The sequence below is a fragment of the Cygnus atratus genome, chromosome 1, assembly GCF_013377495.2.
Source record: "Cygnus atratus isolate AKBS03 ecotype Queensland, Australia chromosome 1, CAtr_DNAZoo_HiC_assembly, whole genome shotgun sequence".
NCBI lineage: Eukaryota > Metazoa > Chordata > Aves > Anseriformes > Anatidae > Cygnus > Cygnus atratus.
Window position 1 is genome coordinate 180,227,754 of NC_066362.1, and position 144,179 is coordinate 180,371,932.

General features: G+C 43.0%; 2 long non-coding RNA genes across 9 annotated transcripts; one reads left to right on the forward strand and one right to left on the reverse strand.

Annotated features, from left to right (window-relative positions):
* Positions 1 to 6,548: 6,548 nt before the first annotated feature.
* On the reverse strand, positions 6,549 to 14,324 carry LOC118251342 (uncharacterized). Of its 2 annotated transcripts, none has more exons than XR_004779764.2 (3): positions 14,240 to 14,324; positions 7,402 to 7,562; positions 6,549 to 6,871 (listed from the first exon to the last, which is right to left on the reverse strand). It is a non-coding gene; the product is annotated as an uncharacterized LOC118251342 (long non-coding RNA). The 2 variants fall into 2 exon arrangements; XR_004779765.1 differs by lacking the exon at positions 6,549 to 6,871 and adding an exon at positions 6,940 to 7,037.
* A 6,029-nt stretch (positions 14,325 to 20,353) lies between these two features.
* LOC118251370 (uncharacterized) lies at positions 20,354 to 102,980 on the forward strand. Of its 7 annotated transcripts, XR_004779779.2 has the most exons (11): positions 20,443 to 20,540; positions 21,394 to 21,899; positions 25,174 to 25,248; positions 27,836 to 27,906; positions 30,315 to 30,541; positions 30,657 to 30,738; positions 53,391 to 53,508; positions 64,957 to 65,036; positions 96,449 to 96,590; positions 100,093 to 100,183; positions 100,848 to 102,980. It is a non-coding gene; the product is annotated as an uncharacterized LOC118251370 (long non-coding RNA). The 7 variants fall into 7 exon arrangements; XR_007709310.1 differs by having other exon boundaries at positions 20,445 to 20,540; positions 30,315 to 30,738; XR_004779776.2 differs by lacking the exons at positions 53,391 to 53,508; positions 64,957 to 65,036; positions 96,449 to 96,590; positions 100,093 to 100,183; positions 100,848 to 102,980 and adding exons at positions 46,218 to 46,304; positions 48,084 to 48,177 and having other exon boundaries at positions 20,445 to 20,540; positions 30,315 to 30,738.
* The last annotated feature ends 41,199 nt before the right edge of the window (positions 102,981 to 144,179 follow it).

Below are 144,179 nucleotides of genomic sequence, written 5' to 3' on the forward strand. Positions count from 1 at the left end.
TTCTCACTTATGTCCAGACCAAATTCTTAATTTGTAAGCTGTGTGTGCTTAACTAGACACTGTTGTTTCAATTGCCTAGTTGTTTTTAGTTTTCTAGCTTAAGCATGGAGGTTTTTTTTTTCCCCCTGCTGTATAAGCAATTCCTCTAAAATTAAACTACACACACTATGAAACAAAGACTTGGCAAAACTATTAATGCTATCTTCCACAGTAAGTACATTAGTAGGAGAACTTGCAGGTAATTTCCCCTCCTCCCCAAACATGAACAGAAAACCTCACATGCATTACAGGACCGTATTTTTTTTCTTTTAACTTATACTAGCAAAAATACCCCCAAACAAAAAGTAAATTTAAAAAAACCAAAAAACCATGACTATATTTTCTACTTTCCTATTAAAAATATGCTTCTGCTCCTTACAGAGAAAACAGATTAAAATTGAAGACCTCATATGTGAGAGAAAGGGTTGAAGAACAGGAAAAGGATGAAAGGAGGAAAACTAAGATAAAACACATACAGATAACTAAGCCAGATATCTAGTGAAATACGGGAGTGTCTGCACAAAGCTTTGAACCTCTACGCTTTTGGTCATAAAACTTACACAGCCATGCCATCGAGTGCTTCTCCTATCTCTTTGTGTCCTAAGTTGTTGGGGGTGGCAGGGAAATTACTGGGGAGACCCTCAATAACAGCCAGGAAACGTGCATACAGCCAGCTCCATTAGATCCCAAGTCCTTCAACGCGAGAGCTCTGCTGAGGAAGATGGAAGAGCTCTGAAGCAGCAGAAGTTCAGTTCCACAGAAGCAGGCTCTCTACGCTGCATATACACAAAAGTCAAGAATGCTGATAGAAAAGCAATTAAACTGCTTCAAAATAAATAAAAAGGGGTGGGGGGAAGGAGCTTTTTCTTGGTTTCACTGTTGATTTATTTTCACTTAGTTGATTTATTAAAGGACAGCCTAGTATAAAATACCACGTTGAGCTTTTATTAGTTTAACATTAAGAGTTTATGACAGTATCAACCCCAACGCATTTTCTTTCTGATCTCATGGAAAACAATTACAAGTGAATTTCCAGCTACTATAACTACCAAAACGCTCCTTTAATTCTATATAATATTATATTCAAAGCAATCTGACAGTTTGGTGATTTGGAATAAAACAAACCAAGGCCTTTCTCTTAAGTAGTGTATCATCTCACATGTCCAAGACTGTGACACAAGCTTAAACATTTACTTTGGGCATTGTGCTCATATACCACCACCACCCTCCTGATATTTCTTGGCCAACACACCTTCCACTTGGGTAGTGTTAAACACCACTTACACACAGCCATATTCCTTTGTTTGGGTTACTTGCTCATTAAAGCAAAGCAACACAGATCCACTCTGAAAGCGCAGCTATTGCTTCACCGTGACCCTTTCCCAACCCCGTTTCAGTTTAAATCTAGAAATCTGAAGCTGAAAGACACTGAAAGGCTCTTAAGAGTTCCTCAGCCTAAAGCATGACATTGTTTTTCCACCAGTGCTACCCCCCCAGCACAGTCATCACAACGTACACCTCCGTATCTGAGTTTTCTCCATTTTAGCCTCTTTAGCTGAAACTGCAGTAAGGCAGGCTTTGCACTGGGAGGCAGGGATGGCACAGCATGAAGTGGGGCGGTTCTGACAAGCATCCTGTGCAACTTACTCTTAGGACAGACAAGGCGTTTTGCAGTGATAGCTTTTTTCCCCAAACTGCAGGTAAATTTGCAAAGCTCTCCTCCTTTCAGGGCTCACGATTCAGTGCCACTAATACCGCATTCTCTACAAACAAACACACTGACAGTTACTGTGTGCTGCAAACACATTTTTTACTAAACTAAATCTGGGCTACCAGTGCTCCTACCTCTCTTTCACTACTCTGTGAAAAGGACAAAATTCAGGAGATACTCACACCACAGTATTAAGAAACCTAAACATTTATATTCTTAAGCATCAAAACTGTAAAAACCTAAAAGCATACGTAGCTGAGCCTTGATAATACACTGTTTACTTTTCTCCCCACCAGCTTAAACAATAGTAGTTTCACTTTTTGTCATATGCTTACTGAATGCTGTAATATTTGTGCTGCAGACACACAGGATTTTCTAACTTTTGCTCATTCTTAAAACTTGCATTTTAAAAATAAGTGTGGGTTAAATATTCTATTATCCTTCTCTTTTGGTTGCTTTTGCTAAAGAGCCCTCTTTACCCCTAATTATTAATGTCAGCAGCCTTTAAGTGACATGCATATTGTAAAAAAGAAAGATTCAATAGAAGTATGACTGAAGTTTTAGCTTAAAGATAAGTGTACTTTTGGCTACTACTGCATTGTTATTTGGTTCAGGTACAACATGATGTTCAGTCAGTACACTCAACTTAATTGAGGCTACTTTGTGGTCACAGAAAAAAAAGAATGAAGAGAATAAGCTCTACACCTTGATTGCTTTTCTCCTGAAATAACACTAAGGTTTTGAACTCAAATTTAAGCATTGACCTAGCATTTTTTAAGGATTATTATTAAATGACTAATCAAGCAATAAATTAGCACCACTTCACCCCAAAGAGGGGCAGTCAGTCAGGATCAAGCTTACACACACTCTCCACGTATAAATCTTCCCCTACCTTCTACCAAGCAGCTAAATATTTCTAAGACTATGACAAATTTGCATTAAAGAGTCACAACGCTTTGAGTAATCCTCTGAACAAAAGGCTGAATATTTGAACACAGATAACAAGCACTGCTCCACAGTTTTGTTTGTAAATTATGGGTAAGGCCAAGCACACAAACTTTGACAAAAAAAGGGGATTATCTGTTAACCGTTTCATGATCATGTCAACAATTTTCCCCACAAAATTATAGTAAAAAACAGACAACAGAAATCTTTCCAGTGTAAAATATTACTAGTGAAATTTAAGCAGATAACTGCTGATTACAGAAATTTACTGCTGCTAAATTTGGAGAATCTACATCATGTGTCCAGCCGTCTCTCCAAGGACCATGAACAAACATATTTAGACTATCTGGAGAACTACTGCATAAGATAAACATAAAATAACAAAGCCAGCTAAAAATAAAAACCAGTAACTAAAGCATTAAGAAAGTCTGAAGCTTAAAAATACACAGAAATTTGGAAATACAGTTATGGTCTATCAGCATCAAATTCAGTTCTACATCCTTTTTCCTTCATCTCAGTACTCCAAGCAGAGCTTATACTAGCCTGACTTGCATGTTCTGTTGTATGAGGTGCGCTCTTCCTTCATTGCAGTCATGAAAACAAAAAGGAAGTAAAAACAGTTATTTGGTAGTGCAATATTAAAGCTTCTATAGAAATAACGGATAGCAAGCAAAATGCAGTGGACTTATGTGGAAGGCAAGAAACCAAAAGGTATTTAGATCTGACTTGAGAAATCAGTACAGGACTTCAAATAGTTTTTATAACCTGCTAGCTGAAAAAAAAGGGAAGCTGACAGAAATATTATGAAAAGTATGCATTGATAACATACAAACATATATTTTAGTATTGAGTAGCTTAAAACCAAAATTGAGTAAGACTAACTCCTCACACTTCTTTTCCCAGCTTCTAAAAAGTGTTTTGTCGGATGTTGATGCATTAAATGTACTACTATATGAAATATTTTAAAGCAAACTGGTAAAGTCTGACAAACTTTGGGTCCCAGAGTTTGTAAAAGTTGTATTTCAGAAAAGCTTTCCAGACCCCTCTTTATTGCACTAGTATAGCTTGCACTCAACTTTTAAAGATCTGTCTTCCCTGCACCTTTGGCATGCACACAAGAAGAAAACTGTGTGAACACTTCCAATTTGTACCAGCACTCTTTCTGCTTCAAAGGACACATACAAAATTAAGACAATATTTTCTATGTTCTAGGAAGTAACCTTTATTTTATTATAGCAGTTTTTAAAACATCCCTTTTCCCCCCCCAACTTTAATCACAAAAATATCAATAGTCTGGTGCATCTACCAAAAAAGAAAGGAGCTATCTTGAAATATAACTTCAATTCCTATGTGTCTTTTAAAAAGGTTTCATAACATCTTTTCAGATAAAAAATAAAATCAATATACTTATTTTTTTTCCAAGTTCTCCAATAAACATGTATTGTTAGATCATTGCTTAGGTCATTATACCGTTTACCTCCAGAAAAGATTATCCTATTGTTACAGTTCAAGTTCATAAAACCTACTAAACAGGATTATTGCTGGTGAAGGAGAAAATGGAAGAATCCCTCCCTAAATAACAAAACCCACACAGCACAAACACATAACGGAAAGTTACTAAGACAGGGAAACAGGTTCTCAAATATATTACATTCCTCCTAGCTCTTCCTAAAAAAAAAAAGAGGAATAGGCTAAAAGGATAAAAATTCAGAGCATCTAAGCAAGCTCTAAGGTTTCTGTACTTCTCATTCATTTCTAGCCTTCTTAAAGAATTCAGAAAATTAACCTTTCCATTCTTCCTCCCAAATTCACAGAAGACTTGCTCTTTTAGCCCAAGAAAGCAGTCACAGGCCTAGAGTAAAATTTTATGCTCTTCTAAGCTGGCACCAAGTCTTTTATGAAAGAAAGGCAGGCGAATATTGCCGTTTAAGTATTCTAACTCCAGAATGGACATCAAAGCTTTTCTTGTCCTCAACAGAATGCTTAATGCTCAAGTAGCATTTTGCAGGAACCCTGGTGGTAAGTGCACAGGATCAGTTTCCAAAGTACTGCTGGGAAAGTGGAAAACGCATTAGTTGGTATTAGCCAGGCTGCCCTCCTACCTGCTATCCTATCTGAAATTGGTAAATAATAATAAATCATAAGATGGCAATATAGTGTTATACACATAAGTAAACATATTTAAAATATGCCTTGATATGCAAGTAATATTACCTGCAGTAGACAGAATTACACATTTTTAATTCTGTTGCATCTTAGGATTCCATGGAACTATAATAATATAACTAAAGACCAAAAAGAGGCCTATAGTTCCGAATGCAACCCCACTTGTAGAGGGCTAAATTTGCTGTACGTCTGCTTCAGAAGATTTAGGGTCAGAGTGACAATGCTGTAAAATAAGGGTCAAAGCACAGAAAAACCCAAGGCCACAGAACAAAGAGCTTTTCGTGTCCTGAAAGAAGTTGCTTTTTGTGCGCCTGCCTTTTGGCTCAGACAGTAAATTTGTCTTTTCTTCTGTATCTTGACATCATCACTACATGACTTCTATGAAATGCCAGACAACTGTATGACTTATGAAAGGTAACACTGAACTGTTAGAAGAAATTGACTCAACGGTTAATGGAATCCTTTAGTTAACAGCAGAGGAACACCTCCTGGTAACTGCTGTAATTTTTCCAATCCTTAGCTATATTTCTACAACTTCATTATTTAGGCAGTTACTCGAGCAGAACTTTTAGGGGTCCTTAATGCCTTTGGGGTGCAGACTCCTGGTCACACTATCTACTTAGATTGTTTAGTCAATGGTAGCTGAAGAAACAAGCAGGAGCAGCAGCTCAGATAGAAGGCTGTTTTATTCCCCACTCCCTCATCCCTATTCATACAGAAGATATCCATCTACACACAAACACATGTATATACTCCCATCTAAAAGACATTTAGACATTACCCACTCCCCCACTAGGGAGACAACTCACAGAACTGAGCTAATGCACAGGAACATGGTGCTTTCTAAGGCTGACACATTGTTAAACATGAAATTGATTTTTCCAGGTAGGAGAATAAGATTCACTTAGGATATACCTTTTCAAAGCAACAAGTTTTTGCTAAATAAAAGGAACTTTATCCACTACAAAAAAAAAAAAGAGGATGCTGGGTGCCTCTTAAGGCTTTATATTAAGCTAGATTTTCAATATTTCACTAACAAGCTTAAAGTAAAACCATGCTGAATTAACCAGAAGTTAATATATCAAGAAAAAAATGTAAAATCCAATACCTAAAAGCACAGTAGCAGTCAAGAAATCTTAATTGTATTATCAGTCCTATCAAAATGCCTAATAAATTTCCATAAAAAGACACGAATATCTTAACAATTAGCATTTGACACCCCCCCCTTATTTTTTAAATAAAAGGCTAGTTTAGTTGATAGTACATTCTTTGAGGAAATGCCAGTATTGAGAGAACTCTTCCTCATATCCCAAACCTTATATGAAAGAATCTGAATTATCACAAAATTGCTGTCCTATTTTTTTAGAAGGTCTAAAGCACAACATTTTGAAAATCAGATCTTCCTTACTTGATGTTAAGTATTTTCCCCTTCAGAACCGAAGCCTTTTGCTCTCAAATTCACTAAACATACTTTTTTTTTTAAATCTTACTAGCTTACTTAAAAGCTGGAACTGGAGATTGAGATATATGGGATTGAATTAAAAAACCACAACTTACCTTTTGCCCGTGGAGATCTATAATGGTTTGTTAGAAATCCAGCAAAAGAGAATATTTTCAAAAGGAAGCAGATTCCTTTGCTTTTATTCTGCATTAAGCTATGAGATACCTGATCCCTATTTTAAAAATAGCATTTAAGAACATCATTTGTTTTCCTTTCTTCCTAGAAAATTAATACAGTTGAAAAATACCTTATAGGAAAAGCCTAGTGTCACATATGAAAGGCCTACTCCAATCATCCTACACTTTCTGAAGGAAATGATTACTCTTCATCTCTCAAGAAGCGCTGGTGCGAGTATACCAATTTTCCTTGTGGTGAATAGCAACCCACAAGTTGAGGAACTGATGCAAACTGGCAGATTTCCCCTTCTAATTCTGAGTCATATGCGTCATCTTTTTGTCAAAAGCTGGGAAGAAAAAGAATCTTTCCTCCAGCCTGCCACATGAAACCACCTGCTTAAAGACAGAACAGAACAATATTGCAATATTGGTCTGCACATTGCTTATACTTACATATTTGTTCTTGCTTTGCTCAAATAAGTAAAATTCTGAAGACAGCCTTAAATGTTCACTTATCAACAGAACTTCTCTCTTTGATTTAGGGCCAAAAAAAATCAAACTAGTAAAAGGAAAAAAATAAAAAAAAGTCATTTTGACACAAATTGGTAGTGTCTTACCTTCAGAAGGCTAGGAATTCAGCTCCTTAAAAGCTTACATGTATGCTTGGTTTAATCGCTTGAATATTCAGCCAGATTTTGTATAAAAATTCATATTCTCAAAAATCAAGAGTTCATACGTATGTTTAGGATCTCTTCTATCACTGAACCTGATTATCAGCTAATTCCTTACTGCTCCCCCCCCACTAAAACAAAAGGCTCCTCTAAGACCCAGAGACACTAACCACAGAAGTGTTCAGCTGTCTTCCTTTTTTTGTTTGTTGCATTTTGCAAGTTATAAAGTAGAAAAGCAAAACAAAGCAAAACCTGTTTTCTTCTGTCACAGTTTCACCAAGGCCAGTCACTGTGGGACTATACATCGTGCGATGACAATCTCTCTTCCAAAGGCTCCAGCTCTGATTAAGGTTGGGTACATCATTGCCAGCAGATTACATATTTTCAAATTGCACTGGAGTTGCTGACCAGACCTGCAGAGACAGGGGTAAATTACTGTAACAATGCACTGCAGTATTTCTATCCATTTGTAGCACTGCCAAAATGTTTTGTATACATTAAAAAAAGCAGTAAAAGCATGAATAAGTTTTAGATATCTATAGTAAACTGTGCAAGAAAACAAAGATAATTCTTGAAAACGGGTACAGAATGGAGGAGTGACCATGCCATTTTAACCCCAGATTAGCCCTTTTATATGTAAGTGTATATAAAATAATGTGTAACTATATAGAAAGACAAACACACAAGCTTATAAAATACCCTTGGTGTTGAAATCTGTACCGTGGCACTTGTAAGCATTCACATGGCTGGATGCATACATTTCAGTATAACGAGGGCATCTGCATTGCTAAAATAAGAATTCTTGAGTGCATTTCAAGCACCATGACATCACCATTTGCACTACAGGTTACTATTTACAAGCGTTTGAGATGGTCTGTGGATCTATAACGAACGTCGCAAGCTGTGAAAAACTAGAATTTATTATGTAATGCACTGTTATGTAAATTGTTTAAATCATGCACAATATACACAGATGATCACTCCTCCACAGTTAAATACTAAATACAGCACTTGATTGCTCATCTTACTTCAACCAAGTTTTTGCATTTGATAGGTTTTGCTTGATAAAACTACACACACAAAGTACCTGTCTGATGCCTTATACTTTTTTAAAATTGAAATCAATTTATACTTTTTAATTCACATAACTCAGCAGTATTTTATAAGGGCTGTCCTGGCTATTGGTATTATTGTACATTTATTAATATTTAAGAAACATGATTTCTTAGCTACTAGCACACTTCAGCAAATCCAGAATATTTTCTTTGATACTTGAAAATAAAAGACATTTAAGTTTCAGTGCAATGTTACTTTACCTCCCCAAAGCATTTTTCACATAAGATCTAAAGGGTTTAGTGTAGCACATTTAAAAGAAACAAAAAAGACCACAAATTGTGTCTTGTAATAGTGGCAAGAGCAAACGAGATGAGAAACCGTCAAACAGGCTTCTTAACTTTTAATTCAGCAAAGCATTAACAACTGGTTTAAGTTCCTTCTCATTCAGCGGAGCACTCCAAGAGATCTAAGTTTTATTTAGCTTGCTTTTCATATCCAGTAAAAAAGATTTGGGAGTGTAATCACCAAGGCCAGCTTCTGTCTGGGAAGGGGACCCACAGAAAGTCCCCCCAGGTTCCCTCTTTTTCAATACAGGGCCACAGGCAGGCCTGAACTGCTCTGGGGTGGACTCTTGCTTTGAATTGCCCTCTAGTGTTAGCCTATATGAACTCCTACCTCAGTGACAAGTTCTGCTCAGGTTTTTACATAATGGAAAGTGGGTCACCAACTTAAGTTATATTAATCCAAAAAGAAAACTTTTTAAAAAAAAATCGAAAGGCATTTTGGAGGATCACTTTCATGTCAGAAGACCATGAGATTGACAACCAGAGTACTACACACCAAAAACGCAAGAGGAAGTCTGTATTCCTAAATAGAAGAAAAAAATCAAGGACAATAAGTTTACGAGAACTTATGAACATTCTTGTATCTTACATTTCCATTAATTTCTTATGCAGTTTCACAAAATATCAGCTTCTGAAACAAACACACGGTTATTCGCAGCCAGATTCACTGTAATTACAGTGACATAGCTGGAATCAAAACTTTCATGAAAATTGAAGAGTTACTGGTGTAAAAACAGAACACAGCCTACGAGCACTAATATTCAGGAGGAATTACTCTCACTGCCGATTCAAGAATCTCCTAGTTACACTCTAAACCTGGATGCAAAACAGGCACTGTGCAAATGCAAATCCAGATTTTAAACCTTGCAATTCCAGAAAGAGAAGTCCAAGTATTTTCTTCTGTTTCAAACCATGTTTTATCTTCTCTTGTATTCAGATGCAATGAATTTAGGACAAAGTATGGAAAATGTATTCTTGGTAACCCTTGCATATCAGATAGAGATAGACATAAATTAAGATCAACAGAGGATCCTTTGCTTAAAAAAAATAAGAAATACTGTCATACAGAAGAGAAGTACAGCCCCTGAAGTAACAGCCATTCTGCCTGAGAACTGAAACACACTCAGAGTCAGGTTATAAAACAGATGAAGGAAAATACACCTTTCCCTGCTGCTTGTGTAGCTGCTGTGCCTGTCACTAAAAGCATCATTCTCCCTTCTCCTGAGAACTCGAGGAAAATCTTCTAGATCTGGGGAGCCTGGGGGCAGCAGAGCAAGTACCTAAGCAGAAGCCCATTGTTTTTGAGAAGGGGTTTGTCTGCCTGTGCAAGATACTGTTGGTACTGTCAGACATGTCAGGGAACCCTGCTCTGCAACAGACTTCTCAGTGTATTTATAGACAGGCTTTCTCCTAAGAGCAGTTACAATGTTTCACAACAGAATCCTCCTTTTCAAATTCCTCATCCCAATTAAAATATGTTATAGCTTCTCGCAGGGGGAAGCAAAGTGTTTGCAGAATAACTCAAGTGATAACATCCTTAAGACCACAGGATCTGCACATTCTACCAAGAAAAAAAAATTGCCCTGAAAGAATACAGAAATTCTAAATCCAAGGTTTTTATTTCTCAGATCCACTGAAATTCCTGTCTTCCCCCAAATTTTCAATAAATCTAAGTGACTTATAGCTATTTTGAAGTAGGAAATTATCAGTTAGAGTTGGGGAGATCATACATTTTTTAAAAAATATTATAATTTTCAACATCAGTAAGTTAACTTTGATATTAACACTTAAATCCAGATTTTTCTAGAAAAAATACACCCCATATCAACTTAGAAGTGGATAGATAAAATTATGATTTTTTTTTTTTGCTTAAAGGCATCAAAAAAACACACCAAAAACAGAGGACAGAAGAAATAAAAAGCAAACTCTTAAAATTTAGTGGATTAATGGGAAGGTGTAAATATTCTGGAGATATTTGCACACTACCAAGATTTTTAGATGTTGCAAAAATTAAAAAATACAGGTACTGCTATCTCTTCATTTAAACTCATCTTAGTAACACATTTTACTAAAAGCAATAATTTTCCTCAAAATATTGCTGTAAAAATTTTGAATATTACCACCAAAACAATCTCCCCCCCCCCAGGAAAAAAAATCTCCCTCCAACAGGCTTGCAAATAAAAATCTACTGTGAATATCTAGGTATTTAAAATAAATTCAAAATGGACAAAGCTAAAGACAGTGGCTTATTCGAAAACACTACTGAATCAGCAATCACATCTTTACACATGCTCTTTTTCATGTTAGTTCATGTTAGTGAGCAGCAGCCCAAAACAAGGTGGATTAACAACCATCAATACAGAAGTTGAACATTTATGAAAACTTGAATTATGTTTTTCTCTCTGCCCTACCCACAGCTTAAATGTGTGGGTTTACACAAACCTCTGCTTCGCTTTTGTTGAAATAAATAAATAAATAAATAAATAGGGGCAATACCCTACTTTTGTGCCTGCCTTTGGCTTTGAGTGAGAAGCACGAGCATTTAAATATGCCAATTAGCATGTTTTAACTATTTTTCCTGAAGACTTTGTATATCATTTGTTATTCTTTTTCAATTGCTTTGCAAGATCGCTTCACCAACAGACAAGGAAAAATGAGGTGTAAGTACACCACTCTTAAATCCTTGCTGTACAGCTGTTTCATTAAATGTCTAGTCTAATAATAAAAATTAATGCTTATTTAAATCTAATAGTACACAAAACTCCATTTTAAAATACCATTAGGCCTGGATCTAGTTAAAACTAACAAAATCCAGAAAATTCAGTTCTTTCAGATTTCAAAATTTAAACCAGCCATACCTAAGATAGCACAGGGTTTGCGAACAACGGCTGATTTTACATGTGCTGTAACAACTGGGCATGGGTTGCATTTATAGCTACATCCCTCTTTCAGGAATATTATTTAAGTTGCCTCTGAAAAGCAACAGAAGCCCTTAAGGAAAGCACAGATGAGCTAACAGAGTTATCTGCAACAAGCCTTTCAGAGGAGCAGTAAGTGTGCATTGTTAGCTATCAAATTCTGATTTAGTCAACGAGGTCTGTAGAGCCTCAAGTGTGCACCTATATTACGAACAGTAAAAGTGGCCATGAAAAAGTTACCCCTGAGAAGCACTCCAGCAGAGAAGCCGGTACATTTTTATCTTTTCAGCCTCATTACAATTAGATATTGCAAAACAGTTGACGAAGTCAAGCATACAATTTGCAATAGCCACACCAACAATTTTTTTTAAGGGGCCAGCACTGCAGCCCTTATTTCAGGCTCAACTTCCAACAAAATCGCTAGTTTTGGTAAATAAAAACTGCAACAGCAGGAGACAGGGGTAAGAAATTAAAACACACCCCACAAGCCTTGAAAGTTTCACCTACTCTGTGGGGCATGACACAGCCAGGCTGCCTAGTTCTAGAACAAACAGGCTGCCTAGCTCTAGAACAAAATTAATTAGGCCAAATTTCAGCATAAAAGTGCTCTAGAGCCAATCAACACTTGAAAAGTGGCTTCTTATGGCAACTGACAACTGCAGCACTCTCGAGAGAGATTTCAGCCTGTAAACGAGTAAGATAATCATTGCATTACTGCAAAACTCTCCTCTTTGGTCTTTTTAAAAGTGATTTAACTTCTCTCAAAGTTCTGAATATTTTAATATATTTTATTAATTAAAAAAAATTAAAGTTTGGATCTAAGGACAAACATGATTCTGCAAATCCTTATTTGTGGAAGTGAGGCACCAGGACTACTTGTGTATTTAAAAGTTTTCAGAATTAGGCCCTAAATTTAAAAATCCTTTGATTTACAGTTGTGAACCAGACATCATATTTTTTTTTTTTGCTGAATAAGAACCTATGAGAAATACTCTGAACTTGTGTCAGCCCAAGAAACACTCCATCAAACTTTCACCTTTTAAATATGTCACAAGGGAGCCTTAGATACCTTTGCCTTGCAATATAATCCTGATTTTCATTAACAAGAATGTAATTGCTTTTGTACAGAAAAAAAGGAACAAAAAGAATGAACAAATTCAAAGAGGTGTTTTGTGAAATCCTTATATTCTTAAGAGAACCAGAAAAAAAAACAACCAGACCCACATGCAGTACACTCAGAGCAGAGTTTCTGGACAGACTGTAAAATATTTATTTATTTGGGAGCATATTAGACATGTTACCCAAACACTGACAGCATTAATAAAAATAGTTTTATTGCAACTGTTAAGCACAGAAAGGGGAAAAAAATTAAAAGTTACCTATTCACTAATCACGAATTGCAAAGTTTACATAAACTTCTGTTTCACTTGTTTTCCTCTAGATCACTACACTTTCTGTATTCAAGGTTTTGTTTCTTAACTGATAATTTTCTGTAGGTGGTCTTAACTACCCATAAAATCATAATATATTTTTCATATAGTGAAAACTAGACTCAGAACATGTCTGCCTCGATTACTTCTATGACAGGAGGTGTATAAATGGTAAAAGCCAGCAGTTCTTAGGTTATATTAGACATTAGTTACAACACTGAGGAAAGATGAAATTTACACTTCACTCGATTTGCTTGGTAAAAATTAGCAGTTACCAGGATAATCTCAAATTTTGTTTTTTAAAACTGCTCCTATTTTATGGCACAATTACTTCCTGCAAAAAAAAAGTGTTCTTAAAGACAGACAGATTTGATTAAGGATAAAAACTGGATTCCAGCTGAAAGCTGGAATTGCTAAAGTCACGACATGTTCATAAAATTTGTTGCACTGTAATATATTTTGCTGAAGATAAAGTTTTACAGTTTTTACTGCTCCATTTAATATTTAAACAAATTTACTCAATCCAAGAACAGTTACTATTTTAATTTCAATTGTTTATATAAATGGTTAGTTAAGATTATTCATATACAAATAGATAGGTTATGATTACTCTGAATGGATTTCTCAGTTTCAGCCAAATTAGTACCTTTAGTGCAAAGCAGGACTTGCAATATGAGTGTCCCAGTCCATATTTATTATTCTTAAATATTCAGTGTTTTACTATATAAAAATCTACTTACTGACAAATACATACATTAAATTAATTTTCTGACTATGCTGCCACAGGTAGAGGCCTCTGAAGACCACTTTTTCTTGTTTCCTACTTTTTAGCTTGTCAAGTAGCTAGGTTTTTTAATATATGTAAAAATAAATTTTGTACACCACATTGAAATGCAGTCACCTAGCTCTCTGTTCTTTTCTTTAGCACACCCTCCCAACAAAAAAATTAAGTTACTTAAAAATAAACACTATATGCTCTATACTTTGTTTTCAGATTAACAACATTTCAGTTAGAGTAATTCCCAAGACAAGAATTTGAGGGCAATATTATATAGAGAATTTATATAACTTCTATGATCAAGGCTGTTGTGAACTCAGCTTTTTGTACATATTTTGGCCACTTCATTTCCTCCCGAGGACAGCTTGTGTGAATACTTTTCCTTAGTCTCTTAAAATTTTACAGAAGGAGTGTAAAGAAGAATTATTTTACCAAACAACAAAATCTTGAACAAACCCAGAAGAACTGGCCTATTTTGAATAATCCAAAAAAGTTACATTTACTATATGCATTTTTTTAAATAAAGAACACATGTAATAAGAGAAATGTTAATATAATATATACCATGCTCATGCTCCATCAACCTTCCAGAAAGAGTTTTTCAATCACAGGACTAAGCCGTTCTCCAAAATCAGCTCTCTATTGAAAGGTCGAAACCTGCAATAAAAATGTCATGTATTATAACATATTTCCAACACCCACAGTTTCATGGTTGATCCCCAAACATAGATGTAGGTCATCAGGTTGACCCTCGCATTGTCTATGTTACAGGAAATCCTAATTTTAAAAATACTCTTTTTTTTTCCTAAAACCAAACTGACTTGATTAGGAACACCTGTGATATGCCTCTTTATTATCAGAAGCCTCTTGAAACAAATCAGATTAGCATGCTCTGCTTTCATTCTTCCTGCAGCATTTTAAGATGAAAGTAAGAGGAAGAAAAAAAAAGGGGGGGGAGGAGGGGGAGAACCCCTCCTAATCTCTCCCTCCACCCTCAAACGACCAAACAGGTAAGTACAAACTACTTAAAGGATGTGTGCTTACTACTGTCACGCTTCCCAAAATATTCTACAGACTATTAAGTATTTAACTCAGTGTTTTCTTTAAGGAGCTTTAATTTCTGCTCTTCAAGGCAGTACCCATTACTGCCTTTATTAAAATGTAGCTGTACAAATACTGGTTTCTTTAAAACACATGATGGAAATAGTGGAGACATAAAATGTAATAAAAGTAGTAAAAATGAAAAAATAAAGTTTACACCACCCCCCCTTCCAAAACAAAAAAAAAGGCCATGAGAGTAATCAGGTAAGAAAGTAAAATTTGATATAGGCAGCAACTATATCCAAATATCTACTGGAGAAAACTGCGCATTCACACAGCCAATTTCTTAAATTTATTTGGACTTTTTTCACTGTAGATACCATGACAAGACACATCCAGTGCCTAATAAATGAGCAGCAGATGCCTAGATCAGGTCACCTGCTTCCAAATATTTCGGTAATTTTGCTCTTTACTGCTTAATCATCTTCTAAAAAATAGTAAAAAAAATTTCCACTGCTATAGAGCTCAAACAAGCACCCTGCTTTAATAAGAAAAAGGAATTTTCTTTATTTTCATGTATATCACACCTCATCTGCTGCACCTCTTGTTTTTTTAGAAAAAAAGTTTTTGTCTTTAAGCCAAAAACACAAAAAATGCTTCTCAAAAGTTCCCCCCATGCTTATATTGAGATTTAACATTCTGAAAGATAATATTGAAACCAAACTTACAGAAAACCGTCTAATATGAAAATATAAGGTTCAGCTCTAATCCTTGTGTAATTCTCTTTTTCTCAGTCGAGACTTTAAAGTGAGTTTCAGCTCACTCGAAATAAAATAATTAATTGCAACTAGATTTGATGTTGAAAAGTTTATTAATAATCTATTTACTGTTGATACACTCATTGCAGTTTCTGAAAACAAACTAAATAGGGGGAAAAAAAAACCCCGTGACTATTTCTAACAGTGGTTTCCTTTAGACATTAATAACGATCACTGAAAGTCACTGCTATTTTTCAGTTTTGAACAACATAACAGTATCATCTTCAGTTTTAGAAGACATCCTGGGAAACTTTTAACAAAATAAAAGCTAAACGTACATGCTTTACATTTTCTCCTGTTCTGTATGTGGTAATAAACGTGTGTCTGCGTGTGTGCGAGGTCATCCCTACACACTGGCAACTGCTCACTACCGAGATATGAAGAAGTGTTTAGAATTATACAAAGTAATGAAGCTTTGTGCTCTCTGTAAAGATAACCTTTTCTTTTCCTTTTAAATGATATGGTAAAATATTGTTAGATGTTAATATTAAAGGAAAAAACTGTCAAACAGAGTTAGCTGCATTAGAGCACAAGTTCTGCCTTCCCCTCGAATGTTCAGGCAAGCCTGCTGGAAGTTCTCACCCAGCAGCACACGAACCTAAGATCAAACCTATTCCGCTGTTAGGGTGCCACCGACAGATACATCCCAAAAGGTTCTTACACCAGAATTGAAGTGCTTTGAAAACTTGCAGCGAAGGGTTAAAAAAATTCAGTACAGACATTGCCTGACACCCTATTAAACATGGGCAGAGATTTTTCTACCTAGCTCCATCTAACCATTTCTGAAATCGCCCAAACTCCAAAACTGAGATATTTTTCCACCAACTAGATCCCTTTTTAAGCCTATCTAGCTCGTTGTGTATTAACGCATCAGTTACCTAAAAATTCTGCAGGGCTCCTGCCAATAATTCACAAAATAAATAAATAAAATCAAAAAGCAAAAATTTCACTGAGTTAAGAAGTTATTGGAAATCTCTGCCTATACATCTCCACCCTGTGTGATGCCCCCTTCATATTTATAGGGCACATCATAATTGTTCCTACCTTAAAAGTACATTACTAGTTCTATTAAAAAATGAGACGTCTGTGTGAGAAGAGTCACAGAAAACTATGTACAAAAGTAATTTGGGCAGCCTGTTCAAACAAAATTTTCCCAAGTATTACTGATAACAGAAATACCATAATTTTTGATATCAGGTCCCAGTGTTAGATGTTGAGTGTTCAGAATCCGTAATAATACACACACACACCCCGCATCTGTGGAAAAGTCGGGTGTGTGTACACAAAGTTATTTTTCTTGTTAAAAAATATCATAAAAATATATTTCTGCTTCTACACAGAAGCCTCCAATTTTGTTCCCCATTCCTTTCGCAGACAGAAAAAGCAAGCTCAAGATGCATTTTACCTGTGACAATTTGTACTAAATGTGAATTACTGGAATGACTAGCACCGGGCCTGAGGTATAGGTGGATGACTAAACCTCCAACCCAGAGGATCTGCAGCATACTTGTAGAATAGAGTGCTAACCTCCCCTGTTGTCCTTTACACATTCAGTAGTTGACTGCAAATAAAAATCCCTAAGTTCCTGCAACAGAAATGCTGTTATGGGACTACTTTCGTGTAAGGAAAGGTAGCCTGCTTGTACGTAGATAAAAGTGCCACAGGAAAGTGGTGATACACCTGTTAGGATGGCTTCTGACACTCGAGATGGATGAGATGTGCACCTTCCCTACAGTGCTCAACAGGCAGGGTGTATGGAGACAGGTAGTGTGTTTGCAGCTCCACTTGTACTTTGCTGCAGAATTGGACTCATTACTGCGAGGATAATTAAGGAAATAAAGACTACAGTTTAGGAGCAAATCCCCTTCCATGGCATTATATTTTGGATGGAGTAGTAAGAAGTCCAGAATTCCAGAAGCTAAAAGGCAAAAAAAATCCCAAAAAAATAGAAAAATTCCCCCGTACACCTTATAACCGCATAGTCTGCCTTTAAAATGTTACTACAATAGGTTTCCTACGAAATACTACCCCAAGACACACAAAAGTCACAGACACAACTCATACTTTCAAATTACCGGTATATCTGAAAATTAAAAATCTCAAAGTTATTCCAAGCTTCGGGAGATCTGTACCTATAAACACAAAAGTTTCCAAGAGATACCCTTCAGTACAACTTGGTGGTTTTTTTTTGTTCCGGGGCGATTTTTTTTCCTTTAAAAATATTGAAAAAATTAGAAAAAAATAAAAAATAAGAGAACAACTGAAGCTTATTTGGAGTTTTTTTTCCTCAGAATCCAGATAAAGGGTCAGACAAAAATTAAAAAAATTTAAAAAAATAATGTATAGGTAGTACATGGTATACCGAAGAAATATTCTATTAGGCACAGACCTTTAACTTTCACTTAGCGATATAATGTAAATACATACGTTTAGATCTTTAAGTTAATTTGATATTTCCTCCGAATGTAACTTTTGCAGGACCAAGTAATCCCTGTTAATGTTTGACATTTTAACTAAAGTGAAAAATGCAAGCAGCTCTGCAAGGGTCTATTCAACCTACGTGATTTTTTTCCCCCCAAATATCTCAAAATAAGGAGTACATCAAATATAAGAAAGGAAAAGCTACTTCACATACACTATAGATTGATACTAGATTGCTTGCTGCTTTCATTTTAGCCACACCCACCTTTATGTAATTATAAAATGTGGGAATGGTGCAGCTGAGAAATAAAAAAGCTAAAAAGAGCAATTGTTTGATCCGGCCAAGTATGTATTAGGCAGAGATTTTAATTAAAATGAAAATAGGCACAAACTGCATGCTAGTGAACACGGCTGTCAAACGGCGGGGGGAAAAATGCATACGCACCTGTACGACACCAAATTAGAGCTTTTTATCTAAATAAGCCATGAGGCAAGACAGTTATTTCCTTGAAAGTGAAAGTCAGTGCCTGGGAGTGTGCTTGCACCGCTGAATAGTGCAAATCTCCTCAACCCCTGATCATTTCCAAGTGTCCACAGGCAGAATGAAACAGCTCTGTGCACATTCCCATGCTAACTGCTCAAAACGTTTCTCGAAGCACTCTGAAAGTAGCGACGCGAGCCTCCAGAAATAAGTGCTAAATTTCCAGGGGCTCTTACTAGTATCGCGATTTCGGAGGTTAAGCTGCGTTTTTCTAGTTATCTGGGCACGACGGTACAAATTGTAGGGAGCGAACGGAGCAGCTATTCCTAGGGAAATTAAAAAAAAAAAAGGGAAAAAAGGGGCTGGAAAAGCGCAATTTGTGTACTGGATTCAAAAAAGCAAGGCACGGCAACTCGGCGGCGGCAGAGCCTCCTCCTCCGACTATTGTATTTCTGCGTGACACGGGGGGGGGGGGGGGGGGGGGGAGAGGCGGGGGGGGAAAATAAATAAAAAAAATACCTTGAATCGCGATCCAGTTGCCATGCTGGAAAGGCTAAAACTTCTGCATTTCGCTTTAAGGCTCCGGGCTCTCCCCTCGCCGAGCACACAGCGGGCTTTTGTACGGCCCCGCTGCACCCCGGCTCCCCTCCTACGCCCCGCCGTTAACTCGTTGCTCCCGGCGGGGAGCTGGGGGGGGGGGGGGGGGGGTGGTGGTGAAGGAACCGAAGTCGGGGGGGGGGGGAAACGGAGCCGAGCATCCTGCGCTGGAGGATGAGGGGAAAAAAAAATAAAGGGGGAAGGGGAGGCGGGTGGGGGCATCGCCCCGAGGTGAAAAGGGCCGGGGCGGCCCCAGAACGGAGGAGGCAGAAGGGAAAGGGGGGGGGGGGGGGTGGTTGGAAGCGGTGGCCCTGAGGGGGTTAAGCGGCTCCGGAGGGACGGCGACAGACAGGGTGACAGGGCCCGGGGGGTGGCTGTCGTGTGTCGTCCCCCCCCCCTCGCGAGGAGGGCAGGGAAGGCGGCGCGACAATCGCGACACGGGTTCAAGGAGGTGGGGGGGGGAACCGCGCTCGGACGGAGGGGTTAATCTGCTGGCACGGAAACGGGCGGAGGGAAGAAAAAGCACGGCGAAGGTTGTCCTTTTATATATATCTATATTTAAGGGGGGAGAAATAGAGCTGAGGGGCATTAATCCCGGTTACGAAAACACAAGGCGGGGGGGGGGGGGGGGGGGGGGGGGAGAAAGGCGAGGCGGGGATGCCCCAAAATAATTTCCACAGAGGGGAAGGAAGGGGGGGGGGGAGCCTGTCACCTCCTGTCACGACACGGCGGGGCCGGCCCCGCACCCCGCACCTCACAGCCCCTTTCCCCCGGGGCTGAGGGAGCCGACCCCGTGAGAGGGCTGCCCGCGAGGGGGTGGCTGCGAGGGGGTGGCTGTGAGGGGGGTCCCTCAGCCCCAAGCCGCGCCCGGTCCCCCCCCCGGCTCTTACCGCCCGTAGCGGAGGCTCCGGCTCCGAATCCGCGGCGGCGAGGAGGAGGAGGAGAAAAATGGGGGAGAAGGAACGGAGGAGAAGGGGGTGTTCGAGGTAAGGTTGGAGGGAGGGGGGGGGGGGGGGAAGGAGGAGAGGGAGGCGGCGGCGAGCGGCCCCGCGGCAGCGCCGCGCTGGGGCACCACTCGAAAATGGCGCCGAAAGAGCAGGGCTCTTCATTCAAATTCGTTAGGGCCAGCCCCGCCGCCCCGGGGCATGCCGGGAACGGCGGCGGCGGGGGAGGGGGGGAGCGGGGGGTTCGGGGGCGGGGGGGGGTGGAAGCGCGGCTGGGGCTGAGGCAGCGCCGCGGACACGGCGCTCGCTGTCAGTGCCGCCCCTCCCCCCCCCCCCCCCTTCCCTCTCGCTCCCCCCCCCCCGCCCCCCCCGCCCCGCTCGCAGCCCGCGCGCGCTCCCCGCCCTCCCCGCCAGCGCGCGCTCCCGACCCAACCGCCGCTGATGGGGGGGGTGGGAGGTGGGGGTGGGGGGGGGGAGGGAAATGTCACCCGAGGTGGGTGAGGGACAGGACGGACCGACCGACGGGCGGATGGACGGACGGAGCGGCCCGCCGGCTTGTCAAGGTAAAGGGGGTGGGGGGGGCAGCGCGTTTTGGGGGGCGGCAGGGGGAGGGAATAGGGAACACCCCCCCCCCCCCCCCCCCCCCCAACCCCGGCTCCTCAGGGGAGCCCCGCACCCCCCTCAGGGCTCCCCTCAGGGCTCCGAGCGCCCACGCGGCGCGGGTTCGATCCCGCCTCACCCCCCTCCCCGAGAAAAAAAAAAAAAAAAACTAAAACCCAACAAACCAGCCCCAAAAAAACCCCAAACCTCCCCTCAGCTCCCCTCAACCCCCGTCAACCGCCTCAGCCCCTCATCACCCCCTCAGCCCTCTCATCACCCCTTCAGCCACCTCAGCCGCCTCAGCCCCTCATCGCCGCCTCAGCCCCTCATCACCCCCTCAGCCCCCTCAGCCCATCCCGGCTGAGGGAGGGCGGGCTGCCCGCCGCCGCACCGCGTCGGGAGCCCCCAAAACCGAGGAGAACCACCCCAGAAACACACATTTACACCGGGGAATCGCGACGGAGCGGCGGTTCTCCACACCCCCCCCCCCCCCCACCTCCCAGCCGCCGGCCGTTTCGCAGCGCTGGGAGGAAAAACGGCAAACTTTCATTTTGTCGCCGCGCCCCCCCCGGCGGCTCGGGGCGGCGGGAGGTACCTGCTGGCTCGGCAGCCGCCTCTGCCCCCTGCCCCTCACGGGGAGAGCGGCCCCGGGCAGCGCTCAGCCCCCGTCTGCACTTGACTTGGGGCTGAGGAGGGAGCCTTCCCCCCTGCCAGCTCCTCTCAGGCCGCAGCGAGCCCGAGCGCATCGGGGCGAGCGGCTCCTCGCTGCTCCTAACGCCGTTTTGTTGTGTTTTATTTTATTTTTTTCCCTCCCAGGCTCTCTTAAAAAGGAGAAAAGGAAAAGCGGTGGAAAAAAATCAAAAAGCTGAGCCCCCCCCCCCCCCCTCCTCCCCCGGACCCGCACGCTGTTGTTGTTGCCGCCGCGGCTCGGGGAGGATTTTCGAAAGTGAGCGAAGCTGAGGAGCTGCTGCCTTCCCCACCGGCTCTGAAAATCTTCCCCTCACGTATCCTGGTCCTGCACAGCCCTACTGGACTCCTTGCAGCCGAGTGTCAGCAGGCCTGAGCTTCCCCGGGATCCCACCGCCTGCTTCCAGAGCTGCATCCATGAAAATATCAGCAAATTTCGTAGGGAGAGCCAATCTCTCTCTCTCTCCCCCTCTCTTTTTTTTTTTTTTTTTAACCAACTGACACAGTTGGAGAGAACAGCAAGCTTTTGGGCTCACAGAGCTTAGACCATCATGGCTACGAAAACTAAACTGCTAGTCAGAAAAAAAACACGTAATTCTGGAACTCCTTAGTGAAAAAGCAGTGCAAAACAACGTGTAAGTAATCACATAGCAAGTATTATGCATTTATGTCGGATATTTTCCTTGCATTTCAAGCTCAGGATCATTCAAGAAACTAATTCCTATTTTTTTAAGCGAGTTCTCAGGGAAAATTACCCAGATGAAAAACTCGAAATCCATAAAATCTTTTGCTTTAAAAGGGAGAAAATATAAGCGGTTTGCAGTATTTTTACATTTTCACTCTTATTTTATTAAAATTATTGTGAGTGAAATTTTCAAAAAGTGTACTTTTGGACGGAAAAGAATGATAGCAAATGTCTCTTATTTTTTCTTATTTTTTCTTTTTTTTTTCTGAAGGTTATGCGCCTGTGAAATTAGAATTTTGTAGTAGAAATAGCAGTGACAGCAATAAAGAAAAATATAAAATTATGATGTTGCTTACAACCGCTCCTCTGTACTTAGATTATGTATAGTTTTGCCCTAAAGTAATTCTGGCTATTATTTTTCACCCATTTTTTCCAACCGTAATATAGAAATCAGATATAGCAGATACTATGTCATTCTGTTTAATGGGACAGGGTATTCTCTTATATGAATCACACTATTGTCCTTTTGGATAGCTTTTCTGAGGTCTCCTTCCGATTTTTAATGAAAGTGAAATTTTTACATCCCCTAATATCTAATACTCGCTCTCAGATTCCACACTTAACGCGCACAGGCCCCAATCCTGTACAGGCTGAAAAGCATTTCGTTATGTGTAAGCACACCGAGTGGCTCTGTTCCTTCTTATGCTCTTGTGTTTCAGACTTAAGCTGATAGCTGTATTACACAATCATTATTCTCAGTATCACTTAGGACTGCACAAAGCATAAACCTAATGCAACAGGCTCGATTTACATCTTCCATTTGTATCTCTGGGACATGAGTTAAATCCTGCACAATTACAATAATTTGGGGGTCGGGACGGTTAAGTATTTAACTGAGTATCAGGAGAAGTAAGAAAGGCAGTCGCTCTAGTCTAATAATCCATGCAGTACGAGGTGGGTATTGCATTCTCTGGCTGTAGCATCTGGGAGAGGATCAGCAGTGTGTTTCCTCAGTGACTAGCGAAGCCAAAAAGTCACAGCAGGAACACAGCTGAGGACAGAAGGGAGAGGAAAGGGATTTTGATCCTCACCAAATGATGTCAATTCTTTAGGTCAGATTTCCATTCCAGATAACTTGGGCTCATCAGAAGGGTGGAAGTGTGATTGGCTGTGGTAGCGGATACGAGGTAAAGCTGCAGCCTCTCTCCTGGACTCCTTTCCTTACACAGTTCTCGTCACAGCACTACCTGCACACCTTCTAGTCGTGCCAGTCCCCTGTTAGAGATGCCTCTCCTCAGAGAGTGTCATTATATTCTCGGAGAATCTCCCACTACTGTAACATGTGACGTTACCAGCATTTGACATATTATCTGTTCTCTTGTTGCCAGGGGAAGGAGCATGTGCAGCTGAATGTTTTGAGTTTATTTCATCTGTCTTTTTTTCCGTATACGTGTTGTGTATTTATGTTAGTGAGGCAAGGTCAAAGTAATGTGCTTTGTTCTTCAAGCGAAAATGTGGTTGGGATTCTGATGGCCCTTAGCTCCTAGGCATATTCATTCCCTAGACTTGCACCAGCCCCTGAGAATGTTCTGTCTCTAAAAATGTTAGCTTTTCTCCCCTAGTTGTGCAAGTTGTCTTGTGTCAGGAGAGAAACTGTTGACAACTGGATGCAGTCTAGAGGCCTAGGCATTCATTTAGGAGCCCTGGATTTAGGCCCTGGAGGATCTAGGGACCCTGAATCTCTAATTTAAAATGTTAAAGAAAATGAGTATTGAGTGGAAGAGAAGGACTTGTAATAACCTTCACTGCTGAGATGACATCCCCTCCGGCTTCCTCTACTTGGGAGTTTGCTGTATGCAGCTGACTTGATGCTTGGGTATACTGAATTGCCTAGGTCCAGTTGAGAGGTGGCAAAACCAAAGCGAGATACGCATCTGCCAAAACGGCACAGAAGCTCCTAGCTAGCTGGGGATGATTAGAAAGCTGGAGGCTGTCTTCTGACTCAGGCACGCATTACTTTACAAATTACCTTGCTATGTGTTTTTAAGATTTATTTTACAACCGTGAGGATTAGAGGCATTTGTTGTAATGAAAACTGGCGTTGTGTCATTACTATGTAACTTTTTAGCTAGATACTTTGGTCTGCCTGGGTACTTGCCCGTTATTCCCTCTGGTCCAGTTCCTACGTGAGCAGGACCAAATGGAGGGCGCCAAGATACACCCACACGTAGCAATTATAACAATGTTTTCAAGAATTGCACATCTACAGATTATTTTGGTCTTGGTATGGCATATGTGCATGCAGCCAGTGGGAATTCCAACATTTTTTATATTTATTTCTCCAATTTAAGCCCTGCCTTGCTCTTGGTGCTTATCCAGCCTTCTTTGCTAGATCCCTGTTAGGGATTCATCTAGGCCTCCCTTCAGGCCTCTTCTGAAAATTTGATAGCAGTTGAAGTTTAAGGTTTTGGTTTAATAATCTAGTAACTGTAGTTGAACATCCTCTTTCATTTATGAGTTTTCTGCTTCCTTCTGTAGTCATTCGGCCTCCGATTTGCCCTGACAAACACAGGATTTGGAATTCATTACTTTAGCCATTGCAGTCTGTGAGCAGTGATGGAGGTTGTAATTTAGCAAGGACCGAAGTGTACACCATTTATTATCGCATGGTCGTTAGGCTGCAGTGGCAGTGAAAACAAATTCTGAACTCACCAATTCAGACCTGATCTAGGGATACTTCTCTTGGCAGAATGGACTGCAAAAAGGATGTGCTGGATTAGGACATGCATCTGCTTTATTGATTTTCCTATAAATAGATAGATGAAAAAGGAAACCTTTTTTTTTTTTCATTATTATTTTTTTTACTGTAGACTACCTGATTTTTCAATAGCCAGCTTTCAATCTATTTTTTTTCAGTGTCTGAAATGCTCAGCATAACATAAAGAGTAACGGTACAGCCAAAAAGTTGGATTTACCATGTTTTCATTCAGACCTGATGATACTGACTGTGACACAGCTGTAGGCCTAACTCATGATCATGAACACATCCCTGAGGATTTAAGAAAGATTTGTTATTAAACTTAGGTTCTGTGGTGAAGTTTTGCTAAAATGGCCTAACTGTAACTTCTAAATATTGTCATTTTTCAATGGATTTGTATGGTTGCGAAGAGTGCTGGGTTGTAACCTGTGAAAACTGAAGCCCATTCTTTATGCATTAATTGCAGCAGAGCAGTTGCCAAGTGATCTTCTCCGCAGCACCCACAAACTTCAGCCTTGAACTGAAGAGGACTCATCAAATGGTGAGAAAATAGTGTGGTTATCGTGACTATGAAGTTATTGAGGGGATGCTCTATTGTTTTCTTCTCCCTAGCATCAATTCTGTTATTTAACTGGTATTAAAGTTAGATTTTTTTTGTAGGGTAATTGCTGGGATCATAACTTAATTTCTCATCTTCCCCCCAGTACATCAGTTGTTACTTTCTCAAGCTTTGTTATCTTCTTGGCTGTCCTTGACTTTTCAAAATAATGGTTAGTTATACACTGAATTTATTAGCTAATTTCTTTATTACTTGCTGTAGCCTTAGTCCTGTGCACGTGCTGAACACTGTCCACACGAGTGTTTCTATCAGCAGCGCTAGTCGGTGGGGTAAAACTCAGATAATGTGGAGTTGTTTGAAAGATTGAAGCTTAAACTTCATAGATATGTATGCCTGCATTTAAATGAAGTGCTATTGAAATTAATACAGGAGTGAGGGATCTGGTAATGCTTTAGCTAGTACTAATTTGTTTGCTTTTATGCTGTTCAATTCATTTATTTTAAGATGTTTGATGTAAGTTGTTCATTTGCTTCCCTAGTTTCCTAATTTCTGGGAAATTTTGAAATCTGAGCTTCAAAACATTTATAAAATTTTAGTAATGCTCGCGATTCTCATAAAAAGAGCAACACATTATTTAACCATTTTATGAAAAGGGGGCTGAATCTATTGAGGAACTAATTCTATCTCCAACTTACTGCCTTAGTCAGGCCTGTAATCTTACTCTAGCTACCTACCTACATTAAGTTGTGATTCTTACGTGTATGGATTTATTAAATATGCATCTTAAAAACAGGGAGTTCCCTTTTTTACAGCTGTAGGTGAAGGACAGAGTATTAGTGGCAGGAGCATATGTGCGAATATAGTTGCTGAGTGTTGGTACTGGCTTCGTGGTCAGTCAGAGAGATGACAGCTTAAAGTAACGCTGTACAGATCGATCCGTAGCTTAGCAGATGGATCACAGTGACCAGAAGTTCACAGGATGCTGAGAGATGTCCCAGAACTTTGTTGGCTCACTTTGTTGAACTGAGTGGCTCGGTTTCTGTTTTCTTTTAGTAACTGTGTTGTAGAGTAAGGAGTAAAAGGGACAGAACCCTAGTAGCGGCTTATGATTTCCACATTTCCTCCTACGTTTATGGTCGTTACCATAGAGATTGGAATACTGGGTCTTAATCCTCTCCCAGCTATTTACCAGAGTGGGTTTGGAAGTGCAAGTGTGTTTAGTAGGCAGAAGAGATGGTGAGCCCTGTGTGCCTGTAGCTGAACGACACCCTGTGTTAAGAATTACTTTAGTACTGTCATCAACCACTGACCGAATTTAACCTTTGCCAGAGTTATTTACCATCTCATGTATTAAAAATAAGATTTAATACTTCAGCCAAAAAGAAGCAGTAGTTTTCAGGCAGAGTGCATTGAGATATAACCCAGAGGTCATTTATTTTTAATACAGATTCAACAGTCTGTTTCTTTTTTCTTTCTCAGCTACTTTTCCTTTAGTTTTCTTTTTGAGGCCTGGTTCTCAAATTAACTTTAAGCACTTAATTATTTACACTCTGCTTCATGAAACAATTAATCTCGTACTTCAGTCACGATACTCGCATGAGTGTAGCTGGTGAGAGAATCCACATTGGTCCCTTGCGTCTTGTACTTGAGTTTGCCTATCTGATAACCAATAGGCTGGAGCCAGACGAGCGCCAAAGTGTGAGTCAGCATGTAAGCAGGGTACGGAGTTGGGGCTCAGATCTGAATGCATGCTTGATACTACAGTCGTAGTGAATGACTACAAGATGATTTATTAATATTATTTTTTTTAATTTAAGCACTTCTTCAGTTGTTTAGCTGAGCAGAGTTTAGATCCTCCATATGCTTAAAGTTAAACGGTTAAAGCTAAGTTCTATTAAAGATTTTCTTAAAGCATATTTGGAGTTTATGTAATTCTCTTCCTTCAATAGAAGTCAAATGGTTTTGAAAATCCCATTCTCATTGCTCTGCTAAGATGATAATTTTGTTTCTTTTATTCCACCCTTTTTTGTTAAATTACTTTCATTTCCCTGGCTATTCCTATTCACAGTCTCCTTCTAACCTTTCCTCTAATGTCCAGTTTTCTGTTAACTTTTCTGCACTGATTATTCTTTGTCTCTCTTCCTTTTATTGGAGTTTTGGAGAGGTCATTACACTCTTTCAGTTTCTTTCCTTCTTTCATCAGTTCCTGGAATCCATCAGCAAATAAAACCCTCTGATTTCAACTATGCCTTTTTTGCTGAGAAACACACGAGTCAAAATTCAATGCTAGAGCAATAGAAAGGCTATGAAGAGCACAGTGGATGCCATTTTTTAAGGAAGGGAACTGGGACCTGCTTATTATTAAAAATAATTCTCTAAATTGGGATAATTAGGATCTGAATACAGGTAGTAGCATCGGGATGTTAGGGTGATTCTTTAAATAACCTTTATGCTTATTCTATAAATATTAAAAAAAAAAAGTCAAGGTACACTGAACAGATTCATTGATTGTTTAAACTTAATGTCACCATTCAGTTACTGAGCTATTTATCACTGAACTTTTCTTAAGCCTTGGGAGATACAGAATGGAACTGGAAGAGAAGCAGGGGTCTACACGAAGGGCAGTCCACTGGAGTCTTGGTGAGTTCAAAAAATATGTATAAAATTGTATTCCTGTTAAATTTTCACCTTTATGAAGTGACATATACTTAGGGTCCTGTGCACAGTGGCAAAACAAAGTCAGTTTTATTGAAACAGTCTCTGCATTCTCTGGATTCGTTTATACTATCATCGTGTAAAAATCTGGGTTCAGTTATAGCTGAGTTTGTGGTGTGACTCCTGAATGAAAACAGTAAAGACATAAAATTCATTAGTTATTTTCACAATGATTATGCTACAGTGTTTACATGCCCAGTTTCTGAACAAAACAAGCTATATAGGATTCTGTTTTCTCCTCATAATTTTTGAATCCAGCGCTTAATTTCAGCTGCATTTGATCCAGGGATAGAGGTTACAAAGTCAAGTTTCTGCAGTTTAAGTTACAGTTCTTAGCAGATGGGATTAGAGAAAAGACTCAAATTTGTGCCCCCAGGATAGAAAAAGCTGCAGCTCGGACTTAGAAATTTTCTGTTCTGTTCAACCTGTTAACTTCGTAGCATCACAGAATGGTTTGGGTAGGAAGGGACCTTAAAGATCACCTCATTCCACCCCCCCTGCCGTGGGCAGGGATGCCTTCCACTAGACCAGGTTGCCCAAAGCCCCATCCAGCCTGGCCTTGAACTTGCCACTTAGCCTCCATATTTAGTCTGACAGTCGGGGCATGTGTTTCTTAAACCCAGCCGCAATGTGGGTTGCTCTCGGTAGTGAGAACTTGGTGTTTTGCGAAGGAATTTAGGGCAACTGCTTAGAAGGGAGTGGGAAACCAACCAGGGTAGTGTCAGCTTGGGACTGCTGCACAAGCGTGCTGGGGACATGTACAGGCCTGTCTAAGTAACTAGACTTCATTACTTTTCCAAGCTTCATGGTCATGGCACCTAGAGAACCGATTGTCGTGAGAGATACGGTCTGTCCCCTCTTCTCAGTCAGTGAGAAATTGGCGGATGACACCTGCCAGAGGTACTTGTTCACTCACTTTGCAGGCTTAGGTGGGCAGCACTAACTTGGCTGGTGTCTGATACTTCTAAATCTTCTGTGTAACATTAGATCAGGGTTAAGATACAACACTTTTTAAACAGGGCTGGAGCACTGATCTTTAGACACAGTTGAATTTCTCATAGTAACAGTCACGCGTATAAAACATACATTTTCAAAGCAGTAAAATGAGGGAAAAAAAAACACTTCAAATTCACTAATTTGTAAGACAACTGCCTTGAAATGTGTTGTAACATCTGAAATGTACATTTCAATTGTCCTCCTGCCCAGTTGAAAACCATCAGCCTGGCAGGGAACAGAAACAGTGATACTCTTCACCATTTTCTGTTTATTTACAAGTTTGTTGTTTGACAAAATCACAGCCAGTAAGAGAACAACTGGTCGTTCAAAAACAAAAAAGGAAGAAGAGAAAAAATGACTGCATTCCATCTGTATGGAACTTCTGGTTCCTCTGTTAGATTCTCAAATCCTTTCATTTGTTTCTAGTTTTGTGTTTATTTATTTATTTATTTTGAAAAGTATTGTTGTTTCTCTAACTGTATCTATATTAAAGGAATGAAGAAATGTCTTCTGCTTGATTCTAAGATCTAGTGGTTGTTCTTTGGTCCTTTATCACCATTACTCTTACGTAGTGTCACCAGTTAAATATTATTTCATAGAACCCATAGCTAACCTGCTTGTAAATGGTTTATAATACAGAAAAGCATTGTAACTTCCTTTCAAAGATCAACATAGATGCGTGTTTAATAAGAAAAGCAAGGTCAAATAATAAATATTAAGTTTTGTGTGATGCAGTATGTATTTGTTTTAACATTTGTTCTTCCTGTGTTTTAAATGATGTTCAGTAACATCTTAAATTTAGGAAATAATTATTGTTGATTTTCAAAAGGATTTTTTGTTTTAAAAAGCTCACTTTTAGTCTAAAAGTAACCGCTATTTATCGTGTATTTTCAAAGACCTTGGCCTTGTGTGCTGCTATATGTGGCTGGATATTTTCATGATCATGAAGACCTCAATAAATTCACAGGCCTACGCTGTCTCCCCGAAATGTATGTTGTGGGCCAGATTTTAAGCAGGCTTAAGCACTATCAAACAACTGGCATTGTAGACAAAGGAAGTAGGATAACTAGTTTTTGCAGAATAATAATTAAAAATCTAAATTTATATTTCAAATGTATATCATTAAAAGTTCCCATGATGTGCTGTCACTACATGTAAAACCCACAAGCAATTTTAAGTCAACATTCTGTAAAAAGGGAACTAAAGATTCCTATAAATAACACGCAACTTAAAGATGTATGGAACTCCTTTATTATGTGCTAAATGCTGTAGTAAAACAGGCTATCAGAGGCTTTGCTGCATGTTACTAATTTTTTTTTCTCCCAATATTTTTGCAGGTGTGTGGAGGAACGGGTCCTGTTCTCGCTGTTGTTACTCCCACATAGGTGGACTCTGTAACTGATTATGTGTGGGTAGGGCCCTATTGAAATTAAGGAGATTCTGCAATAGTGCAGGGTTCTGTTTGTGAAAGTTCAGTTGCAAGATCAGGACCCTACTGTGACTTCTTACTGTGAATTCTGTCACTGTATCATTGCTTGTGCTGGAACCTGCCTTTTGGGATAATGTAAGTCCTGCTTTTCCCCCAAATGTACTTTAGACATGAAATAATCATGAAAACGTTCCTAATTAGAAAATAAATATCATTTACATGCATTCTTTTAATTATGTTTTTTTGGCAGTACCAAATAATATATTCCTCAAAACTTCTTAATGGCACTGAGGCTTTGTGGATAGTTGGTCACATGATGAGAAAATTCAGCTGTAAGTACACTGAAATGATTGAATTTTTCAATAGCTAGTTTTTACTGATGTTGACAAACTAATAATGATAAAAAGGTTAACCGAGAGGTTTGACTTATGTGTGACTTCAGTTCTTTTTGGAAAATACATAGAATATATCCATTAGGGATTTCATTATTCTTGTGTAATTCACCATGTGAACCTGGAGTCCTTCTGTACTGCTGCTAGGTAGGGAGTTTTAATTTGTTTGTTTTTGTTGTTTTCAGAATAGCATGTTGCTGACTTGCTCTGTATTTTCACCCATAAACTTCTTGAAATTTATAGATCTATAAAAACTGTTTATACCACCAGTATTTGTGTAGATATTACAAACAGATTTACTAACATAATTGTCTTGCTGAGTTGAACATTGAAATGTTAATAAATATACACTTATACTCGTGTCAATGGAACTTGGTTAAATTAAACTAAACTGATCCGGCATTTTGAACAGCAATGTGATCGTGCATGCTGATTAACTATAGTCTTCTTAGGCAGGAACTACATATTTTATTGTAACTAAGTACATTGTGCTTAATCAATAATAATTACCCATATTGTATGTCAGTGGATTCACCCAAAATAACTATAAATATGCTTGGATTGAGGAGGAAGTTCTTTTCCTGTAGCTATGGGTACAGTCATTGCTACGACTCCTATTTTTATATCCTAATGAGCAAAAACTACATGTAGGTGTTTCGCCTGTGGAACACAAGTGGCATTATAAACTCCATGCCCTTTTTTTATGATGGTGTGTTTCCCTTCTGGTGTTCAAATGCATTTTTTTTTTGAATGTGGGACTTAATATTTAAAAAATAGAAGAACTGGAATTGTTATGGAATTTATGAGGTGTAACTGAGGTGTTAAGATGTAGAGGAGTTGTATGTAAGGACAGTTAGAGATTCTTCACTATGGAGCAAAGATACAGACAATGATTGGTGAGTAAAGATTAAGGAGGGCAGGATTTCTTATTTTTTGCTTGGCACAAGAGCAGCGTGAAATGAATGGAATTTGAAGAGAGAGCAAGACCAAAGAAGAAATCGTAAACTCAGATCAAAAGCAGACTAGAGAGCCCGATCAGCAAAAGCAAAACAAAAACAACCAACCAAATAGAAAAATGGATGGCAAAAATATGCCTGAAAGGAGAACTTAAACACATAGCTCCTGGTATTTCTCGTTGCACTGAATGTATGTTAAGTTTAAGTTACATATCTATTTAGTTTAAAACTTCCAGTAAATGTTTTTCTCTGCATTTTTTTCCTGTTGGAGGGGACTATACAGGCTTTGAAGAAGAATTAGTGACTAGTTCTGAATTATCTGTATAAACTGATGTAGATATATAATATTTGAGATGACAGTAGCAACTAAGAACAGAGGAGAATGGGTTATATGTGTTAAAATATGGCTGGTGCTAAGCAGAAGACAATTTCTTGTTCAAACTCATACCATCCTGAAGCAAGCTCAAAACACAATTCCATTATTTTCTTTATAGGATGGCAAATTTTAAATTTCCAGTTTAAAAGCTTAACGGTGCTTCTTTTGAGATTTCTGAATATAAAATGAAATGGAGATTTTTTTCAATATGAAACTAAATCATGATTTGAGAACATTGGGTGTTTCTCATAACAATGAAAACGTTGAATGTTTCATTTTACATCAAAACTCTTGATCAGCATACATTGTGCTTACAGTGATTTACTGTTTCTAGCTTTTAATCCTGTATGCTGTATTTATTCTTACTCGCACTCAGTTGGGTAGAAGAAAGAAAAGGAGAGGGAGATGAGGTGATTGCAAAATAACCCAGCCTCCTGTGTTCCCTCACCACACTAGATTAGTAAAGTACCTCAGAATAGATCTAGTTTCAGAAGAGAAAAAGAAACAAGGTTACATGATAGTGAGTGGGGTATGAAAAATCCCCTGGATATTTCATATGCCTCCAGTTTTTTCACTCACCGCCGCGGAGGGCAGCTCAACTACATCTGACTGCATCTCCTTCTTGAGACAGCAACTTCCCTGGGCTTTGAGGGAGATAAAGTAGGGGCACGGCTCTATTCTGCCTGTGGTAATGCTGCTACAAAATGTTATTCAGAAGAAAAGTAACCCTGAATTGTCTCCTGCTGTAACCAGCTCTCCACTACTCACTGCTGCTAAACCCCGTGGTTGAGCACCTGATCTGCTTGTTTCTTTGGTTCGACCCATGCGGTGATGTCCTAAATGAGTAAAACTAGGAGAAGAGCAAGAAAGCAGACACCAAAAGAAGCTGTTGATGTTGGTGCAATGTAGAGAGTAAGCTTTTGCTGCATGGCCACACATTGTGCAGGTTTGGGAATACTTCAAGAGCTGGAAATACCAAACCAGAGTAAATTTCCCTCAGTGGCAAACTGAGATGATAGCCCTGGTTCTGTACAATAAAAAGGAAGAGGAAAGGAATGTGCCTGAACATTCAGCATGTTAGCTGTTGTAAGTTTAAGTTGTAAGATCCTTTTCTCTGCTGCTGTTTGCTTGGCTTGTATCACCACTGTCCTGTCTTTGAGCTGGATGTAGCATGTTTTTGTTTGTTGAATGAGGCACCCGTCATCTTACAACATCATGAACATTGTTTTTCTTCAACTCTTGAAAGTCAAAACACGGTAGCACAGGTAGCTGTAATAACTTAGCAATAAATGCGACCTGAAAGAATTTTCTCGTTTCACAGTATAGGAAAAACAATGTTTAATGTGTCACTTCATATACCTCCTCCCATCTTCCTTCCCACTCTTAAGCAGATCTAATGCATGAAAATTTTCTTCAGTAGTGTTCTTGGTTCTTTATATTCAGTTACAACTATTGGTCTTCTGTTAGTAATTTTTTTCATATTTAAGTTGAGGTCCTCACAAAACCTCTGTGAATGACACCATCATGCTGTCGTTTGTTTTAAGTCATCAAATTTAGGCTAAATCTGAGTTTTGGAAACCTTTTTCCAACACTTTAAGGATGCTCTTTCTTCTCTGTCGGACGATTGCATTTTTCATTCAGGTTTTCCATGGATCATATCTTTATTGGAAAAATCTTTTTCTTTTGCCTTGACAAATGCAGTCTTGGAATGCTCGTTACCTGTTCAAAGTGCTACTGTACATATCAGTTTCCAAACTTACACCTTTGGCTTTTTAAACTTCCTCCTTCAATTTAAAACAATAAAGATAAGCTATCTGTCTTTGTTTTCAAGGCCCATCAAGACTACTTCTACCTGATACCTCTCCTTCAGTATCAAGAGGTTGACTCTGATTTTGATCAACATATGATACCAGCTTCCATCAGTTGCTTGTTAAGTTTTCACACCACACCGGATACTTTCTCCTCAGCTGCCTCTCATGTGTTTGTTGACTCCTTCATAAACAGAACTGTTCGCCCTCTTCCTTTAAATATCTTCTTAAAAGTTTTATGCACTGTGAAGCTTAAAGCAATCCAACGCTTATCACAGTAATACTTTGTCATTGCCTTTGTACTGTGCAATAATCTCTGTTGTCTCTTTACATAGAAATCAAGCACACTCTTTTTGTTGTATGCTTATTCATGGCCCAGCATAACGAGAAGTGGATCCAGGGTGAGGCCTCCTAAGATTTGTGGTAATACAAATAAATAATAATGAATGCTCATTGGATACTGCAGTGTAGCTGTTGGATCCTGCTGTGCCTTGTGTCACATCATATTTAATGCAGAAAAAAGGTGCTCCAAAGAGAAGCCTCACAAAAGGGAAAGAAGTAAGTCACAGTGAACAGATGAAATGCTAGCCCCCAGGGGCCTTCTCAGCTGTCAGACCCAAGTCAATAGCTACTGGCATTGCGTCCAGAAAGCATCCCTCATTCCTCTCCGTCTTCTCCACAAACTCTCCCTCCTCACAGAAGGAAGTTAATGTGAATGTTACAAAGTTCTCCGGTGTGTACAAAAGCTTAAAGGACTTCACATACTTCCATAGCGTCCTTCTGCTCCTTAGTGCATTCCCTTCCTGACACAGCATCTCTTGGTACCAAAATCTTGAATAAGTACAAGCTGTTGTTCAGGCCATCCTGTTGGTCAGTCCTTTTTTAAATGCCACCTGGTTCTCTGTTGAGAAGGAACCTGCGCTAGTTTTGATTTGGTATCTAGGTACATTGCTACCTCATACTGCTCTGTTTCCCTGGTACCTTGAAGATCATGATTCTTCAGGAGAGCGGTAAGCATGAAATGCATCAGGAATTCCTCAGGTATGTCACCCTCTTTCTGGAAGTGGGTCTGCATGCGTCCCTTTCCTTTCTTTCCAAGGGACACTGAAATATCAGTGCATAGATGGCACAGAAATGATGGAACGTTAGAGTCTCCCTGATGCAGAGACAACAGATTGGTCTGTGCAATCAATAGGATAAACCACAAAACATAATTACAAATGTTTCCGTATCTGAATAGGAGAAGCCTGGTAAGAGCTCTAAACTAGCTTATGGGATGGAGACAGTGACTGTGAAATACTGGGGGAAACTAGAGAAGCTATGCAGCCTAAAACCTTGATCATGAGAGATCTTGGTTATCGATGTATGGACTGGATAAGCTTAACATTAGGCCATCATGCATAAGCTGTGTTTTTAGGTACCATCAAGAACTACTTTTTGAGCAAACCAGCTAGAGAATGCAGAAGAGTGAGGACAGCCCTTGGTTTAGTCTGGAATTAGTACACTCGGAGGTACTTGGGTGGACGAAGTAACTAGAGAAGAACCATTCAGCAGTGATAGGTCATATCAAACTGAAGTTTGTCGTATTTGTAGGAGAGAAGAAGATACAAAAAAAAATCCAATAGTGTTTAAAAGAGAGGAATTGCATACAAATGAAGAAATAATTCAAGTAAAAATTAAGAGACTAAGACAGACACAGAGACGTTGTTTTCTGATTCTAACCAAATTGAACAAGAATTCTCCATCACAGCAGAACAGTAGAGGAGGTTACTAGAACTAAATACATGTTCTTCCAAAAGTGAAATCTGAACATCAAAGAAGAAAAGAGCGCGATTCTGGCAAGTTAATTGTAGAACTATTGTAAGGCAGGACAAAAAGATTTTGAAGAGCAGCAGGCTAAATTCATAAAAGCAAAAAAAAATTTTGGACCAGTGTAAATTCTACAGATAAAGGAATTCTGCTAGCAGGGTGGCAAGTTCAATAGACAATCAAGGGACAAAGAGAATATTTAAAGGCATAGCCATTGCAGAAAGAAACAAATGAACGCTTTGCATCGGCAGGGTTTACTCCAGGGAGATTATGGACACCCCCACATAAAAGTAATTCATTATAAGGAATATTTCAGATTTGAAATATCAATAAAAAATTTTTGAACAACTCGATTGAATAAGCATTAACGGATTGCCAGATAGCATATCATTCATTCAGTAGTCCTAGAGAAACTGAGAAATGAAATTGGTCATCTGTGCATTGTGTTGTATAATCCATCACTTAAATTGGACTTGATAACAGAGGGATGGAACGTAGCTAACGTGGCACCAGGTTTAAAAGGGCTCTAGGGACGATCGCGGACTAATATACTAATAAGTCTGACTTCCCTGACAGGCAAAATGCCAGTGAATATGATAAAGAATGTAATTAATAGGAACGTGGATGGGTATAATGGGCAACCATCACCTTGGCTTTCGTACGAGGTAGTTTTGTCTTACAGCTTTGCTAGTTATTTGAAGGAGTCAACACAAATATGGAAAAGGGTCACCCAAAAATCTTTAAAAAAGTCTGACACCGAAGAATGTTAACGCAGTGATTCTTTGTGGGTTACTAAATGGCTACAAGATAAGGAAGACTGTAGCAATTAATCAGCAATTTTAACAGTGCCACCTCCCAAAGATTGGTACTGACACCTTTGCTGGTCCACCTGTTCTTAAATGGCCTGAAAAAGTGCAGGGATAAAGCTCAGAGATGATAAAAGGGAACTATTCAGTTGGAGCCAGACCTGATGTTGACCCTTGAAGAGTCGGAGAAGGATCTCACAGCAGGAGCTGAGGAGAGGCCACGTATCCGTCAGCAGGGAGGGGCAGCACCCCATGAGCTGTGAGCTCAGCAGGCTGTGAGCAGTGCTGCCATTCAGCAAGGCAGGAACTTGCAGCTGCTCTTTCTAACCACAACAGGGCCTGCAAACTGAAGAGGTGAGATGCTTCCCTATTTCTCAGGGTTTCACAGCCCCAGCTGAGCTTAAAATACAGACTTTGATCCTACAGTTCCTGCCTGTCACAGTGGTGGAGCAGCACTGTTAAGCTGATAGGTAGTATCTCGCTGCTGTGAAAAGCTGTGGTTCTCAAGCCATTTTACTGGTATTTGCATGAATTTTTAGCAGCTCCTGCTAATTTTTTGAAATCTTTCTGGGCGGAATTCATGCTAGGAAAAACTGGCAAAATGATATTTGAAACAGAGAAGTCATGCTGGCATGCTGGGCAATTCTGAGCATTGATGGGAACTGTACGCAACATAGAAACGAATGAGGAAGGTATGGCATAGCTCTTGTGCAGGGCCAGTAAATGAATCGATTCTTCAATATGGCAAAATGTTGACCGAGGAGTAGGTAACACGAGAAGGGTTTCTAATAAGTGGAAATGTTTAGTAGGGGACTCTTAACTCCTTGTTTCTTAGAATGGAATAACGATTAGCCTTTGGTCACCGTTTTATGTAACTTAGGTGACCTTTAAGATGGCAGAAGGCTGCTTATCACCAATGTCATCTGCCATAGTTTTGTGAATGCATCTTTTTACATGCACGAATCCCAGCTGTTACTGGTCTTGAAAACTCCACTTATCTTGGACCAGCTGGGGCCAAAATCCAACCTGTGCAAAATTATAGCTTTTCTGTAAATAAAAGTCTGTTGGTGATAAGTTTTCAAACATGAATCAAATGCAAACTTGTCCCATTTTCCTAAATCTGCAGATTTATTTATTTATTTTTCAACCCTCTGCTTCTCTTTGTTCCTTTATCTGGCAGTAGTAATGTTATGGATGGCCAGATCGGTTTTACTTGTTTTGTTTGCAAACCTGTGGGCAAGGGAGAATGCCAGTTTGCTACTACAGAAAGCTAAATGCAATAGCAGGCCCTAAATTTAATCTCGTGTGGAAATCAGATAAAGTAGCAGAAATGTTTCACACAGCAAGCAGAAGGTTTGGATGGAGGGAGGAAGTAGAGGAAGCATTGTACCTTTGAAATGGCTGGAATGGTTTCCAAGCTGTGGGCCACAAACCCCTGATGGGCTACAAGGCTATGGTAGGCTGAACAGCTCTTTGGCTAAGCCACATTTAATGGTGTTTAAAATAGTGTTTTCAATTAAAAGTTTGATCAGATGGATGTGTGCTGGTTTGTGAAAAATGTTAGGGGCTAACAACAATCTGTTTTTCCAGACGTTTGGGATCCACTGCTCAGGAGTGTACGAAAAGGTAGAGAGCTCTCCCCTCCTACTCCTCCAGCCTCAGATAGGCTGTCAGCAACAGCAAGAGGTTCCCAGAAGGGAGCCAGGAAGAGCAGTCTGGCAGCATTAACCCCTCTGTCCCGACCACATCCTCCCCAGGAACTCGTAACAGAATTGTTTTGTTAGTCATTGCATTGTCCTTGAGTATCACTAATTGTCTTTGCTGCCTCTCTTTTCATATATGCACACAACTAGTAGATGTAGTTTCCTGACAAGTGAGTATTGGGTCCCCGTCAGACAAAGATTAGACTGCTCAGCTTCATCAGATGAAAATATATCTGTCTTTGAATGCATATCTGATTTCTCATTGTCAGAAATTCTTACATTTTCTATCAGTATTAACAGACAAACTTTCCTTATGAGCATTAGCAAGTCTTAGTACAATATCTGTTCATTACTCTAAAAAAATCCCAGTTCTAGTTGACCAACCTCTTTTAATTTACATACGTTTCCTGAATGGTGATTTTACATTGCAGAAATCTTCCTTGTCCTCGCATCAGGCCTCCTATCACTTTTATTGTTTTTCTATTGAAAATTTTCCAGAATTGTAAGGTATTAGCAGTGCCTTTAGTTGCCCTTGACACAGGTTACTCCCTGTTGTCCTGAGTACCAGGCCAGCACATCCATAAATAATTTGCAGAGATTGTGGCTTTTCCAACGCATTGTTCATCTTTGTTAGCAACTACGGTGGTGTTGAATTGAGAAATGCCATATTATAAACCTTATTCAAATGATATAAATTTGTTTTTCTAAAGAAATTCGTTGTCTAATGTAAAATTAGACCGTAGCGTATGTATTTTACAAAATTTAAACAAAATACTGGAAACAAGTTATTGACAATCATGTTCTAAAAGGAATTAGCTTGGCAGGGTAGCATGCTCTTTGTAACCTTTTTTGTTCCGTATTTCTTATTTGTGTGATACTTATATGGGAAACGAGGGGTTTTGTGTATGCTTTATGTTATTATTATTCTATTATTGTTGCTAAATATCTGTTGCTGCTATGACTGAAGTTGTCTTTCAGCGTTCTGAGTCCTGCAGTACTTATGGTTGATTTGTCTTGTTCAGATGCTCAGGGTTAAGGGGGATACGAGGTCAGGAAGAAATCTTTGCCTTGTATGTGAAAGGAACATATAGGGGAGGAGAGAGTTTTTCTTCTGCCATAGCATGGAAAAAGGTTACTTCCTGGTGTCATCTGGGGGTTGCTGTGCCTATAAGCAAGGGATATGGGTACATGGTGAGGGGGACCTGTGGGTAGGACTGGGGATCAGTGTATGGGAGTAAGGAGCTGGGGACAGGGGTCAGGATGGGGTTTCTGTGGGGATTGGAGCAGTCACAGTTGGGTAGGTGTGTTGGGGTTAGCTGGAAGTCACTTCACCCAGAACATGGCAACATCTCTCTCTGCCTCTGGCTTGCTCCATGCTTTCCCCATCTGTTCCCTCCCTGTGTTTCTGGAACCCCAGCTTCTTGTCCAGTTTCTGCACGTTGTGCTGTCACATGAAAACCCTACTTTCCTGTGTGCTCTAGGAACAATTTTACACACGCAAGCACAAAAGGTCCCACGAATCCCTCCCACCTGAAGTTTCTCTTCAGTCTTGCTATTCTTTCTTCTCCCTCCTGCCTACAGGGTTCTGCTCTGCAGGTGCAGACAGGTAACAAGTGGTGGCTGGGTGCAACATAATGCCTCTCCTTCACAACACAATTTGCATCTTCTCCAAGTGGGACATAGCCCACCCATCATTTGAAATCTGCCGATCAAAGATTAATTCTTTAATTCCTTTTCCCCCTTTTCATGTAGTAATCATTAAAAGGTGACCTTTTTTTTTTTTCTTTTTCCTCCACATGTTGAAATAATTTCTTTACAGTGTTACAAAGAAGCAGAAAAGTTTTGGATTTCTAGACCCCGGTCCCTTCTGATTTGCAATTCTCTCTGATTTATGACCTTCTTAAAAAATCTAGTGGATGATTGTACCTGCTGGTCATAAGCTAAAGCCTTCTGACAGGACGCTTCCTTTTTTAATTACTATTTTGCAGACCACTTAAAAGATGTTTAGGAAGTCTAAAGAGTCTGCAGAAAGATTGAGAGCCACTGTCTTAGAGGATCCCCTTAAACGCATTTTTTTAAAATGCATTTTTTTAACACAGATATTTCATAAGTCTTAAGCTTTTATTTATGATTTTTATAAGTCCTAAGCTTTTCCTTCTTAATATATGATTACATACTTATGTCTATAGCAAGCCAGAAGCATGGTTTCTGTAAAAGTTTCCAATTCAGTAATTAATTAATATGCCTTTTAGCACCTGACAATACAAATAGGTTATGTAGCAAGATCACCATAATAATAAAATAAAGAATATGTTTTTGTTGTCGTTAGAGGGTATGTTTTTGTGGAAAACTATTTTGGTATTTCTTTCTTGGATGGATTTTTATAGTGGCCACTCTTTCTGTTAGTTGGTATTCATTCCTAAAAATTGGCTCCACTCTTGTTGCTTGTCATATGTCGTTTTACCTTTAAAGACTGCAGGAGTTCATGACTACTGGGAGGTAACACCTTGAAGTCTTGGCACTATCCTCTACAAAGTAGCCGTTATACTGAGCTGACTTTCTATTATCCTGTAGGTGAAACACCAAGTGTTGATACTATCTGTGAAACCGTATTTGATATAATGGCTATTACGTTGCTTTAAAAAAGAAATCTCACAAAGATAGATTTTGTGGTTAGAAGAGCTGGCCTCTGAAAATGTGTGTCATGGATACAGGTAATAAATTTTGCTTGTGAATTGTTACAGGAGAAAAAAGTATTTACATTTGTGTTCAACACACTAGTCTTTTTTAGCTGTTTTTATCTCAAATATCTTACCACTTACTAGTTATAAAGTATTTAATGACATGAATCATTGCACTTGTTGAAGTATTCAGTGCATCATTTAAAATGGCTACTAAAGCAGAGAGGTGGAGATTCAATCCTCCTAACAGCTAAGCATAAAAATAACATATCAGAGATAATAATACGGTTCCAGATCAGTAAAAATCATTGTTATGTTTTGCTGTATGAGCAGAGCTCTCCACAGAATGGTAATCTCATTCTGTTTTATCAGATTACAGTCACCTAAATAGATGTTTATTTCTAAACTTTATCCTGGTGATTTTGTGACTGTGTTCAGAAGTGGGAGAATACAAACACTAGAATTTTAAGTCATTCCTCCTCAGCCATGCTAAATGCTTGCAGAGCTTGGTATCCCACCCGAGGACTGGATCCATATAGTCCTTTTAAGTTTTGGAATTTCAGGAAATGTGCAGGTGAGTAAGGAAAAGCAAATATGGAAGGAAAAAAAATCAAGTGGAGAGAAGGAAATTTTCCTTCCTTTACAGAAGGGAGGGAAATATGAATAACAATATAATGAGCACAGGAGAAATAACAGGATGAAAAGGGAGGAGTCAGGTAAGTGTTTACACTACTGTTTTCTATTTAGTGCTCAGACTTGTGCTTTATGCTTGCACGGAAAACAGATTGAGGCTTCTGCGTTTTGACTAACTGCTGTGTTGTGCTGAACCTTACTCTCTGCTTTTTTGTTTTAGCGTGGTTGCGTCTGAGTAAGGCTTTAAATTGACTTTGTGGGGCAACTTGAATCACAAAATGCATTATCCTGGCAGAAAATAACGACTCCCTCCAAGCTCCGTCTTCCTCAGCTATCTCTCTCAAACAATGTGAGAAGTAACCATGATAAAAAAAATAGCCATTTTTGGGATGTATTTTTCTGTTGTTAATTCCAGTCACCAGCATTGGGGCAGGGGACAGGCAGGCTGTAACACTGAACAGTGGCAAAAATTCTTTGCAAAACCTAGTTGCACTAATGCTGAAAATGACAATTGGCCTCAATTTTCAAGTTTTTTTTGTGATGTTCTTGTCCATACCATGTTTGGGATCCTTCATTGTAGATAGAATGTGCAGAGCTAGTACTTTTTATCCTGTCCTCAGAGAACAATATGAAGTATAAAGGATTTTCCAAATCAAGAGCTTTATCCATCTTTACATCAGCTTATCAGAACTTAAATGGAAAATGAGACTGAATGAGAAACTGTATTAAAATATAAACTCTTAACTGCTAATTAGTCATTATTCAGCTGGACTAAGCAACGTCAATTCATAAGCAAATGTAGGTGTAGAACAATAGACTACTTACGTTGGCTTTCATTACAGGTTAAACATCAGCGGACGGATTTCATCCATAATCTGTAATGAAACAAAAGAAATTAGGAAGATGGCAAAAAAGGTTGAACTCAATAATTTGTTCATTTATGTGTTTGGTTGCTGCATGTTTCCCTTGAGTATATACGGTAACACGGAGGAGTAAATGTTTAGGGAAAGTATGTAGGCTTTTTACAGTGAGCAATTAACTAATATTCATATAGCCAGTATAAGTGGTCTTCATGAGTTGCCATGCTAAAAAATGTGTTTAAAGACAGAGGTAAGGACCTTCTAATTTCTTAGATTTGGTTGGTGGTACACATGAAACACCTTAACCGTCCAGCTGATCAACACCTGAGTGTAGCTGAGCCCTGAGCTGACGTACAGCAGAGTAGCATCCCTGCAAAACTGCCCGGCAGAAAGGGTGACAATGGGTGGAGCCTTTCCGGCACCAATTCACAATTAATTACTGGAGCGGTAACATCTGCTTCTTGGAAGGTAGAACAGCTCTGTATTAATTTCTGCTAATGGAGAGATAAATACAGGTCTGCATAGGAGCTATGCTGTAAATTGCTGATTCCCTTTCCTGTGCAGTGTCTGTGTCATTGTACAAAAGAATCGGTGTAGCAGTCTTTAAAGGCACCCACTGAAGATAAGAAGACAGAAAAACTGACGTAGCTGTACTCTATGTTCATTCAAAAAGGAAATTGAAATGAAAAGCAGACACAACTTTTAGAAGTGCTAAATATGAGACTTCATGCTGTATATTTAGCCCTTACCGTTATGTTGTTTTGCATTAGTGTTTTCTGTTAAAAAAGGCAGTGATTCTTTATCTGAGGTAAACTCTTCAGTGCAAAATCACATTTCAAGTGGGTTAATAATGAGATTTTAAAGATGTCTTTTTAATTTCATTGTAACTGATAATTCTGTGTTGTCTTCATAATATAGCAGGCAGGACCAGGGCGACTGTGTCCTGATAAAATCATTAAAAAACATTGTGTGTGCAAGACCATTAGGTGCATAGGTCTCCAGTGAGATATGAATCACACAGTCCCAGGATTATGTCTCAGACTTTCTGTACTAAAAAAATAAAAAGTGCACATGGTGAACTGTCCCACTGGAGTGTATTGCCAACTCCCCAGATCAGTGCCCAGGAGGAAGCTACCTTTCCCATCCTCTTCTCTGATTATTTATGCTTTGCTAGTGCAGTCTCTAAGATCAGAGTCTTGTTTTTGCATCTGGGTTGGCAGTCTGGTGAAAGTGGTATTAAGAGGTTATCCCTGCAGACTTGCTCCACGCTGAAGCTCCTGCATGCAGATAGGACTATATACAAATATTAAAACCAGCCTGTTGCCCATGACTCCTGTATTTAATTATAGTTCTTTTAAAGTAACCATTATAATGTAAGTATTCCATGTGTAAACATAGGTTTTCAACATTTTTTTCAGAACAGTATTTACTGTGTTTAGTGACAAATTACTGAAATATCAACGGTGTCAGTTTAAGTATCAGAAAAATGTGATATTTCCTGAATCAGATCTTAATGTTGGGAATGTAGAATCCCAGTCATGCTGAGCTTTGATTTTTACTTACAGCAGATGAACTTAAAGCCCCAGTAGTACATGCTTAGGCCTAATAGAAAAACAAACTTTCTTTTGACTGAGTCAGATTATTTTGTGTGTGATTAATACAGTAAACATGAATAATGTTCAGTAATAAAAATACTAATGTGGCACAAACCTACTGCATGTTCTACGCAGATGAAAATCATTAGTATATTTTCTTTGTTCAGAGCAAATGAAGTTGAAAATGTGTTGTCTCTCATATCATTTTAATCCAAATGTTGTTTTCTGTAAGAGCTCAGTGCTGCTAGGTTCAGAAATACCTAGTGAATTTTGAGAAATTCATTTCAAATATGTGGTTCAGAGTCTGAGAGATAAACCTTAGGATGGGATGAATCGCCCTCTGGAGGTGCCCGTTTCAGTCTACTGACTTCACAGGAATCCTGCTTTGAACTGACTAGCTCAAACTGAAAATGAAGTGAGTGGACTGTCACCTTAGAGAGCAATAGCAGCATTTCCTACCATACTAGGTCTTTTCTGTAGACATATCTTTTTGCTAAGAATATCTGCTTATGCCTCACCTTTATTTGTCAGTGTTCTTCTTGTACCATTTACAAAACAAGTGAATACAATTGTTATCTACTATTTCCTGTGCTTTTTCTGTTTTTTTTTTCCGCTGTCCTTTTTCATCTTATTATCTTCTCTTTCCCTTTCCCTCCTTTTTTCTTCTCTTACTTTTTAGCTACTATCTCTTCTGAAGCTTTTCATTTGCTACCTCTCTGACCATCCTGCCTCCCATGTGGACAGCATTGTCCTAACTTCTGATCTGGAAGACTGCTGACCATTTCCTTTGATGCTGGTATCAGTATTTTCTGTGAGAGACACAGAAGAAGAATATGGCACTCCTGTGATTTTATTTTATTCATGGTTTTGAATAGTCAAGAAGTATTGTTCTTCTGCTTGCAGATAAAGTGTGCTGGTTTCCTAATGAACTTGTAATTTAAAGATGTTTGTAGAAATGTAAGATCAAATGTGAAGAATATAAAATCCACATTAAAGTCATTTAAGTGTAACAAAATACAGCATTAGTCTTTATTTTTAAAAATGGAGACCTACATGGCTCGCTTGCAAAAAAAAAGGGATATATTTTGAAAGTTGTGGAATGGTAAATTTTGACTTATTAAAAGGTAAAATTATTTTGCTCCTCCCTATGGTAATAGTTTCTTGATTCATACCTATTGTTAACAGTCTCTCCTTCTATTAAGTTTGTTTCCTTCTTTGTCTTCTCTTGTTTTTTGGTTCCTTTTATTAGCTTAAGTTTCCTGTTTGTTTTTGCACTGGACTTTCCTAACTCTCTTGGTTCAATACCAATCCATTTTTCTCTCAAGTTTACATTCATTTGCCTAAAATATTGCCTTAGCATAATCATGTATATTCGAGGATATATTTGCTTATAAACACTGAACAGATCTGCTGTTTTAGGACTTCCAGTAAATCAGATAAAAAAACAGCTCAGTGACAGCATTTTATGTTTTTTATGCCACACATGCCTTCATAGGATCAGAGTACCTTGCCTTCTTCCTCAATGGAATAATAATTATGGATAGTCATACACATTCCTGTTAAAATGCAGACTCAAGGTACTTCTTCAATATAGGATTGCTAACTTGAAAAGATCATTTGAATGACAGCAAACATACTGCATTCAAAAATGGTATGGTAGAAGTTTTTAATCTACCTGCAAATAAAATCTAAAGAGAAATGCTAGTGGAAAAAGTGCTTTACTGTCAGTAATGTAAGCAGTTAAAGTGAAAAAGACAACTAGAATCTGTACATCCATAAAATCAGGGTTTGTTTGTTTTTTCAAATCATGCTTTGTTATAGCAGGAATCTTTATTAAAAGTTAATGTTTTCTGAGGGGTAGATACCTGCATCTTTTGTTATCTTTACTAAATGTGCTTTGCCCAGTCTGAATTCCTTGGATTTGAGATAGTACAGTAAAAGGAATGCCAAGTACATAATAAAACATAAATAGTGATGTTTGGAACTTTTTTGTTTAGATATGTACAATATGGTTTGAAGCCTCTTCTGATACTTAAGAGTAGCTTACAGGAATAATAATACTAACTTACTACAAAATTATTGCAGGTATGGCTGAGAATTTCATTTGTGATGCCCAAAAGTTTTTAACGAATGTAGTTTTAAGCAGGATATTGCATAATTCTGATCCATTAAAAATGAACCCTTTTTGCCAGATTTGTTTTCTGAGCATGAGGATGACAGTATATACAAGAAATAGAGAGCAGAGGAAAAATGGACTCTTCAAAGCAGTTATATGGATGGTGAGTCCTTGTGTTGTACAGTAGTAGCAGTAAGTTTTTTATTAGAATGAATCGACTGCAGTTAGTTTTATAGAAAAAGAACCATGTGAAAATTATACATGGAGTGAGGAAAAAAGATTGTTAAAAAACATGTAAACTCTATTAGGATTTTCTGGGGTATATCCTCAAATGGTATAAATTGGTATGCACACAGTTAAATCATCACTGCCTACTGAAATTGTGTCCTTACTGAAGTTTTGTCCTTTTTATTAACTATATAATACAATAACAGAGGCTGAAATAGTCTGTTACTTAATACTTGTATTAATTTTACAGCAGAATGGTTATGGAATAGGGTCTTATCATGAGAAATAATTGAGGTTTAATTTATTTTCTTAATTATATAGTATAATATTTATTATTTTTAGATGGAAACACATCAAACTGACCTGAATTAGCACAGGAGAATCAACTTTGGTTATGAGAGTACTGTATTGGTATCACTTGTTAGGTTACAAAACTATTGCTTGTTTAATAGTACTATTATCCTAAAATTTAGGGTTGTAAATTGAAGATAAAATTATTTTTACATTCAAGTTTATGCATTTTTGCTTTGTAGTTTTTGGGTGATTATGTTCTGTTAAAATAACCACTTAAAATGTCTATCTCTGTAATATATGAAGAATAGTGAGGCATAGTGAGGCATAGCTGGAAATGCTAACAAAGTAGGAATAATTTTTCAGCAAATAAATGTATGTAGCCATAAGGAAACACTTGCAAGAGAAGAATAAAGTTGAGTGAATATTGCTACATTGAGATGTGAAAACATACATCATCGAGAAAGTCCTGCAGGAAATAATCATGTGAAATTAGATATTTCTGTTCGTAAACACAGCTTAGGTACATGTGGTCTTGAGAGGTGCAGTGCCACAACCAATTCCATGAAATGCTTTGTGACTGCGTTGCAAACAAGTCTGGCTAAGACGTAAATAGAATATAACTACCTGTTTCTATATAAGGAAGCTAAGGTGAGGGAAGCATAATTTATAAAAAACAACCACCCAGCATCCAGATCCTACAACTCACATGGCTGGCTTGTGCAGAAATAATTTCACAAATGAAAATGGAAGATGCAATATCCATGAAGCTGGTGATGAAGGTTTATTCCGTGTGACTTTCTCTAGGATTATGAGGAAGGATGCTGCTATGTATATGAAAACAAGTGTGTGGAAAGCTTCAAAGAGGAATTTGAATTACATGCAAGAAACGTTTCAAAATAGGCTACAGGAGGATATTTCTGTATAGTACTTAAACCAACCAGAAGAATTAATGATAATTTAGTCCTGGATCTGATTGTGATCAGGAAAAAAAAATCTAAAATGAAGATCTTATGAATGTAGAATACTTTTGCTTTAATAGAGAGACCAGAAAAACAGTAATCAATGTGAAAATCACTGACAGAAAGCTGAAGAGTTTGAAAAGTCATATCAGAAACTGGTTCGGCAATAATGTTGCAATAAAATAAGAGTAAGATACCCCTGAAAATAAGTGTTTAGTGAAGTCAAATACAAAATAATAAAGTAAGAGCTCAGAAGAAGGAACTGGGAATAGGAGCTTTAAGCTTGCTATCAGGCAAAGATAAAAAAAAAAAACTTGGACTATGTGATGCTATCTGAGAAAGCCTAATTACCTGCTTAATTAGGATAGTTTTGCTAATATAATCTTAAAATATATATAATAAAGAAGAAACACTAGAAATCAGGTTTTTTTCAACCTGTAATTTTTTGCTGTTTCCAATAGAGTAACACTGAATAAAAGAAAATCTGAGACCCCTGTCTTCAAATCAGATCATACCCTTGAAAAGGTAGTTGAAGAGACAGCAAACAAAACCGGCAACTGAAAATCCAGAAAAGTGTCTGAAAATATTAAGGGCCCAGATTCTGTGTTCCTGTTCTGCCCGTGGAGGCAGTGCAAAGTTGCCAGGATCTGTTCCCGCTGACCAGGCTGAGAGTTCCCCCGCTGCGGGGAAGTTGCAGCCAGCCTGAAGCTGATCTACGCCTCTCCCATGCCAGCAGCTCTCGTCCTCGGCACACGTTCGGGAACAGGAGCATAAGAAAGTACGCCAAGTCTCTACCGATTTTCAGCTGCCTTTATTTTCTTAGGTGGCATCTGTGCTAGAAAAGAAAAGGGGCCACAGCCCAGTCACGAGTCGGTAGCACGTTACAGCTCGTATTCACATGGCTAACCCTTCTGCCCTCCCGAAGGTAGGGGGGCGATTGTTCTTATCGCCAACTAAAAACAGTCCCTAACCCAATTCTAACCCCGGTCCCACATCTTGCTGTGCCTTAACCTGAGTGCTCCTTGGCCTGGGCCCTCTTTAACAGGGAGCGTGGTGACAAGGGGCAAAGAGTAATGGCTTTAAGCTAATAGGGAAGATTTAGACTAGATGTTAGAAGGAAATTCTTCACTATGAGGGACGTGAGGCCCTGGCACAGGCTGCCCAGAGAAGCTGTGGATGCCCCATCCCTGGAGGTGCTCAAGGCCAGGCTGGATGGGGCTTTGGGCAACCTGGTCTGGTGGGAGGTGTCCCTGCCCATGGCAGGGGGTTGGAACTTCGTGATCTTTAAGGTCCCTTCCAACCCAAACCATTCTATGATTCACTCTGTGATTCATACCAAAGATCATGCTAACTGTTAAATGCCATGGATTCTCACATGGTAGAGCTCAAGCATGTCCCTGGGCCCTGTTTAGCCCAGTAATACAGATGTAACCTTATGAACCACGTCCAGTTGGCAATAATTACAACTGGACTAGCCTGCTCCAAATTAAAATTGTAATGGCTTGAAAACGAATAATTTACAGTTATCCATCAGACTACTGTTGTTTCTACTTGAACAGAAATGTCAATGAATGTAAATTCTGATGTAATCTGTGACTTAAGGAAAGGAAGCGTGGAAAATCAGAAAATAAATCAGTAAATTAAGAAAGTCAGAGGAGGACAGCAAAAGGTAAAGCAATACTTAACTAATGTGGAAGTGTTTTTAAATGGAAACTGGAAAGCTGGGTAAATGCATGAATATTCTTTTCACATACGCACATAAGTGAATATTAATTTTTCAAGCATTCACGTAAGTGAATATTCTTTTCACAAATTCTTTCACAATAAAGAAGTTAGTGTGTGACCATTTGGGTAAAGAGTTTTGGTTCATTACTAAAAAGCAGTTTGGGTTCTACCTCTGTGGACCTCCATGTAGAATAAAAGCCTGGCACATAATGCATTTGGTTATGGTATTTTATTCTGAGACTTTTGAGAAGGACCTGATGCTGAAGTGGGCACACTTCAGAATAGTGACCTCATCCTGCACATGATGCAGTAAGTTCTTTACTGAATATTTATACAGATTTCAGAAAGGGATATGCAATAATATCTTGGGATTAATATAATCTCTGTATTACTTGGACAGTTTTCCAGTATGTGATGTAATTACTATTAGGTTCCAGGTCATATTTTGACCCAGTGAGGTCACCAGTTGTTTTCGTTATTGTTTCTGATTTTACAGGTTGTGGAGAGCTATGTGCAGGATACACAGAAAGGGGAAATAAAATTACATTCACAGGCTACTTTAAGACCTGGGATTAACTGCTTAACTTTGAAGGCAGGAAAAAAGAAAGGAAAATGTGGCAAATTGGACAATATCAGAACATGAGCTGTTAGCATTCAGTTGAATATTGTCATTTAAGTTGCTCAGGTGTAGAGAGAGGAAATAAACTGTGCAAATATGAGCTCTATGCAGATTCTGAAAGGGCGTCAGCTCCTCGGGTGAGTGCTGAGGATCTCTACTTCCTATTTTAGTTTGCAAAGTAAATTCTTGAAATATCTATCCAAAGTACAGTAAACTCAAGAAAGGTATCAGAATGCCATTGGGTTTATGAGAAGAAAGCTGTCCCTCTTCATTTGTGTGTTACATTTGAAAATACATAAAATTAAAGCACTAACGAGTTCTAGAGCTGTATTATAATATGCTGTTATAACCACGCCTATAATGCTCAAGGCATTTCGGTATGGAGTGTCACAGGCAGTTCAAAAGAGAACAGCTAAATGCAAAACAAGGTAACCAATTGTGAAAACTTGCTACATTTACTAAATGTATGTAATCCACCAACAAAGTGATTTTGGTTGGTTAAAGATTTTGTATATATAATACTGACTAAATTCAGTCAGTATATGAGGGACATAAATGAATGAGGCACAAGTTTAGGACGCTGTAGATCAAAGGAAAATGTCCAGAAGTTGAGAAGGGAAGTCAGGAGTAGGTGTTTGGAAACAATTTAATAGGAAACAATTCTTACTGTAACAGTGGGAAGCAAACAGCCCATGATAACAGCTATTCAGCAATAAATTTGTCTATAGATTAAATGTAAAAATTTGTTTGAAGAAGCAGTCCTGAAGAAATGCAGGACTTGCCTCCAGCTTTCTGGAGGAAGAAACTGGCCTTTTCTGGCTTTACTGCATTGCCATCACCTGGATGTGCAACATGACAGGAACTTTGTTGGGAAAAAGCACCTCTACAATGTGAATGCATAACTCTGTACCCATGACTTGCTCTGGCTTCAGTAGAGTTCTGTTCTTGCAAACAGTAGAAATTACATGTTTGAAAAGGCAAGAGAATATCGATGTAAATTATAAGAAAGTAGAATTGCATACACATAGATGGAGAAAAAAAGCAAAGCAAACATCACATTTATTACATATCTGGCTGAAAAAAATTGTTCTTTCTTACACTGACCTTGTAATTTTGAAATGCAAATGCTTTATATAAAATTCTAATACTGTGATCCCCTCAAGTGCAGTTTTAGAAATTAGCATGAAACAAACAAAATATTTGAAGTTGTCCACTTCTTTCTGAACGCGTTACATACTCTGAACCTAATGTCTCAACTGCCGGAACTAACAGTTCCTGTTTTGAGGAAAAAAGTCATTTTACGACTTTTCTGAAAAGAGATAGGGGAAAATATTACAGCAGCTAGCACAGGTAAGACCGTCTGCTGGAGAAGTGTTCATACACTGCTTCTGTGCTCACTGTGAATACGTTCTGTGCCCATCACTCACTCCTGCTTAAATCATCACTTGCTGGGGGGTGCCTCTCTCTTTTTCCCAGAGAAGTGGGGGGACATTATTTTGGGGAGCTGCTAAGCTGGGGTATGGCTAGGAGGAGGCAACTACATCAGAAATTGATTGAAGAGCAGAGGAATTGTAAGCAGGCTTTTCCTGAGATGAGGAATGGGTGGCTCTGAGCCGGGAGCTCTTGAGCTCTTCGTCATCGAGAGCACACCTAGGTATCACGGGATGGGGATCTTTGGCAGACGGGTAGGTTAATTAGGTTACAAAGAGCAACTACTAAATTTCAGGAATTCATTATGAAACTACCCTGTGAATAGACTATATGAATATTAAAAAGCAAAACCAAACCGTAGAAACCACTTCTTAGAAGAACTTTCATATGTGACTGTGGTATAGTTGCATAGTCTGTGCAAGTGAAGTAAAGCAAAGAAGCAGAAAATCTGGGCTAGATGTCATAAACCGCTGCCCAGTTTTCCACTTTTTTCTTTCTTTCCAAGGAAATAATTTGGAGATTCCTGGGATAAACTCGCTTTGGTTAAAAAAAAGTAAAGAGGCTAGATTCTCTAAAGGCAGGCAGCTGGAAATAAATGTGAAGAAAGACAGCCACTGCAGCATTTAAAGCACTTTGATCTGTTATCTTACATCCTTTGTTTTATTTTACTTGGTCCAGAATATTTCGGCTTTATTCAGACAAAACTCATATTGAAAACAGTGCGGAATGTGACATGTGTTTACCACGAACTAATAATCGTGTAATCATCAAAAGGGACTTCACTGCACATTTTAGCTAGCAGCGTTTTTCTACCTCCAATTCAGAAGGCGTTAGTATCTGTTTGGAGACAGCAGAGAGAGAGACGGGCTTTGAGTCAAACCTTCCTTCTGTTTATGCCTGATTCTCAAAGAAAACGTATTTATGCCTGCCTGCTCATTTAGTAAGAATATTACAATTCTTGTTTTAGCTGTTAAACCTAAAAATACAAGTTGTGTTGCTAAATAGAAAGCACACAAAATTCCTATTTTATCCAGTACTTGGAAGGGAAGGGGGAAAAAAAAGAGAACAAGTGAATTACTCTACATTCAAAGAAAATTAAGTGCCATTACTTATTTCCAAAATAGTTACTGAAGAAATGGACGGATTCATTTTGTTTCAGTGGTCCACAAGACCTGCTGTTCTTGAGCACTACAAAATTCCATGTGACATTGATAGTAACTAGTTTTACAGATGAAGCAACACTGAAAAACACTCAGGCAAAATGGCCAGAAAAAAAAAAAGAAGAAAAAAAGCCAGTGAATAAAACTGTTATACCTCTGTGTTAAAATAAAATGTAGAAAAGGCAAATGATTTTGATGCCCAGGTAAAAGTGAATCCATAGGAGAGCACACGAGTGAAAAGGATTTTGGGAAGCGAGATTTATAAGGCAGGTTTTGAAAGAGCTGTGTTTGTTTAGTCTACAGAAGGGAGGGCTGAGGGGAAAATAAAATAATCTGACATCTAAAGATTATTGTGAAGAAGACAGTCATCAATTGTCTTTTGTACCCGGTTGTGGAAGGACAAGAAAAGATTATCTTAATTTACAGAGAAGAAGAACAGGCTACATATTTGTTAAATACTTCTACGTACAAGGACAGTTAAAGACTGGAATTGGGCTACCTAGAGATGCTGGAGCATCTTCCTCACTGGCAATTTAGAACACATTAAACAACAAGTTCCTGCCATCACAGTGCTCTTGCATCTATCTTCTTTCCTAATTCTGTTGGCTCCACTCAACACAATAAATAAAATGGAATTCAAAGAAGTAATTTGAAAAATAAATTCTGGAATGTGGAGATGAAATTGGATAGCCTGCACACATGATAAATTGTCAAAAATGCAGGTATCTTTTTTTGTCAATAGATGTATTTTTGTATTTTGTATGCCTTTTTTATATTTTAATGTTCACCGGTTTCAACTTTGAAGTTCATATGCATGTGATTTTTATTTACAGATCATGGGCAAGGAGAAAACATTTTACCTATTCACGCAAGCAATGCTATGACCCTGCTTACACTCCTTAATCGTCTGGACAGGAAGCTTGGCTTCTGGTTCAACCACATGCTCTTCAGGTATGTATTGCTTTGTTGATATTATGGGGAAATATTCTGCATTCAAAACATATGTAGTTTCTTTTAAGTCATATATAGATAACCAGAGCGTATTATTTGACAGAAAATCTGAGAAAGTCCTAAGCAAAACCAGAACTTTGATGATCAATTTTACTTTCTGTGGTTAACAGCCTATTTTTACTGTGATAAGTAAAGCCTGTTAGTAATAAAAATGAAACCTAGTATCTGTGCTGTCATAATGGAACCCTAAAGTGAAATTAGTTAGTGATATTAGAAAGTATCACTTGTATTTGTGCTCCAAACCTCAAGTTATTTTATTTTCCTGTACTCAAAAACAACATTAAAGAATATGTATGGTTCATGTTACCAGCATTCATGGCCTTGATTATAACGGGAATCATTCATATATATGCTGTCGGTAGAGCATAAAATATGTGACATAAAAGAGCAAGGATATTGAAGGAATGAATATCATTTGCCTATTCAGAGTGCTGACAGAATTCAGTCTGCTCAGAATACTGACTAGCATGTCTGTTCTTTCTAAGAAATTCAATTTGAAGGAAAATGAGAAAAACATTTAATTATATTTATTACTGTGATAAATACTAAAAACACAGATCTGGTAGCTGCTTAAGGACTTATGTGTTCATCTCATACAATAGCTAGTTAAAGTCTTCAGATTAAAATTTTTATTTTGCAGTGATAGTTCTTCTATTTGGTCTGCAAGGGGAGAGGCTATGAGCATTTGAAAACGGGCATTTTTTTGTACCTTCTTCCTTCAAATTGTGTTAGAAATGTTTCAATTATTAGAAGCAGCTGTATTAAAAACGTGAATAGTACACAGAGACTCAAGTGACTTCTGCTCAGTCAAGATTTAAGTAAGAAAGTTAAAAAGAGAGGAAGATTTAAGTAAGAAAGTGAGAGAAGTAGCCCCCCTTCACTTTCGCAGATCTGTCTTGTTATCTTGATATAAAACCAAGGGGCTTGGGTATAAGTTTCCTGTTTCATATGGCACATAAATCATCTAGATTTACTTGCCTTTGGCTTATTTATCTATTTTTTTTAAGTAAGATACATCTACTTATGTTATTTGAGAATTAACTTAGAAGGAGGACATCAAAGTCTTCAAACCTTTATAATAAAAGCCAATCCAGAAAAAGATTGTTTTCAATTCGATGTAGTTAATTTTGGGAGTCTTATTTACCAACAGTAATTGATGGCATTTTAAGTTTGTTTGCTACAGGCAAAGTAACCGTATGTTAAAATTCCCACAGAAGTGTGGAACAAGCATATGAATCACAAACCTTTGCCATCTTTATATTAATATAGTTTAGAAGAAAAACAGTTTTCCTCAGAGAAGCTGTTGGAGGAACATGTCTAGCAAATAACCTCAGAATGTTTAACTCACACTTTTTACAAGGAAAGGAAAATAAAATTTCTGGATAGAACTAAAATACTGCTTTATAAACGGCTCTGAAAGTTGAGTGACTTGACTTCTCATTAAAATCCAAGAAGTAGCTTGTTGTCCAGGATGTTTCATGAAGAGAGAATAGTGGTTTTAAATTGTGAGATGCTTTAATGAATAAAACAAATTGAGAAAAATGCAGAACTGCTAAGTCTCCTTTTACTTACAGTTGAAATCTAAGCTAGCCTGCTTTTACTTGTCAGAATTTGCTCTTCAACATGGCTATTAATTCAATAAAATTAGTAATTGAACATTCACATTTATAGTTTGAAGTTATAAAATATGAACTCTATTTTCTGCATTCCCATTTAATATTTTATTGATCAGTTAATCCTTTTTTCTGACTTAAGAAAATATTTACTTAACCAGAGTGGATTTATTAGGAAGAAAAATTTAGTTTCCCTGCATGTCTTCAGAGGCCCAATGCAGCTATTATGGAAATCAACTCCCAGCAAGGATCTATTATCTATTTTGGATAGTATGATACTGAGAAAAATGTACGGCTAAGAGTATAGAAGGCTCTAACCTCCATTTTCAAAGGTGCCAAATAATTTGTCATTTGATAATTTTGAAAAATTTTCTTAAGGCTTTCTTAAGATTAAATAAGGACATTCAGAAACAGTAAGAATAATTAAGGGGCAGTTAGGGAGAAGAAGAATATATGCAGTTTGATTGAGGTAAACAACCACAGACAAATAAACTGGAATGATGTAATAGTATTTAAGTTAGCAGGAGAACATATAATTGGAATGCGTGTGATAGAACTGGGAAAACATGATGTGCAGTCGTTCTGAGTTAAGCTATCTTAACCAATTTAATAATGTTTTAAAGAGATGCTAATCCCCTATTTAGCATGATCGAAATCAGACTGGACGAAGTGCTAGAAACTTCAGAAAGACAATCCTATGGCTGGGTATAGGTTGGAAACTATAATCATTGGCATTTAAAAGTTCAGGAGTTCTTCTGGCCAGTTTTGAGGAATAAGTAAGAGAGGGTCAGAATTAAGAAAATCTTTTCTCTGGAGTATTAGAGATTGTGTTTGTATGTAGTTTTGGGCTCCCCAGAGTAATATTGTGATACACAGGACCAGTATAAAGAGAAGGATGCTCTCTTAATGCAGTTTGTGCGTGTGTTAATTTGTACAGCCCAGCTTTCCATCTAAGTTTGCCCAAGCACAGAAAGTTATTTTAATTGCCCAATTTTTACAAAATACATGAATAACTCATCTGGGATGCTTTTGGCCCTTTCTTTGAGTGCTTGAGTAGACAGATTTCATTGCTGGTGTGTATGCGCCCTGTGAGTACAAGGCCAAATTATTTGGACAAGCAGAGTCTATTTGATGCTATCAGTGGACTGCTACTTGAAGCACCCTCGTGTTCTATATCCTCGGGGCATTAAATAGCGGTGTGAGTACAAACATTCATGATTTCATTATTTCCATCCTACCACAAAGATGGAAATGGTGCAGTATATGTGCTGTGTGATTCTTTTAACTTTACAGGTAATACTACAATTAATTTCATGCAGTAAATTAGGTCTACCTAAGGACACTAAGAAATACGGTTTCAATTAACATACTAGATATATCTCTTTCTATAGGGATAAGAGAGTTGAAAGTTACTGGGGTTTAATGTTTTCCCTAGCATGATTCTTCAGGACCTGTTTATGACAGTGCTGTTACTGGAGAGGTACATGACCCACCATAACATTTCCTTTTTCCAAGAGGAAACGTACAGTGGAGGAAGGAAAAAAAAAAACAACACAGTTTGTTTCTAAATTCCATGAGTAAAGCTCCAGTTATGCTTTAAGACAGCGTCTCTCACTAAGTGTCCTACAAGCTGTGATTCTGGGCTCCTGGGACACATCTGTTGCCACGGTCTGCTCGTACTGACAGGGAAGTCTGACGGAAGCAGGAGAGGCGTGATTCCAAGCACGAGCTGCTGCCCCTGCACGTAGCAAGGGATAAAAGATTCGCCAGCAATACGGTGCATCTTTGATTCATGTGTTTTAAGTCCAGGGCCTGAAAAGACCTATTCTAGTGCTTGGATGCTCCCCGCAGGGACCTCGATAGACACTGGCTTTGTGCTGAGTGCCGTATGTATTTAGAGCCCTGGTGTTGGCGATCACCTTTGTAACTTCTGTGCCATCTGACTCATAGTGCTGAGTGACTCCTGCCTTTTCTCTTACTCCCTAACAAGTTATCCAGCCTATCAGAAACAATAAACACCAGAAATAGATTCCCTTTTACGACTGATTGCAGAAGCAAACGTACCACTGCGGATCAGCGACAGAACCTGCTGTGCCTCCAACTTTCTTTACAGGAAGGGTGAAGGGGCTGGCTGTCCAGCGTGAGCCATCAGTGCCTCGGCACTTTCATTTGCTGTTTCAAATTCAGGCTGGAGTAGTATCCATAATCTCCTAACCAACCGCTAATCCTCAGGGATTTTGAACTGTCAGCCTGCAAGATGTCTGTTTTTTGACGTAGGGGTCCGTGCAGCAGATTCCTAATAGGAACACTGGACTGCTCTGCGGAGTGCTACCCTTCACGAGTCTTCCTCGTGAACCAAGGGGCATTTTTCTGTCGTTTTGGTGTTCCACCTGCCTCCTCCCCCAAAAGCAGTTGTCATCGCAGCCTGCCTCAGAAGATAAAGAGCTGAAGCACTGTGCCACCACAGATGATTGATTCTGTTCACACAGGTCTGAAACTGTAGGATCTGTAGTTCTCAGACTTAAAAAAAGCAGCACCACTGATTTGAAACACTTGGCTATGGGGTTGCTGTCACACACCATGTTATCAAGAGCTTTCTGCTTCCCAGAGGACAGATTCTAGATGGCGACAGGTCAATTAAATCCACTTCTAAGTCATCTGCTAAGATCAGTGAAAACATCTCGGCATTTATAGTCTCTTGCCAAACATTCGGCACTTTGTCTACGTTCTGACTGAAGCTGCAGCCCTGTCTGACACGTGCCACATCAGATGGCTACGGTACACAAAGAGGTCGTCTTCTCCTGAAACTTTGGACAAACCAATCACAGATACTCAGTACGGTGTCGTCTTCATGCGTCACATCTTGGGTGTGCCAAGGGTTGGGGTGACAGACAGGTCTATTCAGAGATGGGGGTTTGCTCACATTCAAAACCTCTGTGATGCTCGAGGGATGCTTGGACTCTGTAAACATCTCTGAGTCAGGACCCTCTGCCTTGAACAAAAAGTACGCTTGGTTTTGTTTTTCAGGGACTTGCCAAACAAATGCGGATAATCAAAGTGATAATTATGTTTTGTCAACAAGCCAGCAAGGGGCAAGACCATCCTCAGGAGCTTTCCTATGACGTATGGCTCTGAATTAAGCCAAGCAGAACCAGGCAATGGTTAGGGTAAGAGCTGGTAACGTTAGAGGCTCTGAACCTTTCTAACCTTCAGCACATCATAGCAGGGAGCCAACAGCAGTGACCTGTCTTCCAGAGTTACCTTTATCAAATGGGGACTCCTAAACGAGCTCTTGTTCATACCAGACAAGAGCAGGTGCCCCGTTCTAGCAAGAGGGGTACTGACAGTTCCTGGAACAATGTTCTTTTTACCTGCCTAGGAGCACGAGTTGTGGATGCCTTTTCCTTTCACCTGTCTTTGGGTCATGAGATAGCACCTTTCAGTGCTATCTTTTTACCTGCTTAGCCAAACATATTCTTCGGAAATAAAATCAGATCCTGTGGCCAAACCCAGTCTGATTGTAGCCGAGACTGGGTGTTGCCTAGGTGAAACCTAGTGACAGACTGTTTTGCAACACTACAGATTATTTTGTAATCCACAAAGACTTTGTAATCCACACTTTAACTAGAGTTGCAAACCCAAAGGAAAAGACTTCCTGCAGAGTACCCTAGCATCTTCAGCATCTCCCTTAACCTCTTGTTTCAGTCCTACCAGCCTGTGTAAGAGATTTGACACTGACTGGAGTCTGCATAATTTCTCTCAGAGTTCACCTAAGAGTTCATTTTTCTGCAGTAGCTGCCTATCTTCCTCTGCACCAGGACACAATATACCTTACCTTGCAGTAAAAGGCTCTGTTTGTATTTTTACCTAAGGATGGAAACGGGTCTCACCTATCCATCTTACAATTTTTTACTAATAGAAACTGGGCTTTCCTGTCTGCTCGGGAAATATTCCTGCTCCTTGTTAAACCGTAGCAGGGAAAATGGGAGTGTACTCTACGGGCTGTGAATCTTCTACTGAAATACTGGGAAACTCTCACAAGCTTCTGCTGTTTTAATTGTTATGTCAGCTGTGCCTGTTTAAGGTCTACTGCCAAACTCGAGAAACAATGCCCCGCTCCTTTAGAGGAAGCTTGAACTACTTTATCTTCTTCTTTTTTTTTTTTCCTACTTCAGTTTTCAGCTAAAGTTTACGTCGATTCCTTGAGCTTTAATTCTTAGCGAGCGATTTTCTGAGAATGGGGCTGGTTTCTGTCGATTGGCAATGTTTCTTCTCTTCATTTCCACTCCCTACTATCCTTTTAGATTCTGCTCGCAGAAAGACCAGCAGGGTTTTAAGAGCACAATATGCATGACTGCGTCTTTTCCTCTAATGCATCTTCCCTAACAGTGGGAAAGAGTGGCTCTCTCCGAATGTGCTCAGCTGAGCTTCCAGTTCCCTGGGATCTTGGAAGGAGTTCTGTGCAATAGCAGCTTCAGCATCTGCCACGGAGAGCGGGTAAGCTGGTGCCTGATCGCTAGAGCTAAGAAGAAATAGATTTCCAGCACAGAGGCAACGGCTTCTACTGCAGAGGCTTTAATTACAGCACCCCTCGAACATTTCTTCAAAATAGCAATAATTTTTTTAAAGGTGACGCATGAAAAAGGATGGACAGGGATCAGCTTTTTGCATTCTCAATACAAAAATGAGGATACATCAAATGAAGCTGGCAGTAGGCGGGTTCACAGAAAATATACTCATGGCATCCTTTGCCTAAAGATGTCTGGATGAATGAAGTCCACACAGATCCATGGAGACACTGCAGAAAACCTTGGTAGAGGGAGCTAGTGAAGCCAAACAGTATCAGGCTCAGGAACCCACCCGAGCTAAGAAAAACTGAGTAGTGGGACCCACGCGCAATATGCGATGTGCTTGTCCTGGTCCTGCTGTTCGCTGGGACAGCACCTGGGTGAGACCTGGCCTATGTCTGCTGCTGGGAACAGGATAACGGGCCTGGCCTGAACCAGCCTGACCTCTCTTACATTCTCAAATAAGGTCAGTTTATGAATCACTGTCTACCAGCCCAGTCTGTGCAATAGTGAAACAAACACTTTCAGGACCTTTCCTTCTTTACATTCAACCAGCTAGAGCCAACCTGAGGCAGTCCTCGTCCTCCCTGTTACTGCAGTGTCAGCTTTGCTAACTGCACGGTCTGTGGTGTTTCAGAGATTTTATACGTTAATAAAATGTCTCTTCCTCATCTCTTTTTTCTCACTTGATCACGCCTTTACCTAAACCAAACTTTCTTCCTCTTCCTCTTTCCTCTTTCTTCCTCACCGTAGAAACTTGTTGCTACCACTGTAATTTTGACTAGTGGTTTTTCTTGTTCCTTATGCTTGCCTTCAGATTCTCTCTACTACAGAGAGGAAATCTTTGAGCCCATCAAAGAAAAGAGCAAGAAAATCCCTAGAAAATCCATGGGATAGTGTTGTTCCCATCACAGTAACTTGGGAGGAGGAATTTCATTCTCATTTTTATTAAACTGAATCCACAGCTCTGTACTGCCAAACCTGTATGTTATGTTTCAGAACTGAACAGGCCAGGACCACAGTCTTTGGACATTATCAGAAATAATTTTCTTCCTTTCCACTTGGGAAGTTGTCCTGCTGCTAGGTTTGTCCTCCAGAGACACGTAGGAAGGACAAGGAAATTCAATGGGAAGTCTCTATATTTAGCAGGGATGAAGGTCAGCATTGCTTATGTTCAGTTCCCTGGTTACTATAGGCTCTTTCCAATTTTCAGTCGACAGGCATAGGTGAATGCAGCCAGAGCTTAAAGGGTAAGGGAGCAGGAAGGGATGGAGGAGCAGGGGAGGATCTGGAGCCCTTCACAGCATCCTTTCACCCTCTGCCTCCTGGCGCTGGTAAATCCGCACTTGAACAGCCAGTGCCTTACTGAAAAATAAAATAAAAAGCCTCTCCTGTTTGGCTTTACTTTTAACACCTCAGGTGTTGAGCAAATTAAGGCAAACCTCTGTGCCAGGGCTCTGTCTCTTTAACTTTATGTGTACACCAGCAGGCACAGTAGGAACCCATTCTGTTTTGAACACCCGATAGCATAAATGGCTGATAATTCAGAAAGGAAGGAATCCACGTTTTCTATTACTTCTCTGGCCTCCTGGAATTATTAATCTAAGTTTAATGAGTTCTATATGTGTACTTTATTTTGTTTAAATGAAATGTTTCTCTTTTAACAAGACCACTTAAAATTAAATACGAAAGTAGGGCAGCCTGTATTAATGTTAAATTTATTAGAATATTTTAAAATAACACAATAAAAATCCCATGCAACACGTTTTTTGATGCCAAAGTTTGAGAGAAAGTCAAACCACCAAAAGGGTGGGAGTCGCTGGCACAGCACATGGACCTATAACCTATGCTGAAGTTGCTTCTGAGATAGTTTTTTTTCCCTTTTAATGTACTCATTTACTTTATATTAATGACTAATACTTTCAAAATTGAAAAATCCACAGAGGGATGAAAAAGCAGACAATTTCCTTTTTTTTTTCTCCTGGAGTCCATGAATGAAAACGGCAGGAGGATGAGATGTACTAGTTCCAAAGTCCTGCAGGTCGTGCTGACCAGAAACAATCGCTTAAGTTCACCAACTAGCAGCGATTAGGCCTTGTTGAATAAATCAGTTTTCAGTGCACTGTGTTCTGATAAATGTATTCTTTTTCCTTACATGTTATGTGCATCTGAGGTTATTTCATTTAACTGATAAAAAATGAAGTGCTCTTCTGCTACATTTTAATTGAATTCCACTCTCCATCTACACGGAGTTTACGAATTGTAATTGGAAGACTGAATCATCCAGTAAAGGAAATCCATTAAAATTTCTATCATAAAATGTAAAAATTAAGGAGCAGAGGTTAGCTATGGAGATGATTAAGTAAAAATTGTACGGCTACGGAATAACAACTTGGATGGCAAGAAGACTCCTGTTCTGCGAAGTGGCTATGTTTTGTTGAATAAAGGCCTTTAAAATGAAAATAAAATAATGCAAACGTAAAGCTGTATCAAAACAGCCTGAACGAGGCAGGGTCTTTCTGTTTTAAAAGGTAGTTAAAAGTGGCAATTTCACTCAGAGACACAACCCAGCGCCCTGAGAGCTGCCACCGGGCCCTCCGAGCCCCATCCGGACCCAGCCCGCAGCGGAAAGCCCTGGTTCATCATCAGCCGGCCCCGAGCTCCCTCTGACCGGCACAGGCCCTCGCTCGTCTTGGAACGAGCAAGCAGCTGCTGCTTATATAAACCGTGGTGGTGCAGCAGCAGCACCCATCGCCTCTGCCTCTGCCTCCCGGGGCTCTTCGGTGCCGGCAGCAGGAGAAACGGGCGCCGGCAGCTCGCAAAGAGGAGCAAGCGGGGCAGCGGAGACACCGGGACCCGGCTGCAGATAAGGTGGAAGATGGCCTGAGGTTAGACGACCCCGGCTGCCAAGCGTGTTGCCTTGACGAATCGCAATTGCTTGACAATTGCTCCAGGCTTGGAAAACATCGCGTTATCGTGTCGGTGCTGTATGCACTGATAGAGATTGTTTTCCTTGTACGCACTGGGTATTTCAGACTCGGCTAGTGATGTGTGAAAACATAGATAAGTTCAGGCTGGAGGTCTCAAACTTGAAAGTCAGAGGCTTGAAAGTGTCTCCTTTTTGAATTCCTCCTTTTGGCTATCGGATGTCTGACTTTAACTCAAGAATCAATCGATGTCCAGCACCTACAGTGGTCTTTGAAATGCCTTTTTTTTTGAATGGTGTCTTTGTTAGAGCTGGAGAAGTTTCACTGGACAAATATCACAGTTTTGTGCTCAACGAATGCTTGTGTATGAATTATCTCCTTGCATAGGTTTCAGCATTACGGCTGTTGGATACATTAAAGACTAGCAGTGGAGCAGTCCATGCTCCCAGCTCAGTATTTAAGGCAAACGCAGAAGCTCAGCGTTGATTACATATTTTATACGCTGTAAGAACTTAATTTTTTTGGTCTGGACTGTAACAGAACTTCCTTTTGAACCGCTGTCTGCAGTTACTGTTTCTTCCCCTTTCAGCAAAAGTTTTAGTGATAATATAAACATCAGTCTCTTTCAGTTGAAGGTTTTGTTTTCCACGAAATAAAATGCTCCTTTTTCTGCAAAGCAGCCGAGGCTCTCCCTGAAATAACCTCATCTTCCTACATCTTTCCTTGTATTTTAACACGTCTGCTTAAGTATTACGAAACTTCTCGGTACAAGAAGGGATGTAGAAAGACATGAAAAATAATGGGATTTTTCAATATATTAGTAAAAAAAAAAAAAAAAAAAGTAAGGGGGAGGCAGCATGCAATGTATAGCACTCATATGGGCTCGTACGACCTCAGGGGCACAGAGAGGTAGGATCCCTGTGATTTGCAAGAGAACCTGTGGGCTTTGATTCTTTCATCTACACAGCATTAGAAAGTAAATAGGCTAACAGTCTTGATGAAGACTTTGGTCATTACTCAGCATCCTCCATGAACCTTCTTATCTTTCCCTCTGTTTTCACATGCCTCTTGCATATTTCCAGCAGCCTCTCCCTCCAAAATCACTTTCTTGCTTGAGAAAAGGACAGGTTGGCTACTACTTGGAAATTTGCCAACCTGTCAATATTTCAGTTCTTGCTTTCAAACGAGATGTCTGCCAGTCTGTATGCTAAGATCACTTATTATTCACAGCTACAATAAGGATACCTGGATCCGATATACAGCTCTTTATCTAGAGAGCTCAACAGCTTTTTAAAGCCTTGAGTGAGACTTTGTTCCTTTTAAAAGTCGCAGAACTCAGGTAGAAGTGGCTAAGGCAAGGTTAAACTGTTTGTACCCTCTCACTCTTGGTCTGCTTGACAGACACTACCACAATCATACAGCTCCCCTAGCCTGGGTGCCTTTTCGCAACCCAGAATCTCTGCAATGCTGCGTGCTGAATCTCCTACCACTCCCAAAAACCTTTCCTTATTCCAACATATGGGAGGCTTATGGCTTCCTTCCCCAATTCCTGTAGGAGGATCCTTCCCTAGGTGAGATACAAGGGGCTTGGTGCCCTCTCCTAGTCAGGTCTTTGGATCTCAATCATCCTGATTTTCAATTCCTTTTTGTGGAGATGTGTTACAGCCTGAGAACTCCTTTCAGGGAGATCTTCCCAGCTGGATGAGCTTTGTAGGCACTGTTAACTAGGCATCTTGCCTCTGGAACAATGACTTTTGTATTTTGAAAAAACAAATGCACAAGTAAACACAGTCTTGCGAAATACTTGTTTCAGGTCTTAGGTTATTTTAGGTTTTTCCTTGTGGGTCCCTTCCGACTCGGATATTCTATGATTTTTCCTAACCTTAATATATGTAACTTTGGAGCATCCTTTATGCATTATTTTGTCTATTAGGTTCAGTCCTAGGACAGTTTTAATTGTCTTTACCTTTGAATCAAAAAGCCACTGGTGAAATTCAGAGACACGGACAGGGACAGAATTACAACCCTAGCCTGAGCTCCCATTCCAGACCTTTCCCCAAACACAATCCATCTTCTACCTTGCTACAGATTTAACATCAGCTGTATGATGTAACTTGAAATGTCTGCAGGAACAGTAACAAGCAATCTGCACTCAGGTGGCGGGGTGACAGAGACAGCAGTGATATTTTTCAATGTGTTAACCAACCTAGTGTCTTTAAGCATGTTCAGGAAATTATGCTAAGTCACTTGATTTCGTTTTTTTTTCTCATACATTTACAGGTCGACTTTGCCTGTAGCACTGAGTGTATGGTTTTTATGACTAGCGTCAAACTTGAAGCTTTCAAAGCCATGTGTCAAAGGTAAGTTAGATTAATAATTTTTTTATTTGTATACATCACTAAAAATATTGTACATTCGCAGGGGAATTTACAGGGGAATTGAGGGCTCAGCTCTGTTGATAAGGCACGGTCCTGAGTGAAGGGTGTTGTGAAGCAGCGTGCGTCCCTACAGCGAGCTCTCCAATATACTGAGGAAGCGTGCATACTGCACCAGCTTCTAAAATAGTGCAACCTGATCCCTTCTGTACAGCTCAAGGGGTGGGGGTGAGGAGCGAAGGTGAAGGAATAGTAGCCCAGATCCTCCTTCCCATTTGGGGTCCGGTATGCTCTGTTGAGTGAAGAGAGCATTAACTGCATACGGACGTGAATCAGAAAGGACCCTTTGCTCTCACCCTTCACAGTTCTTGTGGCACAGGCCAGGTTTAATCTAGTCTGTGTTAGGAGAAACTGAGTACACGTACAGGGTTATAATGAGCTTCCTCCTCGTCTTCATTTTCCCTCGCTGGTATGTAAATCATTGCTCTAATGCTTGTAAGGGATAAAAATCTGTAGGAGTTACGAAACTGAAGTGATTGCACTAATGTGGAGGTCCTGAAGACTGTTAGTCTTCAGTGTTTATCTCGCCATTTAGCACTATAAAGCTAAAATGAGCTAAGCTCCAAATCAAAAGAGACTATCTCATATTTCTCTAACCAACAAATGCACAAAAAAAAAAAGTCAAGTAAGTTACTAAACAAACCTTTACAAACAAGGACAGACAATATGCAAGTCAGAAAAGTGGTTTACTGGAGTTTCACTTGTGGGTAGCGATTTAGAAGTTATCCAGGTATAGTAGTTCATAGATTTAACTTGGAAAGACTACCAAAATTAATATTTAGTCAGTAGTTGTGACAGCCAGTCAGTACACTGTCATACAGTAGGATCTTTGTGAAATTTATTATTTTATAAGAAAGGATGTTCAGGCACATACCACATTCAGCTAGAAACAAGGTTATTAAGAGCCCTGAAAAAGTACAGTTGTTTCGATATTCTGCCTTGCCAGCTAGTGTCGCCTAGTTTTCAGCACATTTATTTTCTAATTCTTCATAAAGTCTAAAGTGTGTATTTCCCATCTGATGAACCACTTCTGATTTCTTAATTTGCATTAATCTTATTTATGTGAGATATATTTGTAGCTCTCATATATGCTGAGAATGCATTTTCGGTCTGTGCTAGGTGTCTCTTTTGTACACATTAAGCACACATTTTAAAGTAATGCCCCGCTTGGCTAATACCATTTATGCATATAGAGTGTTAAGAACATTAACTGTACATAGAGAAAATATTCATCAAAACCACTAAAATACTTTAAAATTTTCTGAAAAAAATACATTACTTTTTATGAAGCATTAATGCCAAACTTGAAAACTGCCCTGTTAGACATCCCTCGGTATAACTAGAAGGTAAGAGCAGAACCCAGAAGCGGTGTCAGGAGAAGGAACTGGTGAAAACGATACTTCTCATTTCCAGCTACTAGAAATGAAAGCTACATAAAGATTTCTCCAAGAATGCTATCAGTCTTCAGCTAGGAGGGTCACGCCATCCCTGTCTAGCTGCTGGAAGGAAGGGAGAGTTTTCTTTTCTTTCCCCCTTTCCAGAAAACAACAGTTACTATAAAAGGATAGCTAGATCTGTGCTGCTTTCTTTCTGTGCCTCAGGCTCCATGTTTTAAAACTTTTCCTCTCCCACCGTGTCTCGCCCATCAAGAATAACCACTGCACTTCCCCGCTAATAGTTCTGTCATATGGCAGCAACAATATACAGCAGACGTTTCTGCTCGTTTAGGACCGGGTTACAGGCTTCTGAAAAGCAGTAAGTGGACTTGCAGCCTTGTTAGCTATGCATGGCTGCTGCTTGTTAAAGTGCTACTGTGCAAAAAGGCAGCGACACTGGAAGTGCCTGCTTGCCGAACCAGGAAGACCATGCTGTCCCTATCGGTCCCGTTTCCAAGTGTGAGCTCAGGACACCCTTTATGGCTGAGAGATGTGGTTTACGTTTTAAACGAAAGCTTTGGCAATTCCTAGCCGAGGCCTTTAGGGTCAGCAGGGAGAACTGCTTGTTATCACTAGGAATATCATGAGACCGTGTTTTTTAACACAGCTGGGGGACGGAGGACAGAATTATGTTTTTAAAAGAAAAACCATCAGACACCACCACATGGTGCAGCCAGAGCGGTCCCAAATGTAATGCTGGAGCAGAAGGTGACCGAGAATCTTTCTCAAGTGTGAGAAGGGAAAGGGATGATTGTTCAGATAATCATATGCTAAAGTACTCATGTCTGTAATTCAGGCAATCTAAAGAAAAACAGACTTAGATCCATTAGTGATACACAAGCTATATTTTCTATACGACCAGAAAAACATTATCTTGATCTTGCACACCTGAAAAGCACTGGTATTGGAAGGTAACATTACGTAAAAGTACACACTGGGTGTACTTAGGCACTGCTTTCGACCTCCCAGTGAATTAAGGTAGTTTCACTTTTCTGTGTACCCTACTAATCCGGCTCTCGTTTCCGATGCTTTTTGATAGTTAAAACAGCAGGGGCTGGTAACGTGAGGAGATGGGGCTGTGTGTGTGTGTGCACATACACACGGACCTCCTTCCACTCACGGCTTCATTTAGGGCATCCATATAATACAGGGAAAATATGCTCCTGTTGTGTTTGCTGAGCGCTAATCCCTTTACACGTGGGATATTGAATTGAGATTTGTTTGTCTCTGGGAGCGCGACAGGTCTGCAGAGCCTGATGCACAGGCCTGCGTTTCAGAGCCGAGCGGATTCGGGGTGCACACAGGCTCAGCTTGCGGTGGCCGAGCTTGGCCGTGCTCCCCGCGCTCCCCACACCCCTATCCCTAAGCCACGTCCCTTTCCAACCACTTTTCCAAAATCCTGAGAGCTCCCAGCGCGGCGCGGCCAGGGAGCCCTCCCGCAGCCAGCTGCGGCCCCCGGCCAGCCCCCCGCTGGCTTACGCGGACACCGAGCCCCTCGGGGAGCAGCCAGCAGATTCCTCGCCTCCCGGTGTCAGGACCCGCGACCCCGCTGGGAAAGCCAGCTGTGGCAGCTCCTCGCCCTCAGGACGAGAGGGGGGCTCATCGCCATCTCCATCCCCCCTCCCTGGCCCCGCTCTTTTATGATGGGTTGTTTTCCTCCTGCGTGAACGCGAGGGCCGGCGGGGTGCTTCCAGAGCGCGCATTTGTTCCCTTGCGGAGTTTGGCGGCAAAAAAACGAGCGTGTTTTGCCCCATTAATTATGGATAATGGAAAAAGTGTCAGTATCTACATGGTTAAAGCAGCGAGCACGCCATCGCTGACGGTGCCGCCAGGGCTGTGTCCGCGGGGTGCTCCGGGAAGGCAGACGCGCCCGGGTGTTCCCGGTGGGATAGAGTATCCCACCGGGAGAGCTGTGTGCCGGGGAGACCTCAAAATGTGTGTATCCTATAAACAGGGAGACCTATAAACGTGGGTATCCTACAAAGGGGGAGAGCTGTGAATGTATATATCCTAGAAAGGGGGAGAGCTGTGAACGTATATATCCTAGAAAGGGGGAGAGCTGTAGAGATGTATATATCCTATAAAGGGGGAGAGACCAGTAAAGATGAATATTATGCAAAGGGGAAGACCTGTAAGCGTATATACCCTACAAAGGGGGAAAGCTGTAAAGATGTATATCCTACAAAGGGGGAGACCTGTTAGCATATATATCCTACGAAGGGGGAGACCAGTAAGGATATATATCCTACAAAGGGGGAGACCTGTAAGCATATATGTCCTATAAAGGGGGAGAGCTGTAAAGATGTATATCCTACAGAGGGGGAGACCTGTAAGCGTATATATCCTACAGAGGTGGAGAGACCAGTAAGGATGTATATCCTATAAAGGGGGAGAGGTGTAAAGATGTATATCCTACAAAGAGAGAGACCTGTAAGGATATATATCCTACAAAGGGGGAGAAGTGTAAAGATGTGTATCTTACAAAGGGGGAGAGGTGGTAAAGATGTATATGCTCCAAAGGGGAGACCTGTAAGCATATATATCCTACAAAAGGGGAGAGCTGTAAAGATACAGATCCTACAAAGGGGTAGACCTGTAAGCGTATATATGCAGTGAAGGGGTAGACCCGTAAAGATGTATATTCTACAAAGGGGTAGACTTGTAAGTGTACATATTCTACGAAGGGGGAGAGGTGTAGAGATGTGTACCCTACAGAGGGGTAGACCTGTAAGCGTATGTACCCTACAAAGGGGGAGACCCGTAAAGACAAATATCCTACAAAAAGGGGGACACCCGTGACTGCCGCCTCAGCAGCCCGCCTCGGTCCCCCGCTAACTTTCGGGGCAGCGGAGCTCGGGGCTCGGCTCGGGCAGGACACCGGGACTAGAGCAGGAGAACGGGCCGGGACCCGCCGCCCGCCGGGGGCCGCCCTCACGGACCCCCCCGGTCCCCCTCCTCTGAGGGGACGTTGGGGGGAGGGGGGGGGGGGTGGGGGCTGAGGGAGGTGGGCGGGGCGCCAACGGAAGGGCCGGCGGGGCCTTGGCGGGCAGCCCCGGGCGGCGGGGCCGCGCGCGGTTGGCCAGGCGGGCTGTCACTCAGCCGACGTCACAATACGGCTGCGTGAGCACTGTAAACACTCGGCGGCGCGCTCGCGGGTGCCGCGGGGGCGCGCCTCTCTCCCCCCCCCCCCCCTCCCCCGACAGTAGGGACCCGGCGGGGGGGGGGGGGGGGGGGGGCGCGGGGAAGAGGGGGGGGAGGCGCGCCCCCGCGCTTTTCCCCCCCTACCCGCGTGCACGCGGAGGTAGCATCCCCCATAGGGATGATGTAATTCCCCTCTGCCCCTGCCCGCACCGATCCCGCCGCCGCTCGGGACACGCGCGACCCCCCCGCTCCCCGATTTTTTTTGGGGACACACACACACACACACACACACACGACACGGACCCTTTCCCCCCCGTGCGCGCACACGCCGGGGAGCGCGAACAAGCGGCCCCCCCAAATTCCCTCCCCGCTCCTTACCTCGCTGCCCCCGCCCGCTGCCCGCCCCGCGCACCCCCTCCCCAAATGTGACCCCCCCCCCGCCCTCCTCATCCCCCCCCTCCCCCGCACCCCCAAAAAAACCCCAAACCCACCCCACGGCCACGCGTGTCCCCGGCACTTACTGTCACGAACTGGGTGTGTGTGTGTGGGGGGGGGGGGGGGCGGCAGGGACGGGACCCCCCCCCCGCTGCCGGTGCCCAGCGCTTCGCAACGAGGAAAAATGATAACAATAATATATATATATATAAAAAAACAAATCCTAAGGAGAATAAGAACCCCGCAGCTCTCAGCTCCCAGTAGCGGGGGGGGGGGAGGGAGGCTCCGGCTTTTAACCGGAGGGAAAAAAAAAAAAAACATTAAAAAAAAAAAAATCAAAATATCCACCCACCCGCCCGCCCCCCCCTCTCCACCTTCTTCTTCTTCTTCTCCTCTCTCTCCCCCCCCCCCCCCCCGGTTGCCTTTTTTGTGCCGTTTCAGCAAAGCTGCGAGGAAGTTGCTCCTTTTGTTCCACTATTTATAGATTGCGTCAACGTTGCGAAAAGGGGAAGGCGGAGCGGTGGCACTTACTCCTCGCCGGGGGGGGGACACACACACACCCGACACACACACACACACAGGCGTGACCCCGGGCTCCCCCCGGGCAGAGCCACGCTGCCTCCTCCTCCTCCTCTTCCTCGTCTTCTTCCTCCTCCTCCTCCCGGCACGGCTCCGCCCCGCTTCCCCCCCCCCCCCCATTTTTCTTTTTTTTTTTTTTTTTTTTTTTTTCCTCCCCCCCCCAGGCTGGGGGTAGGCGGCGCAGGAGGGAAAAACCTGTTGCGGCCTCGGAGGGGGGAGGCCGGGGAGCGGCCCTCGCAGGTGCACCCGGCTCCTTCCTCGCGGCTTAAGGGGAAGGGGAGGCCGGGGGGGGGGGTTCACATGGGGCCGGGGGGGGGGGGGGGGGACACAGAAGAGGCTGGTCGCCCCTGTGAGGCGCCTCGGGGAGCCCGAGGTGGCGGCGAGGCTGAACAAAAGGGAAAAAAAGAAATAAAAAATAAGAAGAAAAGTGCAAACACCAGGCCGGGGCCTTGCACCCGAGGCCGCGGGGTCCCTCCCAAACGCCCCCGGCCCACGCAGGACCGGGGCCGGGGGTCGGAGGCTGCGGAAAGCTCGGAGGGGGAGAGTTTTGGGGGGAGCCGCTTTTGGGGTCTCCTTTTCGCCATCCGCCTCCCGACCCCCCCTTCTCTCCCCGCCTCCTCCGTCCCACTCGCGGCGGGCACGGCTCCCCGTGGAGCCCCGGGGGTGGTTTTATTTCATTTTTTTTTTTTTTTCCCTGCCCTGCTCCGGTTTAAAAAGGAAAGAAAAAAAAAAAAAAAAAAAAACCAAAACCCAAAACGTGTAAGAACGAAAATCGCCTTAGGTGGGAGGCGGCCGGGGCTCGGCGCCGCTCGCCAGACGGCTCCGCTTTTTTTTTGGGGGGGGGGAAAAAGGGGGCGAAGGGGGGCTTCCCCACGGCCCCGCGTGGAAATAAAGCAAGGGAGCGGCCCGTGGCGTGGGGCTGGGGCCGGCCGAGGCCGGGCTGCGTGAGTAAAACCTCGTGGGGAGCCCCCGGAGCCGAGCCGGGGCAGAGGCAGGGCTGGAGCCGAGACCCAGGCGGGACGGGGGGCACGGGGGGGCCGCTAAGGGCTGGTGCGAGGGGGCTGGGGGGGCTGCGGGGAAGGGGGCTCCGTGCGGCTTAGGGAACCGAGGGGAAGTCGGTAGGACCTTTTCTGGGGAGGCGGCCCCATCCCCTATCCCCATCCCATCCTCATCCCCATCCCCTATCCCTATCCCCATCCCCATCCCCTATTCCCCATCCCAATCCCATATCCCTATTCCCAATCCCCTATCCCCATCCCTCCTCCGGTTTCTCCTCTCCCCGGCAGCCGCCGCGTCCCGGCCGTTTCGTTTCTGCCGTCGGGAGCGCCGCCGGCTCCTTTTCTTTCCTCTTTTTTTCCTTTCTTTTTCCCCCTTTTTTTCCCTTTTTCTTTCTATTTTTTTTTTGTTTGTTTTCCAGCGGCTCGCCTGGCCTCCCGGGGAAAGCAAGCGGGAGGCTTTACCACAAGGCTTTTTTTTTTTTTTTTTTTTCCTTTTTTTCTTTCTTTTTCTCGCTTTTCCCCCAAGTTTTTAAAGAGCAGCCGAAGGGATAGCCTGCCTCCCGCCCCAGGCAGTGGGGTGCTTCATAGGGCTGCGCTCCTTGCAGGCTGCTCTCCTCGCACGGCCAGCGGGGCTCCGAGCTCCCAGCAACCTGCCGAGGGGCTGGGCGGCTCGAAGCGGGGAAGGAAGGGGGCGAAGTGACCCCAAACGTTGTGCCTTTTTGGGGCACAGGCGCTCTCTGCTGTGAGACGGGGATTTTTTTAAAAACTCTCCCATCCAACTTTTAGGGTTTTAGCGGCGGAGCGCAGCCGCTCAGCGCGTTTCCAAGCGGGATGGAGAGATCGAATGCAATCCCCCAAACGCTTTTTTTATATAAAATATATGAAATAAAACCCTTAACAGCCGGCGCTTGGTCGGATCCTGCTTACTAACAACTTTCCCGAAACGGCCAGAGCTCAGCCTGCCTTCGGAGGGAAGCGGGGAGGATTTGGGGCAGCACCGGGGCTGCGGGTTTTTGGGGTCGGGACGGCAATTCCTGGGTCCCGAGCGCCTTATCCAGCGCACGCTTTGCCTTACGGAGCTGCTGGCAGCCGGAGCCGGGGGGATCCCCGCTGGGTCACCACGTGGAGGAAAAAAAATGCTCGATTTTGTCAAAAAAAAAAAACAACCTAAAAATAATAAATAAAAAATCCCCCATCCCTCCCCGGGGTGGCACGGAGAGACAGCGGTGCGAACCGAGCTCCCAAGCTGCGGGGAGAAGGCAACGCGAGGACGGGTTTTGGGGGTGGGAAATAGTGGAAACAATTAAAAATAATTAAAAATAATTGAAAATAATAAAAAAAATTTTTAAAAAAGCTAACTGAGCAAGAGAGGGGGGTGAGGGAAGAGCTCTGGTGCCGGGCTCGCCGTGCCCGCACCTCCAGCGGCCGGGGGCGGCTGGGGACACGGTTTTTCCTTGCGGTTTTTGCTTGCCCGGTGCCGGGGGGGTCCCGGAGCACCGCCGGTCGCCACCGGCCTCCCAAATCCCGGCCGGGGCCCCGGAGTCCCGGGCTGGGAGCGCTCCCGAAATGGGCTCAAAAAGCCGGATTTCGGGAAAAACCGCGCGGGGAGCAAACCGGTTCCGCGCGTCCAAGCGGAGCCGGACCCGCAGCAAACCCGAGTCACCTCCAGGCAGACTTTAGGGCTTTTTATTATTCCTCTTTTTATTAATTATTATTTTTTTAAAATCATTTCGCTCTGGAAGCTCGCCGCGCCGTGATTCCAGCATCGTTATTCCGGGCTCCGTTGCCTGCCCGCAGCCAGCTCGCAAAAGACTTTTGCAAAAGTTTTTTTTTTTTTTTTTTCTCGTCCCGACGGATCCCTGCGAGGTTTTAGGATTCCTCCCCCCCCGCCCTTTGCTCCCCCAAATCGCCTCGCTTTTGGCCAGCACGGCGGCGGCTCGCTGCGGGGCTGCGCAAACGGACCGCGGCTTTTCAGGGCGTTGCAGAGGCTGAGCGAAAATCCCGGGACGGTAAGAGCCAAAAAACTGGGTGCCGGCCAAGGGCAAAATCGTTATTTTTAACTGAGGTGGTGTTTTATTTATTTATTTATTTATTTTCTCCTTTCCCGGTGTAGCTGGAAAGTGTCAGCCGCAGCCTCGGTGCTGCTGCGTAAATTAGCGGAGGCTTTTTAAAACGTGGGAGGATGCGTACGGCAAACAGCCACAAACCCTACAGAAATGCAAGAACCTGGGCTTGGAGGGAGGTTTCCCAGCGACGACTTGTTATTTTTTTCCTGATTTTTTTTTCTTTCCCTTTCTTTCATTTTCTTTCTTTTCCTTTTTCCTTCTTTTCCTTTTTCCTTCTTTTTCTCTTTCTTCCTTTCTTTCTTCCTTTCTTTTTCTTCCTTTCTTTTCTTTCTTATTTCTTCTCATTATTTTTCCTATGACTATTTTTCCTCTAAACCCTCCGTTCCTGCCGAGCAGCCGCAGGGGCAGGGGGCTCCGCTTTTGGGGTGCCCCCGGCGGCCCCGAGCCGCGCACAGTTGCGGGGAGCGGAGCGGGGCAGGGGGGCCGCGGGCACCCCGCTCCTCCCCGTTCCCCGCCGGGAACCTGCTCTCCCCTTTTCGTTCCCCAGCCCCAAAACCTTCCCGGCGACGAGAACCAAATCTGCCCGTCCCGACGGGCTCGAGGTCCGGGGCGCCCCCCCGGCGGCAGGTTTCCCAGCGCCCCGTTTTAGGACGTTTTGTCCCACCGAGATGGCCCCGACCCTATAATTTCGGCCGTCCCCAGTGCCGCCCCCGGTGGCGCCGGGGCTGCCCGGTTCGTGTCTCGCCCAACTTGGCGTAGATTCGGGTGTGAGCTGAGGTAGGCTGAGCGCTGCAGATGGCCGCGTTTATCCTCCTATTAGGGCACAACCTAAACTCGGCGGGTTTCAATCCCGTCATTAAAAAAAAAACAAAAAAAAAAACCACCAAATGCAAATCCTCGGCGTCCCGGGCGTCTGCCGGGACTTTTCTTTCTGCCGGCACACGGGGAGTTGTTTGACACACGGAAAGGAGCGACGGATTCCCTCCTTTGAGCAGGAGGTCAAACGATGCAATTACGAAACAACAAAAAAAAAACCACCATAAAAGAACTAACAAAAACCCAACAACCAACCCAAAAACAAACAAACAAACAAACAAACCCCAAACGCAGCCAACTCCGGAGAGTCACAAGAGGCTGGAATATCTCCGGGAAAACAAAAAAGGGGGGAAAAAAGGGGAAAAAAAAAAAGACAACGAACAATTGCTTTTCCAAGGGTTTGGGGTTCGACCCGGTTGCGTCCTTGTGCGGGGAGGGGAGGGGGGGCCCGGGGGGCCGCATCCTGCTCCCGGTGCTGTGAGCGGGGCTCGGGGTCGGGAGCAGGGGGCTGCCACCGGGGCCGTTTGGGGGTTCGGGGGTCGGGAGGGCGAGGGGGTGCCGCGGCGCCTTGGGGTTTCCCCAAAGGAAACTTTGTGGTGCCTTGGGAGGACGTGGGCAGCCGGGGACAGCGAGCGGAGTAACGCCTGGATGCCTGGAAAGCGAGAAAAAGAAGGGGGAAAAAAAAAAAAACGATCAACCAAAAAAAAACCACCCTAAAACCAAAACTTTTAGGGGCTGGCACTCGCTTCGGGTCATTCTCACCCCTCTCCATCCCAAAGCGCCACGCGCGGCGTTTGGGGCCGTTTCGGCAGCCCTTCGTGCTCGCTGCCCGGCTCCCGGGGGGGCCGCGCTCAGCCCCCAGCCGTGCCGTGCCCGCTGTCCCCGTGTCCCCCGTGTCCCCCCCGGGGCAGCCCTCCTCTCCCCTCGGTGTCCCCCGGGTCCCCCCCGGGTCCCCCCCGGGTCCCCATCGCGCCCCCCGACGGCGCTCCCCTGCGCCGGGCGGGACGAGCGGCTCGGCGAAGTCGCAACCGCTTTCAAGTTAATTAGGGCTTCTCGGTATTTTATTATTATTATTTTTTTAATTGTTTCTCTGCACCAGCCTCTTATCTTTCCCTCGCAGGCAGCCGGAGCGGCGAAAGCCGTGCCCCCCCCCTCCAGGCTGCAGCCACCGGAGTGCAGCCACTCTCCAGCTGCTGCTGCGGGTCAGTATTTGGTCACCTCTGTGTCCCCTCCCCGGCTTTTCTCGCTCGTGTCCCCTCGGCGGTGGCCCTGGGATGTCCCCGGACACGGCGACACCCGCAGCGAGGGTGGCACTCGCCGGGTATGGGGCCGCGGGGGGACACCGAGGGGGGAGGTGGCACCCGCAGAGGGGCTGTGGAGGTGGCAGGGACAGAGCTGGGGACGGGCTGGGACGGTGCTTGGGCACTGCCGGGACAGCTGGGACGATTTAGGGTTGTTCTGGGACGATTTAGGGTTATGCTGGGAAGGTGAAGGGACAATTTAGGGTTGTGCTGGGGCAGTTGGGACAGGGTTAGGAAGGTTCTGGGACAATCTTGGCACGGTTCAGGACAACGCTGGGACAGGCTGGGAGCCCAGGGGGATTGAGCCCCCATCCCCAGTCCTGGTGCTCAGCGTCTTGGGGGAAGGGAAAGGGAAAGAGAAGGGGAAAGGAGAAAGGGAAGGGGGAAGAGAAAGGGGAAGAAAAAGGGAAGAGAAACGGGGAGGGAAGGGGAAGAAGAAGAGGAAGAGAAAGGGGAAGGAAAAAGGGAAGGGGTAAGGAAAGGGGAAGGGAAAGGGGAAGGGAAAGGGGAAGGGAAAGGGGAAGGGACCCCTCTGAGGGCTGGCTGCAGGCAGCCACCGCCTCCAACTTCTGCTCTCCGCCTGCGGGATGTCCGCCTCTCCCCGTCTCCTGGATGTAAAAATCAATATTTTGCCTTGAGCTCGAAGATGCAGCTGGTAGCATCAACCCCTCCTGGTTTCTCTACAAGTGCACCGAGTGCACCTTGTGGTTTCCTCCCTTTTTATGTTGTTTTTAAGCCTTTACCCTACCCTGGGTCAGCCGCCGGCAGGCAGCGCAGCAGCCCCTTCCTCTGCCCCACAGTGCTGTGGGCACAGCTTGGCCTGGTAGCTGGAAAAGTGAGGGCAAAGGACCAAAATCAAAAGTGCCTGAAACTGCCTGAAACTCCTTTTTTTTTGGGGGGGGGGGGGGGAAACAATCATCAGAAAAACAATCCCCAACCACCCCTATGCTCACATGCCAGCAGCGGCCCTTCAGAGCTCCAGAGCTCCGGGACTGTGAGTGGGGGACAACGGCTCCCGGAGAATAATTCAGACTTATCACACAAAATTATATAAAAAATATCACTATTCATCTATTTAACTTGAAAATCGCACTCAGAAAGGCTCTGAGAAGTTGTTTTCGTCATTACTTTTGCTTAGAGGTATTAAATGCAGTTTATCCTTGGCCATATGCTTGTGGACCAAATTCATTAAAGACGTGTATGCTGTACAATCCTGCAGAGCAACTCTAATCACCAGTGAATTTTATTTGACTTGGCAATGTAACAGTGGTGATTTGACTCATCGGGATGTAAATTAAGAGTAAATAGAGAAAAAGTGTTTCTCTGCATACATCTGAATTTACATTTCCTCATTTTAATAGATTAATTACTGTTACTTCTCCGCCTCAAATTAATAAGTGCTCCAGGGGGAATTTGGAGAGGAGTAACCACGAGCATTAGTGTACTAAAGGGCTAATGCACAGAGAAACTTGGTTCAGTATCTCTGATATACATCTGCGTAAGAGAAATGAAAGTGGTTTGAGTAATGAAGCGTTTGTGGGGAGCCTTGTGATGTGTAGACGTGGTGGTGCTGCTCCTGCTCAAGCGCCAACTCCTGCCAGCAATGCCCAGCGCTTATGCATGGTGTGAGGTACCACTTTTTAACACTTTTATCAGCTCTTACACCCTGTTCTTGTTTGTATCTTGCCTGCTTGGCTTGTAAGATCATTTCCTGGGAGTCCAGAAGCTGTCTGACTCACTGCAGTGATTCTGTCCATTAACCTATGGTGACTGTGGGGAGCTGTAGTGTGCTTACAATATGAGGTCCTCATGGTATAGCCCAATGGCCTAAGGATATAAGCAAGACAGCTAACAATTATCAAATGTTATTTGAAGAGGAAGCCTCCTTTGTTATTAAAAGCATGCCTGTGTAAAATGATATTCAGAAAGGATTTGCTCATCGCAGAGTAGCTACCTTGTTTTAGTAATGCAGCTTGCCTTTTATTGCAGCTCGTGTGAGTGGCTGGACTACATGTGATGCTACAAAAGCCATAACTCAGTTAACACAATCTACGCATCTTCGTCTGGTTTTATCCTGCTTTCCATATGTACTACACAACTGTTCCTAGTAGGCATCAGCTGTCTCTGATACAGATTTCAGGAAACAGACCAGCAACACCTAATTCAGAAAGTTCAGAAACGTTCCCTAAGTTTACCACATCAGACTCTCACCCCTCTGAGAGCATCTTGAATTATTTGCTGCTTGAGTACCTCATTTGGGACTGTAGGCCCAGATCCCCTAATGTTATGTGGGATCCTTGGGCATCAGACTCCTTACTCTTAAAGGTAAATATCCAAGTACCTTTAGATGTTGGGCCTCATTCTTTTTTGTTTTCCTTAGGTATTAGATTAGAGATGTCTCATTGCAAATAGCAATGTGTGCTTACTAGAAAGTAAATGGACAAGAATATCCTGCTTCATTGTATTCATAATTAAAATAGTTGTTTTCCTTACATCTATTCCTTTACTTCTAAATTTGGATGGCTACTGCAGGAGCAGGTACAGCATCTAACATCCCAACATCGCAGGAAAATCGGCCCCTTGCCCAGCTCAGACCAAGTTTGGGTGAGGAAAGGGGCCTTGTGTTGTCTCCCAGAGCTCAACAGGTCAATCGAGGGCCTTCTATGAGGCAGGAAGCAATCTGCACAGGAGCCTTCCCGTAACGATGGACGTGTTCCCAGGAGCTCCAACTAAGGAATTATTATTCATCGTACTCTGTTGAAACTTGTTTTATCATGCAGAAGGCAATTACATGAGTTAGCTTAAAGTATATAGATTATTGCTATCCCGTGGCTATATGCACTAACTGTATTTGCCGACTGAAGAAACGAGACATGGCTAATGTGCAGAATTATGTTTTTTAACTTTCTATCTGTGTTATCCTGCCAGAACTGGTTTCTAGAATGCGCATGTGCACTTGCCATGTTACTACAGAGGTTGTCCTCTGTGAACGTTTTGTAGGCTTGTGCACCTTGTGATTGTCTCTGCTCCTGCTTTTTGGAGCCCTGGATCTCCGAGGAAGGAAAATAGGCATGTCACGTGAAACCCCCCTAAAGTTTGTACTTGATATTTTAACTTCCCTTTGCAAGGCAGCTGCTGCATTTGCACGTGTGGGAATCTGGTGAGCCATACAATTTTAGGCTGGGGATTTCTATTCACTAGGGATTAGCTGAACTGTTTTCCTAAATCAGTCACCAGATCTGGATTCCAAATTAACAAAGTGGTACTGAGCATTAATGTAGGCTCTAGGTAGCAGCTTTGCAAATTTATTCAATAAAAGCATTATAAAGGCAGGCTAACTGCCTTAGCTTTAGTGCAGTGAACTCTGAGAAGCAGCGGACTTACTGAATTTATAACAACTAAAAAGCTCAGGTTCATTCAACTCCAAGGATGCTGAATGAGCAATGCTGGTCTTTGTACAATTCCTCTAAACACAACTACTCAAAAAGTTTAGGAGATGCAGAAGCACTGTATCCTGGAAAATAGTGTTAGAAAGGAGCTTGGAGATCGTTGAACCTCTCCCTGTGCCCCGTTGACCCCCTATCCCTTTGTCTTGCTGGACAGACGTTTGCCTAGGCCGTTCCTAAAGACGTCCAGGGATGGAGATTTCACATCACATCCCTGTGCAATCGATACCAATGTTTAACCATCCCTCATGTCAGAAGGCTTTTCTTGGCACGTTTTCCGTGATCTTCTCTAGACTAAACCACACCAGTCCTTTTTCTTCATAGGGGTCCCGTTTTCTTAACCTCTGACCATTCTTACCTCCCCTTTCTGAACTCTGTCCAATCTTTCTTTTGCCATGTCCCGAACTAGACTCAGCATTCCAGCTAAGACCTAACCACTGCTGAGCGAGCAGACAGCTCAAGTCTCCGAAAGACTTGTCTTACTCTATGTATCCCACTACGGGGTCTGCCTTTTCTTGCAGCAACAGCACAGTTGTTTATACCCTGGCTGTGCTCCCCTTTGCTACTTTTCTACAGAACCAATTCTTGCCTAGCTTGTATTTGTACACTGTGAAAGTGCAGAACTTTGTGTATCTCCCTAATAATTTGCCACCTATTTTTAAGACTGTTTCTCCAGTTTGTCAAAATAATCTGAGTTTTGGTCCTATCTTCCAGTGAGCTGGCAAGCTCTATTAGCTTGGAATTACCTGCTCCAGTGAGTAAGTATATTTTATCTTCCATCACCCAGGTTGTTAATGGAAATATTGAGAAACCCCAAACTTACTCTGTACACCCTTCCATTTCAATAATTCACTGTTGGTAAATGCTTCCAGTGACTGACTTTCCAGCCAGTCTGTACTCATCACATACCAGTTTCCTCTAAACTGTGTTCTCTGTCTTGGGTAGAAGAATAATGCATGTCAATGTTGATAACAGTCAAGATATGACACCTTCTGCTTCTCCCATCTGTTATCCTGTTGCAGAAGGAAACTAGATTAGTATGTCACCACCTAGTCTCATCCAAAATAGGCTATCTACACATAATTCAAGACTTTATAAGGCCTGCAGCAGCAATTGCTGAACTGTGGCCTCAAGTGAAGGCACTGCCTATGAGTGGAGGCATCAGCCTGGCTGAAATTGTATTGGAGAAGCAGGGCTCACGACCTGAAGAACATCTGGCAAAGCTTTTGTGGTGTCACAGCGTGGGCAGTGGTACCTCCAGAAATGTGAAACCTACAGTCATTAACTTGATCATCCGTGGCAGGGCATGCCAAGATGAAACAACTATTAGGCTGATGGAAAAGTTGGTGGGCATTAATATAATTTCTCTTCAGAGGTGTACAGTGTGACTCTTCATGTCACATTGCACTTCTTTATAGTCAGAGGAGAGAAATACATAGTTTTTCTATGTAACTCGTAATCTGATTTAGAGAGGAATTGCACCCAGAAATACCCTTTTGTGTACAGTGTGATCTGACAGGTCAGATGCAGACACCTCTGTTTTGGATGTCTAAAGTTATGTTATTCAATTTTTGCATTTTTGTGTCAGGTGCACAAAGTCCACACGTCACACAAGTCACTTCTGGTCTCTGTCAATTATTATGAAAAGCGGGGCAAAACCTCCACAATGGGACTACCCCATCAGTTTGAGTTTTAGGAGAGTCTGATGTCAACAAGGCACTATTGAAATGTGCAGTACCCAGACATCTCCTATTATAACCTCATATACAAGGATGGGCTTCTTGTCTGATGGATATATCACTTCTCTCGTAACTGCTATCATTTCTCTTGTTGCCTAGTTAAGAATTGTGGGTTTACATAGAGCCCCTCCTAGCCCTGAATAAATCTTAAGGGAAAAATAAAGCTTTATGGCTTGTATTAGGGAGCTCCTATTAAGAAACTACCACTGTTGGAGTTCTTGGCATCAAAAACTCATCTCTGTGAGACAGGGAAGTTAATCTCAATAGATTTCTAATGCAGATATACTAAATAGTATTAAACACTTGTGCAGACAACACATATAGAATTTAAATCCAATTATATAATACTTACATATAACATAGCATATAGCATATAGTACATAGTATATACTATACTATATATACGCTATACGCTATACTATATACAATGTAATATAATAGTTTAGAACAGTTCACTTCACTTGGTTGATCTGGATTAATTTTCGTGAAGTGCCTTGATAAGACAAATCCTGAGCACATTTCTGGCAGAACTAGAAGACAGAGCTAATCTGTCTGTGCTGTGGATGTGGATGATGTCCCCGATTTTGCTCCAGCCGACGGTGTCTGCCCTGGGTCTGCTGGCTTCTGTGTTGCTGTTTGAGGGGTTATAGAAGCCAAAACCAGCGCTAGAATTCTGTTGTAATCTGGTAGATCTGATGACCTTGTTAATTTCTAAGGTCACAGATATTAAATCCTGGTGGCATGTGTGACTTCTCTTTTAGGCTCGTTATATAAAAAGCCAATGTGCTAACCAATAATTTTGAAGAGGATTTTCCCAAGACTCATGGGAGAGGCATTGTGTGTATACAGGTATAGCAGTCTGCGTGTCATGAGTGACACCATTTACACTGGATTTTTCCCCAAAGTGCTACGAGACAGATAAGAATGTCTGATATGAAATTGAACTGGAAAATGAACTGAATTCTAAAATTTGGTAAAAACTCTTAAGGAATAGATAACAGTGAGATGGTAATTTCTTGCAGCAAGGCAGGTGAAGCCCACACAAATGCAAAAGAACAGTTGGCTTTAAAATGTGAATTGCCATGTTTATACTTCTCCTCCTCCTGAACATTGCTTTGCTGGAAGGCTCCGTAAGGTTGCCATAGGACACCACAGAAATAGTGGCGATATGCTTGGGCCTTCTAAAACAAGTTACAAGGTATTTTTTCAACCCCGAGCCGGAGTCATTGAAATTTAATGCCAGAAAATTGCCTTAATTCAGTGCAAATGATTGGCACGGTTTCTGAGAAGGTACATGGTCTTAACAGTTATGTTAGAAGATTAAGAAGCTGCAGTTTTCATGGTGATCTCCCAGCCCATCTGTTTTGAAAAGATCAAAGAATGAAGTCATACTTCTGGGTCTGTGTTAACATCATGCTACAGGGAAGGCATTGAAGAAAAGGAAAGTGATCTTTACATATGGCAGAGATGCTGCTGCTTCATTTGTTCATGTTTGGAAGTTTTCTTTGTTATCTTTGTTTCAGAGAGCTTGAAGACAGCTTAAAAAGATGCAAAACCACTGCATGAAATCACATGCATTGTTCTGTATCAGTATGTGCTATGAAGTATGCATGCAATTACTGTGTTGGTTAATTTATATGGCTGCAAATACAAGTCTGAATTTTATACAGTAAATGACAAAATTGCTCAGTTTGCATGTACAGATTCAACAATAATGTTGATGTGTGTGTTTACATACATGTCTTTTTTTAATTTGCAAGTGGTCATCTATTTTTAAAATGTGGCCATTTAAAAGAACGTTTTTGTCTTAAGAATAGGTAAGTATTACTGGCTGGTGTTATTTAGAAGAATGAGCTAAGTCAGGGTGTTCTAAGTCTGGATATGCCACACTTGTAGTCAAAGGCAAGTGATATTTTTGTTTCTGTGTCTCTAAGATGGGCCATTATCACAGAATTATAGAAACCAGTGCTAGAGCAGATCTGAGGTCATCTACTCCTTCCCTCTGAACAAGGCAGAATGAAATACACCTGTGTTCTCCTTAACAGATATTTGACTCATATGCTATCTAATACCTACAGGAAGGGAGATCTGAGAACCTCTCGAGGTGGTTTACTCCAGTGCTAAGTCATTTTAGAAAACTCTTTTTTGACATGTACAATTTAGGTGAACAAGCCTGCGCTGTAACCCGAATCTCTGCTGATGCAGATTAAGCCCATTGGTGTCTCTTCTCTCTCCTGACTTGAAATGGCTCGAGAATAACTTATTTTTCTTGACTTCCAGCCTTTCTTACAACTTTAGTTTTATTCCACATCTTTCCTGACATGTGGTGCCCAAAACTGTACGCAATACAACCTGTGCCAAACAGAATGGAAACATTCCTTAATATGACTTGTAAGGTGTACTTCCCATCGTGTATCCTAGCAGTACGATTTCTTTTTTTAATAACAACATGACATTGGTGGTTAATCTTCAGGTTATTCTGCTATAATCCTCTTTTTTTTTTTTTTCATAACTGCTGCTTTGCCTATCATCCCTCAATCCCCGTGTGTTGCCTAAGCGTAGAGCTTTATTCTCATCTCAGTAGAGTTTCCCCCCTTTGTTTTCAGACCACTTCTCCATTTTGTTAAGATCATTTAGATCATTACTGAGCTGTCCTGGAATATTCACCTAAGTGCCAGTGAAAGCTGTGAAGCCTGGGAGAGATTTTCAGTGTTTGCCTTTGAGGTAACCGTAGGTGTCCATGTATGAGTTAGGTGTCTAAGTGCCCTCTGCAGTCAGAATGAACAGATCATTCATTGTACCCTTCATCATTAATTAATGTTAATTCAGTGTAAACGTATCAAATGAGAGCTGTAGGCCTGCTCTAGCTTGGAAGGCCAATTGAAATAACATAATAAATGTGTCTGAGAAAGGCATTACAACAATTTTCTAGCTTGTGCAGTAGGAACTGGAAGTAGGAGCCTCAATTACGCCTTCCTTTCTCATCTCTTTGTTCACATGGAACAGCTCTGCCTCTCACCTGCCTACTCCTTGTTTTTCCTTATGAAAATATTATGGAAGAATCTTGTTACAAAGCAAGATAAAAAGCTTATTTTTCTCTGAGCCTGTTAAAACACAGAGCATATACCTGCTCTGCATAGGATTCCATCCATGGGTGGAAAGCAGCCCCCACTTCTGCAGATCTCTGCCTTTTGGTTCCTTGGCAAAGAAGTAGATCAGCCCTGGTGTTGTATTAGTCAGGGATAGTTTGTTACTACCGTACTTCATACTTGCTGTATTTTGTTATGCTAAGTGTGTCTCTGTGTTTGCTACCAAATAAATAAAATAGCAGTTAATATGTATGCAATTTCTTTTAATGGTCAGCTTTATGAATTTCCCAGGCTTCAAGCAATAGGTTAATGAAACACGACATGGTGGCCACAGTCGATGTTTCACTCTTGAGAAATAGGCCAGAATCCTCCCAAATGTGCAGCTTGTCCTTTATTATGAATGTCCAAAGAACACTTGGAAGTCAAAATTGTAAATCTTTGTAATGTAAGTCTTTGACCGTGATGATAATATCACCTCATAGGTGGGTCTGCATCTTAGGGCACTGCTGTTTTCTGCTTCCAAAATGCAGATATCTAGGGTGACATTCTTCTAATCTAGATGTAGATGTCTGCAGTATGGGTATCTGCACCAAAGTGTGTCACCTTAGGTAATGTCTGTAGTCAATGGAGAGGAGTAGATAATTCTGGGGAATTATTAATCTGACCTGTTTTTGTCATTTCCTTTATGACAAGAACCACTTGCTAGAAGTCTCTACAATGACTAAGTGAATTTTACCTCTAGTGTCCTGTTAATGGGAGCGCTGAAGTTGGGGGCCAAAAGAGGCCACCCACTGCCCTCAGCTGCCCCGAAGACCAGTGTTTCCAGGAGACCAGTGCAGTAGCAGCAGTCAGCTGTCACTAAAGCCCACAGAGGAAGGGAGGCCAGCTCTTAGCTAGCCTTTTTAGTCCCCCTCACTGATACCAACCAAACAAGGAAAGGCTACAAAGCTCAGAGGCAGACTGAGCTGGTGCATGGCAGCTGGCACTGCAACAGGCAACGGAGGCTGAACTCTCAGGAGCAAAATCCCAACTAATTTTTGTTTTTAGATCTTCACTATCTTTCCAGTCACTGGTAAAAGTGTCTTCAAGGAAAATAATGTCTCAATATTTTTGTCTGATACTATATTAGCATTTCTTTCTTTGGCCTCTGGTGGTGTTGGTGTTCTCAGATGATATTTCTGGACTAGATTCTCTCTAAAAATGCAAAGAAATACGTATATTTCTAGGGAGAAAGTCCTCACCTTGACTTTCTGCTTGGCTACAGGAAGTGTTTTTCATCATAGGCTGCAGTGAGGAGCTACAGTCCAGACAATCCTTCTGGTGTCTTTGTTGTCAGGAGAAAAATGATCTATCAAAGCCCATTTAGTGGGAACTTCACTCAGACACTTACGAGTGCTGATTCTTCATTATTTTCTCATTATGTGGTTCTTAGGTTTCTAAAGGTCTTGACATACATTCTCTACCAATAAGAAAAAATCCCTCCTCATGAGATTTAAGCATGTTACTTTTATCTTTAATGGAGCCATGTTTGAGCTGCTGTCATCACGTTCACTAAATCATCTGTCAATGAAATCCACATTTTTAGTAGCCATTACCTCAGCTCACGGATAAATAAAGTCTTAGCTTTTATGTCTAATCCTCCATATTATTTTCAGGTGGATAGGGTGACTCTGAGGCAACATCTTAAAGGTATTGTAGAGGTGGTTTCAGATTTCTTATTAATCAGTATATCCACTTACCAATATTTTTTTCCCAAGACCCAGTTCACCGGTAGGAAGATCAAAATGTCGATCGTCCTTGAATGTTAGGAGGCCATTAATGTATTACTTGAGCTAGACAAAGCTCTTCTGCAAATCTGTGATGCTCTTTGGTCTCAAACAGCCTTTGTTGTACAGGAATGAGTCGAAAAAGACCTAGCAGCGGCTTCAAATGCATTCAGAATGAGTTAGCAGGCTGCATCAGAGCCACCTTTGATGTTACGAGATTAGATCCACCAGCCCTTATCAAGGCATATGCAACTAAAGCACAAGGTGCTGCCACAGCACATGCTGGCTGAATTCCAGGAGCTGAGGGCTGTGGGGACACCACACGACCACTGATACTCACACTTCTGAAGCAGTACTGCTGGTGGTAGCACAAAGGCTTCACGCTGCAGAAGGACACCGATTCTTCAGTTTTTGTTGCAATGAATACTAAGCATTTACTGGTGTGACTGCACTCCTAACGAAACACCTGGAAAGGGTTTTGGAACAGGCTGCCCAGGGAGGTTGTGGAGTCTCCTTCTCTGGAGATATTCAAGGCCTGTTTGGATGCCTACCTGGGCAGCCTGCTCTAAGGAACCTGCCTTGGCAGGGGGGTTGGACCCAATGATTTCTTGAGGTCCCTTCCAACCCCTACAATTCTGTGATTCTGTTTCACAGGTAGCAGAACTTGAGGAAAGAAGAGTAGTTACCTTCATCACTGTAATTCTTTGACGTGCTCTTTGTACACAGCTCCCACTGCTGGCCCCTCGGTCCCTCAGGTCGTGTGGACTGAGGGCTGCTGAAGAGCTGGGTGGTGATCTGTTTGCACGCTGGAGGGAGGAAAAGCAGAGGTGAGCAGGTTATGCACACACCTTGTGGTGGACACATAGCAACGTTAGGAACACTTGAATTCTTGTGCAGAAGAGACCTATCAATTTACAGCGGGTTGTACCTGCATAGAGCACCCTGAAGTGTTATAGCTATGAGTTTAGTAAACCTCTTTACTGTTCTTTCTACAACACCTCACGTGAAAGACGTTGCTATACCTTTGCCAGGTATTCCTCATTATTATTATTAGCAGCAAAGAACATATGGTTGCTAGTACTGTTAATGGGAGTTGTGAGTTTTTGCATAGGAATTAGTCCTCATTAGAAATCAGCAGCAGGATTTGTTTTGTGCGCTGCTAAATTTTTCTTTATTAAACCCACTGGTCTATAGCAAGATTACATGCCAACCCACAGAAGTCCTTCAGAGTTGTTAAAGTTATGTCAATGAACAGTTTATTCTGAAGCCTTTCAAATGTATATGCATGTGCATTATATACATATATACTATATATACATATATGTGTATAAGTAGTGACAAAGCAGGTAGTTTTATATGTTTTATGGGTCCAGCCTGGAGTTCTGCATACATGAACTTGTGTGTGGTCAGGGAGGCTTGCATATTTTTGAACTCTAAGTTGGCCTAATAAAAGATATCAGACTACAGTGCTTGCTTTGTCAGCCCTGTTTTCCCGGTTCAAAATGACTTGCAAGATTAATTTTCAATTTCTAACATAAAAAAATGAGAAAAAGACGTGTTTACTTACTGCAAGGAGTTGATTCCGTGTTAATGACCCCGAAGGAGGCTTGTACACAAGGTAAGGATTGTTGCCAATTTGATGTATATTCATGTTACAGAATATGAAAATGTGAAGTTACACCATCTTGAGGATTTTGTTTTTATAAGTAGGATTGGTTAAAAAAAACCTTTAAGTAATCATACCATGCGTTTGATGGTGGAAATTAGTATGAATGTTTCTGGCAGAGGAACGATGTGATGTGGTTATGCATTTCTGTTTTCACTGCCTGCTCAATATTGGCCTTTTACAAATACAGATTACCATGTCGATGGAAGGAATTTACAGCTTTGGCCCCCTTGTCTCACTCTGCGTTACAGCACCTTTTTTGTACTTTATGTTATACATCCCCCCAACTGTATTTTTCTGACAGAAAAAGGAAATGTCTGTGGACTGAGACCCTGACAACTCGTGAGCTTTACTATTTAATTGGATGAAATGAGTATTATTTCCCACTTACCTTGATTTCCTGCGGGGTAAAAATCTCGCTCTCTTGAAATCAGCAGCAAACTTTCTGCTGAGTGCAACAGGATGGAGAGTTCACTGGCAATTCCTAACCAGCTAGAAAAGTCCCATATTGGAAGCCCAGAAAGAAATACCTTAATAATAATCATGGTAGAGAAAACACTTCTAAAAAAGTATTTTTAGAGCTGTCAAATAAAATCCACAATTAAAATCTGAGCTGAATACAAAAGCTATGCATATTATATGTTTAATATTATTCGTTTTGGGGCCTCATGGCCCAAATAGTTCAAGCTGCAAGATCCGTTTGTGTTCTGTGGGCTGTTACACTGCATCCCTTACTTACCTCATCTTGTGGGCAAGGAGCTGCTTGCTCTGACTTCATGGAATCGCAGCTGTATTTGTGGAGTGCTCTCGTCCTTTGGCACTCCTTCCCCTGTACATTAACAGGCTTTGAATGCACCAGCATTTTCCCTGGAAGCAAACTTCAAAATTTGTCTTTAATCCTGATGCAATGCATATTCAGAATTTTTTCTTTTCCTGAAGTTTAGTTCCAGGGGAAAGCGTACTTGCCTGGTACTCCCACCAGCCAGCTGCGGTTCATAGCAATAATTAACAGTAAGATACTGCAGCAGAAAGAGGGAGCAGGGAAATGCAGCCCAGCAGCTTCAGTTATGTGGTTCTGTTCGTGTCGACGGATTCCAAAGTGCTTAACAAACAATATTGCAGGCAGGACGGGCAGCTCTGCCCACAAGGAAGTTTTCCTAATGCTTCCTGCTGTAAGATTCTGTTCTCAGTTGTTCAGAGCTTTGCTGAACTCATATTTGGGTCAAATATATTTACTTCGGATGTCATTCTGTACGATTTTTTTTTATTTTTTGAGTATCAGCCAAAGCAATTGAACTATTTATAAGAAGGTGTCCGGTAAAAAATGTCTTTTTTTTTTTTTTTCTGCTTATAAAAAAAAAAGAGTCTGGCCCCTGTGTTTAAAAGGTTTTAGAGCAAAGATAGACCTTTCTCAGCTTTTGAATCAGTCATGTGCCTTTTGCCATCCTCACAAACCTTTTCAGATTTGGTCAACTGTTTCAAGACGTGGAAAAAACACAGTTACCAAATATTCCATAGAGATTTACTAAAGCCTAACAGCAAATATTTCCAGAGATTTCATCTTCTCCGCCTCGCACAGCTCCTTCCCGTGTTCAGACTTTCCATACACTGTCCTCACAGAATGACTGGGCAGTCGCTAGCTGGGTGCACTGGAGGCCAGACCAGAGGTGACCTCTGCAGTATTGTCCCTGGTCATTACTTGGAGCTGCAGCGAAGCTTTGCTTAGCCCTTCGGACCTGGAAGGAAACTCAGGGCTCCCAGATTTTATAATTCGTGTGCTCTTGGCCAACCTTCGTTGTAGTTTTTCATTGCTGCTAGCCTGAATGCATGTAGAGAGTAGACAACCTCAATAAGGCCCTGAGAGACCAAACCTAATGTTGAAATTAGCCCTTCTGTGCGTGGTGGGTTGGACCACGTGGCCTCCTGAGGTCCTTCCCAACCTCCCTTAGTCCACGGTTCTGTGATTCTTTGCCATCAGTTTCTGTGTCAGTCAGCGTGGACCTGAGAGCACCATCCAGCTGGCCCTCAACAAGACCCAGTTGGTGGATCTCTGTGCGTATGATGCCACATAGTGGAAATAGTCTTTATTAGTTTGTTTTTAACACCAAGTATATGCAAGACACCACATTAAGATAATATTAAGTTACAAGGACAAGTATCCTAAAATTAAGAATAAGAGAATGATCTCTGCAGCCTCAGTATGCTCCCAACACGTGTTTGCATTGTAACACTGACTTTAGTTTTGTGATTGCACTGTGTCTTTTCTCGTGTGGCTTTGGCCATATATTTAGCATGGATCTGCTCTGGATGTGAACCAGCACTGAGCAGAACTGGTGGATGGCAACTGCAGAACTCTAGCTCACTTGTTGAGAAGGTGCAAGGTTTTTCCTGAACGAATCATGGCATGGTAGAAAAAGAAAACAAGGTCTCCTGATTAAGGTGGTTGAATTCTGCCCTGGGGAGCTGGACAGTATTCCTGCCTCTTCTACCATGCTCCCGTGCAGTAATGGGCAAACATTTCCCATATGGTTATTAATTGCCAAAAGAGCCTTTCTGCTTGTGTCAGTAGTGTCTGGAACAAGATGATTGTGCAAATGTCATCCATCAATCACTGCTCTTTGTTTGGTAATGTCATGTATGATGTTCCATTTAATAGAGCCTTCATCAAGTCAGTTCAGGTAATTATTAGCTCCTTATATCTATTTATCATATAATGTTCACCTTCTATTTATATTTACACATTATTCTTATAAATATTTATAAACACTTATTTGGCAATGAACTAGGCAAAGTATCTCGAAAATCTCTGAAATTCGTGGAAATGTTCAGGCAGCATATGAGATTGTTTTTCAAACCTCAGCAGGCTTAATTAGATCCTGCAGTTCATTCATTTTCACTGAAGTCAATTGGAGTTTTACATGTGGAAAGTCTGCGAGATCAAAAATTATGCCCAATGGGCACATAGTTCTATAGAAGAAAACGTCAGCTCCGGATGGTAGTGTTTCTGACTTCTCATCGGTTAGACTCTCTTTCTCAATTAGCTTTTCTTGTAATTCTATGTGAGTGGTTTTGAAAGGGTTCCTGGAAAAAAAATTGCTGTGTATACTGTACATGTTTTCATTTACAGATCACTGAAATGGATAGACAGATAAATAAATAGATAGGGTTTTCTGAGCTCGTGAAACATGTCACATAGCATAAAACCCTCTTCTCAGTCTGCTTTGTCAAATATGTCAGATGATATTTTTGAAATTATATTTTTGGAATGTATTTTCAGCATTTCTTATTGCTGTTCTTGATCTATGCCCCCTTGTTTGACAGTCCCTTAATCTGTTCGATATAAACTGAATGAATAGCAGCATTTAAAAATATGGCTTCAGGGACTCCTTAGGAGGTTTCTTTGTAAGTGTACATTTACTAGTTCATCTGTAAATTTATTTTATGAGGTGTTTAAACCTCAAGAAAACTGAAAAGCATAATGTTAATGCCTGGTTTACATCTACTGAAGTCAATGGGAACTTTCCAATTGACTTTAATGGTAGCCTATGTCCTCTAATTATGAAAGTGGCAAGGATGATATACAAAAAACCACAAGGAGAGTTTTCTGTTTCATCATACCCTATTTTGTTTGCAGATGCATAAGCAAAGTACAATGTGGTTTGTTCTTGGATTAAACAATTCAGCGTTTTGGACCTAATCCTGAACCACGTCTCTACTTTAGGTAGTGTTTTGCTTCTCAGAAGATCACGGACTACTCATTCTCTGTGTGGCTCACGGAGGTGACAGGGTAGGAAATCCAGCCAACTTTTCAAAAGGCTTTTGCAAATGATGCTTTTGGTTTTGATCATACATCTACCCCATGGTATGAGCAATGGAAGAAGTTGATGAAGCAGTTTTCTTTCTAATTGTCTTGTGTTTTTTTTTCATGTGATCAATTTTGACAGGGTTCCTGGAAATGCACATAATATCTGTAGTGTGTATGTACATGTTTTCCCTTAAGGTTCACTGAAGTGTAGTAAAAAGTTTCCATCACGCTATTGTAATCCCAAGGCATCATTTTCGTACCGTGTTAGTGAAAGTGAGCGAGAGTACACCGCAAGAAAAAAAGACTTGCAGAATTAAAGCTTTCTTTTTTTTACTGTTGGTGTAACAAGCACAGCGGTCTGAACAGGCTTGATCTGGTAAGCAATTTGTAGCAGTAAATAATGCTAGACAAAAATTCCCACAAACTTCTTGTTGAGTCTGCTTCAGAGGTATTACTCATTTGGTGGCTGAAATGCTGGTCTTGCTTCACATTTTTAATGCTTGTGAAAGATTTACATATTTTGGTGGTAACTGGAGATGCCAGCGCGCTGCAGAGAAGAGCTTGTCCAAACTTTTCTGATGGGGCTGTGCTCAGCTGGAAAGCACCACTTTGGTGGGGCAGAAATGCTGTCCTGAGGTGCAGTAGCTCCACTGAAACCCTGAGGGAGCCAAGCAGGGCAGCCAGGTCCCCACTGGGCGAGTCTCCGGGATGCTCTGACCAGGGATGTAGTGGTAGATAGCAGAGTGGGCGAACTCTTCTCTTAAGGTGGATAAAATCTACACCACCAGCAGGAATAAATGCTGTTTCTCACCCTGTCTCAGCATAGCCAGCTCCCTCTTTGTCCTTGCAGTAGGCTAGCAGCTCTGCAGCCTCCTCCTCCTAGGCTGGTGGAGCCTCAAACCTTCCAGGTTCTCCTCCCCAAGGCTCCCAATTCCTCAGGCTTGCTGCTCCTTCAGGGTACCCAGCTCTGAGGCTTCCCCATTCCCAGGCAGCTGCTTTTTTGAGGTACCCTATGGCAGCCAGGTGTCCAGCAGCTCTGGGGTTTGTGCTGTCAAGTGATGCATGTGCTTTGGGAATGAGCTGGAAACTTCATATACTGGCTTTCTGATAAAAACAAAGTTTGTCACAAATTGTCCCCCAGAAACAAACAAACAAACAAAACCAAAAAATCAAACAGATTTGTTGCTGGCCTAACACCGAACTTGTCTATGTCAAAATGCCTTGGGGAAAAGATAGTTAAAAGGGAACCCGTAGGGATCATTCCAGATGGATGCTGTAGCCTTCACTGCATCCTTATCATCTACACACAAACAGAGATCTTTTTAGTATAATTTGAGAAATAAATACAACTGAAAATTATATCTTTTTGGGAGACTTAAACTTCCTAGATGTATCCTGGAGGAAGATGTGCAGAAGTCAGGCCCTACTTCTCAAGGTAGAGCCCATGTGCCTATAAACACAGCAGGTAAAATATGTCTTCACCAAATGACTTCTCAATAGATCCTATTTAGACCTCATTTTGATGAGCACCATGGCTGTTATAGAAGACTAAGCATAAAAGTAACTTTGAAACAAATAAAAGAATAAAGAGAAGCAGGACTATAGTTAGGGTTCCTAATTTTGAAGAGGAAAATTTTGATAAACTACATGAATTTGTGGATGATGCTAAATTGGGAGGAGCAGTTGATTCTTTCGAGGGAAAAGAGGCTTTGCAGAGACATCTTGAAAAATTAGAGGGCTGGGCAATATGAAATTTAAGAAGAACAAGTGCTGGATTCTGTGCCTGGGACGGGGCAACCCTTACTATACATACAGACTGGCGGACCGGAGGCTGGAGAGCAGCCCCGCAGAAAGGGATCTGGGGGTTGTGGTCACAGCAAGCTGAACACGAGCCAGCAGCGTGCCCTGGCAGCCGGGAGGGCCAACCGTACCCTGGGGTGCATCAGGCCCAGCACTGCCAGCCGGGGAGGGAAGGGATTGTCCCGCTCTGCTCTGCGCTGTGCGGCTTCACCTCCAGCACTGTGTGCAGCTCTGGCTGCCACGGTGTAAGAAGGACAAAAAAGTATTAGAGAGTGCCCAAAGGAGGGCTGCAAAGATGGTGAAGGATCTAGAGGGCAAGGTGTATGAGGAGTGACTGAGGCCCCTTGGTTTGTTCAGCCCAGAGCAGAGCAGGCTGAGGGGAGGCCTCATGGCGGCCTGCAGCTCCCTCACGAGGGGAGCGGAGGGGCAGGCGCTGAGCTCTGCTCTCTGGGGACAGCGACAGGACCCGAGGGAACGGCATGGAGCTGGGACAGGGGAGGGTCAGGCTGAGGTTTAGGGAAAGGTTCTGCACCCAGAGGGTGGTCGGGCACTGGGACAGGAGTTCAAGAAGCTTTTGGACAACGCTCTCACACACATGGTCTGATTTTTGGGTGGTCTTGTGTGGAGCCAGGAGTTGGACTCACTGATCCATGTGGGTCCCTTCCAACTCAGGATATTCTATGGTTCTATGATTCTACATTAATTGTTGAAGTCATCCGGATTGAGGAGCCAAGGAGTTGAAATGTGGAGAAGGTGCTGATTTTTTTTTGTCTCAGGTGTAAAAACTATCTAGAACTTGTATCCCAAATAAAGCAGCAAAATAGTAAAGAAGGGCACCCTATTTAATGTGATGGGTAATCATCACTGAAAGGATGTCTGTAGGTAGTGCAAGGACAGAAGGAAAAGAGGGATCAGCAAAGAAAGTTGTGAGTCAGAAGGCAGAATATATAGGAATAAAGTAAGAGCCAATGAAAGGAGCCTGAAAGAAATAGAAAAAAGTCCTCCATCTAAAATAAATGAGGGAAAGAGCAAGGCTCCTCTGCAGTGGAGGCAGAGGCAAAATGAAATATAATCTATGCTGGGTCTCTGAGCTAAAATTATAAGGAACTAGCAACGGAACAAAGTCAGAAGAGTAAAGTCCAGGGAGTGGGATAGCTGTTGTTCTGGAATTTGGACAGAATAGGTGTATGAAAACGTATACTTAAATATCTCATAAAGGAGAAAAGGGACCATGTGACAAGAACACTGCTTCTCTGTATAAGAAAGGAAGAGAGAGTCACCAGGACAAGAGCAGGTCTGTTAACCTGGAACAAAGCTCAAGGGTACAAAGCTTTGAAACAGGTCTTGAAGGAAAGAAATGTATATCTAGTAAACAGAATAAAAAGAATGTATTAATTAATTTTTAAAACAAAACAACAAACAAAACACCATGAACATGGTATGCAAGTGGAGAATTTGCTGTGATACAGCAAAATATTTTATTCTTTTTTTTTTTTTTTCTCTGAGAAGAAGGAAGAGAAGTAGGGAAGTAGAAAGGGGGGAAGTGGGGAGGAAAGACTTGTGAGGTTACAATTCTCTAATAAAGTTTACCTGCAGCTAGTTTGGGTGAAGTAGATATACTTTTTTTTTTTTTTTTTCTCCACAGACTGCCATTACATCCTGCAGTGTTTAGTGGTCCTATGCAGACTCAGAAAGCACACACAGTGTGGATTATCTTGTGTTTTGCTCTTAACAGAATTTAAAGTATATGATGTTTCTGCTGAAAGTGTACATTTTTAGATGGAGAATCAATAGCTGTCATTGTGGTGTTCAGGGTAGGATTGTAAAATGACAACTCAGATGAACAAAAATGGAGTAGTAGGGGAAAAATTGCAGTAAAAAAGAGAAATTAAAAAATATGCAATGGTCTGGAGCCTTCTTACTTCTTCCATGCAAGGGAAATTTTGTGATTCTGGATCTGTACTGTGTTTTGGGGTCAAACTCCAGCCTAGTACTACCCATTCCTAAGGAGCGTGGGAAGGAAAGAGTGCTACAGAGCAGGGAGGCTGCCCCAGTTTCAAATCCATGCCTTTCAGACCTCTTCAGGTCAGTGTCAGGTAAGTGACATTCAGAAAACTTAATTTACCTAGCATTCATCCTCCTGGGACAAGTATTGGTCACTGAGAAATGATGAGAGTGCTTAAAAACCTCGTAGCTGCATTGCTGAGACCCAAACACAGTTTCTGCCCAGTGAGGTGGGCCAGGTCTGTGGCAATCACATGTATCTCACAACTTGGTGAGCAAGGCATTGATGGTAGAAGTTAAGAATGTCCTAGGTGGAATAAAAAGAATGGGATGTGAAAGTAATCCCAACGCTAAGGTTATTCCAAACAATGTGACTTCAATAAGCAGACCTGAGAGAGCAGAAAAAATTGGCTAAATTCAGAGCTCTCATCCTTGTGCAGAGGCTTATTTGAATTCCAGGCTGTTTCTGTAACATGCATACATTTCATTCACCATGTGTGGCATTAAAAAGCTGGAAAGCCTTGTGATTTGGGGTCAGCAGTAACCTGAGCTCAAAAGTAAAGCTGACCTCTAATCTAACAAGACAAGCGGTGCCATCACTTTGGGATAGGGAGTGTGTTTTTGCTGGATTGTGGCTCAGAAATGAGACAGTCACAGTCAATTGTCGACGATGTGCTCCAGGAGTGTCTCCTTGAGCTAAGTAGAAGCAGCCAGCAAACCTGCTTTGGTAAAGCTCCTTGGGCTCCAGCAGCAAAAAGCAGGAACATATTTGCACAAGCATCTTTTCTGCAGTTTCCTCTCTGCTTTCCATCTTGCTCAGACCTTGTGGGGATGGCCAGGCTATCACAGGTTTGGGGACTATATCAGTCTTTCTGCTTCCAGCCTGCTCCTATGCTCAGCAAAGTGCTTAACCTGGGCTAGAGTCTCCCTCTGAAGGCAGGGGATGTAATGGGGCTTTTCACGATGGCATTGCTCTGCTAAGGAGGCACAGAACAACAAACGGAAGTTATGATAGTCACTTTTGGTAGTCATAATTATATGCATGATAAGCAAGGACTCTGTAAACAGAAGTATGTGCAACTATATGTTGGACATAATGAATTTGCAAGGAATATATCTAAAGAAACTCTCCAGTTCTAAACTATCCGTTGAAGAAAACAACATTGTGTCTTATTTTAATCAGTGAATTTACAGCAATGTACCCCCTTTTTCATGTGTTTGCATTTACCAATGTTATCTTCTTCTCACAGATGGGAGAACTGGAGGAACAGGGATGTGAAGTTGTCTGCTCAGAGCTATATAAGAGGCCAGTGACAAATCCAGGAATGGAAGCCAAGTTGCAGTCTAATATGCTAATCAATGAGGAATTTTGCCTTCTGATACTGCAATGAGGTATGCCATAACATTATCTATATATTAATAATTTACCCAAGAGGAACACCCTTGAATGTGTATGCTGCCTATACTCTTGTAAATAAATCAAAAGAATTATTTGAATTCTAATTCTGAATTGAATTTCTAACACTTTCCTTTTTACTAGACATTTTTTTCACAAATATTTCTTCATAAATCATACTCAAAACATACAGTTCTCAAAATCTAATTTAGTGTAAAGGCCACAAGCTACTGTCCCAAAATATCCCCGTGTAGCTTTAATAATTCAGATTTCTAGGTTTTTCAGAGTCCAACTTTAGCATTTTCTTCAGGGTCTTGAGCATCTACGCTTCAGCTTGCCTTTACAGAAAACTTTGGGTAGTTAGCATCTCAGAAAAAGGAAATACAGTTGTGTATTCCCAGCGAGGATGTTCTTAGCATTGGAAATCACTTTGGGAAATATTGCAGTAAATATGCTGGAAGCATCAAAAGCTCAAGTCTGGATCCAGTTTAGCTGGAGGCTTCTCCTGTAGACTGAGACAATAGAAGTGCCAAGGGTATGGAAACCCATTACAGATCCTAATGCTGCCTGGTGCATTTGGAGCATTTGTCACAGTTTTGGCAAAGGCACAACTTGCTTTCTGTCCCTCCTAGCTATGTCCTCCCATACCGGGTGAGGGACATGTACACAATGCTTCTCTTTGAGATGCTAATCTTTTGGGGTGTTAAGCACCAATAATAGAGCCAGCAGCTGGTTTTGCTTGCACTGGAGGGTTTGAAGCAGCACAGCAGCTTTTTGCATAGGATAGGAAGGGTTTTCTTCTGGCTTTCATATCAATTTGACATATCCATGCTGTGGGCTTCCCAAAATAGTTCTAGACTCTAGCACTGAAACACCATTCTCAGAGTCTGTCGGAGGTAGCTGGTAACTTGGTGATTTAATAAGAGTGAATATTAAATCAGAATGGAAAATTATATTGCTTATACAACATGCTCCTTATAGTATCTTTGCATTTCCAAATCTTTATTATCAACAGTTTGGCTGGCACCAGTGACGAGCTCGCTCAAAGACTATGGTCAGGTTAGCTGCTACCGAACCTACAAAGTATCTGTAATTCATCCATGCTTCTCCCACCAGCAGGTGTCATTCTGGAAAAAGGAAAATATTGTAAATCCCAGAACTGGAGAATTTGGCTGTCACAAAGAAAAAAAAAAAAGTTCACTTAAAATACAGCGTTTGAAGGATACTTTAAATAAAAACCAAGACAAAGTTGGCTGGTCTGCATGAAGCACAGCCTATCAGAATATTTTCTCAGAATCTTTGCACTGTGTAATCCAGCCATGTAACAAACAAAGGGCAGAGGATGAGTAAGGCAAACCAATGCCCAGTTAAAGCTGTCTTCTGCCTTCTGCTGTTCTCTCCGGCATCTTCACCACTGTGTACTCACCCCCCATGACTATAAAAACAGTGATAATCATCAATTTTTATGATGGGCTTTGTGCTGTAGATCCCCCCAAAGACATGCACAATTAAGGTGATGAATTCAGATCTCATTTACTTCAAGGAAAGCTTGAAGTAATCTCATTGAAGTAACTGAAATCAGCAGACTTACTTGGGATTTAGTCTGAAGTAACCGCAAGTAGTATTTCACTTTCTACTTTATAAATAAATCTTGAGCAGAAAAGATTCACATAATCATTTTAATGTCTGTTGTAATACTTATGTCATCCCTTAAGTGTTCATCTGGCTATTAGCTGCAGCCTCCTCTAATATGAAGAGATTATTTTTGATTTCTGAAAATCACGCTGAGAAAGCTGTGCCTGAGTTATGAAGAACCAAGATTCTTCTGGTTTGTTGCTGGGTACTTGTGACCTACTGAATCTGATCTTCTGTCTGTTAAAACCAAACTTGCCATGAAATCCACGCAGTAGGTGTGTTGCCCACCCTATATCCCAATGGAGGTTTGTTCCAACCCGTGACAGTTCTGATGATTATAAACAGTTTTCTGTCTTTCAGCCTAAATTTCATAGAACCATAGAATGGTTCAGGTTGGAAGGGACTTTAAGGACCATCCAGTCCCAACCCCCTGCCATGGGCAGGGACACCTCCCACCAGACCAGGTTGCCCAAAGCCCCATCCAGCCTGGCCTTGAGCACCTCCAGGGATGGGGCATCCACAGCTTCTCTGGGCAACCTGTGCCAGGGCTTCACCACCCTCTGAGTGAAGAATTTCCTCCTAATATCTAATCTAAACCTATCCTCTTTTAGTTTAAAGCTGTTACCCCTTGTCCTATTGCTACATTCCCTGACACAGAGTCCCTCCCCAGCTTTCCTGTAGGCCTCTTTAGGTTCTGGGAGGAATTTATTCAGGAGGAAGAGAAGAGTACAAGCTCCAAGGCTTGGCTGTGAGGAACACATTAAGATGGGAATTAATTTTATGTTTTTAGAAATTGTAATTACAATGAAGTGATATGAAATAATTGTGGTGTAGGCAGCCATTTCTTTTTCAATAAGTTATTTAAATACAAATGTCACAATGCTTTTCTTGTGAACAGTATCAAACACTTGGTTGCTGAATTATAAAAAATAGTATGTAAACTTAGAATCAAAAACTTTAGAATAGTTAAAAGCAGTAGACTTGGGCTCACATGGAGCCTGTATTAGTGTTTTCTGACTTCTTGAGTATTTAACTAAAAATGTAGCAGTCTTCTACAATTTGAATTAAAAAAGTAAAAAAAAATTGTGAATTTGACTAGTTCATTATGCACTGTATTTTTATGGAACCTAGGTGATGAGCAGTGATTATCTACAACTGTTTTCTATATAGTAAAGTATGGGGTTTACTCTGCATATCAAAGCAAAATTATATCTTTGAAGTCTTTACAGTGTATTTTTCATGTTTTTAGTTGTGATCATATCATATTTATTATTATTATTATTTTTTTTTACTTTATGCTTTATTTTATTAATTTTGGAAGAAATTCATATGCCTAAACATAGCCCTCCTGTGTCATTTTGGAGCCCTTGGGGAATCCCAGCAGGTCTCTTGCTGATGGTTCAAAAGTGAGGGTCTCCTGTAGGCCCCACATTGTCTCTGCCAGCCCAGTGCAGATGCCCTGGATGCTCCAGGTTGTTCCAGAGAGCATTGGGTATGTTCTTGTAGGTATCTGAATTTCTCCTTTAGATACTGCCATAGAAAACCACCATAAAAAATAATATGCCCCTACAAAGGCTTAACAAAATTAAAGATGGCACAGCTGTGAAAGTAATTCCATCCAAGGCGTTTTATTCAAGTTTAACAAGGCATAGAGGCAGGAAAGTAATTCCGTATCTAGCAAGTAGAAGGTTATTGTGTTTAACAGGATACCATCAAGAGTCTGCTTTGAATTATGGTGGTTGAGCTGAACCTGTGCACGAGTAGGGAGCTGCTGATACTTCGGGTGTGCACCAAAGCGGGCAAGAAGACGAGCTGAAAGAACTGTGTGCTTGGGGCAATGAATGCTTAATCTTTCCCTTCCAGATAATGCATCCAGGTCCTGGCTAAGAAAATGGGGTTTTCCATCAGGAACGTTGCGGTCTGATGTTCAAAACTTGTCGTGCGTCTAGTAAAAGTGAGCATAATTCTTCAGTTTTGTGCATGATGCAGCAAGCTAATTTCACTGAAGAAAGTGGTAACTTCAGGTACCGGGGCACTCAGCTACAGGGAATTAGAGAAATACAAGCAGTAATTACAAACCTATGTTAATCAGGTCCATTTTTGATGGTCTACTGAATAGGAGGGAAGTTAAAAACCTTGAATATATTAGTTAGTGTAGTTATATAGGAATTGTACAATGCTGGGTTGAGTGTTACTGAAATGTTCTTTTAGAACAAGAACAATTTGGTTTTTGTATAACCTATAAAAAGTATATATTGCATAAGTATAAAATATATAACTGATCTTATAATAAAACTAAAGCTATTGGAAGGTAGCAAATTCTGGATAAAATTCACCACAGACACTAATTAGCATTGTATAGACAGAGAAGACTTTCCGATGAGCTGTTTTTTTTCAGACATTACCATTACAGTCAACAGGAATTTGGACTATATTTTTAGAAGTTTAAAACATTGAATTATTGCAGAAAAAGGCATGGTGCAGGGTGACTTACAAAGCAATCAGAAAATCTGATTTAATAATGTACAACATTAATTTTGTTGTTTGTGAGTGAAGCAGAAGAATTTTTCTTGTTTAGTATATTTATTTATTTTTAAATCTGTATCAACCTTTTTCAGGATGAACCCCCAAGGCATGGCTGCAGTGGCTGTGTGAAACAAGAAACAGATACCCTTTTTGTGTCACTCGTTTCACTGATCACCAGGACTCTGAACCAGGGTGAAGGTGGAGGAAGACTCCTACAGAGAACCAGGAACGGTTTGTCCTTTTAGAAGGGAGTAATGGCATTTTTAAAGTTTTTACCAAATACCAGGACATGTGATAAAATTTTATGGTTGAGAATTAATCAAAAGACCATGAAATGGGATAGAATGCACATTACAGAAAGCCTTGGAGAGCTACAACCTAAGCACCCTGAAATCTGTGACCAAGTCCACAGGACACCTCTTGAGTTATTGCAACCACCTCCAATGACTGCTATTTTTTATATAATTTACCAGCCCCAGTAAACTCCCCCAGACAGACTGGGAAAAGATATTCCTTCTATTAATTTTAGTCCAGAGGAAGACTCCAGATGTATTCTGGGTAGTGAAATATTTGGTTCATGGAATTAACTACAGAACTCAGATCTGAAAAAAAACAAGCAGTGTAAATTTGCACCTTGGAGGTGGTACATGTTTTGAAAAGGATGGTTCCAAAGATAATGTGCCTGTATCTAAACTCTGTTACCTGCAACATACAGATTTACAGTTTTATCTGTATTAAATAACACATCTGTGTGCTGAAACATGAAATGTATAATTAAAATAATGACTATAACTATAGACCTATGTAAATATTTTCTAGATCATATGTGTAAATATTAAAGAAATTGTTTAATTTCTAGGGATTACAGACAGCACTTTAAAATTTTACACAGTCCCCCCATCATGAGTTTTTTATATAATTACCAGTTAAGAGCTAATCCATCTGTTTGCTTTTTAAAATATTTGCAGTTGTGTTAAATTTTACTGAGGAGCAATTTAGTTTTCTTGTTGTTTGAACAAGAAGTCCCCGAGTATTTGTCCCAAATACCAATATTTTCACTCTGCTGGCAGCTGTATATTTGTGGTCACCCTTTGGCAATGTATGTGAAGAATGCATACAGTGGCAGTGCCTCTTCAGGAGAGTACCAGGAGGAAAATTGTATGTGGTCAACCCACACGTAATTTGTTCTCCTTAGTGGAGGTCTTACATGTACAGCACTTAAATGACACTTTTTGTTTCTGGATAAGATGAAGGTAACTGATAGAAACCATTCAAAAGCCTCTTGGGCTGTTGCTTACGTTCCCTGAAATGGGCTAAAGAGAACAGCTCTTTGGAGACACAGCTTTACATTGAACATATGCAGGGCTGTGTCATTATTAATTCTGCAAATGTGTTTACAATGGTTAGGTAAAATATTTAGTTACTATTTAAATATTTTGATGTATTATAGCTCATACCCGAATTTCAGATGTCTACTGCACTTAACATTTCCAATTTAAATAACCGGTTTCATTAAGGTTTTTAGTGATACAAATTAATAACAAAAGGCAGTTAATGCAGAGTACAGTTATGAAACCAACATACATGTGGTTTAAATTTAAAGAATTAAATGTTAGCATTTCCCTATAGAGAAAGGTTATTTGGGCAATGGTGTACTGACATTATCACCACCCACGGAGAAGGGGACCTGTTGATCCTATTGGTTAAGCAGAAATTCAAAAACGGAAGAAATGTCGGTCTAGAGGGTTTGCTTGGTGTGAGTGAATCACACAGGAAAAATGCTGATACCTAGAGTAGCTGCAGTGACCTTCTTTGATGGTTAGAAAGAGAAATAATCACACAGGATTTTTTGTCAAAGTTAGAAGGTTTAGGTTGCTTGCTGGCTAAAATCGGCCTTGGTTATTCATATAGTGGAAAGTTAAATGATGAGCATAGAAATATGATAATAAGTGCTGTTGTAAATGAGACAGAAATGATTTTCTGTGGCTGGTAAGAATGGTAATCCAATGTGTTAACCATTGGGCTGGAGGGCTGCTAAGAAAATAAACGTGCAAAGTGGGTAAAATAAAGGATAAAAGTATGTATATGTAGGCATTTCTTCAAAGCTTCTTCAGTAAGGTGTTTCTGGACGCTCTGCTGTACTGCTTTGGACAAGTCATGTCTATTAAAATAAAAGTAAGCAAACAGCTTTTGTTTTAACAATAAATACCGCTAACTGTACCTCTGGATTTCTGCCTTTGTGTTTTTATTATAATTTTAGTGGGCCTAGCTAGAAACCAATCTATTAGAGATAGCAATTACTAATTTGGCACTGTTTAATATTAGTTTAATCCAACAATGATGTCTTCACCTATTATTCCTGGAAGAAAATGCATGAAGTTGTGTGGTTTGGGGTAGTTTTGTGCGGATATGGGACCGCACAGAGAAGGCAGGTCTCAGCATCAGTGCACGTAAGGAAAGCTTGTCTCTGACCCTCAGGCTGACAGCTTGAAAATGGTCCAGGTTGAAACCCAGGCTGCCAGTACTCTGCACTTTGGTGTTTGAAAATTTCTGGGCGAGACTTAGTTTCAATCTGAAGAGTCAAAATAAAGTGGTTTACACTCAGTTTTGCTTTGTTTGAAGCCAAAACTCAAAGCAAAACTCCTGGTGTATAGATCTGTACGTGGCAGAACATAAGAAAGTGAACCCAAGAGCTCTGCAAACTGAGCAAGCTAGTTTCACTTAGCTCTCAAAATAATCCCCATTTTGCAAGTTCACTTTCCAATTGCACATGTGCGAGATGTCAAAAATGAGCTGGTTTCGCTACCCCAGGGGTAGTGCAGCTCCAAAGCATCACTCGGTCAGAGGAAGGTCTCGTGTGCTCGCTCTCTGTTTCAGCTGATACTTTGGATGTCTGTCAAGAGATGAAAGTTTCTCTGTCCCAGGCTGGTTACGTTTAGCTTTTGTTCACCTGTAAGACAAGGGATTTGGGGTAAAACCTAAATACCCGTCCGTATGTTTTCATATCCAGCTCTAAACTTGTTTCCTAAACCTCTGGTAATGCTCTAAATGGCACCCAGTCCTCAAACGGCAGGAGTCACGTAACTTCACCTCTGGGAGGTCATCCAAGGATTCACGTATGTTAAGTTGAAGGCCTGATGTTGCAGAGATGCTGAACATCTGCTGCTCTCCCTAGCTAGCATGGGAGCTGCAGGTACTCAGGCCATTGTCAACATCAGATCCTCATTCCCTAGGCACTCTTATTCAAAAGGAAGCAATGAGCAAACCCTCCGGTCTGCTTTATCGTTCTGTAAAAATCTGGTGCAACTGGCTAGAAGCAAACCTATGAGCTGCACCCAGACAGCGACACTTCTAGCAGAGCATTGCTGAGTGCTTGGGAGCTCGTTCTGCTCAGGGTGCCTCTGTTTACTCATCAGCTTATCCATTTCTTTCCTCAGTTTCCAAAAAATACTGAGAGACTGCCCTCCTTAGCTTCTAAAATGACCACTGATGGAAAGGCGAGGTCTCGGCAGTAGTGAGGTTGAGTCAGCTTCTAGATGCAGACCTCAGACTCTGGCAGCTCTGTTAAGAAGGAAGGACTAGAGCGATGTTCAAAAGAAATATAGTATCAGATCATCAGTGATCTCGTGTGCATATATTTTGCTCATTCAGGAAGCAGAAGTCAAATTCTCATGGCAAGCCAGGACCTAGTAAAATTCAGAGTGCCGGGGAACTGGAATTTACAATATAATGGCTCACCTCTGCACAAGAGTGAGTTTTGTCATGTGTGAGCATACGTTAAAGGAAAAACCATTGGGCTGCTGGTGGAAAGCAAATATTATGTGGCTCTGAATCTCACTTGGTATTTTAAACCATAGGAGTTTCAGATTTGAGTCATAGTAACTTGTGAGTAAGATATATATATATATGTACAGAGAGCTTGCAAGCTGTAAGCAAGGCTTCTGCCTTGGGGTTATTTTCACCTCAAATTGCACATTTGGTCCTCTGTTCTTGTAAATCATTGTAGCCTCAATTCAGATTTAGAAGTCAGGTGAGATGCTTCCAAACTTTCAGAAGAAATCAGATCCAGAAACTTTTACAGTCTTCTATTTTCTTCTCTGGCCACTTTGGTGTCCAGAAGCTCTGGTCCATCTGACATGTTACACTTTTCTCACTCCTCTGCTTCTCTGCATGGCTTCCTGAACAGAGCTGACATCAAGATTCATCTAACTTCTAATTTCCCCCTTCAGAGCTTTCAGCAGCATTGAATCTTTCAGCAGGAGCAGAAACTTTCTTAGCACTGCTCAGAGAGCACTCTCAACCCAGGATCTTCATTGGAACACCCCTCTAGTCAGAGCAAGAGCTGGAGAAGATGGCACATGAGAGTCATCTCATGTGGGGAAAAGTCTCCTTTCTTTTTTTTAACTCAGCACTTTGACTTAAAACATCTAGAGGAGCTATGCAAGGAGTTGCTTGTTGAACAGAAGACTGTAAGGTAGGATTAGAGGCTCTGCTTAAGAGAAAATCTGTCTTAGCCTAGAGAACAATCCCACCACAAAATAAAATTAACTTTAAAAGTAATGAGATTTTCCACTGTTAACTTAATAGCAGCAAACCACATGTTCTAAACAATGTTTTAATTTTTTTTTTGTATAAGGACTCGTTTTTAGTAACAAACCCCAGACTATTAGCCCTGCCATTTTTTCCACTGCTGGAGGAAAACGTGGACTCTTGCTGAGTTATACGGTGAGTGTCAGAGATATTTGAATCTGCCACCAATAAAAAGGCCTCTAAGAATGCTAGCATGGAGGAACCAGTTCAAGGTAGAGGAAATGGAAAAATGGTAAAAAGAAGAAACATCTCTTTGGATCTTTAGCTCTGTTATTTTTTAGATTATATTTCTTCTGGGCTCCCAAAATCTTCAGTAACAAACAAGTTTTCTTTTAAAAAGTATTAAGTTATCAAAACATTTGCCAGGTCCTAATATTAAATCCTAGCAGTCAGCAATGTTTAAGTTCAGCCATATCATTTTGCTGAGTAAGTCATGCTAAAACTTAAAGTTTTCCCCTCAAAATGATCTTTCCAAATGAGATTGATATTGTGAGAAAAAAAGAAAAAAGAGAAGAACGCCTTCATCATAAGGAATTATGGAATTAATTTTCTTTATACACTGTGTTTGCACAGGACATTTTTGTTAACTCTTAATAAAAATACCATTCAGCTGCTACTTTCATTGTTTTTATCCTGGGACCAATACAACATTGTCATTATTGGATATAAAGTGCTGTAAAAACAAATCTAATTTGTTAAGTTTATTTTGATAAGAAATAAATATAAAGGTAGTGCATAGTTTGTGTAGTGCTGCTATCATAGGACTCCTGGGTATAATTTATATAAAGAAAATAAAAAAGCATACATAACTTTCTAGTTGATTTCCTTTAACAGGGCTAATTGAAAACAGTTTCTGTTATTTAAAAGTAATTTATTTTAAATATACTTTTTAAAACAAAGTTCTTATTGATATCCATTTTAAGTATAATATTATCTCAGTGTGGGATACAAGTAAAAGGTCAAATCTTGTAGGAGTATTTTCTGTATGACTCAGTTCTGATCACAGATAAACTTATCAGGGAAACCAAATTAGTTAACCTTTTCAGTACCAAAAGCTTGTTTTAACAGGCCACAACTGTTTCTTTCACAAATGCAGCACTTCAAAGCTCATGCTTTTGTTCTGAAACATGAAAAAAGAGTGTGCTAATTTCCCTTTTCTCTATCTGATAACAGGCAAAGGCTAGTGATTTTTAATATGAAATTAGACTTGTTGAGATTCAGTATGTGGGCACACAAAGTAATAAATTATTGATTTTTCATCAAGGGTTGTTATGCAACAAAAATGCATGATTTTTTACTTCTATGATGCCTTCAATTTATGGACATTGTTAAAGAATATGTTTTTTCTTGTCCAGTAGCACAATCCTTCTGTACAGGTCTGATTACTGGAGAGCTGAAACATGCTTTGTAAGCAAAATGTCTGCATGGGCACACCTAAAGGAACCTGCCTTTTTCCGTATTTCTTGGTAGGTGCTTCAATTCTTGCCCAGTCAACCCACTTGTACATTTCTCAGAAGTCTCTTCAGCTCTGCTTCTTTCCTATTTCCATTGTGGCAATGCCAACAGTTCGATGGCTTGGGTTGCTCCAAAACATTCAGTCGAACTCAATACCAAAACCTGCTCTTCTCTCTTAAAGCCAAATCTGGGGCGATTGAAAGGTTTTTATGGACTTCAGATTTTGCACCACGCTCACGTCTGAGAGAAACCCTCCCAGATGTTAATGAGCCCGTGGCATTCATGAGCTTCATGGCGTTTGTGCTGTCTCACCGCTACCAGCACGATTTAATGTGGTCTTTGGGGGACAGTTTGACTCACTGAGGGCTGTGCCTGCAGACTCACTTCTGCCACCTCTACTCATTTTGCATCGTATTTACTCTCGCTGATGTGCATGGAGAGGTTGTACTCCAGGGGATTAAAAGTGGCAAAGCCCTTCCCCAGACAACTCCTTGAGAGCTACATCTCAGACACTATCTGGTGGAGAACTCTTGAGTTGCAGATATTAGCGATATTTCTCCTATTCAGTGATGTTGATGCATTAAGAAAATTCAAGGGTAAAGATATCTAGAAATCTGGTTTTGAAGGTCAAAGCACATGCAGCACTAGTTGAGCTGTAGGAGCATATTGGCTGCGCACAGCAAAAAGTCAAAACACAAGGCTGTGAGACATGTCCCAGGCTGAACTAGAATGTGCTCGGGGTGGAAATTTTGTCAGCTGTAGTCATACTCAGTGAAACATTCATCTCATGTTGGCAGTGGCAATGAACTATTTTTTTTTTCTTCCATAATTTACAAAAGATGACCAAGTAGGTAGTTAAAACATTTCAATTCTTCCATGAATGGAATAATTTTACACAGTATTTTCTCAGCAGAAAAATAAGTGGCACTTGGGGAACTATTTTGTCATTCTCACAAAATGTAATTTCATCCAAACAGGCAAAACAATGCAATTATCTGGGCAGATAATGCAGCACACTCCACATACATGGGCAGTGAAGATAATGTTTTATTCCACAAACAGGAGATGGTTCCTTTGGAAAACTTGCTGGGTCACTTTTAATTATTAAAAGAGCAAATTCATGGTTTCCTCACAGAGCAGTCACACTGTACAGTATTTTCTTTTTTGTTCTATTTAAATTTAGACTGATTAATCAGACTTCCTGGCAGTGGTTATATGAGGAGGATGACTGAGAATTTAGTAGGTGAGTTAATTCTCATTTTTACTATGTCTCAAGAGCCACCCACTTTCCCTTCCCATGACTCGACACCAACAAGTCTTTACAAGTTTTGCAGAGTGACACCAACGTGGTGACCTCCTGCACCCCTCCATCATTTACCCTGGTTTTGCTGCTCCCACTTTGACACATTTCTCACTTTTTAGCTCCTCTCACCAGCCCCGCACTCGGGTCACCTCCACACATACCTGGTGCCAGTGGCTGGGTGGCTGCAGACTCAGTGGGTTGAAGCCCTGAGATCCCCAGCAAAACCCCACCTCCCACCCAGTACCCTGGACATGGACATGGTCTTCATGTCAATCAGGGATGGCTCAAACATTGTGTCTTCTGGAGCCCCACGGGCTTGTTTAATGGGTGAGCATTATGAGATGATGAGAAGGAGGGAGAGTCCAGATGTTTCATGGCACCTTTTGACAGATATTTTCAACAATTGTCTTTGTGTTGGAGAAGTACATAAACCCTTTGTGATAAATCTTTCTGGTGCACCTCACAGTTTTGCTGTAAGCTCTCCAATATTTCTACTCCTAAAAAACCCTTCTCATTGGTCTGGGCTTTCTAAATTAAGCACTGCCAAAATGTGGTGGTGCTAAAGGGCCATATGTCCCCACCACCGCCCTGGGTCATGGGTGTTCGACGTGCCCAGTGCGGCACTCATCCTGCTTGGGGAGACAGCTTCCAGGTTTCAGCACTCAAAATGGAAGAACTTGAAAGCCTAGCAGGGCTATCAAGTGCTAAAATGATCAAATACCATCAAGAGTTGTAGGGAGAGGTGAAAGTTTGGAGCTGGAGAGAGGTTATCTTTGTATTTTTCTTAACTATATATAAGATACTACCTCTTTCCACAAATATCACCACACTTACAGCCCTCGACTATCTTGGTTGCAACAACAGTGAACATACCTGCATTTCTTTTCCATTTCAAGCCCTCTAAACCGCGCATGAATGCAATGAGGTGCATCACAGAATTACAGAGTGGATGAGGTTGGAAGGCACATCTGGAGATCACCCAGTCCAACCCCTATGCCAAGCAGGGTCACCTACAGCACGTTGTGCAGGATGGCATCCAGGTGGGTTTTGAATATCTCCAGAGAAGGACACTCCACAGCCTCTCTGGGCAACCTGTCCCAGTGCTCCATCACCCTCACAGTAAAGAAGTGCCCCCTCATATTCAGCCAGAACCTCCTGGGCTTTAGTTTGTGCCCGTTGCCTCTCATCCTCTTGCTGGGCTCAACTGAAAAGAGACCAGCTCCATCCTCTCGACACCCTCCCCTCAGGTATTTATACACATTGATGAGATCAGTGAATGAAGTCCTTGCACGTGATAAATCGGTGACAATCTCTTTTCTCTCCTATGTTCTCACCAGACTCTGACCTTTTACAGATATGCAGTCAGATGTTGCTTCTACCAAACGTAGAGCTGCAAAAACTGGAGCATCTCTCACTGACAAAGAAACCAGCCTTTTTGACTGAAGTGATAAACAATTGCTTGAGGGTTTCTGGCTCCCTGGCTCCTGAGCACAGATGTCCATTATTAGCGATTATGGACCTTAAACCTTCCCACAATTACAGTTCTGCAAATAGGAAGTGATAGCGAGACACAATTGCTAAGCATGGTCCTGTCGTGTTTGTGGGTTATGTGGTCTTCTCTAAATGTTGAGTAAACACAGTGTCCCACCACAGTTGATTTTTCCCTGCAATATATTATCTTTAATAAAGCCAAAGCTGTACAGTTTGCCCATTGCCCTCCCACTGCATTTTTATGTTCTGAGAACAAAAATTCAACTTTTTTTTTTTTTTGGACTGGTGGAGACAATATATATGCTTTTAACATGCTCTCTGTCTTGCTATCCAGCTGCAGAAAGTCCTCCAGTGTGCAAGCCCAGAAGATGTGTTTATGTGTCTGGTCATCTCTGGAATGTGTGGCTGCAAAGCGAAAGGCTGGGAAACTCTTGTGGGGTGGGACGGCTGCGCTGGCGGTGACCTGCCAGCCCCGACAGACGGATTTCTGACTGTGGAGAAGGAAATCTGGTGCCGAGGGGCTTTGGCATGCCCGAGGGATGCCCTGTGCCACCCCACAAGTAAAAAAGCTCATCGGGCGCTGCGATGCATCGGGAGGAGAGGTCCACGGTGCAGCATCCAGACTGTTGGGACTCTTCGTGTGCTTCCTCCATGGGCTTTGAGGTGATGGGGTTTTGGGGTCAAGGTGGACCTTGCATCTCCTGGTGGTTGCTCCAGCCCTTCAGTGCCTCGCAGCTGGCACCCAGTGTTTTGCAGGACGGGTTTTCCGCCGGCTGAAGAGGAAAAAATCCCAATTGCGCAGGGCTTCTGTGTGTGCAAAAGGTCTGCTAGAGAACTGCCGAAGCTAAACTGATCACACATGTCCTTCAGCTTAGGAGAAGGGAGCTCTAAGTGAGAGCATGTGTGCTCTGAGTCCCGGGCTGAGAAAATGTCAGTCTCAGGCGCTTGGGAAGTTCATATTGATACAAACAGGGAGGCTCCCTGCTGCCCACAGATTTCCCACATAAAAGTCCTACTGGTAGCCGTGGGAACTTCGCAGCAGCCACGCTGTGGCTAAAGTCACCGCTCTGAAAATGCAGTGAAATTAGTGTTCATAAAAGTGAAAAACACGCCACAAGAATGAGGACGTTCTGATTCACAGCCATGGAAATTACATGAGCTCTGGCATAGAAAAAAGCTGCATTTTGCTGTTATCCTGGCTTCAGAAAGGGATTGCTGGTAAATTTAAAAAAAAAAAAAAAAGCCTTTTTGAGCAAAAAATCTTTGCCTTTTTTGCAAATGATTTTTTTTTTTTTTCCACCAAAACACAAAAAAGCCAAGCTGTGCCCATTATGCTCTGTGGAAAGGGCAGATCCTGCGCTGCACAGTGGCCTCTAGTGAAGCTGAGCAGTTTGCTCCAGAACCTGTGAAATAATTTCCAGCAGCTGGTTTGTTACTAATTTCAGTTCTGCCTTTTGGTCTGACCGTCACCTCCCCCAGCCTATGCCACTCGCGCCGTATATTTTTAAGGAAAACAAAAAAGAAAAACACGGCAGGATATGATGGGGCAGTGGGTTTGTTCTGGTGTGAATTGAACATGAAGCTGGAATCCAGAGAAAAAGGTAATGCTAGCAGTAATGCAGCTCTTATGGTTTAACAGTATTATTTAACACTATTTGAAGTTCCTTTTTTTGACCTTTTCTGCTGTAAGCAGAGGGGATGGCGATGTCAGCTGTGACTCTTGCTGGTAGACTTTGGATTTGCACATTGTTCTCTGTTCCCTGTACAGGGACTCACCCTCAGACAGGCTCCCTTCACCCTCACTGATGTTTTTGCTTGCGCCACAAAGATTTGGAGCACCTGCTCTGCAGTCAAAGCATCTGGCGGGATCTGTGTCCCAGTGACCTTGTTTCCCCTGATTTTCCAAAAAGGCTCACGGAACAACAGCAGGGCAGAGGCTGTCAGGGAGCTCTGGAGGTCCCCGGCCCCAAGCCCCGCTCCAGCAGGGCCCCCCAGCGCAGGGTGCCCAGGACCCCGTCCAGGCGCCTTGTGCCGCTCTCCCAGGAGGAGACCCCACAGCCTCTCTGGGCAGCCTGGGCCAGTGCTCAGCCGCCCGCCCAGCACACAAGTGCTGCCTGGTGCTCAGAGGGAGCCTCCTGCCTGCCCCTTGGTGCCCACTGCCCCTGGCCTGGCGCTGGGCACCCCTGACAAGAGCCTGGCTGCGGCCTCTTTGCCCCCTCCCAAGCCCTCCCAAAGATGCCACTGATGAGCAGCACCTCCTCATGCTCCTCACTGGGTTTCCTCCACCACCACCCCATCCTCGCTGAACCCCCTCTGCTGTGCTGGCCGGGCAGCCAGCACCTTCCCACCCCCACCCCCACGCCCACAGCTCATTACAGCAGCAATCTTAAAAATACAACAGGAAATGATTTCAATAGGGGATGTGGTAGCTGACAGAGAAAAGTGGAGTAGGGCTGAACTGCTGCCGTGCTTTCATGCGAGTACAGGGCCCTGCAGAAGAGCTGCGGGGGAGCGTTTGTGCAGATTTTTGTGTGGCAGAAGGACCCACGCTGGGTTTGGTTGTGGATTCTGCCAAGACCTGTTGCAGTGGCCACCCTCGCTGCTGGGGTCTGGATGCAACGTGGCAGCGTTTGGCTGGGGGTACCCGGCCCTGGCATGTTATCAGCACAGGACACCTTGATAACCCCTCCACATCAACCTCACAACTGCTTCCTTGCATCAGCTGCCTCTGGGCACCTCTGCTTTGATGGGGAAATAATTCACTTGCCCACCAGACTCCAGTGCTAGATACAGTTGGGTCTGACGCCCAAACAAAACACCTACCAAACGCACTATTTCTTCTGTGAAGAACTTTTAACATCCGATTGAATTACTGAATGGGGAGTCTTCGGGTGCCCTGCTCTTGCATGTCACTGAGAACGCCTCATCCTCTCCATCTTCTGCTGGGGGACCAGCTGGGAGGAAAAAAGGGTCTGGTTTCACCCTCTCAGGGTAAAAGAGGCTCCTGGGCCTCAGAAAGCTGTTTTCTGTGAGCCACTGCCGTGGGCTTGGAAATGGGCTTTCAGTCTGCTTCCGCCAGCTCCGTATTTATAGTGAGCGTTTATTTCTCTCACCAGCTGGTGAAGTGTTTTTTCCGGTAGCATGCAAATGCTTGGGATAGAGGTCCAAATCCTTCTCTGCCTTCAAGCACAAGCACACCATATCTGGGTCAGGAAGTCCCTGACCTGCAAATCATTGGAGGCTGACAGGGTATATCATGGCACTTTTATTATAGGCTTGCCCTAGTCTCGTACTCTCTAGGCATCTGCTATTGCCAGCACTACAGACAGGATATTGGGCTAGAGGGACCTCTGCTCTGACCTCCTATGGATGGTTTTACGGTCTTTGGTCTTCATCTGCAGCCTCCAGAGGCTAATAAAGATTTTGTGAATATAAAGAATTCATTGTGATCCAAGCAGAAGTCAGGAGCATAGGAGGGCCCCGAAAGAGCCCAGCGCTGCCGGGGAGCAGAGGTCTGATAAGAGAAGTGGGTGTCTGGCAAGTGCTGATGAAACAACTTCCAAAGTCTATCACTGCTAGATAGATGGTCCTCTGTGAGCAATGAAAATAACTGTTCCTGGACACTTCTTAACACATGCTTCTCCGTACAGTGTACAATTTAATAATTTCATAAGCGTTCGTCATTCGCTGTTATCTAAGCGGAGCACGAAATCACAAGGTTGTGCACGGGCATCGGGCTGGCTGAGACACATGGTGCTTGTGCTGCCACTGGAGATGAGCTCTGAGATATCCAGTGCACCAGGAAACGCCAAGGGGGGGTTGAGGCGGCAGAAAAACGCCTGCTGAGACTCCTCTCAGGTCTGTTTTCTCTCCCACCTGCCTCCCACCTCTCTGAGGGAGCAAGCAGGACAGAAATCCCTTGTATAAATCACTTTCCCCTTATCAGTGGGCTTTTAAAAGACATTTTTGCATGTGGCAGGGCAGCCTCGCAGCTGAGGAAGGACCTTGGTCAGCCAGCGGGTTCAGCCAGCAATGCGGCCGGTGGATCCAGCCCACGGTCACCTGGTGGCACCGACCGTGCCATGGACATGGCACTGGGCTGGGGATACTGAGCGGGGCTGCTAGACCCTCACCTCTCTGGTTTGGTGGGACACCAGGTGGTAAGGACAGCTTGTCTGACCACCTCCAACCCGTGCCTGCCCCTCTTTGGGGCTTCTGACAGGAGAAGATGGGCAAATTTGTTCCCATGGGTGACGTGAAAAACCAATAAAATCAGACAAGGATTTTTTAACTTTTTTTGCTTAGTTTTCCACCTTCCTCTCCTTCTTTCTAGCCTAGAAAAATTCCCTTTTCTAGGAAGAAGTCCCATTCTCTTTTTCATCAGATGCTGCTGCGTGTTTTAGGTCTATGGTTTCCATGGCCTGTGCTGAAGCTGCTTCACCTTCACTAGCTTCACTGCGATCCCCGCGCCTTGCCCTGGAGCTGCAGTATTGACAGTAGTGATGAAGACGCTATTTTAAAAGCCAGGCTCTACATTCATGTTTTGCCTACTCCCAAAATAGTCCTGAAGACTCAGATTTCTGGGTGCCACCTCCCATGCCTGGGAGGACGACAGCCCTGCCTCTGCAGCTGGAGCACATCGCTAGCATGGAAAATGCAGCAGAGCTCGTGCAGCCACACCACGAAGGAAAACAGGGCATGGCTTGCACAGTTGCTGTGTGCCTGGGCATTGCACAGCTTTAAAAAAAAAAAATCTAGCATTTTAATCAGAATGAGCAAAGTGCACGGTCCTGCTCAAACACTGAGACATTAAAGCTCAAGCCAGTCTGTTTCAAGTCATTCAAGTGCCAATGCAACACACAGCAGAAAAAAAAACACTTAGTGTGGAAAAATACTCCCTTCTCACAGGGGTGATTGAAATGTGGATTCTGCTAAGAAACTTCAAAACAGCCAAGAAGCAAACCCACAACAATGTGTGGAGGACATCAGCCCAGAAAGGTAAAAATACCTAAACTCAAGCAAGTACTCTTAAAACTGTTACAGGTGTCTGTGCACACATCTCCCGTGCCTCATGTGTGGGTACCCTTGTTACTCATTCAGTGAGGGAGGCAACCATCACTGTAAGGCAATAGAAGAAGAGACTTCAGCTGGGTTTAGGTGTTCCTGACACCTGTGCTGGTGGAAGCTGGCTGCTTTCTACAGAGGTGGCCAAAAGCTTCCCTCCTCTGATGGGCTGGTGAGGCTGGAAACGAAAACTTCTGAAATATTTGGGACTGCTCAGCCTGGGGAAGAGGAGGCTCAGGGGGATCTCACCCAGGGCTGTGAATCCCCGCAGGCAGGGGGCAAAGAGGCCGCAGCCAGGCTCTTGTCAGGGGTGCCCAGCGCCAGGCCAGGGGCAGTGGGCACCAAGGGGCAGGCAGGAGGCTCCCTCTGAGCACCAGGCAGCACTTGTGTGCTGGGCGGGCGGCTGAGCACTGGCCCAGGCTGCCCAGAGAGGCTGTGGGGTCTCCTCCTGGGAGAGCGGCACAAGGCGCCTGGACGGGGTCCTGGGCACCCTGCGCTGGGGGGCCCTGCTGGAGCGGGGCTTGGGGCCGGGGACCTCCAGAGCTCCCTGACAGCATCAGCTGTGGCGGGGACCAGGGATGCGGGCAGCAGCCCTGCTCTAGGGAGTGCCCAGGGACCGGCTCTCTCCCGGCTGGCTAGCAGCAGAGCGGGGCGCTTCCCGCGGTGTTTGGGACAGCTGTGGCGCACACAGACAGCCTCCCACCCACCCACCCACCCACAATGTCTGCAATGCGCACAGCTGCTGCCTGGCTGCCTTACAAAGGTGCCTGCGCAGCAGCACATGGGCCGTCTGAGCCGCGGGCTCCGAGCCGCGCTCGGGCTATATTTTACAAGTCGGTTTTCGGCCCTGCTTGCAAGCACAGGCACGCTTTTATGGCATCTAGAGCATTTCGCCAAATGATTCGGTAGTACACTACTGACCAGACAGTGCCTTTCCAGATTTAGATTAGCAGGGGAAAACAGCAAGTGGTAGGTTCAAGAGCGGGTCAGTGGATACGTTACACCCGAGCTCCTCCGCCGAGCATGGGAGCGCTCGGGCTCCCTCGGGACAAATACTGTGAGCCGTGCTCAATAGAGATGGCCTAAGGTGTTTGCTTTTATGATTACCAGTGCCATTCGTGCTGGGGAAATGCTGTTATCACGTTGTAAACATCGTTTTTAATATCACAGAATCTTTGCAGTTGGTGTTTGGGCTTCAAAGGAGAGCGCGCTGTGCTCGTTTTGCTCTCAAGCAGCATTTTAGCAGGAGGTTTTCAGGGAGGAAAAGTAGGGTACAGAGGTGCAAGAATATTCTATATTTGCTGAGGGACTTGTTCTTAAATATGTATTAATGCCAACGAGTCCAGTTTGGAGGAGGGAGACAAGGAAAGCTGTAACCCAGATCGTGAAAACCAAAATCGGTGCTGATGGCTGCACTGTGGATACAGGTGAAAACCCAAACACCGCACCAAAACACTGCCACACAGCATGGACAGCAGCGTTTAAATACCCCATCTGTAACAAAACCTGAATTTACAAACAACAGAAACCAGCTCACCGCCCCAGCACATAGCCACCACCTGAGTTTTGGTGGAAGAGTCTTTCCTGATGATCTGAAAAATGAAAAAAAAAAAAAAAAAAAAAAAAGCAGATCCCGATAATAACCTTTAGTGATCGCAGCCTGGCTCCGAAGGCTGCAAGATTTTTAGATTAAGTTCTGTTTGGTTAAACTTCAGGGTGCTTTTTGCAGGGAAATATTCCCCTTTCATACAGACCGAGGCTGCACGAGCCCCCTCTCCCCTTCTCCCAACACAAATCGTGATCACCGAGCTGACAGCTCCGAGATCAGGACAGAGAGCTGCTTACCCTTGCCTTGCCATAAGAAATAAAGCGCTTTGTCTCACCCTTGCTGCGCTGAGCTGCTCGTGCAGGCGCTGCGTGTTTGCTGAGTAAGATCTGGCCCGCGTAGGAGTAAGTCATTAATAACGTGCCCGCAGTTACACTTCAGCTCGCTCAGGGCTCTCCCACATTTTTGTACGCAATGGTATTTTTAATACTGTCGTGCCCGTAAGGGTTGCTAAAAGTGGCTTTGGGGAACGCGGTCCCTGTCCTTGGTCACATCCGGGGATACCAGAGCCACCTCTGCCCAGGGATGTTGAAGGCGATGGATGGGGATCATGCCTGACCCAGTGGTGGGGATATCACACGTGGCACCTGGGGCACTCACCTGCCTTTACTAGGTGGTAAATTAGATTTTATTTGAAATTTATTTATTTATTTATCTATTTATTTATTTAGTCAGAGCAGTGCAGTGTCTAGGCCAGAAAGGGAGACGACTGCAAAGGTGAGGTGTCAGCAGCTGTCAAGCTTGAGGCTCTAACACACCCTTTTGGGCAGGTTTGCTTTGCTGTGGCAGTTAAAAACACGCTAAAACACCTGCACACCAGCACTGTTAGAGTGATGATGCTTATTTGTGGGGTCTCCTCCTGGGAGAGCATCACAAGGCTCCTGGACGGGGTCCTGGGCACCCTGCTCTTGGGGGACCCCGCTGGAGCAGGGCTTGGGGCTGGTGACCTCCAGAGCTCCCTTCTGACCTCAGCCATTCTGTGAGTCTGTGGTATTTTCAGTGCTGGTACCTTTTTCCCTTCAGACCAGTCCAAATCCCAAATTCCTGCCATTGCTCTTACTCAGACAAACCTCCCACGGACCTATTCCTGCCTGGGCCAGAACTGACCCAAACCTTTACGTTTTGACCCAGAATGTACAAAACAACACCAAAAATAAAGGTTCACCAAGCTACACCCCTTTTATTTAACCTAGTTTCTGTATGACACAGGCACATCTGACCACGTGGAGCAAGTAGGACAGATGCTTCTCGATCAGAAGACATTTGCGCCATACCCATGCACATCCAGTCCCTTGCTCCCAGGATCAGGCTGTGCCGAGACAGGAGGGAGCAGGGGAAAAGGAAATGTTTAGGTTTTCCCTTTCTGAAATGGGTGGCTGGATCCAGCGGATCTCAGGAGAGAAAGCTGTACCTAATGAATTTTCCCACCTTAATGTGCTCTACAGCTAGCAAAGGGGGACCATGGACATTGGGGTACATCACTAGGGTGCACGGCTTCGCAGAAGGCCACCCTGAGGAGAGAAAGGGAAGGGCTGGCACTGCGGGGGGCAGGTGTCACAGTGCCTGCAGCTGCAGCTGTGATTGCAAGCAGCCTTATTTTGAATATGAAAACTCTGAGTTGGGAGGCACATGGGCTGGCTGAAAGGGGGAAGGAAGAGGAGGAAGGCCCACGCTAGGCGTACTCAAAGGAGTGGAGCTGGGTTTGTATCTCATCATCCGAGCGTGGCCAGCAAGAGCCAAGAGCCTCCCCGCCACCTTCCCTGCTGCAGCGCTCGGGATGCTGCTTTAAAAATCTGGGCAGCCCAAGAAAAAGTCACACAAAAATGCCTGCCGGTATAAATGGATGCATTCAGACAAATGCCTCCTGTCCAAAATCAACAGGAGCAGACAGAGCTGGTTGTCTGTATTTCTGCATGGTATGGTCTTTCTGTGGCCCCTGTTTGCTGCTTCGGCTTCACTGAGAATTTGAAGAAAACATCCATTCCAGAAGGTCCAACCTTTAAACTTATCATATAGCAACACTTTTCCTATTCTGTAGTTTTTAAACATTTGCTCTAACATTTTGGTCTGCCCCATCACTTTAGGTTAGTTGTTGGGTTATTAAATAAGGACTGAATCCATGACTGACAGAGTTCCCAAATCTCTGCAGCGGCAATGGCATAAAGAATGATAGAAAGTTGGCTCAAAACAGCCAGGAACATAAACTTCTTTCAGTCAGGACTTTATGTTTTTGTAAACTATTCTTCATTTCTGTTTTTAGAAAATTTGCAGCCTTATCCTCATAACATGCATACTTAAAGGAGGAGATCTGTTGCCTTTAAGAGGGTAACGCCTGAAAGTGGCAAAATCTGCCATAAAATACACACCAATGATAATTACAGTTAAAAATATGCAAGGAACTTAAAGTACGTATTTTAACCTCATTAAATACTACAATTCATTCATTTTTGCTTAAATAGTCCATTACATTGATATGTAAATATTAAATAGTAAATCTGATGTTTACTGCTACTACTTATTACTATGAGTTTTATGTCTGGTTCTGTTATTAGTACAAGGTCTATTTTCGGTGAAAATTCTTCAAATGTGAAAACATGACTAAAACACATTAAACTGCAAGTAAAGCAACCACATTTGAAAGAATGCAAAAAAGTGCTTTGGCAAATTGTTATCTTTACAGTGGTATCTTTGCTCTATATATTTACACAAATACACAGAAAGATATTGTATATTAATTACACAGGAAAATCTTACTCATCTCTGTAGAAAAACAGGATAGAGATTTCACATGTGGCTCAGCTCTAGGACGATGTGATATTTGTGTCTGTGCTGTTTTCAAGATGCAATTTATCTAACACTGGAAAAGGGTATGGTTTGGGTGACTAAACTCTGGAGTGATGCTGAATGATAAAAGTGCTAAGGGGAATTTTTGGGGCGTCTAAAAGACAACGTTTAAGACTCTGTAGGTGTAAAAAAAACCAAAAGACATTTTTCTGGTGGTAGTACAAAAAGCTTACTGACATTTTATGACACAGACTAACCTCCCCCCATACCTTCAACCCCCCTTGCAAAACGCAGCTGCCTAAAAACTGAAGGCAAGCTCGCTCACACGCAGGCATTGCTTTGGTTTGTCTCACCCCTCTTTGAGAGGTTTGCTGTATATTTAGTGTCCTCAACTTGCTCAAGCTGTAGCACACACAGGCATGACTGATGAGAAGGGCAGGCACACGAACCACAGAGCTCATATGGGATATGCACCACTAGTTATTTGCAAAACACACGGCCCTGCAGGCGTTTGAGAGCTGGGACAAACCCTGCACTGGTTGCAATAGCTGGGGAGGGGAAGCTCTGCTGACCCCATCCCACCATGGGGACTGTCCTGGGTGAGGGATGGCTCCTCGGCTGCAGGAACCTGCTGAGCTGAGTGGCTTTTGGGAAAGGCCTGCCAAGGAAGGGCAGCTTGAGCTAAGGAAGCTCCAGCACTCAGAAGCCCGGTGTGGAAATGAAGGTCAGTGGGTTGGTGGGGATGCCTACGGGAGTAGCACTCTGCAGGAGAGATTTGCATCAGGAGAAGCACATTCGGCATGACACTGATGGATGGGTCTGGATGGTGATGGATGGGTCTGGGTGGTCTTCTTCATCACCTGCAGGTGGGCTGCTTCCTCTCCACGGGTGCTAAAGAGAGCAGTGGAGCACTGTGTTATGGGGACACTGTTGTTAATGCAGAAGTTTGAGCTCTCTCTCAGATCCAGAATCCCTGGCACCCCCATCCACCCTGCCAGCTGCATGCTGCAGGTCTCTGTGAAGTGTGGGGGGCCCTGGGCTCCCTCCTGGGCTGCCCAGGTGCAGCTCGGGGTCCTGCACAGTGAGGAAACTCTGGTCAGGATTCACCCCATCCAACTCATGGGCCAGCTTGTGGGGAGAAAAATGTATCTGTGGAGGTTCATTTGGGTCTTAAAGGCACTATTGAAGTTCCTCTCTGCAAGAGCCTTTTGGTTTTGGCTCGAGAGAGAGCCTGGCATGAGCAGGGCTTGCTGCTCTTACCTCCCCAGTGTCATCAGGTTGAAATGTCAATTTTGACCCAAGCTGCCAATGCCTATGGGTGTGTAGACTGACAGTCAGTGGCCGCAGGTCTTGGCAGAGGTAAGTACTCCCAGGTCTGCTCCTCCTCTTTCAGCATAGCCCCAGGTGGGACATTTGCCCTGTCCCATCTCTACCTACCACTGTTTCAGGGCTTTTCCTCATGGGAAATGGGGAAATCCTGGTGCCCATTAGCTTAAGGAGCACAAAGATGTCTTGTTTTCCATGGTACAAGGTCTGGCTTTCCTTCCCTCTGATGCTGGACCTTCATTTCAGGTCATCAGAGCAGAAACATGATTGCTCTTTCTGGAGTCCCAGGTCTGTGCTGACAACTTTCCCCAAAAAGCTTTACTGCCTTCTCTTGCAGTCCCAGCCCTGGACTACATGGCAATTCCAGCTGTGAATGTTTTTGGAAAAATAGCTTGGCTCCAGCACAGTAAATAAAGGCTTGAAAAGTCAATGGTCCTCTTTCCATCCCCCTGGCTCTTTGAAAGCACCTCAGAAACAACAACAACAAAAAAGAACAATTATTATTGAATCTCAAGATTTATTGAACCAAAAGGTACAACTTAGGGGATCTGACCCATGAATTTTGAATGACTAGAGATGGCATTACTATAAATTCAGGGCAAATTGTCTGCATCACAAAGCCAGAGGAGGTCTTCAGAGAGAGGAAGAATTAAGAGCTATGTCACAGAAGCAGAAAGCCATGGAGAATTCCCAGGGCTGAATTTCAGTTTCCAATGGCTAATCTTGCTCAAACTTTGTCCCCAAACCAGAATAAGAGCACTTTAGGAGTCTAACAGACACCATCCTGGCTGCAGTGGGCTTAGTGCTTTTTCTTCTTTATGTTAAAACCTCACTGAGGTTGCCTGCCAGGTGTGGGTGGCAAAGCTCTCAGATACTGATTTTCAGTCTGCCCGTCTTTAAAGCAAAAACTCCTTTCATGTCACCAGGCACTGTATCAGAGCCCACAGTGGCTTGCAGGGTATTTCTGCGCATCATCGCAATGAAGACAATAGAACATCCTGTGAAGTAACAGCCTCAGCAAAACACCACAAGAGAAAATTGTGAAAAACACAGTTCTCTGTTCCTTTTTTACACAGGCTTCTGGTTAGAAGCAGAGACATACTGGATCTGAAATCGCTTTCTCTTGTGATTTGGCTTCTTTTTAAGCCTCAAACCATTTAAAGCTCCACTCCTCTCCCTCAAACCCTGTTGAAGCTTGATGTGGGAGAACGTAGGCTTTTTTCCTACTGCTTTCAGTCACTGTCTGACATATTCTGAATGTGCCTTGATGTGTCCGCTGCTTTTAATATTGCTGGCTAACACAAAGCACTCGATTTGTTCCTTCTTACTGACACACATAACTTGTATTTCCGTAGAGAAATATTGCTCTATTTTTCAGGGAGCTTACATGGGAGAGCAATGTAGCAAGCTCCATAGAGTCATTGTTTGGTGCTTAGTCATTCAGTTTTCCTAAGGCATTATATTCCTATAGAGTTGGGCGTCTTGCATGCGAAAGATTATATTAATAGACCTTTATGCGTGCAAGCAGAAGGCTTGTTCTTATAGTTGCTGCTTTGAAGTTGATGGAAACTGTATTTATTCTCCTAAATTTGTTAGTGCCTGTTTTCAGCGCACTCTGGGACACGGCACTGTGGGAAGTTTAACCTCAGGAATGGGAGTTGGTATTGAGGTGCTGCAGCCTGCAGGAACAAGATGATGTTTTTTGCCATTTTTCTGGGAGAGGCATCATGCCCACACCAGGCTAGGAACAGACTTTCTACCAATGTACAGCTCCTAAGCATTTTCAAGCACATGCAACATCCTTTGTAGCTCCCTGGCCTAAGTCCACGTCCAGTCTTGCTATATTTGTAGTTCATTGCATCTCCCTCAAAGCCGGCTGAACTCTGCTGGTGGGTGAAATGATTCCTTTAATGTCTTCTGAGTTTATGGCTGCAGCAACTTCATATTAACATTTTTTGTGATTGTTAATGCTTTATGAAGGGAATGATCTGCTAGCAGCTCAGGGTAGGAATTGGCCAGCTACATTGCTCACTCATACAGACCTTTGGTGGGGTATCAGCATGAAAACAGGAAACAATGTGGGAAATGTTAATAAAACTTGACAACAACAGCTCAGAAAGGTGTTTGATCCACCGTTTAAGTGTACATAACTATTACAGGATGAGGAAACAGGAAATACGCTGAGGGGAGGAGATGAGAACAGAGAACTGTAAAAAGAATAAAACGACTGAACTGAAAAAATTCCAAGTCACCCATTCTGAAGTCAGCTGAGCACACAGCTTCTTACCTAGGTGTTATGCTGTGAACCACGAGGAGCTGGCATTGAGATCCTTCAGTAATAAATTTCATTGAAGCATTGAATATGAGACCAGGTTAATGCCAAAAAGAAGAAAAAAAAAGTTATTTCCAGGCAAGGGTTTTAAAATTTTCAAAAACAAATCAGCTTTCTGTGGTTCCAGTTTCTTCAGAATCTGCACTTGCCCACAGCCTCAAATAGATGAGATGCCATTGTGCTAATCCTATTCAGAAGGGATATTAACATCTCATGATCACTTTTTTCTATCCTCGGATCCCCCGCACACCACCCCACATTCTTTCATAAGTAACTGAGTCAGAAAAAAAAAATCCCCTCTTTTTTTTCCTGATGTGTTTTATTGCAGTAGGTTCTCTGCCTTCTTCTCATTGAAGTTTGCATGATTAGTTCCCTGGTAACCCACTCTGGTGTTACTGAATGGAGTCTAGCAAATGTGTAAATTTCAAAGAACTGCTCAAGGAAAAAAAGTGTGTAATGATTTGGATATAAGAACAGCAAAACCCTTCCTTTATGTCACCTTTCATTAACAGCGTTCAAAACATTTTAAACACTTGAAGTCATGAGTCACAGTTCATAGACAAAGAAACTGGGCTCGAGAGTTGAGGATGTTTGATTTTTAGTAAAGTAATTGTGGAGTTCAGGTCTGCTGAGTTTTGGCCTCATTCCCTCTTTGTTGGATGATACCATTTCCTGTGACAAATACACTGGAAAGAACCATTGTCTAATGTGCAGGACACCCACTATCTTCCTTAAAATGTCCTTTGGACCTTTGCAAACAGGGAACAGTAGCTACAGCTACTTCTTGCCAGCCATAGGCCTGCACAAGACAATGAGGCTTCGTGTCTTTGAGATGGGGCAGAAAGGAGACACCCCTGAGGCAGGAAGGCAAGGAAAGAGGGACCATCCCAGGAGCCATGAACAAATACCAAAAAGCAAGAGCTGCATTGGCCTTCCTTCATGCCATAGAAGCAAGGGAGGTTGCTAGCATTTTCTGGTGTTTAGAGGCTTGTGTAGGATTTATCTGCCCAGCTTCGTTGTTCTTCTCACTGATAGTCATGTCAAAGACAAGCCAGATACATCACCCTGTGCTGGTTTTACCCAGTTGGGCAGCTGTGAAACTCAAAACAAACTAAAACCACCTTTGCCCCGTCCACTGTTTTCTACATCCTCCCCATGAGTGACGCAGGGGAACGGGGAATGGGGGCTGCGGTCAGTCTATATAGCACTTTGTCTGTGCCGCTCCTTCACGGTCACTCTCTGCACCTGCTCCACATGGGGTCCCTCCCACGGGATGCCGTCCTTCCCGAACTGAGCCTGCGGGGGCTGCCCACAGGCAGCAGCTCTTCAAGAACTGCTCCCACACGGCTCTGTACCACGGGGTCCATCCCCCAGGAGCAAACTGCTCCAGCACGGGTCCCCCACGGGCAGCAGCTCCCCCCAGACCCCCTGCTCCTGCGTGGGCTCCTCTCCACGGGCTGCAGCTCCGGCCCGGGGCCTGCTCCTGCGGGGGCTCTCCATGGGCCGCAGCCTCCTCCAGGCCACATCCACCTGCTCCACCGGGGGCTCCTCCACAGGCTGCAGCGTGGAGATCTGCTCCATGTGGGACCCATGGGCTGCAGGGGGACAGCCTGCTCCACCAGGGGCCTCTCCACAGGCCGCAGGGGAACTGCTGCTGCCTGCCTGGGGCACCTCCTGCCCTCCTGCTGCATTGACCTGGGGCTCTGCCAGGCTGGTTCTTGCTCCTCACTCTCCCAGCTGCTGTTGCACAGCAGGTTTTCTTCTCCCTTTCCTAAATCTGCTCTCACAGAGGTGTAAATAACATTGCTTATTGGCTCTGCCCTGGCCAGGCAGGTCCCTTTGTAGGTGGCTGAAACTAGCCCTCACCCAACATGGTGCAGGTTTTGGGTTCTTCTCACAGAGACCACGCCTGCAGGCTCCTGCTACCAAAACCTTGCCACATAAACCCCATACACACCCTGAGTGCTATCTCGGTTTCTGCGCACCCACTGCAAAGGGTATCAGGCTTGGGTTTCAGTGTTTATCTTCTGATTTTCTATGGGAACACTCTTACCCTTTGTCTCTCCCCTTGAGGAAGAGGCTGGAGGTGCGTGGGGGCTTCCCTGCATGCAGAGCTGCCCCATGATACAGCAGCCTGTTCCCCGCCACTGTTGGTTTAAAGTAATGCACTGCCTACTGCTAGTTTGGCAGACACAGGGGGGCTCTGGCACAAGGTGGCTGCCTTTGATCTCTAATATGGACTGCACTTCTCTAAGGAAGGTGAGTAGATGGATGTGGCGACACTACTTGGCAGCTCAGACATGATGTGTGGCCTCCAAGGCTTGGACACTTTCATGTATGTTTCTCCTTCCTTGTGATTTTCATCTTTTGGTTTTATGGGCAATGGACAGTCCTGGCTCTGTTTAAGCAGCTGACCCTGCAAATTGCATGTGCTCTGCTGTGCTGTTTATGCAGACAGCCCCTTTTGGAGACAGCATGCTGCTTATTGGTACAGCTATGACAGCGAAACGTGTAAAAATTTAACCAAGCAACAAATAAAACTGCTCCTGCAAAACTTGCTAAATATCACAGTGGGCTGGTTTGTTGCTTTCTAAAATGATGTGCACACACATACCTGTCCTTCATCCAATGTTGAAGGTATGCCCTGTTAAAAGTGCAAAAGTCTATTGTTTTCAGTCTTTAAAATGTCCCTCCCCTAAGTCCATTGCATGGACTTCCTCCAAAATGCTTTCATGTCCTCCTGTGTCAGACAGTATTATGAATTGCCAAGTTTACTCATAAGTGGAGTGAACTATCACCTGCATGTTGGCTTTTCAAGCTAGAGACAGTGTGGCTGGTGATGAGCTCCCTTTTCTTCATCTCCCAAAAGCAGGAAAGGTAATACACGGTGAGCTATTATGAAACACGCTTTTTATAGAGGATGATTTCTCTACGCCATGGTATTGTGTATCTTCGACTCTTCTTTGGGTAGTGATATTGAGAGCAAAGTAATCTCTTGGTGGATAGAATGCTATGGTGCCCTTCTTCAGGACTAGCTGTAAGCATGAAAGAGCTTCCCCTATGCTTCCTTTTGAAAAGCCAAAAAGAGCAACATCCAGTTTGATTAGTGAGTCATTTTCTGCCTCCTTGGTCCAACTCATGGCCTACCTCACTGGCTTCCAACTACCTCACTTGTTCCACCATAAGCTCTTCTGCTGAGTCCTTCACTCACTGTGGGCCTGGGCAGGTGGCAGGTGGCATTTGCGGTAGCCCTGGGGAGGCAGTAGGAACTGAGAAATGTGCCTAACACGATGTCTCCTCATGGGATTTTAGGGGGGAGCCTTTTTTTCTGGTACAGGAAAAGGAAGTAAAGCCAAGTGCAAAGAGGGCTACATGTCAGTGGTATGGTTGAGGTGGTCACTGATGCAGGAGGATTAATCATCATGGAGACTATAACAAGGAATGAGGTGTGGAGAGGAAAGTGCAGAATATTTTAAAGCATTGGACATTCTGAAGGCAGCAGGATATGGCAGTGCATTTGGTCTCTGTGTCTGATGCTTCTTGTGATGCTTCTCAATGAGGCTTGGCTGCGGTCAGCTCCTGAGGAGTTCTGCACACCATTGACCCTTTCTCGTCTCTGTGGCCATGGGAGGGGACAGCACTTTCCAGTGGGCACAACCCTCCTCTGTACAAGGGCATAATGAGAGATATTTGGACTTCTGTGGTTATGTGGGGTGGGAAAGTGCCACAATGAACTAAAGTTGTGATGCATATGAGATACAGAGTGAAGTGATTCCTTCTGGTTGTCCTTGGTCCTCCCTTTTTGTCTTGGTGCTCTGAAACTCTTTGCCTCCTGTCCTTGGATAGAAAACCATGGTGGAGGTTAGCAGCGTCAGGGACACCGTGTGCTGCTTTACTTGTGGACAGAGAGATTGACTACTTTGTATTAAAAAACAAACCCAAACCCCACCAAACAAAACCGTGAAAAACACTTAATATAAATTGGATTTCTTTGAGTGGAAGCAATAAATGTTAGGTTAGAGGTACTTTCTGTGAACACTTTCTTCTCTTTGTTCATCAATTCATTAAATTTGCAGTGCACATAAATGAATCCAGTGAGAGCTGGTAAAGGTGGGAGTAGGTGACCAGCTGACAGAGACAACATAAAAATCTTGGAAGAGCTGGACAACCTGTAAAGCTTTCAGGGACACAGACCAGGTTTGTGGAGGTACAGAAGGTAGCTCATGTCACAGCCTATTGCCAGCATCAGCTCAAGAGGTGGCAATGGAATATATTTATATATTTTCCAATAGTGTGCAAGGCCTTACAGGCAAAAAAAAAAAATAAAATATAAAAGCCAACCCCATGACACAACACAAAGTACAAACTGCTGCCTAATGTAGGACTTGACCTTAACAGTCACCTTTCATAATGAAAACCTCATCGCAATGAAACCTCGGCTGTCTTGGCCTGGTGGAAACCAGAGACAACGTATCGCTCTAGTGAGGTGACACAGGGAGCAGATTGGAGTCGCATCCCAATTTTAAGGCAGTCCTTCCCTGCACTGGTTGTTGGTGTTCAAACACAGAGTGCAAGAAGGGACAAGGTTCAGGATAAGCCTATGAGAACCCCAATTTAAGTGTGACATTCCTCAGGCTAGAGAATAGCCACAGAAGCAGCCTTCTCAGGGGCTTTTCTCTTTATACAGGAGCAAACTGGTAGCACCTGGCAGTGCCTCCTCAGGTGCCCATTGCCTTCCCTAGTGCACGGACAATTTTTCACATTTCTTTCAGAGCCACCACTGCCTGAGCTGCGCTGTCAGGGGTGGCAGCTTGTCACCTTGCCCTGGTGGCCTGCTCTGAGATGATGACTCTTGGTGCCTGTGAAGAAATGGGTCACTGTGGTTAACCACTCCTTTAGGTGCAGATGATTCTTCCTGAACTTATATGTATTGATCGACTCTTTCACATCAACAGGACGGCTCGTAGGAGGGCAAGACGTGCTGGCTTCAGTCATTGAAACTTCTGACAAAAATCTCTCACCAGGAAGATCTGTGCGTGTAGGGGTGAGAAGTTGCTGTGAGGTATCAGTCTGTAGAAATACATGGCCACTTGACAGGCCAGCAAAAGATGGGGCTCAGAAAGCGCCCTGTCCCTTATAGGGCACATTTTGGTGGTGGTGATGGTGGTGGGAAACAACTCTGGGAAAAATAAGTAAACATTTTTGAGATGAGGTTTCACTACCAAACCTTTTCAGGAGCTGCAGGAGTCTCCCGTGCTGCCTCATGTCATGCTGAACCATGTGTTTTTACCAGAAAAACAAAACAGCCAGCACCCACAGCCTCTGTAAGCAAGCCCGAATGGTGTAAGGCATTTCTGGTAACTGAGCTTCAGCAACTCATGCCCCCTGAGACAACAGAAAATACTTGGCAAACAGGAAAATAGGAAGCCCTGGGAGGTGCAACCACCCTGACAAAGCTCCAGACAGTCAGGGGACAAGAGGGGAGGTGGCAATAAATCAGGGCATGGTCGCCATCATCAAGCCATTTCGAGGGGCTCTGTAGGTAACGCTGCCAACATGGAGATAGGAAAGAAAGCCCTGGTGACAGCAGCCTGAAGGCTTCCTGTTACAGACCACCGAGGTGACTATCAGACCTCATTGCACTCAGCAAAAGATGCCAGCTGCTGACACTTCTGGAAAATGACAATTGGCTGTCACACACAATGCAGAATTTTTGGAATAACAGCAAAGGGGGGTGTCATTGTAGGGACATAACAAAAATATTTCCGGGGTGTTTATTCAAGAGAAGTGTTAATATTACTGCACAAGATTTGTGGTTGCCTTTTATGAATTCACCTTTGAGTATTCAGTACAAGCTGGGAGCATTGCTTGTACAATGTAAAAATGGGGGAAGTAGGTTTGCTTTATGTAGGTCTTTCTCAGCCACTGTATTAATCTTGCAAAAACCCCATAGACATAGATACTCCCACTATCTGCTACTAGAATAAGGGCACTTTAAAGTTTTGTTTTGATGCTTATGAACTGCAGTAATTGAATTGTGAAATACTCTAAAGATTTAGGAAGTCCTAATGGGAACAGGCACTGTACATTTTGTCCTTTTGTAAAAACAAAATATTTTTTCCTGTTTTTCCTGGAATTAAAGCACTATTTCAAACTGCTACAGGCATTCAGTTGTTTCTACGTGATGAGTAGCTTGCACCCCTGGATCAGGAGCTCAGGTCTCTGGGTCAAGTTGCTGAAATGTCATCAATATCTGTGCAAAAACCGTGGATTTATGAAACTGGCAATTGATCGATAAAATTCCTTACACTGGTGTCATGCCTGAGGGCTCTGCCAATACGCGGCATTTATGATGCTGAAGGGTCATAAATGAGATACATAGAAAAACATCACAAGATAGCTGTATTTTTGAATGCTTGCTAGAGAGTATTCGTTCAGCTTGCCTGGCTGGGTTGTATTATGCTTTTGCCAGGCATTGCATCTCTCCCAAATTAAGGTCAAGACCTGGTCATTAAAGTTCAGTAATTTCCTACGGAGGTAGGATGTCACCATCTAATGCATTCTGGTCTGCTCCTGAACATTTTTTTTTCTGAACCTGTGTTTTTCTCATGCTGTTTAGTAAACACAGTGCTTTAAATTCCCATGCCAGTGCATCTCATAAACATGCATGCACATGCAGTCAATGGCTTTCTGATGCGCAAAAAAGGTGTCAGGATCACCTGTTTCATGCATTCAGCTCTACAGAGGAACTCCGGGGAGACCAGCCCTCTAATTTTGATGTGCAGGTTAGGTTTATAAAGTGGGAACATTTTCCTTGCAGCAGGTTCAGGACAGGAGAGCTCAGCGCATCTGGACCCACCGCAGCCTCGTGCAGCCAGCCAGCAGTCAGCTCTAGGGCTTGCAGGTGTCTGTCGCAGGATATCTGTACAGTGTTAGCTTCACAGTTTATTATCTTGGGAATAGGTAGTTTGTCCTGATATGTTCTGTATTATCTATAGTTTTATTGTTTGGGTTCCTATGTAACACCCTCCATAGCAATTCTGGAAGAAAAGCAGTGGTGAGATAGTAAATGAAAACGTGGGAAACTCACCTTTTTTGACATGCATGGGAGATGGGTGAAGTCAGCATGCAGAAATGATGAGTGGGTGAACTATACTCACCTCCATCCGTGCTCTACTGCTGAGCAGGGTGTTGCTGTGCAACTGGAAGCGATGAAGGGACGGGGGCTCCTCTGAGAGTGAAGAAAAGGCTGCAGAAAACTTGTGGCCGGACCCCTGCCCTAGCACCACAGCATCTTCCCACAGTTCAGGCAGCAGTGTGAAGAACATCTGCTGCAGACTTCGTCTCACGCCCTCTCCCCGAGGGGAGAAGTGTGTGCAGTGGAGTGTGCTGTTTTGCTGGGGAGGAGGGTGGCTGCGGATGGTAGATGTGGTGCAAGTGTGTTTGTCTTAGAGAGGGAAAGAGCCAAGACATGAGCTTGCTGGTGCAGATGGAGGTGATGTGAGCGGTGATGGTGTCCAGACTCTGGGAAGGCCCTGCCACAGCTGTGGGAAAGTTCAGGATCCATCCCAGACAAACTCCAACCTCCTCCTACGGCACCCTCTGAAGATGCTGAGGCCACTGCCTGCTTGGGACATTGTTGGATGCCATTCCCACCACCCAACTGTCCTTGTGGAGAAGCACAACTCTCTTGGGCCAAGACGTGTCTGCACAGTAGGTGTCCTTAAGTAGCCTGAGCCATGGACTGTAGACATCCCAGTTCTGTATGGAAAGTGGTGAGTCCCACCAGAGCCTCCCTGTCTAATCTGTATGTAATCTCCCTCCTCCCAAACACTCAGTGGTTTACCTTTTCTCCTTGCAAAAGAGTGAAATAAAGTCATTTTTGGAGCTCATATGACTTAAATTCTGGTTATTTTTCAAGTTTTCTGCTTGTAATCAAAAGAGAATTTTGCTGTGTAACCATTTCCTATGAAATAGTGGCTGGGCATTTGGTTGTCATATGGCTGTGCTGTATAATTATAGAACATGTTATGGTTTGATGGATGAAGTCATTAAGAGCATAGTAATTAGTACCAGCCTGCTACTTTGAACTGCTGTGTGGTGTCACATATTCCTTGCAGTGAATTACATCTGTGCACACACTGAATACAGCTTTCTAACCATCTGATGCCTCAGGCTTACATATTGTTACGCCGTATCCATCCAGAACATTTTTCATTCATTTTTAAAAATACACACACATCAAACCAGACAGCAGTCTGTAGCTTCCTACCTCCTAGAAAATACACTTTTTTTTTTTTTTTTAAAGGAAAACTCTAAAAGGAGAGTTGAGAGGCTTATCGTGATGTCTGACATGGATTTGGCACAGGAAATGAAATCTTGCAGCAGAAAGGTAAAGCACTCTGCTGCCATGTGTGGGACCCCATGCCAGAAGTGATCCTGGTTTTCTGCTTTTTGGTTCAGCAGCGTCTGAAGGGCAGAAAACTGTGTGCAGCCTTTTACCTTTGAGATGATCTGAATGTTGGGGCTTCAGTAGTGGTCTATATAGAAATCCTGGTCACAGAGTGACAGCACGGCTGAGGTTGTCAGGGAGCTCTGGAGGTCCCCGTCCCCAAGCCCAGCTCCAGCAGGGCCCCCCAGCGCAGGGTGCCCAGGACCCCGTCCAGGCGCCTTGTGCCGCTCTCCCAGGAGGAGACCCCACAGCCTCTCTGGGCAGCCTGGGCCAGTGCTCAGCCGCCCGCCCAGCACACAAGTGCTGCGTGGTGCTCAGAGGGAGCCTCCTGCCTGCCCCTTGGTGCCCACTGCCCCTGGCCTGGCGCTGGGCACCCCTGACAAGAGCCTGGCTGCGGCCTCTTTGCCCCCTGCCTGCGGGGATTCACAGCCCTGGGTGAGATCCCCCTGAGCCTCCTCTTCTCCAGGCTGAGCAGTCCCAGCTCTCCCGGCCTCTGCTCACAGGAGAGGTGCTCCAGGCCCTTCCTCACCTGGGTGGCCCTTTGCAGGCCCCACTTCCTACCCCTCTCCCACCCCAAGCCCCTGGAGGTGACTTGGGATGATCTCTCCTGTAAGCAGATCTGTTTCTCTCCCCTCCTCTGCCCCACCACAATTCACCTCAGGCAAGTCAGTGCTACCGGAAACCCTGGTGGGACAAATATAAGTGCTGCACTGCATTAAATGGTGCAGATGTGCCCTTGGATGTGGCAGGCAAAGGGATGATTTATTTTTTTTTCCTCCTCCACCTGCACCATATTCCTCTCTGGAAAATCTCAATAGGTGTGAAAAACCAAAATGTGATGAACTTCAGCTGCAAATGACAACTCTGCTTTCCAGCATAGGTTATCGATGCTTCATGGCAATTAATGTGCTATTAAAGATACACTGCTGGGGCTATGGTGTCTCACTTTTCTGTTAGGGGCTGGGCACCTCAGCTATGCCTCATCTTGCAGGGTGTGTCAGCATCTCCTTATGTACAAAGTCACCCTGCACTGGGGAAAAGGTAGTTTAAAATAGGGAAGGCCAGCTCAGAGAGGATAATATTCAAACTACGCTGAGTTTCAACTGGATTTGGACCAAAAACACTAAAACACTTCGGGTTTAAGGATTTTTTTTTTTCTTTTTAATGAAAAGTTGAAATTTTGTCTGGGAAACAATCGCTTTTAGAGGAAAAATAGAACTGAACGACCACAACTAAAAATTCCATTTCCTGCTGAAAAAGTATCCAGCAAGAATTGCACTTAATCCTGCAAATAAGAAGCCTTTGCTGGCAAAAAGAGGACATATGAAAGAAAAAAAAAAAGGCTTGCAAAAAATACACTGGGGAGTATTGGTTTGATGGTCATATATAATGGTTGCATCAGTCCCAGGCTTCCATTCTCTGATCCATCTTTGCAAGGGGCAAAGCTGCTTGCTTCAGAAATTGCTGCTATGGCTTGCACCCGTTTTTAAAGCTCACTTGTGGGGGTGGCAGGAGGAGAAATGACCTTTGTGTCGTGGCGGTCGTTTTGTCTGTCACCCCTTTTCTCAGTTTGGTGAGCTATTTCTTCAGCTTCTTCATTCCTTTCCAATGCGGTATTGCCCCCCAGACAGCACCGAACTGTGCTGTACATAGAGCAGTGCCCTTGAGGCCTATCTGCCCCATGCGCGTTTTGTTATCATCTGCCAAACTATCTGGCTGCTAGTTGCCACAGGAAGCTTTTAGAGGATAAACCACTTGTTTATACACGCTGTTCCCACGGGTGCAAACAGGCACAAAGAAAATGTCTCCGGTCCATCCTCTTCGTGCTACCTCGCTGAACGTGCTGGGGTGTGTGGTGGTATCTGTCCACGTCGTGCTCACCTCCAGCACCGCTACTGAGCTGCCCTCTGCCAAAGCTCCTGTCCGAGCTGACTGACAGAGCCTTCCTGGTACAGCGAGGTGGATTTTCGGAGGGACTTCTTCAACCCTGAGTTCTGTGGGATGAAGGATGAGGTGACGATATGGGTCTGTTCTGTAATATAGCATGAGGTGATAGAGAGATGTCTCGTGTGAGGGATAGGCCTGTGCCACCGGGACTTCTCCAACCACAGGGCGAGCGCTTTGGGACAGTGGTCCTCCATGAAGACATGGGATTCACCTTAAGTCCACATCCGAGCTCCCTTTGCAGTCAGTGGAGGGGAACTGGTGCTTCTGGGTCAGTGCCTCCCATCCTGCTGTAGCTCAGGTGGGATTTTCACAGCATCTCAGCTCCTTGCCTTGTGTGAAAAAAAAAAGTGTTTTCTCCTTTCAAGCAGCTGACCCCTCCATGCCAAAACTAGTTGTTGTTATCCCCAGAGTCCCTCTCACCACCAGGCTGGAGGATTGGCATGCTGGAACTAATTAATTAATTAAGGCATTGGATTTAAAAGTAAGATAATCTGCCTGGTTTCCTCTGGGCGCAGGTTAAGACATGACTCCCTTTCTCCAAAGTGACTGATGGCACCGTCCATGTTAGATGTGCCTGCTATGGACTGCCTCATTCCCGCATTGGTTTCTGTGGGTGTTTTCCACCCCCCTGAAAGGCACTATGGTGTCAAAAACCAGGTACCCACAAGCAGGAGCACCTCCTACACTAGGGTAGCGGGCTGCTTTGAAGCCCTTGCACTAAAGATTGAAGGGAAGAGCAAAGACCTTCATTTGCTTTTTGAAATGCAGTTGTTGCCTGTTAAAGTCTGTCCTGGCCTATGCTTTACGTGATACCTCGGCCTGCTCAGCATCAGCCCTCAAAGCGGAGCAGTGTACAGGCCTGAGTGCTATTTGTTTTTTCTCTCCTCACTGCGGCCAGTGAACTGATGCCATGGCAGATGCTGGCTGCAGGATGTTGTCTACGGATGAGCAAAGCAGCCCTGGGGATGGCTGGGGCATAGGCAACTCCTTTTTGTGCTCAGTGGAGGGCTCTGAGCTTGCACCTGACCCCCCACTGGGACCCTCTCGGCCGAGCTTCTGGCCCTACGCACCCACTCTGCTGGATCTGTTATCAGGCCTAACTTTATAGCTGTGACTTATATAGCTTGTGGCTTAAACCATATGGTCATTCTTTTATGTAGTATTTCTGCTTGCTTATTTTTCATTTTCCCACACCCACTGCATTTATTGTTGGCTGCTTTCCCAGCACCTTTCCTCCAGAGAGGGAGTTACATAAATAGATCTCTGTAGGCTTTAGGGGGCAGATGCTGATGGATAGATCTTCCCAGATAGACTGCAGAGCAGAGCAAAAAGCACATCACCTACATACCTGCACACACAGCCCAGCAGCTTGATCGAGACGACAGTGCCACCGTGTTGACAGTGCCAACAAGGGGCCAGCGACAAACCCCGCGTTTCAGCTGCTGTGTCTTATTAAGTGGTGTCCTGCTTTGAGTGATTAGTCTGTCTGCAATCACTGAGAATGAATGTAGGGCTCAGGGGGAATTAGGAATAATTGAGGAAATTAAAATCTGCATAATGTTTGCATTTTCCTCTTCATATGCCTTTTATAATGATTTAATATTTATGTACCCAGTATCTGAAAACATGTGGTTGATTTGTTTTCTTCACTCAATTTGCTACTGAAACATTTAATTATATTTAAGACTAAATGCACTAATGTATTTGCTTTGTATGCTTCAGTAAAATTTACTAGTTGCTCTACAGGAGTCTTGTCCTGCTTCCTTGCACATCCAGGACTCCTCTTTGTTTTGGGACAGTCTGTAGTAAGAACAGTGACAGTAGCACTGTCTCTGCAGGCTTAGCAGCTTGGTTTTAGCGAGGCTTCTTTGTAGTTAAATGTGTTTTAATCAGAGTTAATATAACTAAAACCAAGGTAAGGGTCCCTCTAGAGGAAAACTGGGAAAAAATTGTCTCTGCAGCTGAACTCCTGAGGAAACAGGCATGTTTTCTGGAAAGGGGGAAGGCACTGGTAGTTTGAGCTAGGGTCTGGAGGTCATTTTGCAGGGCGTGCTGGGGCAGGTAGCAGGAGGAAGAACCTCCAAAATGTGTCTTTGCTGCAGCAGCTGGCGGCTCTGCCCAGGCAGTGCCAGGCTCCCCAGGGAGCATGGTGGTGGGACTGGACACCAGCACCCAGCTCTTTGTCAGGAAGGGAGGACGTATGGTCTTGTGTGGAGTGGTGTAGAAGGAGAGTGTGTGCCCCAGCTATTGGGCTTGGGGCATGCAGAAATAGGTGAGAGAAGCTAATACAGCTCGTAGCTGGTGGCTTTGGCTCCAGTGCTCTGAAAGTCCCTGGTGGTGCAGCTGATGGCCCTGGCTATTCCACCTGGTCCTTGGTGGGACAGCCCCATGCCAGTGACCCCAGGGACTGCACAGAAACCACTGCTGGGCCACTCTGCTGCCCTGTGAGCTATGCCCACAGTCCTGGGGACTGTTGGGGTGGCCAGCTCATCTCCCGGCATGTATCAGTACAGCCACAGGCAGCTAATAGCACGAAATGACCCTTAATCAAATCCCAGATGTGGATATTTCCAAATTGGAAGAGGTCTGTGTCTGGTCTGAACTTTCCAGCTTATGCTGCTTCCTACAAAACACAGGGTGCTGGTTTCCCTGGTGGGGCTGCAAAGACCATCCTTCCTCAGCGTGGGGGAAAGAGCCACAAGCAACTGGAATCCAAATTTTACCCTTGAGCCCCCAAAGGCATGGGGAGCCTGTGGAAAGGGCTGACACCTTCAAAGAATGGAGCAAAGCACCCCAAGTTTTTACAACCTCTCTGCTTCCCCTCCCTGGAGACTGGGGAGCTCATCACTGATGCTTCTAGTACAGGGGCCAGGGGGGTCATTAACACCACCCACAACAGGAACAGAGCTGAGGGTCTGGTGATAACGGGATGTTGCTGCTGGGGGAGAGATATAGAACCTTGGACTTCATCTATGAAATGCCCCAGTTCACCTTTGAGACACTGAATATCAAAGGGAAAAAAGCCAATCTGTCTATGTAATATCCTCACTGGGAGACTGGAGTATTTCCCCCAGTTGGGAGGGGAGCTGCACCAGCGGCGAAGCTTCTCTCTGTGCTTCAAAGCAGCTTTCTGAGTGTGTGAGAAGCCCGCCTGGGTGTGCATCCTTCCTGCCTGCCTTTATGGTGCAGCTTGGAGATGTGCCATGTTCATTAGCTTTTGGCCAAGGGAACCGCTCCATGTGCAAAGAGGAAAATTCCCCAGGGAATCCACCGTGTAAACCACTGTCTGGGAGATAAGACTGGACCTCAAAGAAGAAATTGATCTTCTCAGACCATATTATGTCTACATGTCTGACAGCAGACGGGCGCTGAGACCAGGAAGAGCCGTGCGCAGGAGGTTTTCATCAGGCGGAGAATTCCGTGGGCAGATAGAGCAAGTTGGCTAACGAGATAAAGGCGCGAGAGTGCAAGGAGCTGGAGAAGCACAGCAACAGGGGATGGGAGGCATGAGGCTGGACGAGGGTGCTGAGACAGAGGGGATTTCTGGTACATGCTGGGTCTGCGGTGCTAGGCTTCCCGAGAGAATACTCCCAAATAACACCATCTTCGTGGAAAAAATATTGTGGGTTGGGTGCTGGCATGCCACACACAAGGAACATATTATGCTCCAGAAAAATGTGCTCTCCAAGGGACTGATTAGAGCTTTAATGGGACCTGTCACATGCACAGTTCTTCCCCAAAATGCTAGAATCAGTCTGACTGGTTGTGGATGTCTCCTTTGGAGTCTGCTCCTGTTGGATGTTGAAGTGGTGCACGTTTCATGCAGCAAGGAGAAAACTTGTGTGCCACTAGCCTTTAAGCAGTTAATCTTGGAGAGGGTGTTAGTGTAACTTACTAAATCCTCCCTCTTTATGGTTCATCCTTCCAACACTTTCTGTGTGTAAAAATTGCTCTGCTTAATCCTCTGTGGGATCACATCTTCTGTTTCTCAAAATCCTCCTCTGTTGCGCTCAGCTATAAAAACACTCATCCCTCTCCATACCTCACTTCCCACAAACACACACACACTTTTCAAAACCAGTGGCCCATGAAACTCATCCTGAAATTGTAAAAATAGGCTGCAGGGTTTTTAAATTTATTTATTTTTCTTTCTTTTACGCCAACTGCTGTATCAAGCTGGATTGGCTTTACACTGGTAGAACGGAGCTGTTTACAGGCAGTGTCCCCGATGGCACTGGTATAACGAACAACTCTGCATGTGATAATGCAAAGTTTTGTTAACACATTGCATCTGCTTCAGCCTCTTATTTGCTTTGCCTCCATAGGACTGGGGGTTTAAAAAGCAAGCCACTTTCTTATAGCAACCTAGAGAGGCTCCAAGGACAGTCATGAAGATCTGCTGGCTGGGAAGGTGTTACAATGCTGAGAAGAATCTCATTTTAATCTATTGCCTCTTGACCTGCTTTGCCTTCTAACTACAGAAAATGGTTCTTCCAAGCCCCAATAAGTAGCACAACCTTTCCAGTTATGAGGGAAACCTGGACCTAGGTTAGAGAAAGGGGAAAGTGTGGGTGGAAACTAAAATCTTTGGATCATATTCAGACCGATACTCTGCTTTCTGACTGCTTCACTTTTTCTTTTGGGGTTTTGTCGCCATAACTCATCAGGAAGCTACTTGCAGGATTTGGATTTTGCCACTGGTTTTTGGGCAGTGAGATGAAGAGGATAGGAAATGCCTTTTTTTTTTTTTCTTTCTTTTTCCCTTTCTGCCCCTCCGTAACTCACCTGATGTTCAGAGAGGAGCAAATCAAGGAACAAGCTCAGTTTTCATGGAGCCGGACATAATTCCACGTCAGTGGAAAGAACTGCGCTATCTTATAGCAGGAGAAGAGCCCTTGGGAGCCCTCACGGTAACGGGGGCCTGGAAGGAAAGCTTGAGTCACTCAGCCCCGTCTCCTCCCGCTGCTGTCACCACATCACGCAGACCTTTCACACGCCGATCGCCTTCCATCGTAAAAGTAGATAGCGCTCGTGCCCCTGTTTCTCGTATTAAGTGGCTCCTTGAAAGCCTCGGTTTTGAAGGTAGGGAGAGTGCAAGTTCCACTGCGTTAATGCCAGAGAGGTTTTTGTAAAGGAAAATTCCCGTATGGCTAAGCTCTCTTAGCTAGATGGCAACACTCCGAGGTTTTATGATCCATTGGACAACACCATGCATATAAGCGGGGTAGGTGATGTATGTGCACCTCAGCATCCAAGGAGATCAGGAGAACAGGTTTAAATTACGTTTTACAGATGGCATGGATAGAACTGTGTCCTTCAGACCCCTTGCAGGCTTGAAGATGTGGAATCTGAGTTAAGTTACTGAGGCATGACTAAGTTTTGGTCACGCTGGAAATATTCCACTCTTTGGTAACCACATCAGAAAAAAAATGGAGCTCTGAAGTCCCCAGTGGATGGGATCCCGCAAGTGAATGCAACCACCTAACGGGGCTTGAATGCAGTCAGTTAAACTATTTTTTAATGCTATCCCAAATGTTAGTGTGAATGAGACCTTAATTGCAACACTTCAATTCCAGGCATATTTTGTTGTTCCTGAAGGCTCTATTTTTATACAAATATGTAAGTGAAAATTTGAAAGCAAACTGCTCTGCTTTGCTCTGCTGATGTGTTTGCAACTTGATGGGTATGACATGTGTGATGTGGATGCTGTTTTTGTCTTTGTTCCAGGGCTAAAAAAGAGCAATTAAATCTATTTAAATGATCGTATTTAAGGCAGGTTTGCTTGATGAGAATTGCTGCAGGAAATTTTGCAAAGCAGCAAAGAGCTGAAGCTGAGAAATAAGGTGATGCCCCAGAAGAGTCTTGGAAGGCAATGCACTGGGATGGTTCCCTCCGATGCAAATGCTATGTTGACACTGTTCAGGGGAGATGGTGCAGTGCATTTTGCACTGAGCAGGCATGGCTTTCTTAGACTTAGGTTTGCATTTGAATCAATATTAAAACTTGGTGCTCAAGAGGGCTGAGATAGATTGAGATAACAGTAGTAATGTGATTTCTTATATTGGCAGCAAGTCAACCACAAACTTGAGATTTGTTCTGAGTAACAGTTGCTATTACCTTACCCCAGAAATAATGTGAGAATTCTTCCATAACCAGAGAATAGGCACAGTGCATCGTTAGTCACGATGTCAGCCAAAAACCCGAGCACAGTTTTACGGCCTGATATTTAAAGCAAATGGGTAACAGACTGAAACTCCCAGTATGCCTGTCAAAAAGAGCAAATTATTTACTCCTTAGGTAGTTTTAAAATGTAAACAGATATGCTATAATGCAAGATGAATTTGCAAAGAAAATAGAGAGCGCTGTATTTAGATCAGAGGCCACACTATCTGCTGGTGTAAACACTGGTGTTGCTCCCACTTACGAGTGAGCATGCGTCAGAACTGCAACTTGGAAACAAATACTCTGTCTGAAGCTCTCACTGTGCTTGGTCTTTCTTGGTTTTTCTTCTCCCTGCCCCTCTAGCTTTTGTTACCCTTCTTCTAGCTGTGGCAGCTCCCTCAGCGATGATGGTGAGACAAGGTGGATGCCATGCTTCTTGCAGGAGCCGGTACCCTGTGCATAAACTGAGCTAATGTGTGGGTTTATTTTCCACTGCGTGGGGATATTTGGATATCCAGTGCTCTAGGCAAGGGCTGCCCATGACCTGAGTTGTTTGGGAGAGGTGGGAAATTCCTGGCTGTTTATGTCCTTAGCGAGGGAGGAATGCTTTGGCGTAAGGAGGAGCCCCTCCTGCTCCTTGCCTGTGCACGCATAATGTTTTGTTGAGGTCCTCGTGGTCTCTTTGACTTTCCTACTGTTGTACAGGCTGCCTTTGCCTGGTGCAATGGGTTACTTCCAAGGGGTTGCCTGATGGCTGCTGCTGTAGCAGGGCACCCGGGGAAGCAGTTCCTCCTCTTTCCAGGAGAGGGTAGAGGCATGCACACACACACACACAAACACACACACACACAGCTCGTTAAACAGCAAAATGCGTATATTTTTCTTACTCTTTCCTTTATTTTTTTTTCCACATCTATTTTCAACTGCTGTAGCATTAAGAAGAAAAAGTCTTAAAAAAGAAATAAGGATGATTTACTGGAGGGAGGTAGCATGAGTGGGTGAACTCTCTTGGTGTTGAAAAATGCATAGACAAAAGACTTTCAAATGAGATGGTTTGGTGATTTAAGGACTTACCCACACCTGAGAGTCTGTCATGATGCACTTTCTGAACAAAAGGCAATTTTCAACCTTTCTGAAAGTCAGGCCTGTTGAGATGTTTCACATTTGGACATGCAAATTGAGTAATTTAGAAACAGTAGTTGCAGAAGCCTGTGCTGGTTCACCTCTCCCCACCCTCCAGTTCTGCAGAATTTCTATTTTGGAAAATTGTTGCTATACATATGTATTTGTCATTTGCGCATTGGCAAGAAATCGCTACAGTTTTCCCCACGGCAAATTTGTTGATATAATTTCTGGAGAGGAACTGACACCCCCTTCTGTAGCTGCACTGATCACTGGTTCTAGGTCCAGTCCTGTTTGTGTAAGTTAATGAAAAGGGAATATGGCAAAGATGAGTGTCTCTTCTCTCCCTAAAGCTTCGGACTGGTTATGGACTTGACTCCTGCAGTTTCCTCCTTTAAACCTTTCCCATGTACCTACTGTATTTTGCAGGATCACCCGAAATGAGCCCACTGATATCACCACACCAACTTGCTTCAGACGCTCTTCTTCATTACCCTTACTTACTGGTACCGAGTGTGACTTGTCACCTGGTACCAGCAGTTGGCATCGTGTCATCAGGGAATGAAACAGTCTGAATCAACTGCAGCACTTGCATATGATCCTGAAGAAGCCTATTAAGCACTTGCAAGAGTGAATGTTTGCAAGAACAAAGCTATCTTCCCTCCTCCTCAAACCAAGAAGTGAATGCCAGATGCAGCGGTGCACCTAGTGTCCTGCTTGATAGAGCAGGTGCACATCTGTTTCTTGGCTTGGTTTGCCCAGGTCAAAAATCTCCTTGCTGGCGGTGGTTGACCTGCTCAAATACCTCTGCAGTTTAAAAAGAGATTTTATTTTACTCTGAGAAGTTTCAATTATTTAATGTTTTCAATCTCCTCTAAGAGTTCAGATTTATCTTTTTTTTTTTCTTTTTTTTTTCTTTTTTCAGTTGTTTCATTAATCTGCCATAACTGTTGCTAAAAGCCATACATTAGCTTTCTTCATATATCTAAGTACTCTTGGCTATATGTGAAGAGCCCAGTCACTTTGAAGTGGGTTTGGTGGGAGAAGATTATGCCTTTTATTGTGGTTTCCTTTAATGTAGTCCCATTGTGCATTATAATGGTGCGGAACAAGCAGCATGACCTTTCCAGCAGTTGCTGCAGAACAGAGCAACCGAGAGGCATTATACACAGATGTCCATTGCCCAGACAGCAAGGAGTGACTTAATTTCTTCATGTAATGGACCCGCTGATTACATTTAACAAAAATATAGAATCAAAGAGTGACAAGAGATAAAATAAGAACCTTGTGTCGCTTTCTTTGAAATAGCTCGATGTCTCCAGGCGCTGGGCTGGAAGCAGAGCTGAGTCAAGGGAGTTGAGCCAGTGTAGGAGGGAGTGCTGACTCTGCTTTCAAAAGGTGGAGGAGTTGCTGTTTTTAGCATGTGTGGAGGCCTGAGACATTTTTGCTTTTTTGGCTTAGTTAGCCAGAATTGTTCCATGCTCACTCCCCCCACCTCAGCAAGCGCAGATGCTTCTGCACAGGGCCCGTGAGGGGGATGTGCTTTCAAAGCCTAGGTCAGGTCCCTGGCCTGCCTCTCGTGTATTTTTGGAGGCAGAAGAGATTTGTTGACAAGGGTGACATAACACCAGAGCGTTTTTTGCTGCCACCATTTTAGCGTCACTGAAAAAAGGGCTCCTGGCTGAGGAGCTGCACCTCCTGCAGAGCATCGTGTGACCATGCCCTGAGGTATACTCCAGTCAAACTTCAAACCTTGGAAAAACACGGGGAAAGGAGAGACGAGGACGTGAATGCAGCCTTCTTTGGAGATAAGAAATTTGTATGTGGTGCCTGGGGTCACCAGCAGCATGAACGTGGTGATCTTCTGGTCCTTCCCCGCCATGGATACTCACACTGTTTGTCACTGCTGCCGATGACTGCTAGCAGAGGTATGAGAGTTAAACAGCAAAGGTATCGCACATCAGGTCAGGACGTGCCGACAGAAGTGTAAAAGCTTGCAAAACGATTACTTGAAATTTGACTGGCTTTCTCCCGTGCTCAAAAGTCTCCAAATTTCAGGAGTAGTAAAACTGATCAACAAAGAAAAAAAAAAAAAGTTAGGAGAGTTTTTAATGGAAAGACTGGCAAAGCCAGGGCTAAACTATTTTCACTGGGAGACCATTTGAGCATTTCAATCTTCTCTGCCAAAGTTTGTTAAACTATTTTGCTTATTAACTCTTTTGCAATCCCTGCCTTAACTATGCCTGAAATTTTAATGTTAAACCACTAAATCCACTTTACAACCAGAGATTATAATGTCAAAGAGGATGGATTTGTGAGTTTAAGCACTGACCCTTGAAAGATGAGACGTGAAACATATTTGCTTCCTTTGAGACCGTTCCCTTCTCCTGCGGGAATTGGTGGGGGCAGGACTGAGCCTCTGCTGGAAAGTGCAAAGCCCACCAGAGCATGGAGGTGCCACCAGTGTGCTGGCTGCAGCGACTTGCTGACCCCAAAGCCCAGGCTCTTCTGCAGCAGCTGTGAACATTTCGCTGCTGTGCTCCTGAACTTCCATTCCGAGCAATGAAATGGGGGTTCTTGCGAAGGAGTAAAGGGCACTGTGTGATTTCTGTGTATTTGAGGTGTTCGTGTAGTGGTCTACAGCAAGACTGAGAGCACAAACCGAAAGAAGAGTAGCACACTTGCATGCAAAATCAGAGCTGGGAGAGGAGGGTACTGAGCTGGATTCAGAAAAGACTCGGAGAAAGCTATCAACTTGTGGCTGGAGATGAAGAATGAACTAGTTAGAGCAAGCATGGGCTACAGAGAAAATTAAAGCAATCACCATTAGTCATTTATTAGTATAGGAGAGGCGTCTTGTGGGAAGTGAGCTACAGCTGCTACATAGGCTAGGTGATTTGATTCACTTAAAATCTTTTGGTTTCTACTAAAAATGAGTAATACCAGTAATTGACAAGCATTATGCCATGGCATTCGCATGACTTTTGAATAGCAATCAAGTTAATTTTAATCTTAACTGCTTACTTCTCCTTCGTGCATTACTAAATGCAGCAGCCACTGGCACCACCTCTTCCTTGCTCCCTCGAACAGGGAAAGTGAGAGAAATGGAGGAAGATTTAAGCATTGCAAGCAGTGATTCATTCTTGGGCTGCACAACCTGCCAAATGATCTGTAGAGTGGCACTGCTGTTTGGACTGGAAGCAGTTTTCCTCCCTCCCTGCCCCCCAAGCTAGAGGGAAGGAAACCGATACTCATGGCAGGCAACCAGGATGGCTCGGACGAGTACTGGAGAAGTGAAGGAAACTAAATATGGGACCCAGGGTCTGGAAAACACGCCAGGACAAAAAAAGGATAAAAATACAGTAATAACAAAGGGGGAGGAAATAAAAAATAACCAAAAGAGATTCTGTTACCAAAAATCAATCTCTGGGATGAAGTGCTCATTAAAGGCCTAATCTCACCTTCCTGATGCAGAGGCTGGGTTCATAAGGGACTACTAGAGGCTGAGCAGCCATTCTTCTGAGGGAAATCAAAGGGAGGGGTTTGGAGAGGATTTTTTTTTTGTTGTTGTTCTGAATAAGGGTTTCCAAATCTCAGAGAACTGCAGGAAGAAGATTAAGTGCTAGATTAAGCCAACCTGGCCATGGAAATTAATGGTTAAAATACCTCCTCATTTGCAGGAGTCAGGGGAGCATGTCATCCTAACCCCACTTCAGAGTCAGCAAGAATTCATTTCAACCCGTCCTCGGATCATATTAACAATTACACCCTGCTAATTTATGCAATTCAT